The sequence below is a fragment of the Patella vulgata genome, chromosome 9, assembly GCF_932274485.2.
Source record: "Patella vulgata chromosome 9, xgPatVulg1.2, whole genome shotgun sequence".
Classification (NCBI taxonomy): domain Eukaryota; kingdom Metazoa; phylum Mollusca; class Gastropoda; family Patellidae; genus Patella; species Patella vulgata.
Genome location: NC_065887.2, coordinates 4,367,584 through 4,511,762, shown reverse-complemented (window position 1 = coordinate 4,511,762; position 144,179 = coordinate 4,367,584). Strand labels below are relative to the sequence as shown.

Here is a 144,179-nt window from a genome sequence, read left to right as displayed (position 1 = left end):
ACTGGGAGGTTTGTATAATTTACGATATTTATTTAATAATAGATTAAAGATCCATCATGTAAGATTTAGATAAAGAGCCAATAGTTCTCACTGCAGTAGTTAAAGAATATGTGATGAAGAGGGAATAATACGACCTATATTGGAATTTTCAGTCAAATGAGAGAAGTCATCTGTCCGTCTGTCGGTCACACTGGGTTTCTAATGTAGGTGAAATGTACAGATTTGTGTATATGTTCATCAGATGTTGATTATGTGCCAAAGTCTGTGGTGCAATGTAGACCTACCATTTTATATTAAAACAGAATGTTATTCTCACTGTTGGCTTATTTTTAATAGGCCAACGTATGCTGAAGTCTTTGATGGTAAAATGTAGGCCTACCATTTTATATTAAAACAATGTTATTCTCACTGTTGGCTTTTTTTTAAATAGGCCTACGTATACTGAAGTCTTTGATGGTAAAATGTAGGCCTACCATTTTATATTGTATTTGTCTTTTTGATAGTACAATGTGCCATATTTTTTTTATTTAAACAGGAAGGTTCCATGGTAACTAGAATGATAAATTCCATGTTGAAATATGGTTATGAATACCTGGGTAACTCTGGTCGTCTCGTTATCACACCTTTAACTGACAGGTGTTACAGGTAAGACATCTTTTCTCGTTATCACACCTTTAACTGACAGGTGATACAGGTAAGACATCTTTTCTCGTTATCACACCTTTAACTGACAGGTGTTACAGGTAATGTATGTTATAATAGTACGTCAATGTCCAGTTTTATACTAGATAATCTATAGTTGGGTCCAGTGGTTGGATCGGGAGACAGCAGCGGCCACGGTCGGATATCCATTTTAGGGCGGTGCATCCAATCAAAAAGCGAAAATAAAATTAATATTTTGAACTTTGGAATTATTACTGTTACCTTTATTGTACAAACTGCCCTATGTCTTCATTTACCACATTTATGGCCCTAATCTTAAGACCTGGATATCACAAAACCTTTGTACTGCACTAAGTGTACTATAAAGTAGTTGTTAACCATTCTTTCATTTCTGGCCCTAATCTTAACTCCCGAACATCACCGGACCTCTGTACGGCACTGCGTGTAGAATAAGGTAGTTTTTAACCCTTCATGCTCCTTCTTTCATTTCTGGCCTTAATCTTAAGTCCTGGGCACTACCATACCTCTGTACGGCACTGCATGTAGAATAAGGTAGATTTTAACCCTTCATACTCCTTCTTTCGTTTCAGAACATTATTTGGTGCTCTTCATCTTCATCTGGGTGGAGCACCAGAAGGTCCAGCTGGTACTGGTAAAACAGAGACTACGAAGGATTTAGCCAAGGCTGTGGCTAAACAATGTGTTGTATTTAACTGTTCCGACGGTCTCGATTATATCGCTCTTGGAAAATTCTTCAAGGTAAATTGAAAAAAAATTGATACCTACGAAAGAGTTGAAATAGATTATTTTCTTTCAATTCAATTAGAAACATTTTTATAATAATTTACAACTTTAAAGAATAAAAACCAGTAAATTTTAAAATCCATGTTTAATAATATCAGACATCAAACCAATAAGATATTTTATAATAATTTAAAAACATTAAAGAAATAAAAACTAGTAAAATTACCGGCCATATTAAATAATAATATCATACATTTACATCTTTAAATGAAAAAAAAACAATTTTAAAGGAATAGAACTCTGTTAATTGATGTATTTTTTTTTGTTTGATCAGGGTTTAGCATCATGTGGAGCTTGGTCATGTTTTGACGAGTTTAACCGAATTGATTTGGAGGTCTTGTCTGTGGTTGCTCAACAGATTCTTACCATTCAAAGAGGTCAGTTTCATAACACACATGGCACAATTATATAGAATACAGTGGACGCTTACAGCTGTTCCCCAGATCCGTTCACTTGAAATTTATTTTTTGCGGTGTCTATATTCTGTCCTGTCCGCAGGTTTATCTTGTAGATTTTTGTTTTGCACTTACTATAAGAAATATATTTCTGGCGACATTTCGACCAGGGTTCTCTCGTCTTGATCATGCTTAATGGAATGGTTTTTTTTCGTTAAGTTTCTTGAAGTTCACTGTATGTTTTTAACGATGTTTAATTTTTCATTGGGAAGGACGAATAGCCTGGGATAAGGATAACATGATTTTTCATTGATAGGGACGAAATAGCCTGGGATAAGGACAACATGATTTTTCATTGGGAAGGATGAAATAGCCCGGGATAAGGACAACATGATTTTCACACATTTGGAAAAGTGTTAACCCTGAAGAATATTAAATGGGTGTTTTGAAGAATCTTCTGTTGGACTAACCTTGGAAACAGCATCTTGTTGTTGAGATGACACAAAGTTCCCTTTGTAGTAGGAATTTTGACGAATTTGGTAATTTCAGTAATTTGCTTGTGCGTAGGGGTCTTTAGCAGTGCAGAGAATCCGGAAGACCCGGCTAAAACACACAATGTTTGACATTGGACATGTGACCCTACTCCTTGTCATGTACAAGTGGAGAGTCAAACCGTTACCACTTGATCCAGTGACAGGCCCTGTGATCTCTCGCCCATGCAACAAACCATCTTGCCATCCAAATATATCGCCATTATAAAGCTTATTTAAATTGTTTGTTTTTCTGTTTTTCAGGTATTAGCTCGGGAGCGGACTCTCTACTGTTTGAAGGAACGGAAATTCATCTGGATCCAACTTGTTCCGTATTTATCACCATGAACCCTGGTTACGCTGGTCGATCCGACCTTCCCGATAATCTCAAGGTCAGATTTTGTCGTGTATATATGATCTGTGACGATTCACCTCGTTATTTTCATATTAAATTCATGTCAGTAATAGACTACACAATATTTGGGGTAATATGGCCCGGTTGGAGGTAACATGCCATAAAACTCCATTTCATTCATCCGTCCTTTTACCTGGAGCCTCTCCTTTGGATGAAATATACCTTGGGCGCTTCCCTGCAAAGACATTGTGTCTTGTAAGTTTCTAAGGAAACACTTGTCTACAATAACACCCTTGATGGTAGTGGACGTAAAACTCCAGGAATGAACGATCCATTCTTTCCTAGAGATATATAAATTGAAATTTATTATATTTTTTCAGGCGTTGTTTAGAACTGTGGCTATGATGGTGCCAGATTATGCTATGATTGCAGAAATTTCACTTTATTCTTGTGGTTTTGTGGATGCTCGTCCTCTGTCTGTTAAAATTGTGGCTGTGTACCGATTGTGTTCCGAACAGCTGTCTTCACAACATCATTATGATTACGGTATGAGGGCTGTCAAATCTGTACTCACGGCTGCTGGAAATCTCAAGGTAAGATTTGGTTTATGTTCAAAAAACATGAGCCACGGTGGCTAAGTGTGTAAGATGCTGGCTCCCTAGCCTGGAGGTTCATCGGAATTTTATGCCGTGGTTTCCCCCCTTGTCAGAGGTGCAGGTCGTAGGGCCTGACAAAAACAGTAATGTCGTCTAGTCATTTGGATGGGACGAAAAACCGAGGTCCTGCTTGCCCGTAAAATATCTCTTGGCAGTTGGGATTGTTTCAACGGCCTTTAGTTATTTAACTGGAATACACAGGTGACAATTCTATGGAATAAAATTACTGCTTATTACTGAGCGACATTTAGACTAGGCTGCTCTAGTCATTATCAAGCAATGATAAAATATTACAAGTTAATATATGTGTTAGTGATGTGCTGAACGTGGTGTGGAGTGGCTGAATTTAAAGGCACTGTCCTTGATTTTCTACTAGTAAGTAAAACTAGATAATTTTTAACTTTGAATTTAATTTTGAATATAAAATTTTTAATATATTTATATTTTGATTATAAAATTTAATATATTTCTATTTTTAGTTGAAATATCCAGAAGAGAATGAGAATATTTTGATGTTACGTTCCATCATTGATGTCAATTTACCCAAATTCTTGAATCACGACTTGCCTCTATTCCACGGTATTACCTCCGATTTATTCCCGGGAATCAAGCTACCAGAACCTGATTATCGTACATTAAATGAAGCCATCCGTGAGAATTGTACGAAGATGAATCTACAATGTACAGACTTCTTCTTGGAGAAGATACAACAGGTAAAAATAGTCATCTTACCTTGTTCATCTTACCTGGTGCACTATAAAATAGCAATCTTATATACCACACATTTAATGGTTTCATGATGGTGGGGAGTTAACTCTAGCTGTTATTTTATATTTTGATATTTTAGATCTACGAGATGATGATTGTACGTCATGGTTACATGATGGTAGGGGAGTTAACTCTAGCAGTTATTTTATATTTTGATATTCTAGATCTACGAGATTATGATTGTACGTCATGGTTACATGATGGTAGGGGAGTTAACTCTAGCTGTTATTTTATATTTTGTTGTTCTAGATCTATGAGATGATGATTGTACGTCACGGTTACATGATAGTAGGTGAACCGTATGGTGGTAAAACAGCTGCTTATCGAGTTCTAGCTGGAGCTCTTAATGACATCCACGAGAAGGTAATATACACTATTATTCTAGATTATAATAAACTAAAAACCAAAGTGAGAAATGATATTATGTCTTCTTGTAATGAATATGTTGGGTGACTTAGTAATCTGCCAAAAACCAAATTGACTATTTAATAGCAAGAAAAAGTAGGCTTTCTTATGGTTCTTGGGGGAGTGTTATATAGAAATAAAGATAAGATGTTACTCCAAATTACTTAGTTGTGATTAGTGGACGTAGGTCTAGGTGAAAATTAACAGAAGATAAATTCTCTTTATCCCACGAATAATGACAATCAAGTGAAACAGCTATAAAGACAATTCGTTGTGTATAATTACATTACGATTCTACATACACTACTTCATTTATCGGAACCAATGTGACAGGCCTCATTTCTGAGTCTATAATGGGCTTAGAGACATAACTACCATACAACAATAATGCCTCAACTTCACAAAGCATTCCCAGACTTAAGTTAAGAATTTACTCAACTTTCAATCACTGTTTAGGAGAAATATCTTTAATCCAGAAACACAAAACATTGCACATAGTTTCTTATTGATGTATTTGATATATTAAAACAACAAAAGTTTAATAAAAGACTATATTTAGCTAAAATAAGGCGAACGATTTTGAGTCAATTCTTAAATTAAGTGTGAGAATGCTCTGTAAAACTGGGGCCTGTTATCATGAGTTGGAGTGATAAAGGGGAAAAATATCCAATAAACGCAAACGTCAAATACCCCAATATTTCAACCAAACCTATTGACAGTGTTTGATTATATCAATGATAAAACTTGAATTCTGTGTCATTTGATTGTAATTCTGTGAATTGTGAACCTCGACTGATAAATTATTTTTATATTTCTGCTATATCAGGGATTAATTTGTTGTGAATATTTCAGGGATTAATGGAAGAGAATAAAGTACAGATAACAATTATCAATCCTAAAGCTATCACGATGGGTCAACTTTACGGACAGTTTGATCCTGTATCTCATGAATGGTCTGATGGTATCCTTGCTGTATCTTATCGAGCTTTCGCTAGCTCTACTGTAAGTATACATCTCTCTCTCTCTCTGTCAATGGGGCTTGACATCCACCTCCACCTAGGGTGATATCGCGGATAGTGTTTCCTAGGAAACCTGCTACTGCTAGTTATTATTAATTATTACGAGATGTTTAGGCCATACAAAAAAAATATTCTGGGTCTCTTGCATAACTTATACAAAAAGTGCTGCATCAACAATCTCATTAAAGTTACAATTTTATATTTTCTAAGAAAGTCAAAACATAATTATTTCTATGTCTTTTGCTCAATAGGTTGTCAACTCACTATTATACGATCATAGGTTATCTTTCTCACACTTAAAAATCTTCAACTTGGAAATAATAACACAATTACCTCCCAATTACCTCCCTTGTTTTCCTATTCCCCACCATGGAATAGCTATCTGAAGTTGAAAATGATATTTTTGCCAATTTCTCAACTGGCAATAGTGAATTATAGTATTAATAGGATTATTCTTTAACAAGGTAGGACTGTTTATAGATACCATCTATTTTAGGGCTTTATTGTAACTTTAATAGTTTCATGTAACAATTACAGGAAGCAATAAACAGCATGCTAAATCCATTACCGTGAAAGGTGATGTTTTATATGAGAATTCATTTAACCCAGTAGTAATCCTTTGACAAAATAAAAACCTCTCCTTCAGCAGACTTTTTCAAAGGGTTGTCTGTGAATTTGGGATATTTTTTTGTATGGCCTTAAAAGGAGTACCAATATATATTGAAATTGAATCACCGTCTGAATTTTACCTTGGTACCATTTTTTTTTCTACAGACTCCCGATCGTAAATGGCTGATATTTGATGGACCTGTAGATGCCGTCTGGATTGAGAACATGAACACAGTACTGGACGACAATAAAAAACTATGTTTGATGAGTGGGGAGATTATCCAGTTAGCTAATACAACTAATTTGATGTTTGAACCAATGGATTTAGAAGTTGCCTCACCTGCCACTGTAAGTGTCTTTTGAGCATTTTGAAAGTATTTAAGTTTCTACTTAAAGATACATTATATAATATTTAGATAAAGAGCTGATCGTTCTTGCTATAATAGCTCAAAAATAGATAATGCAAAAGGAAAATATTGAAAATTTCAGTCAAATTACATGTTATCAGTGTTTGTAGTTCTGACAAGATATGTCTATTGATTGTTTATTATCGTAACTCGAGTGTTAAATTGATTGTTTATTATCGTAACTCAAGTTTTAAATTGATTGTTTATTATCGTAACTCGAGTTTTAAATTGATTGTTTATTACTGTAACTCGAGTTTTAAATTGATTGTTTATTATCGTAACTTGAGTTTTAAATTGATTGTTTATTATCGTAACTCGAGTTTTAAATTGATTGTTTATTATCGTAACTCGAGTTTTAAATTGATTGTTTATTATCGTAACTCGAGTTTTAAATTGATTGTTTATTATCGTAACTCGAGTTTTAAATTGATTGTTTATTATCGTAACTCAAGTTTTAAATTGATTGTTTATTATCGTAACTCGAGTTTTAAATTGATTGTTTATTATCGTAACTCGAGTTTTAAATTGATTGTTTATTATCGTAACTCGAGTTTTAAATTGATTGTTTATTATCGTAACTCGAGTTTTAAATTGATTGTTTATTATCGTAACTCGAGTTTTAAATTGATTGTTTATTATCGTAACTCGAGTTTTAAATTGATTGTTTATTATCGTAACTCGAGTTTTAAATTGATTGTTTATTATCGTAACTCGAGTTTTAAATTGATTGTTTATTATCGTAACTCGAGTTTTAAATTGATTGTTTATTATCGTAACTCGAGTTTTAAATTGATTGTTTATTATCGTAACTCGAGTTTTAAATTGATTGTTTATTATCGTAACTCGAGTTTTAAATTGATTGTTTATTATCGTAACTCGAGTTTTAAATTGATTGTTTATTATCGTTACTCGAGTTTTAAATTGATTGTTTATTATCGTAACTCGAGTTTTAAATTGATTGTTTATTATCGTTACTCGAGTTTTAAATTGATTGTTTATTATCGTTACTCGAGTTTTAAATTAAATCATTAAATGGACAATGTTAAAATCTGAGCAATCCAATGGCCTAGAGAGTTGATTATGGTCTTGTCATGTTAATAAGTGTCTGATTAATATAGTCCTTGAGTGGCATTTAGCGATTGAACACATTAAAAACACAACACAGTTTATATGGAAATACAATCACTGGTTTATAGGCATAGCATGGCGTTTCGACAAGTATTCTCTTATCGTTATCAAGCACAAACTATATAAACCAGTGATTGTATTTCCATATAAACCAGTGATTGTATTTCCATATAAACCAGTGATTGTATTTCCATATAAACCAGTGATTGTATTTCCATATAAACCAGTGATTGTATTTCCATATAAACCAGTGATTGTATTTCCATATAAACCAGTGATTGTATTTCCATATAAACCAGTGATTGTATTTCCATATAAACTGTGTTGTGTTTTTAGTCTGATTAATATTTCAGGTTTAAAGAAAGACTTATATAGGCAGATTTACCTCTTGCATAATGTAGTTTTACATTAAATTAATTGGGGGTTTTTTTGTCAATGACCTATCTTGTTGTGGATTTAAACTAATTATGTTTGTCTGTGAGCTACGTGTTTTTTTTCTGAGCAGTGATTAAATTGTTTTGTGTTTCAGGTGTCCCGATGTGGTATGATATACATGGAGCCTGCGTCGTTAGGCTGGAGACCATTAGTTAAATCGTGGTTGAACGTTTTACCATCAACGTTTACAGAGACGTACAAAGCTATAATTAACGACATGTTTGAAAGGTTCGCTGATCCAATGTTACGTGTCATCAGAAAAGCTGGGGTCAAGGTCAGTTGAAATAACTCTTTTTGTCTTTTTGATTAATGTACATGTAGAATTACTTCTCTTGGGTGCCTGGTCTATTGTCATGTCGGTTGCAGAGGTCAGAAATTCCCAAACGCCAAGTTAGACAACCAGTCACTAAATGTGAGCTATATCCTGATGGATACTTGATTCATTCGGTTTTGTGTCTCTTTTAAATTTGGACACAATGGTTTTTGGTGGGTTTTTTTTTTTTGTCTCATATAAAGCCACTTAATAATGTACATCCATTTGAAAATTTAAACCCTTTGCAAATTTAGATATTGAGGGCCATACCCTGAAAAAAAACACAGTAAAAAAGCATCCTTTTAGCATTTTTGAAAATGCCCAAAACTACTGCGTCTATGACCGCCTGAAACAACCTGAGGCACAGAACTAGTAAACGATCCTTAAATAGATGACAGCTATTGACATGACTCTGGTGGTTTGAGATACTAGAGGCAGTATTAGTTTTGTGAACATGTGTTTAAAAGTGTTTTTTGTCCAGATTCTTTCAGTTATAAAACATACTGTTATAACAAATTGGTGAATTTTGTGGAATAAAAATTTGATTTATTATGTTTAATTTAATGGAGCACATGGTCAAAACTGAGTATCAAGGATGATTGTAACTTATATTCATTCTATTCTGTGTTTATTGCCAGGAATTATCACCAACCAATGATTCTAATTTAATCAACTCACTGATGAACCTGATGGATTGTTTGTTTGACGAGTTCAATGATGAGGCTAAGATCACGCAGATGGAAGAAAGGGAGATAATAACCTGGCTTGAGGTAAGAAATGGTTCTATATATATAAGGGCGGACCACGACCAGAACAAAACAACCTATATTTGAGGCTGTGGACCACCCTACTATATCTATATTAAAAAAGATTTAGATTGTCATGAAATATTTTTGTAATGTAGTCAGGGATAGCAGTGGTGTAAGGGCACTTGTTATAATCGTATCTTGGGGGGGAGAAAGTCTCTTGTTTGGCGATGAAGGTGCATGTTTGTTTTGAGCAGTGTCAATCAGATGGTAAAGAATTTGTACTTAGTATTTAGAATGTGAAACAGAATGGATGACAAGACATTTTCCCATCTATCCATTCATTTTCCAAATTTATATCCAATCATTTTTCCTAGCTCAGTCCATTCATATCTCTCAACTCAGTCCATTCATATCTCTCAACTCAGTCCATTCATATCTCTCAACTCAGTCCATTCATATCTCTCAACTCAGTCCATTCATATCTCTCAACTCAGTCCATTCATATCTCACAACTCAGTCCATTCATCTATTTTCCCCAGCTCAATCTGTTCATTTTCTTCAGCTTTATCCATTCATTGTTTAGTTAATATCAATGTAATAATTATCTTTAATTTAGATATATACATATTGTTTATATTTTCTACTTTGTTCTTCTGCTCAAACACATGACTCATTGTGATTTATTAAAGATACATTATTGGAGATTCCCTTACGAGTTGCCAGTTCTCACTATAATAGTTAAAAACTAGATAATGTAAAGGCAATTTGCTGAAAATTTCATTCAAATTGATCCACTATGAACCGAGAACAAAGCGATTGAATTTCAGCCTAGCCTTTATCATCATTACTAAAGTCAGTACGATAAATTATAAACAGCATAGTCTTGATTATCCATTTAATTGTTAAATCGTGAAGGAAGCTATGCAGTAAATTGGCTCGTAATCCACTAAAGATCGCAGGCTAGCGATGCCATCTAGAGTTGATTATGATCTGGATAGGTTAATTAATGTCTAATTAATAATTTATATAACATTTCAGGCCTAAAGAAAGACCTGCAATAGGCAGATTTAGCTCTTGCATAATGTATGTTTAATTAAAATAACCTGATTCTTTCATTCCAGAGTATCTTTTTCTTCGCTATAACTTGGTCCGTTGGCGCCAGTTCAGATGATACTGGTCGTGTTAAATTTGATAAAGTTTTACGAGAACTCATTTCAGTAAGTTATATTATGAATACAATAGAAAATGTACACCATACCCAGCCCGGAAATAAGGCGCTGTTCACAGACGTTGTCAAGGCACAAATTCAGGCTTTGTGGGGGATAGGACCTCTAGCTAGTGTTGGGCACAGTGACAAGGACAGTCGTTCGGATGGGACAAAAAAATGAGATCCCGTGTACAATGTGTGATCAATTGGCAGTTGGAATTCGATACAAGAGACAGCCGTAGGTCACTGTCTGTGCAAAATTACCCTCATAGCACGCTGTATGGCGTATGCCTGTCTTCAATAGCCCACTCGGAGCAGAATAGTAGGATTAAACCCCATTTCATTTGTTGGGCACAGATTATCACTGTTTTGGTGGACGGCAAATGGGTTAAAAAGACCATATTGGATCATAAGGTCTGTCATTGAGTCAAGTGGTTAGGTTTCATTTCCCTGGGGATCACGTGGCTAAGTGGGTAAGACGCTGGCTAGCTAGCCTGGGGGTCGGGTGTTCGATCCCTGCATTGGCCGAGAAAGTTCAACCAGAATTTCCGGCGTTGTTCCCCCTTGTCAGTGATGCAGGACGGAGAGCCTGACAAGGACAGCTGTCTCGTCCTACGGATGAGACGGAAAACCGAGGTCCCGTGTATACATTGGAATGCACGTAAAAGATCCCGTGGCAGTTGGAATTTGATATAAGAGTAGGCGATAGTGCCGCTGCCCGGGCAAAATTTCATGGCGTATGCCCGTCTTCATTAGCCCAGTATAGGAGCAGAACAGTAGGATGTTAAACCCCATTTTATTTCATTTCGTTCCATTTCCCTTACACTAAACTTGTGGGTGAAAGATACAAACAACCATTCTATATGTTAGAATTCTAATCTATATTACTGAAAAAGGCAGAAGAACTACAGCATAAGGGAGACAACTTATATCTACATAAGCATAATGGTTCAGACCACAATGATAATCAAAATACCTCTTTATGGCAATAGGTTTTGTCTTCATCACATGACTTCTATTGTATATTTTATTATTACCAGGGTGGCATGACAGAAGAAACAAGAAAAATGTTAGTTATCCCAGATCTCGTGGAACCTCCGATGAAACCCTACCTCAATCCATTCCCACCAAAAGGAAAAGTTTATGATTATAAATTTGTTAAAGAGGTAAGAAAGGAAAACATGTTTTCATCAATTAATTATTAGAATTTTCCAACGTGGTTTCCCCTTTTCAGTCGTACAGGAGGGACGGTCTGACAAGAACAGCTGTCTAGTTATTCGGATGATAAGAAAAACCTAGGTCCCATTTACACATTGGCGTTCACGTAAAAGATTCCTTGGCAGTTGGAATTCGATATAAGAGTAGGCAAACTTTTCCTCATAGCATACTGTATGGCGATTGCTTGTCTTCATTATCCCAGAGCAGAACAGTAGGACGTTAAACACCATTTCATTTAACTTGTGAGCTTTAGATCATGAGGTCTGTCATTGAGTCAAGTAGCGTAGCTTCGACCACACACTTGTACGTGCCACCTTCTAATCTCATTTGTTTTTTTATTCATGGTTCTCCAAACAAATTATTGAAATAAAGAGTGTACTATATATTAGTCCGGGGGTCTTGATGGCTAAGTGGGTAAGACGCTGGCTCGCTAGCCTGGAGGTCGGGTGTTCAATCCCTGCATTGGCCGAGAAAGTTCATCCAGATTTTCCGGCATAGTTTCCCCTTCTCAGTGATGCAGGACGGAGGGCCTGACAAGGACAGCTGTCTAGTCGTTCGGATGGGACAAAAAACCGAGGTCCCGTGTACACATTGATGTGCAAGTAAAAGATCCCTTGGCAGTTGGAATTCGATATAGGAGTAGCACACTGTAAGGCGTATGCCCATCTTCATTAGCCCAGTCGGGGCAGAACAGTAGGATGTTAAACCCTATTTCATTTCATATATTAGTCCTGAAATGACATAGTTTGTCCTTAGAGAACGTTCAACCTTCTCCCTCATTATATTGTCAAGTTTGTCCTGACGATCATGTGACAGTAATTTCATGTTTTGATCATTTTTAGGGTGCTGGAAAGTGGGTACCATTTGCTGAAGAAATCAAAGACAGTCCACCTATACCTAAAGATGCGATGTTTAATGAAATCATTGTACCAACGATAGATACGGTCCGTTATACATACCTGATGAGTCTCCTGATTCTACATCAAAAACCAAGTTTATTCGTTGGTCCGACCGGTACAGGAAAATCATGTTACATTATTGTAAGTATATTGTTTTAATTTAAATAGTTCAAATATAGATCATGTAAAATTAATATTCACGAAAGTTTCATTTAAATTACTTGATTGTGAGTGAAGTTATCACTGTTTGTAGTTTTGACAAGATGTGGCATAGACTGTTTATTCTTGTAAAATTTGATGATCTAGAGAGTTGATTATGGGCATGTCATGTGAATAAATGTCTAAATAATACTTTATATAACATTTGAAGCCACAATACAGATTTACCTCTTGCTTTATACATCCCAACTCCCAGAACATTTGAATTTTGTATTTTTCCAGGAATTTTTATTGAACAAGTTAACAAAGGATGTCTACAAACCAAACATCATCAATTTCTCTGCCCAAACGAGCGCCAATCAGACTCAGAATATTATCATGTCTAAGTTAGATAAAAGAAGAAAGGGTGTATTCGGTCCACCACTTGGTAAAAAAGCTGTAAGTATCAATCATTGATTAGTTTCTTTAATAACCCAGTTGGGGCAGACGTGCAATTAAACCTCATTTCATTTGCTGCAATAGCTCAGTAGAGGTTAACATCCCATCAAACCTGATTTGCTTTCCTGTAAGCAGCACATATTTACTCAATGTTGTTTTTTTGTAATTTTTCATAAAAAAAAAAAGTTCCTGTCAGTCTAAAAATTAGCCAATTGTACCATAATTAGTTTTATTTCCCAAATGTGAGAGAAGTTTCTGATTCAAAGATGGTAGTCCTACAATATGACAGTATTGATATAACACAATTATATAAAACATGCTGCAAATGACCCAAGGCATTGACATTTCACACTGACTCAAGACATCTCAACTGTCAATGATGCAAAACATGTCAATGGCTGTGACATTATTTCCCCAGCTTGTATTAATGATTTGAATATTTTATCTCTAGGTTGTATTTGTTGATATAAATATGTGAATTGTGTTTATTTTATCTCTTAGGTTGTATTTGTTGATGATTTAAATATGCCGATCCGAGAAACATACGGAGCTCAACCTCCGATAGAATTAATCCGTCAATGGTTAGATCATTGGAACTGGTACGATCTTAAAGATACAACACCAATAAAACTTATTGATATACAGTTCATGGGAGCCATGGGACCGCCAGGTACTTTAAAACTTTTTATTGAACTCCTGCTAAATCTAGAATGATTAGCAGACAGATGGGAGCTGCGGGTATTGATCAGGTGTTTGGGTGGCCGAATGATTTAACAAGGCCGCATTAGATCATAAGGTCTGGCATTGAGTCAACTGGCTTGGTTTCAAATCCCCGGTTGTACGTGACAAGGAGTAGGGTCGCCTGTCCAACCTTGTGAGTTTTCTCCGGGTCCTCCGGTTTCCTCCTTCTGCTAAAGACCCCTACGTGCAAGCGAATTATTGAAATAAAAAATTAAAACCATATGTTAGTCCTGAAATGACCTAGTTTGTGTCAAGTGAACATTAAATCCCATTTCTCTCTCTCTGTTAGACTTCTGCAAGGTTGTCTATTAGTTCATTATGGGAGATAACAATTTCAAGTTTGCGACCGAGACAAAATTCTCCCTTACTAAAGACCTCACAACTGCAAAACTCCATTTTCTAGAGATTAATCCTCAATACTGTTAAACCTCGGTTTTTACTATAATATATTTCTGGTTTCAGGTGGTGGTCGTAATCCTGTTACACCTCGGTTTTTACGTCACATGAATACTGTTACTATAAATGAATTTGATGATGATACGATGATTACCATATTTAGACGTATTATGGACTGGCATATCTCTGCTAAGTAAGTATAATTACACCACATTTGTTTCTACTTATTCAAATAAGCCCTCTGTCCTGCATCACCGACAAGGGGGAACCTTTCCCAAATATCCGATGAACTTTCTTGGTCAACACAGTGATCAAACATGAGACCTCCAGGTTATCGAGCAAACGTTTTACACACAATGCCACCGTGGCTGCTTTATGGTTGCGGCTAATAACCTCTTGTCCAATCTTGTGGGTTTTCTCTGAGTCGTTTGGTTTCCTCCCACTGCTAAAGACCCCTACTAAGCGCAAGCTAGTTATTGAAATAGAATTGAACCATGTTAGTCCCGAAATGACCTAGTTTGTGTCAAGTGGACGTTAATCCCCATTTCCCTCTCTCTAACAAAATCTTTACAGAGATATATTAGAATTTTTACAGGCTTTCTGGTTCATAATTATACAGAATTAAGGTCCTGTGTTCAATAATCAATCCCTGTTTAGGCCAAGAAAGTTCCTCTGGATGTTTTCCTTGCTAGTCCTTCGTATGGTCGGTTGTACGTGACAAGGAATAGGGTCGCCTGTCCAACCTCGTGGGTTTTCTCTGGGTCCTCCGGTTTCCTCCCACTGCTAAAGACCCCTACGCGCAAGCGAATTATTGAAATAAAATTAAAACCATATGTTAGTCCCGAAATGACCTAGTTTGTGTCGAGTGGACGTTAAACCCCATTTCTCTCTCTCTGTCTCCCTTCGTATGGTACAAAAAAAAACCCCAGAGACCCTGTCTGTGGACCATTAGCAGCATGTTGAAGATGCCCTGACAGTTTGAAATTAAGACTAAGAGTAGGCAGTAGTGTGTAAGCAATGTTTTGTTGAATCCACACTGCATGGCATATTCTGGTCTTCAATCGCCTGGTTGGCATGGAATAATAGGACGTTAAAACCCCTTTTATTTCTCGGTCAGACGTTAAACCCCATTACAGTATTTCATTCCCTTTCATTTCTTAGACCTGGTAGTTTGAACATGTTTTGTGATACGTCTACTGATTTTGTTTTTTCATTTTTTTTTTGTAGAGAATTTAAATGAAGCTTTGTGACATGTCAACTAATGTTTTAATTTCATTCTGTATTTTTGTAGAGGATTCAGTAACGAGTTTAAACCGTGTATTGATCAAGTCGTCAATGCTACGTTACAAGTTTATAAAGGGGCCATGGAGAATCTGCTGCCTACTCCCGCTAAATCACATTATCTCTTCAATCTACGAGATTTTAGTCGTGTTATTCAGGGGGTACTACTCTCAACACCTGACACAATGGAAGAACCAGGCTCCATGAAACGACTCTGGATTCACGAGGTTTGTTTTGTTTCATCTCGTTTTTCTATGTAAATATTCATCTAGATTCTTGGTTTTTGATTTAGTAAGTATATTAAAATTTTTAAGTTTTATTTTCTATTTCAATTTTGTAAAATTTGTTTCAAAAATTTGATCTGAAGAAGAATTTAAATTTAAAAACTTTGTTACTTCATAAATTTATGACAATAATAATCAAAATATTTGTAAATTTAGCAATGATGATAATAAAATCAAAATTGTTTTCTTTTTCTGCCGAAGACCAACCCAAGTATATATCGTTGTGCATGTAAATGAACCCATGGCAGTTGGATTTCCTGACGATATCCCCACCCCCCAGCTTCCCCCCTAACGACTTATTACACTTGTAACCCATGAAAGGAAATTTACCAAGTTAGTCTCGAAATGACTAGACGTTAAACCCCATTCCATTCTATTTTAGGTGAGTGGGATGGCATAATGGTTAGCATGTTCGCGCTGTATCATAAGGTCTGTCATTGAGTCAACTGGTGTGGTTTTGATTCTCCGGTTGTACGTGACAAGGAGTAAGGTTGCCTGTCCAGTTTCCTCCCACTGCCAAAGACCCCTACGCGCAAGTGAATCGCTGAAATAAAATTGAACCCATATGTTAGTCCCAAAATGACCTAGTTTGTGGCACGTGGATGTTAAACCCTATTGCTGTCTTTCTCCCTCTCTCTCATTTTAATTTTAATTTAACTTATAGGTATATCGAGTATTCTATGACAGATTGGTCGATAGTTCCGATCATAAATGGTTTTTTACCCACATTCGTGAAGTGACGAAAACAAAACTCAAAGAAGATTTTGATCAACTTTTGATCAACCTGGATTCGGATAATGATGGAAAACTGATCGAGGATGACATCCGTAGCTTAATTTTCTGTGATTTTTCGGATCCTAAATCGGACAAGAAAGATTATCTTGAGGTTCGAGATTTGGAGGAACTACGTCATGTGGTGGAAGGATATCTGGATGAATTTAACAACCTGAGTAAAAAGCCCATGAACCTTGTTCTGTTCAGGTAATGAAATTTCTCATCAAAGTTCTGAACATCAGTCAACATTAAAGAAACAGATATGATATTGTACATTTTTATAGTGCATGACCAAGTGCTCACTTGTACAGAAATTAAATAAGACAGTCATATACATTGAAATCGGATTAAAATTGAAAACAGTGAATGGTTGATAGGACGCTGGCATCACTAGAAGAACGGGTGAGCAGGGGTGACGGGGGTGGAGGGAGGTTGGTAGGACGCCGGCATCACTAGCTTAATGAACAGTGAACAGGGGTGGTGTGGGTGGAAGTTGAGTGGTAGGACGCTGGCATCCCTAGTAGAATGAACAGTGAACAGGGGTGGTGGGGGTGGTAGGATGCTGGCATCACTAGTAGAATGAACAGTGAATGGGGGTTGGAGGGAGCGGGGTTTCTACCCACTGTTAAAGACACATACGAGCAAATGTATTATAGAGACAAAGATTATACCATATGTTAGTCCTGGGTTTTGTGATTATTAAATCTGTTGTAATATCTATTTTGTAGATTTGCTATAGAACATGTATCAAGAATAGCTCGTATATTAAAACAACCAAGAAGTCATGCCCTGTTGGTCGGTGTTGGAGGTTCGGGACGTCAATCATTAACAAGACTTGCTGCCCATATGGCAGACTACGATCTGTTCCAGGTTTGTATGTCCGTCAGTTGTTACTCCTGTCTAGAAAATATTTAAATATCTTATTTATATACACTACTGATTCGTTCCCATTGAGAATTGCTGCAACAACTGAAGTTCACACAGCTAACAGTAATGTTATGTTGTTATTACAATATGGCTATTATTTATTTTTATCAGGTTGAAATTACGAAGAGTTACACATCCTATGAATGGAGAGAAGATTTGAAGAGAATTCTACGAAAATCGACAGAAACAGATAATCATGCTGTATTCCTCTTCTCTGATACACAGGTAATCTCCCTCTCTCATTCTCTCATCTCTGATACACAGGTAATCTCTCTCGCTCTCATTCTCTCGTCTCTGATACACAGGTAATCTCCCGCTCTCCCCCATTCTGAAATACACAATTAATCTCCCTCTCCCCCATTCTATGATACACTTCTTGTTTTTTGGTTTGATATAATTTTTATGTACCTGTTCTTTATATCAGTTTCATAAACAAGTTGAAAAACATCAGTTTCACTTGATTGATGTTATATATTGTGCATGTTTTGATGTTATGGTAAATGTTATATTTGTACCCTAGCTGATGTTTTAAAGATGGAGAAAGTTTAACATCAGGTAAATAAAGTGACCTTTTGTCTTTTATAATTATAGATAAAACAAGAATCATTTTTAGAAGATATTAATAATTTACTGAATGCTGGTGAAGTTCCCAATCTTTATCCACTCGATGAAAAACAAGAAATCTGTGAAAAGATGAGACAAATTGATAGGTAAGATAAAACTTATATAGGGACGGAGTAGGGGCAGGTAAGATAAAACTTATATAGGGACTGAGCAGATAAGATAGGGACTGAAGAAAGATAAAACTATTATTTTGACTGTCAAGACAAGATTTATACAGTGGCAGAGATAACTCCAAACCACCGATTTATACACCCTTTTCCATGTCCTGAAGTCACAGTAACTTGATGAGTATGACACTGACTTACAAGCCTGGAGGTTCCATGTTCATTCCCAGTATAGGCTGAGAAAGTATCTCCAGGATTTTCCAACCCAATGATCTAGGGAGTAGATTATAGGCCTGGCATGTTAATAAATGTCTAATTAATGCGTTATTTTGAGGCCAAATGAAAGACTTGCAATAGGCAGATTTAGCTCTTACATAACACATCTTGAAAAACTTTCTCTTTACAGACAACGAGATAAGACAAAGCAGACGGATGGATCCCCCGTATCTTTATTTAACTTCTTTATCCAGAGAGTACGAGACCAACTTCACGTCGTACTCGCTATGAGTCCGATCGGTGATTCTTTCCGTAATCGTCTCCGTAAATTTCCGTCACTTGTCAACTGTTGTACTATTGATTGGTTTCAGGTTAGTCAGACATTTCATAAAATCTATTCAAGTTGCGAGTTTTAGAGTCTGTGCAAATAACCATTTTAATAACGGCAATTCTTTAGCTGACATTATGTTCACTCATAGATATGGAAGCAGCGACTCCATTGAAACAGAATTGTTCTGATTCACCCGTGACTTCTACTTTTCTCCGGTCCCAGATGTCTATGTAGGGGGGTTGGATGGCTGAATGGTTAGCACGTGCGCGCTGTATCATAAAGTCTGTCATTGAGTCAACTGGCGTAGTTTCGAATCCCCGGTTGTACGTGACAAGGAGTAGGGTCGCCTGTCCAACCTCGTGGGTTTTCTCCGGGTCCTCCTGTTTCCTCCCACTGCTAAAGACCCCTACGCGCAAGCGAATTATGAAAATAAAATTGACCCATTTGTTAGTCCCGAAATGACCTAGTTTGTGTCGAGTGAACGTTAAACCCCATTTCTTTCTCTCTCCCCAGATGTCTATTTAAACGAACAGCCAGACAATCTCACCGAAGCATGATGAGTTCGTACCTCCATGAAAGAAATCTTAGATTGCTACTTGCCATATATTTTGATTTACAAAGAAATTTCATTGATTAATGATTATTTTTGAAATTGTTTATTTTATTACGTTTGACCTACCTACAAACCATGCCCAGTTCTCAGGTTACAAGGCGTGACACTTGTCGAAACTGATAGATAATGTATTGGTTAAAGACCTTTGCCAGTTAAAAATGTTTATTTATTACGATTGGCCTATGATCCTTGTTATACAAGAACATGTCAGGGCTGACAAATAAGGTGTTGGCTAGTCATTTGGATGGGATGAAAAACAGATGATCCAATCATGTTCATATTGGCGTGCATCTATAATAACTTTAATAATTGGAATACATGGAACGGTTGGCCACTGCTGGTCCAAAATTCTTTCTGTAGCAAAATAACCATATGTTAGTCTCCATATAACCAGAGTATTGTATTGACAAGACATTAACCATAATCTCGTAATAACCAAAGGTAGTGTGTTGACCAGACATTAACAATATGTTAGTCCTAAAATAACCAAAGTATCATGTTGATGATACATTAACCACATGTTAGTCTCAAAATAACCAAAGTATTGTCTTGATGAGACTTTATACCCCATTTCATTGTTTCGCCTTGTTGGATATCCAACTGGTCCAAATTCTTTATTCATGCCATTTAATAATGTACTCTGATATTTCATGAGTTTTTGATCTTTGTCTTTTAGTCATGGCCTGAAGATGCCCTGCAGGCTGTAGCTGTCCGATTCCTGGAAGAGATTGAGATGTCAGAAGAAGAAAAGACTGGATGTACAAGTATGTGTATCGAGTTCCACACGTCAACGAGAGATTTATCAGAGCGATTCCTTTTAGAGTTGGAACGTCATAATTACGTCACGCCAACATCGTACCTGGAATTAATCAACACTTTTAAAACTTTACTCGATAAAAAGAGAGGGTAAGTGATTATAATTTACATAGCGCAACATTTATATAGCGCAACATTTATATAGCGCAACGTTGTATAGTGCAACACAGTATATAGTGTATTCAGAGATTTGGAAACTGTACAGGTACTTAGAGAGAGAGAGAAATGAGGTTTAACGTCCACTCGACACAAACTAGGTCATTTCGGGACTAACGTGGTTCAATTTTATTTCCATAATTTGCTTGCGTGTAGGGGTCTTCATCAGCAGTGGGAGGAAACCGGACGACCCTGAGAAAACCCACGAGGTTGGACAGGCGACCCTACTCCTTGTCACGTACAACCAGGGAATCGAAACCACGCCAGTTGACTCAATGACAGACTTCATGATACAGAGCGCAAATGCTAACCATTCAGCCATCCAACCACCTGTACAGGTACTGAAGATAAATATTAGGTTTTAATTACGTTTAATCTTGTAGCTCAAGATTTCTTTCCCAAAGATGTTTATGTGCTCAAAAAGTTGTACTTAATTTCAGCTTTCTCCAAAATTTCATATTTTCCATCACTTTATTTAATGTTTGAATAATCTTTCGCATTTTCTCGAATTTTTAACCAATCTTGCTTTAAATAATAATTATATCTTTTTTAAATACAAACCTCATTTTTTTGTAGAGAGGTTATGAAACAGAAGAATAGGTATGAAGTAGGTTTAGAGAAACTGGACTCAGCAGCGTCACAAGTTGCTGTCATGCAGAAAGAATTAACAGATCTTCAGCCCCAACTGGTGGAAGCGTCTAAAGAAGTTGCGGAGATTATGGTGACAGTAGAACGAGAATCAATAGAAGTCGCAAAAGTTGAAAAGGTGAAGAATATTTGTTTTTATTCACTTTTATTTCCTAGTGCTCATGCTAAAAGGGTGTCCAGTTGTTTAGATGAGATGAAAAAAAAACAACTGATGTCCATTCATATACATGATTGCGTACTTGTAAGAGGAGACAGTTAGAAATGAAAGAAGAGAAGACGGTAACGCTACCTTCAGAGACAAAAACTCACACCTCGCATTGCACTTGTAACTTACAATGCTAGTGTTCAGGCTAGATCTAGGTTCAGTCATTTTCCACAGTCCTCGATCATTTTCCATGGTCCTCGATCATTTTCCACAGTCCTCGAACATTTTCCACGGTCCTCAATCATTTTTCACAGTCCTCGAACATTTTCCACAGTCCACGAACATTTTCCACTTGATCATTTTCCACAGTCCTCGATCATTTTCCATAGTCCTCGCTTATGACCGGCATTTCACATCTCAAGATTTCTGAAGTATATTCATGAAACATTCCAAATTGCATTTGTTACTATAAAAAGAGATGGGTTTGTAGTTTTATACCACATGGAGCCCATGCTTATAACTTCCTATTGTTAATTACAATTAAAATATGAATCTTAAATTATATCTATGAAATTTGAAGAGGTCAGCTCTAAAGTGAGAAATTGTATGTCATTATTACTAGGGATTTGGGAGCCGAGGTGACTCAGTGAGAAAGATGTTTGACTTGCTAAAATGGACGTCCCGTGTTTGATCCCAGTGATGTAAGAGAAATTTCATCGGGATTTTCTGATGTGGTTCCCCTTTGTCGGAATGTAAAACTGAGGTCCTGCGTACAAATCGGTGTGAACGTAAAAGAATCCTTGACAGTTAAAATTCAATATAAGAGTAGACGGTCAGGGCTAAATATTTCCCCATGGCATTTTGTATGACATATGCCCGTCTTCATTATCCCAATCCTCTCTGAAAAGTAGGATGCTAATTCCCATTTCATTTCATTTAAAAGTATTTACCTTCCTTTCTGACATTGCATATGTAGCCATTGAACAAGCTGAAGGCAGAAATTGTATCGCGTGTCATTAGTATAGTTAGGGATACATCTACTTGTTTTTCAGTTTATTGTATTTTGTTGTTGTAGGTTGTAAAAGCGGATGAAGCCGTAGCCAATGAACAAGCTAAAGCTGCTCAAGCTATTAAAGATGAGTGTGATCGAGAACTAGGGGAAGCTATTCCAGCTTTAAATGCTGCTATATCTGCCCTGAACACCCTCACACCACAGGTCAGTACAACATAACACCCTTACACCCACGGATCAGTTGAATCAGCAGACACTCAAGGGAATTTTTATGACTGAAAACTTCATAGGATTGACCTCTAAATAAAATCTCAGTGCTTGTTGGTGGCGAATCTGAAACTTGCTATTGGAACGAAAATTCTTTGACTCAAATCTCTGATATAAATTCTGTAGAAATGTCATTTTGTACTAACATTAATACTAGTGCCTAATATTTATCCATTTTACTTTATCACCCAATAATACATTCTACAGTAGATATCGCTTGTGTGATAAATTTCATAATCTCCTTAGGAGATATCGCTTTACATGAATTTGATTGGTCAGTTGTAAAGGAACTACTTTTTTTTATTTTCAAAGAACAGTTCATTTCTTATTAAAAGTAACTTTTTTTAAAATTAAAAACGAACTATTGTATTCAGTTGACCTTGATGGAAACACTGGGTCAATATAAAGGACTTTGCAATGGTTGAATTACTGTCAAAAAATGATGTATCACTACGCGGCAAAGTTCAGTAAAAGTGAAATCTACAGCAAAGAATTATATTTATCTATTTGTGCATGTAAGAAGGGATTGGGTGATAAATAAAATCTCCTACTTGTCTATTTTGATATCAAAAAATATCAACACTCGTTGATAAAGTAAAAAAAACTCGGCAGAGCCTCGTTTTTTGTTACTTTATCAACTTATGTTGATATTTTTTGATATCAAAAAAGACTGGTAGGAGATTCTCTATTTCGTGAAGAAAATCCATGATTTATATTTATTTTATCATAAAAGCATGTTTACAAATTTCAGTATGTTGTTTCGATCTATTTCAGGATATTACTCTGGTAAAGAGTATGAAATCACCGCCTGCCGGTGTTCGTCTCGTCATGGAAGCCATCTGTGTATTGAAGGGAGTCAAAGCTGAAAAGGTTCCTGATCCATCTGGTTCCGGTAAAAAGATTGAAGATTTCTGGGGACCATCGAAAAAATTACTCGGAGATATGAAATTCTTAGAATCATTGTACAACTTTGATAAGGTGAGACTATTCGATAAATTTTTACTTGTGAAATTTCTGTTTATCATTGAGCCACGGTGGTCCACTGAGTAAGAAGTTGGATTTCTAACTTGGAGCTCCTGTGTCTGTTTCCTGTGTTGACAGAAAGTTCAGGCAAAATTTCCCTCATAGCACACTGTATTCTCTTTAAGGACAACAATGTGCTTGATAAAGAAAAGAAGATACTTGTCAAAGAGCCTTGCATTTAGAATAAAAAAGTGACCATGTTCTGTTAATATGTTACTCACTCAGAGAGTATTTCATTTCATTTTGTTTTAGGATACTATTCCTGTTTCTATCATGAAAGTGATTCGTACGAAATACATGACCAATCCCGATTTTGATCCTGAGAAAGTGAAAGTAGCATCAACAGCCTGTGAAGGTTTATGTCGTTGGGCCAGAGCTATGGATGTCTATGACAGGTAAGCTACATATTTTTCTGTATTCATACTAAAACATGTCATTGAAATCCTTCAAATCTTCAGTTTTTTTAAAAATAATTTTTATATTCTTTACATTTATGGATATGAGAGGGACGGTATCATTTATCTCGCAAATTTTAAATGGTAATTATTTGTAAAAAAGCAAATGGTATATTCTTTTATAGTCATTGATATATAATTTCAACTTTCCACATTTAATAGTTTTGAGGTAACTGACACGATATTTAGCACATCTAGAAACTTGGACTCTATTTGCCTTACTATAAACATGTTACTCTATTTGTCCTATTATAATCTGTTACTCTATTTGTCTTACTATAAACATGTTACTCTATTTGTCCTATTATAATCTGTTACTCTATTTGTCTTACTATAAACATGTTACTCTATTTGTCTTACTATAAACATGTTACTCTATTTGCCTTACTATAAACATGTTACTCTATTTGCCTTACTATAAACATGTTACTCTATTTGTCTTACTATAAACATGTTACTCTATTTGTCTTACTATAAACATGTTACTCTATTTGCCTTACTATAAACATGTTACTCTATTTGCCTTACTATAAACCTTTTACTCTATTTGTCCTATTATAAACCTGTAACTCTGGTGGCATACTACTACTTATATAATGTGAATGCACTGTAGTTTCTTTTTTTTTTTCTCTTTTAAATTAAAAACTGTTCGCGTAAGTTGCATTTTTAAGTAACGCCTCAAAATATGAGAACTAGAATATCTTTTTATTATGACCTGAGAGTTCAATTTTTGAATGTCTTTCCATGTTTATTTTAGAGTTGCTAAAGTTGTTGCCCCTAAAAAGGAATCTTTGAAAAAGGCTCAGGATGAATTGAATGTTGCCATGGCATCCCTGGAGAAGAAACGAGCTTCGTTAAAGGAAGTACAAGATAAACTATCCAAGTTAGAAGAGAGGCTGGCCGCCAATAAACAGAAAAAAGTTGACTTGGAGAATGAGGTTGATTTGTGTTCCAAGAAATTAGAACGAGCTGAACAGCTAATTGGTGGATTGGGTGGTGAACGTGACAGGTGGGTGGAGCTATAACAATGATTGACATGTCTGTAAGAATCAATTAAAACCTCCTGTATTATAACAGTCTGCTGTATTTAAACAATTTAAAATACTAATGTTTAATTTTTTTTATATTGCCACCAGGTGGAGTATAGCAGCCCGTGATTTAGGTAAACGTTACATCAATTTAACGGGAGATGTTTTGATATCTTCTGGTATTGTAGCGTATCTAGGAGCATTCACGTCAGCATTTAGACTGGTAAATATTCTCTCTTATATATATATATATATGTATTTGTCTGGTAAAGTTTTTGAATAATTAATGTATGGAAGAATAATTTGTGAGTTTTTAAGAATAAATAAGAAATTTATAGCAATTTCTATTTGTTCAAATATTTTAGATATTTTTATGTCATGTTTAATAAGTACGTGACAAGGAGTAGGGTCACCTGTCCAACCTCGTGGGTTTTCTCCGGTTTCTCCGGGTTTCCTCCCACTATTGAAGACCCCTACTCGCAAGCTAATCATTGAAATAAAATTAAACCACATGTTAGTCCTGAAATGACCTAGTTTGTGTCGAGTAGACGTTAAACCCCATTTCTCTTTCTCTCTCTCATGTTTAATAAGGATATGTTGTATTCTTATGTCATGTTTAATAAGGATATGTTGTATTCTTATGTCATGTTTAATAAGGATATGTTGTATTCTTATGTCATGTTTAATAAGGATATGTTGTATTCTTATGTCATGTTTAATAAGGATATGTTGTATTCTTATGTCATGTTTAAAAAGGATATGTTGTATTCTTATGTCATGTTTAATAAGGGTATGTTGTATTCTTATGTCATGTTTAATAAGGGTATGTTGTATTCTTATGTCATGTTTAATAAGGATATTTTGTATTCTTATGTCATGTTTAATAATGACGTAAATATTCTTATTTTTATATCATGTTTATAAAGAATATATTAAATATACATGTTAGGATCAATCAAAAGCATGGATTGATGGTATCAATAAAAGAGGTATTCCTTGTTCCGATGATTTCTCCCTCATCTCAACCCTCGGTGAACCTGTTAAGATACGAGCATGGAATATTGCTGGTTTACCAACAGACAATTTCTCTATAGAAAACGGAATCATAATCAGGTAAAACTGGCTTAAATTATGTCTTCTTCTTTCAATCGCTTCGGCTCAAATTTTTCTTATTTGACGGTTTTGGATGTTCGATAGTTTGTCTTCGGACTATCTGCAATCACCCATTATCATATTGACTGCATGCTTTTCTTATTCAACGTTTTTTTGAATGTAGCTCATGTCTTTATGTATTTGAACAATCTGCTTTGGACATATCAAGAACATTTTATGAATCTATATTGATACAAATGTGTTTTCAGTAACGGTCGTCGATGGCCATTGATGATTGATCCACAAGGTCAGGCCAATAAATGGGTGAAGAATATGGAGAAAGCTAACAATCTACATGTCATTAAACTCAGTGATGCCGATTTCGTTAGAACCTTAGAAAACTGTATCCAGTTCGGAACTCCTGTAAGTAGACTTTTACATTTTAAATCTAGTCGCAAGTTCTAGAATTAACTGATCAATTTTAGAGCTTTTTTCACTGGCGTGTCTTCACGACCCTTAAAGATACATTATGTAATGTAAGATTTACATAAAGAACTAGCCATTCTTGCTATAATAGTTCGAAAGAAGATGATGTAAAATGAATAATTTGAAAATTTCATTCAAATTACTCTATTGCAAGCGAAGATATTAGCCTTTGAAGGTTTGACAGACGTGTGCAATAATTTCAACCACCGTACTGGTTGATCGAAGCTATGTCTCAGTCCTCCATTCTAATCTATTTAATATCGGAGAAATCTGATGCCATCGAGAGTTGATTAAGGCCTGGATCAGTTAATAAATGTCTAATTAATAATTTAGATAACATTTCAGGCCTAAGGAAAGGCTTGCAATAGGCAGATGTAGCTCTTGCATAATGTATGTTTAATAGAAGTCAAGTTTACATATATAATATGTTTATGATTTCAGGTATTGCTAGAAAATATACAAGAAGAATTAGATCCGTTATTAGAGCCGTTATTACTAAAACAGACGTTTAAACAGGGTGGTAGCATCTGTATAAAACTCGGTGACAGCACCATTGAATATTCTCAAGATTTTAAATTTTACATCACAACTAAACTGCGTAATCCACATTATCTACCAGAAACATCAGTCAAGGTAACAATCCAAATAAATATTGTAGATTCACATATTAGCACATACTGTTAAAATGAAAATATATCCAAAACATGTTCAAAGGTGCCAAGGTACCGTGATGTGTCAAGGGAGACAACTCTAAATCCAAGAAATTGTTTTCTCAAATTTATAAGATAAGTAAGGCAACTTTGTCTTTTGTCAAGAAGAAAATGCATTTGAGAGTTTTAAATTATTATTTATCCGTATAATTTTAATTTATGGGTCTCATGTATCATTAAACTAAGATATACATGCTTCATGATGTGCCAAGGGAGACAACTCTCAATATAATTCAAGCCAATTGTAAAAGTAATTAATTATGCTTTTTAGGACTTGGTGTCTGATTTTAGTATTGTAAACCAACAATATTGTAAAAGTTGTATCTGTGATAGGAATGTCAGTTCTGACTGACTCAATTCTATTCAGCATTTACAAAGATATTTGTTGAGAAAATGAAAATTCTATTATCTATTATCTATGCTGCTGTTCCCTATGTAACAATACAGCTGCCATCTTTATTTTCTGTGATGTAAATTGTTGGGCCTGTTTTAAATACGGTTGAATTCAAACCAAGGCATTATCTAGCATTGTTATTTTGATTTTGTTTTCTTAATTAAATAGAAAATGATCAAAGTACACGTTATATTAACGTGAATTGAGCCGTGTGATATCTGATATTAATGTACATTGAGCCATGTGATATCTGATATTAATGTACATTGAGCCATGTGATATCTGATATTAATGTACATTGAGCCATGTGATATCTGATATTTTCTGAATAATGCAAATCATGCATCATTACTTGAAGGTTTTTTTAAAATTGAATGTATTTTTATCTTTAGGTTACGTTGTTGAATTTTATGATAACCCCAGAAGGCTTAGAAGATCAGTTGCTAGGTATCGTGGTTGCTAAGGAACGACCAGAATTAGAGGAAGAGAAAAACCAGCTGATTATACAGAGTGCTGAAAATAAACGGTAAATTTAATCGGTCAACTATTAATGGTCTATAAATGGAATGAAATTAAATCAGATTATCTAAGCCATAATTGAGTAAGATAATTTAGACGTTTAAACCTTCCTAACATCATCTTCAATAGAAGGCTTGATCTCGCTTTAACTACGTACATCTTATCAGGGCCTTCACGTAATACACTGCATATTTCGGCACTAATTTCGATTGGGTACAAGCCCAACTTGTGAGCCTATCAGATTCCTCGATCGTCGCGAATACCAAGTCTCACGCTTTCAAGCTAAAATGTCTACCTGTGATAATCGAGTTGCAAAGTTCAAGATTCATTCAATGTCAAGGTTTCCGTGGAGGTCACTATGTCACAACCTTTGATTGGACGCTACTGCTCACGTGTCTGTAGATAACAAAGCTATAAGTTCGGGAATTGTGAATTTAACAAGCAACGGCCAGATGTTGTGAAACTCGCAGTCGTTGCTTCAGGAAACATGTCCTAACATGGAATAACAATCAATTGTTTATTATACACAGGTATTAAGAGCTTACTTTTTGAAACATGTCTGTCTATAATATACGAGTGAATGTTATACTAGTATTTATTTTATAGAAGTAGTATAAACGGTGGGGGATCATGTGGCTATGTGGGTAAGACGCTGGCTCGCTAGCCTGGAGGTCGGGTGTTCGATCCCTGCATTGGCCGAGAAAGTTCATCCAGATTTTCCAGCGTGGTTTCCCCTTGTCAGTGATGCAGGACGGAGGGCCTGACAAGGACAGCTGTCTAGTCGTTCGGATAGGACTAAAAACCAAGGTCCCGTGTACACATTGGCGTACACGTAAAAGATCCCTTGGCAGTTGGAATTCGATATATAAGAGTATCCTGTAGTGCCGCTGCACGGGCAAAATTTCCCTCAGAGCACACTGTATGGCGTATGCCCATCTTCATTAGCCCAGTTTAGTAGCAGAAAAGTAGGACGTTAAACCCCATTTCATTTCATTTCAGTATAAACTGTGTACATGAAAATACATAGTAACTGCCAAACTTCTTTCAGGGGAGAGGGTTGCTGAATGGTTTAACAGGTTACATCCAAAGTGTGTCATTGAGTCAAATGGCGTAGTTTGTTGCCTGTCCAACCTTGTGGATTTTCTCCGGGTCCTCCGGTGTCCTGTCACTGCTAAAGACCCCTACGCGCAAGCGAATTGTTGCAATGATTGTGCCATATATTAGTCCCGAAATGCCAAAGTTTGTGTCCATAGGATGATAAACCCCATTTCTCTCTTTCTCTAACTTCTTTCCATTTTCTTTTTTAGACAACTCCAGGAAATTGAAGATAAGATCTTAGAAGTCTTGTCAAGTTCAGAGGGAAATATTCTAGAAGATGAAACGGCCATTAAAGTTTTATCCTCCTCTAAAAAACTGGCCAATGAAATCTCAGAGAAACAAGCCATCGCCGATGAGACGGAGAAAAAGATTGACACTGCTCGTCTTGGATACAAACCAATCGCAATCCACAGCACCATTTTGTTCTTCTCGATTGCCGATCTCGCCAACATCGAGCCCATGTACCAATATTCACTTACATGGTTCATTAACCTATTCGTCATGTCGATAGAGAACGCAGAAAGATCCGATGATCTAACACAACGATTGAGCAATTTACACAACCATTTCACATATTCGTTATATTGTAACGTTTGTCGATCACTGTTTGAAAAGGATAAGGTGATTTTATATATATATTTACAGATTTTGTTTTCTCTCTCAAACTTACCTTATTGTGTGATAAAAAAGTAGGTCGTAGCGCCACTGTCCAGGCACAATATACCTCATAGCCCACAGTAGGACGTTAAACCACATTTTATTTCATCAGTACTGTAGTAAATAACAGTAAGAAACCTATTTATTGTACTATAAATAAGTGTATTTATTCCACTGATTGTCTAAAGCATAATTTGTAACAGTTACTCTAATAACCCTTCATCCCACTTCCCAACCAAAACTTCTGCCCTCTTGATACCGAATGGTTAGCACGTGCACACTGTATCATAAGGCCTGTCATTGAGTCAACTGGCATGGTTTCAATTCCCCTGTTGTACGTGACAAGGAGTAGGGTCGCCTGTCCAACTTCGTGGTTTTTCTCCGGGTCCTCAGGTTTCTTCCCACTGCTAAAGACCCCTACGCGCATGCGAATTATTGAAATAAAATTCAACCATATGTTAGTCCTAAAACTTTTATGAAATCTTATTTTAACAGGAATACGAAAGAGCCTATTGAGTTATTGCCCTTGTATAACTTTCATGACATCTTTTTTCTTTCCTTCTCGTTAATATCTTGAGCCTGTTGAGTTATTGCCCTTGTATAACTTTCATGAATGACATCTTTTTTCTTTTCCTTCTAGTTATTGTTCTCGTTCCTGCTCTGCGTTAATATCTTGAAACATAACAAAGAGGTTGATGAAGATGAATGGAGATTCTTACTAACAGGTGGAATCGGTCTCGAGAATCCCCATAGCAACCCAACAACCTGGCTTCCCAGTAAATCATGGGACGAACTTTGTCGTCTTGATGATTTTCACAGATTTAAAGATATACGTAAAAAGTTTGTCGGTCATAAAGATGCATGGAAAGTTATTTATGATAGTCCAGTAAGTTTAAAGTCCTTTTAACATTTAATAGATAACTGAATTGCCTGATAAAGATGATAAACGAAATGAAACATTAGCGGACGATACATATTTGTCGACAATTGACATTGGCGGACAATGCACATTGGGAGACAATTCAATTCATGTTGGGTAGACAATTCAGTTCATGTTGGTAGACAATTCATGTTGGTAGACAATTCATGTTGGTAGACAATTCACATTGGTTGACAATTCTGAAGGAAAAAATGATTGATGATATTTATATTTGTAGGACCCTCACCATGGAACACTTCCAGGTGAATGGAACGATCGTTTAGGAATGTTTCAGAAGATGTTAGTTCTAAGATGTCTCAGACCAGATAAGGTGAGTTGATTTAAAGTTTCAATTTCATATTTTTACGTTATATTTTTAAAAATTTTTAAAATAAAGCCTTAAAATAGATGGTATCTAAAAACAGTCCTACCTTGTTAAAGAATAATCCTATTAATCCTATAATTCATTATTGCCAGTTGAGAAATTGGCAAAAATATCATTTTCCTCTTCAAATTCAAACGTGAGTTGACAACCTATTGAGCAAAAGACATAGAAATAATTATGTTTTGACTTTCTTAGAAAATATGAAATTGTAACTTTAAACTATAAATATATTCACAGGGGTCACCACGACAAGCCATTGTCTCTAATGACTTTTACTATAACTTGGGTATCGTGTTTTACTGCGAGTTTCTATATTTTATCTATTTAGACATGCGACAGTAGGAACACAATAGGTTTTTTTTATCATTCTCAACGAATTTGAACAATTTGTCAACAATGGTTTGAAACTAAATGTTGAAGAGAGAAACTCCTGCTAAAACAGCACAATTAAATGATACCCAATTCAAGTTGTCCCAAGACAACCATACAGTGTGCTATGAGAGAAATATTGTGCCCAGACAGCGGCACTGCAGCCTACTCTTATATTGTGCCCGGACAGCGGCACTGCAGCCTACTCTTATATTGTGCCCGGACAGTGGCACTACAGCCTACTCTTATATTGTGCCCGGACAGCGGCACTGCAGCCTACTCTTATATTGTGCCCGGACAGTGGCACTACAGCCTACTCTTATATTGTGCCCGGACAGTGGCACTACAGCCTACTCTTATATTGTGCCCGGACAGTGGCACTACAGCCTACTCTTATATTGTGCCCGGACAGTGGCACTACAGCCTACTCTTATATTGAATTCCAACTGCCAAGTACATACCAATGTGTACACAGGACCTTGGTTTATGTTCCATCCTAGCAACTATACATTGTCTATTGCTGTGGAGGGGGGGAGGGGAGATGGCCGAATGGTTAGCACGTGCGTGCTGTATCATAAGGCCTGTCATTGAGTCAGCTGGCGTGGTTTCGATTCCCCGGTTGTACGTGACAAGGAGTAGGGTCGCCTGTCCAACCTCATGGGTTTTCTTCGGGTCCTCCGGTTTCCTCCCACTGCTAAAGCCCCCTATGCGCAAGCGAATTATTGAAATAAAAACAAACCATATGTCAGTCCCGAAATGACCTAGTTTGTGTCAAGTGGACGATAAATCCCATTTATCTCTCTCTCTATTGCCAGGCCCTGTCCTGCACCACTGACAAGGAGGGAAACGACACCCATAAGTCCTAATGAACTGTCTCGGCCAACTCAGGGATTGATCTCCAAGTTAGCGAGCCAACGTCTTACTCACGGAACCACTGTGGCTCCCTCCATTTAAATTTGTTGAATAAATATTAAATTTTATCTTTCTTCTAAACAGGTAATTCCTGCTGTTCAGGAATTCGTTACGGAGAAAATCGGTAAGAAATTTATCGAGCCCCCACCATTTGATTTAGCGGGATCGTATTCGGACAGTAATTGTACGGCACCGTTATTGTTCATCCTGTCTCCTGGAGCTGATCCAATGGCTGCTTTATTAAAGTTTGCTGATGACCAAGTAAGTTTATTTATTGAAATTTTCGATATTTTTTTTAAAGAGGACCAATAAGTGCTTTGATGTCAAGTTTGAACAACATTCGTTATTTTATATTATAAGAGTTTCCCTTTTTGTTTCAGGGTTTTGGAGGAGCGAAGTTCGATTCTCTATCATTAGGTCAAGGTCAAGGACCTATTGCGCTAAAGATGATTGAGAAGGGGGTGAAGGAAGGGACATGGGTAATGTTACAGAACTGTCATCTTGCTGCGTCCTGGATGCCAACATTAGAGAAGATTTGTGAGGTATGAATTTCAGAAATAGATCAACATATTCAATTTGCATGTTACTTTTCTAAGGGTGGGTGATGGTGTGGTTTGATGTGTGTGCTTTGGAACATAAGCTCTGTCATTGAGTCAAGTGCCATATGTTTCGATTCCTGTGACAAGGAGTAGGGCCGCCTATTCAACCGTGTGTAATTTTCTCCAGGTCCTCCGGATTCCCCTCCCACTGCTAAAGACCCCTACACACAAGCAAATTATTGAATCATCCGGATATGAGTTAAAGCACATATCTCTTTATTGCTAGGAGGGTTGGATGGCCAAATGATTAACGCATGCGCGTTGTATCATAAGGTCTGTCATTGAGTCAGCTGGCGTGGTTTTGATTCCCCGATTGTACGTCACAAGAAGTATGTCAAACCTTGTGGGTTTTCCCCGGGTCCTCCCGTTTCCTCCCATTGCTAAAGATCCTCTACACGCAAGCCAATTATTGAGATAAAATTGAACCATATGTTAGTCTCGAAATGATTAGTTTGTGTCGACGTGTTGATGTTTCACTGAGTTTTTATATTTCAGGAGTTTAATCCTGAGGCGACTCATCCCGATTTCCGACTCTGGTTAACCAGTTACCCGTCAACAACCTTCCCAGTATCCATTTTACAAAATGGTGTTAAAATGACCAACGAACCACCAAAGGGTCTACGATTCAACATCATCAAATCCTACATGTCCGATCCCATTTCTGACATGGAATTCTTTACTGGCGTGAAGAAAGCAGTAAGTTTCTGGTTTTCTGAAATATGTAATGAGAGATCTGACTTCCTTATATACAGTCTGTCAGTTCGCAAATTCCCAGTGCACTTTAAAGATCGCTAGAGAAAAAAAAAGGAGTAATAATAGTCTAGCTAGGTTTGCTTTGAAGTTCCACAGAAGAAGTCAAAATATTGCAGGGCAGATGAGTACAGGAGTCTACAACTTTACTCTCCTGGCGAAATCTTGCATCTTGCATTGCACAAACAATGATGTTATTAGAAAATGACCTGTCAGTGTTAGAGACAGCTCCATATAAAAGCCTGGAATAGAGGTCATTAAATTAGAATAAGCCACTCTGGCACAATCGTTTTTATACACCAATATTTAAATGTTTTCATATATATTATCGTCACACCTGTCTGTCACACCTGTCCATCCGACCATCCACATTTCTTAATGTAAGCACAATACAGATTACAACAAATAACCTTATTTATTATCATCGAATTTCAATAAAAACTTCCAAAGTTATTCCCCTTTGTCACTAAATCTTGTTGTCTCTGATCTGATCGTCTGTAATGACATGTTTTAGTTTATGACTGCATGGAGGACTTAGCTTGGAGGTGGACTAATCTTTTTGTTGCCTGCCAACTTAGTTGGTTGTATTATTCTAAAGAGGCTTGTTTTGATTTTTGTTTTGTTTTTTTCAGAGAGAATTTAAAAAGATGTTGTATGGCTTGTGTTTCTTCCATGCGTTGGTTCAGGAACGACGTAAATTTGGTCCACTGGGATGGAATATACCGTACGAGTTTAACGAAACTGACTTGCGTATCAGTACACAACAGTTAGCGATGTTTTTAAACCAATACGAAGTAAGTTCTGATATTTATATAATGTATTTAATCAAACCCTTTTTCTCTTTGTCTTTAAATTTAATGACATCAATCGACGGACGACCTCCATCAACAGTCGTCATTTGGCTGAAAGTGAACGTGAATTGAGCCATGTGATATCTGATATTAATGTACATTGAGCCATGTGATATCTGAGACGGCATTCGGCAGAGAGTCACTGTCTTGAGACATCTTTTGACGGACTAGAAGCGTCATTTGGCAGAGGCGGTCATTGAATCAAGTGCCGTGGTTTCGATTCCCAGGTTGTACGTGACAAGGAGTAGGGTCGCCTGTCCAACCACGTGGGTTTTCTCTGTGTCCTCCGGTTTCCTCCCACTGCTAAAGACCCCTACACACAAGCGAATCATTGAAATAAAATTGAACCATATGTTAGTCCCGAAATGACCTAGTTTGTGTTGAGTGGATGTTAAACCCTCTCTTTCATTTACATTAATTCTTGTATTCAGTGCTAGATTTTCATTTTTTGTATTTCCAGACGGTTCAGTACGATGCGTTGAGATATTTGACGGGAGAATGTAATTACGGAGGAAGAGTAACGGATGATTGGGATAGACGAACTTTGTTAACCATATTGAATAAATTTTACTGTAAAGAAATCAACGAGAAAGATGACTACTACTTTGATGATTCTAAAGTTTATTACGCTCCACCAGATGGCGATGTGAGTACTCACCATTTTCTTTTGTAAATAATTTCAAGGGGTGTTGGGCCGTAGCCTAATAGTCTGATACATGTGCTTAAGATCTTAAGGTCAATCATTGAGTTAACTGGCGTGATTATGATTCACAACTTGTCTGAATCATTGAAATAAAATTGAGCCAAATCTTTTTACCGATAGCAAGCTGATGTGAATTTTACGTTACTTAACATATGCGGAAATAAAATGGGGTTTAACATCCTTCTGAAATTTGATTTAAGAGTAGGCTGTATAGTGCCGCTGTCCTGGTAAAATTTCCCTCATAGCACACTGTATGGCATATACCCGCCTTCATTAGCCCAGTTGGAGCAGAACAGTAGGACGTTAAACCCCATTTAATTTCATTTCCAAAAAGACCATGTTTGTGTTGAGTGGACATTTAATACCATTTTTCTCTTAAAATAATGTGATTGGTGATACCAAGATAGCAAGCTGATGTGAATTTTATGTTATTTTAACGTTATCTCCCATCTTGTTTTCAGTATGACAGCTATATCCAGTATACCCACAGCTTGCCTATTAATCCGTTACCAGGGATATTTGGCATGCATGCCAACGCTGATATTAAAAAAGATCAGGCAGAAACGAATCAGCTGTTTGATAATATCTTACTCACACAGGTACAGTAAAAAACAAATCTCAATAAATATTGTCTATTAATTACGCAAATATTGGTAGTCCTACCAAATGTCAAGGGGTTCAAGTCGGTCGGTCAGTCAATGGGGCTTAATGTCTGCGTCCACCTAGGGTGATATCGGGGTTCAATAGAGTCTAAATCAGGGGTATCAAATTCATTGTGATTCAGGGACCACATGAACTAAAGTTGTACATCAATCAATTTGATTGATTTATTTACCGTTTTCCAACATTAATATTGAACACAGTTTTCTCTTGTATCACATATAACCAACATATAATATTGAACACAGTTTGTTCTTGTATTACATATAACTTAGATATAATATTGAACACAGTTATTTCTTGTATTACATATAACTTAGATATATATGACATACAGTATAGAAAACAATTATATCCACCCCACCACTAGTTTCTAACAATTATCAACATGTCAGTTTGTTGAAAATTGTTCCCCCGGAACACATTTGAAGCCTTGGCCAGCAGGCTGCATGTTTGACCTGGTCTAAATATTGGAATCCTACCAATGCAAACATTTGGATAAAGGGTGGAGGTTAGAAAGTAGGTCTGGTTATGCTGTTGATTTTGATATACTCTTGAAATAAGGTTGAGCGTTAGGTAAAATCTTTTGATGGGCCTCCTTTTTTAATCCGATGGAATCTAGGCCAAAGATTATCTCTACTGTTCATATTTTGGTGATGTTGATGAATTATTATTATAATCCTGGAGACAGATTTAGCAATTGAGTTAAAATATAATACTAGGGACATTTCATTACCGTTGATATTTGAGTTGTTACTCGATTAAGGGTTCAAGAAAACTGTAACCCTGGAGACAGATTTAGCAATTGAGTTATTTTGCTAGAACTCTTGGTGTGGACCCAATCACAAATTATTTAAGTTTCTATTCATAGGGAAACCTCATTTCTGTTAATATTTTGGTTTTGTTAAATGATTAATTGTTCAAGAAAGTTTGTTTCATTGAGACAGATTTAGCAATTGAGTTTTAAATAATATACTAGTTTACATGGTCTGAACACAAACACAAATAATGTCCGTACCTGATAGACAAATATTTATACATACAGGGAAACTTTATCTCAAGTTGCTCATGTTCTCTGTGTCAGGACAGAATAATCTGGTACCAAGTAGTCTAAAGGTTCTCTGTGTCAGGACAGAAGAATCTGGAGATTGTACTCAAATATTCATCTAATTTTTGCTTTGAAGTAACTTTTAAGAATTTTGTCCTAAAATTTCCCAAATTTAAATGTTCTGTATATGTTTTTTTTTGTTTGTTTTTTTTTTATAATAATAGTTATTGTTTTCTTGCTTTGGGTTAACTTTTAAGAATTTTGTCCTAGTATTGATACCTTATTTAAGAAATTAAATGTATGGTTTTTTTATGATAATAATTATTGTTTTTTTTTATTCTTGTAACAGAAAAGGGTAAGACAATCGTATCTTAAGTTTCTATTCATTGGGAAACCTCATTTCTGTTAATATATTGGTTTTGTTAAATGATTAATTGTTCAAGAAAGTTTGTTTCATTGAGACAGATTTAGCAATTGAGTTTTAAATAATATACTAGTTTACATGGTCTGAACACAAACACAAATAATGTCCGTACCTGATAGACAAATATTTATACATACAGGGAAACTTTATCTCAAGTTGCTCATGTTCTCTGTGTCAGGACAGAATAATCTGGTACCAAGTAGTCTAAAGGTTCTCTGTGTCAGGACAGAAGAATCTGGAGATTGTACTCAAATATTCATCTAATTTTTGCTTTGAAGTAACTTTTAAGAATTTTGTCCTAAAATTTCCCAAATTTAAATGTTCTGTATATGTTTTTTTTTGTTTGTTTTTTTTTTATAATAATAGTTATTGTTTTCTTGCTTTGGGTTAACTTTTAAGAATTTTGTCCTAGTATTGATACCTTATTTAAGAAATTAAATGTATGTTTTTTTTATGATAATAATTATTGTTTTTTTTTATTCTTGTAACAGAAAAGGGTAAGACAATCGTATCTGCGTATATATTTCCCCTTTTTCTTCCAGATTATTAACAAATTCTTGACTGTTTCTATTGGCTATTGTGAATTATTATCCTTGCTTAACATAATACATAACCTTTATCCTCCAGATCCAGGTCCATAAAACATAGTTTTTCTCAAATTTTAAAATCAACACATTTCATGTTGAATTTCTGTTGCGGCAAACAATACAACCGGATTCTACATTCTGCATGATCAATTCTCGGTGGACCTATGTCAGACGATTGGTGGTTCTTCTACAGTCAATCTGTCGAACATAAGATTTGTAGAATCTTGTTATACTGTAAGTTTAGGTCAAGTTTTGAATATGAGTTATACACGTTGAGTAAAAACGGATTTATGGCCTCCTGACTGGATTGCGCTCTTTCTATTTTTTTTTACATAGTTTTATTTTGTCTGTTTATAAAACAAGTAGCTCTTCTGTTGTCCTGTTTACAACATTTGCTTAGTACTAGTCTTTAAAGGAACAAACATTTATCAATTAATTTCCTTAGTAATTGGCTTTAAAGTAGCTAAATCTTTAACTCAATATCATCCAAAATCTTCGACATTGAAAACATGAATTATTTGTCAATTTAAATCAACATTGATGTTGTGATCTTACCTGGAAAAGATGGGCTTCTGATATCAAATATTTAAGACAAAATAAACATTTTACCATTGGTACACAAATCGTGTACCATAATGCGTTCCAGCGCCCTTTGTAACAAGGGACTCGAAGAACGAGGTTACACATATTCCACAAGTCATGTCAAACGGTGACACTATGTTCCTATCTAGAGAGCATGCACAATAAATACTGTTGGTGTAGACTGGAATAACCAGATGCTAGAGATGCCATTTGATTGAGACTTCTGGCTTATTTCACCAAACATAACTGATTTGAAATTAGAGTAAAAACAGAAACGATTGAATGTAAATCAATTTATATACATTCATATTACATTATTATATGCATTGTGATCCAATTGTGTCAATTTCTGGGTCCCAAATATTAGCGTAATAGATCCTTTAAGTATAATTTTTTGTGACATGGATGCGGAATCTTCCTTTGTTCTTTTCGTTGAATAAGTTGATTGTTTTCCCTCAAGTAGATTGGGTGGAGCTTAACTGTGCAATAACTAGAAAGGTTCAATGCTATTGCACACTTTTGCCAGTTTTAGTAGAAATCACATATAGAAGTGGGATAACAACAAGCATGATGAGCAGGTGTCAGTGTTACAAGTCATTTATAGTAGCCCGCTTCATTTGTTAACAGATTTAACACCTCGGTCTACGGCCTCTGGATAAACCTGTTAACTCATGAAAGCTGTGCTATAAATATAACTTTATTGATTAATTTGACTAAATGTAATTTTATTGCTATTTCTATAGCTGTATATAACGTATCTACACATAAAGCAGGGATATTTCTCGGAAATGGCATTACATCGTCGACAGCAGGTAGCAGCAGGGTGTTGTTCAGTGTGTACACGATGATCACAATGTAATAATAACCGAAAACATCACCGCTAAATGTGCATAATTTACAGAGACCTCTCCTCCCGTCCCCCAACCTCCGTTTCCACCATATATACATGGATGCTCCCCTTCACACACAAGTGAAACTATACCTTTGCACATATATATATGTTAAATATATGTTAAGTCTCTCTTTACATAACCGTTTGTGTTTTTATCATTGTTCAAACAAAACCCTGGAATGGAATGAATTTTATATCTGCCTTCAGTAGTCAATCCATAAATACCATGTGTGTACGTCATTACACAGCTGCTTAAATATGTCCTCCCTTTCACATCTTTTATATGAATGGGACTAGGATGGACAAGGGGTGGGGAGATATTTAGCTAGGACAAACAAGGGAAGGAATGTTTAGCTAGGACGGACAAAGGAGGGAATATTTAGCTGGGATGGACAAAGGAGGGAATATTTAGCTAGGATGGACAAGGGAGGGAATATTTAGCTAGGATGATCAAGGGAGGGAATATTTAGCTAGGATGGACAAGAGAGGGAATATTAAGCTAGGAAGCCAAATTTTGTTAGGATGAACAAAAGGGAAGTAGCCTAATATTTAAGCTGGGATTGACATATCATGATCATAGGATGATAATTTCACCATTTTTATGTCTATTTTTACACAAATTTAATACAAAAAGGAAGAAGAAAGATATACGGTATAAATAGTTTGTTTTTTAAAAAAATAAAGACTTTTAATCACAGATCAGTCACTTAGACAGAAAATGCTCTCTCGTAGTTTTAGTATTCCTTGAATATAAATATGAAATATTTCACAGGTCACTAGTTCTTTTTACAGGATGGAAATGTGGTTGTTACAGAAAAAGAATTTAGATAGTAGTATTTTAGAATTTTAGAATGACATTGAAATATAAATATCTTTTTTTTTTATTAGTTCGATGAATGTGTTTTTTTGTTAGTGGGGTGCTATATCAACAGGTTGTCTTGTCGTCTTTGAGTGGGATTTAGCAATTGACACATGTAATAAAAAACAAGATAATATGGAACACAATTATTACTATTAAAGCGACTTTCTGAGAACCCTCAATGAATCGTTACTTTAATTAAAATATGTTCCATATTATGTTTTTGTGTTTATTGAGTTGTCTCATGTTTTGTTTATTAACTTGTAGCTTTTTATTCTCTAAAAGTATTCTCCTATTTTATTCTTCTCTGTTTATCTTTGCCAATATTACACTGCTTATATTTTCTTTCATTACCGTAGAAGCTCGTTTAAAAATGCTTTGTGCCTTTTGGTAGTTTAACACCTTTGTAGCTATAGAGTTTGAACAATTAGAATAGACACATAGTCAAATATTACACAGTTCTTGTTATTGAAATGAAATGAAATGAAATGGGCTCTAAGTTCTACTGTTCTGCTATGAACTGGGCTAATGAAGACGGACATACACCATACAGTGTGCTATGAGGGAGATTTTGCCCAGACAGCGGCACTAAGGCCTACTCTTATATCGAATTCCAACTGTCAAGGATTCTTTTACGTGCACACCAATGTGTACACAGGACTTTGATTTTTTGTCCAATCCTATCAACCATACGTTTTTCCTTGTCAGGCCTTCTGTCCTGTACCACTGACAAGGGGAAATCATGCCTGGTGAACTTTCCCGTTTAGAAAGCCAACGTCCTACTCACTGAGTCACAGTGGCTCCCAGTTCTTGTTATTAACAGTTCTTCATCTTAGAAATCTATCCATGGTGTCAGATACCTTATTTTAAGAATGCAACCATTTAATAGGCTGAGAGGAATACTTTTCTGCTCCGAATGGGATAATGAAAACGGGAGCTGAGAGAAAAGATTAGATTTTGTCTGAAAAGTGCAAAGAACAATTGTAAGAGATAGAGTAGAGGAACAAAATGACTACATTTACTTTTTTAAAGGAATTGTTAACATTTAGAGTTAATTCACCATTTAAAAGGAATCGTTAACATTTAGAATTAATTCACCATTTAAAAGGAATCGTTAACATTTAGAGTTAATTCACCATTTCAAAGGAATTGTTAACATTTAGAGTTAATTCACCATTTCAAAGGAATTGTTAACATTTAGAATTAATTCACCATTTAAAAGTAATCGTTAACATTTAGAATTAATTCACCATTTAAAAGGAATTGTTAACATTTAGAGTTAATTCACCATTTCAAAGGAATTGTTATATAAAAATGAATCGATTCTACTATATTGAAATTTTACTTTCTGGAGAGTGAAATATTAATGTTTTAAAATTAACTCTTTTTTTTTTTTTAGGCTAAAGCATCTGCTGAAGGTGGTAAATCAACAGATGACGTAGTTGATGAAGTCGCAGCAGACATCCTTAGTAAACTGCCGCCTAATTTTGATAATGAGGCAGCGTTGAGGAAATACCCAACGTCATATAAACAGAGTATGAATACGGTGTTAGTACAAGAAATGACCAGATTTAATCGTCTGCTGGAAATAGTCCGTTCCAGTCTTGCTAATATCCGTAAAGCTATTAAAGTAAGTCCATTTTATCATCAATTGATTGTGATTTCCCAACAGCGCCATATAATCTTCTCTAATATCTTTTGATGGGAAGGGGGGGGGGGGCGCGAATGATTAATGCATGCACGTTGTATCATAAGGTCTATCACTGAGTCAACTGATATGGTTTCAATTCCCCGCTTGTACATGACAAGGAATAGGGTTGCCTATTCATACTTACGAAAGAATTTTTTCCAGGCCCTCTGGTTTATTCCCACTGCCAAAGACCACTAAGCACAAGCACGATATTGAAATAAAATTGAATTATATGTTAGTCCTGAAACGACTAGTTTGTGTGGAGTGGATGTTAAACCCTATTTCTCTCTCCCTTTAATCTGTCAACCGGTATATTTTTAGGGTCTGGTTGTTATGTGTGGAGTGGATATTAAATCCTATTTCTATCTCCCGTTAATCTCTCAACCGGTATATTTTTAGGGTCTGGTTGTTATGTCTGCAGAGTTAGAAGAAGTAGTATTAAGCATCTTGAAGGGTAAAATCCCCGCTATGTGGATGAAACGATCGTACCCTTCGTTAAAACCTCTTGGTAGTTACGTTACAGATTTCTTGGCACGTTTAAAATTCTTACAGGTAAGTCAAGTAATATTAATTGATAATAAATACATAGAAGAAACATGAAACAGTTTAGGTTTTTTTTTGTAACATCTATCTATGAAAACATACTCTTGTTAAGGTTTAACAGCTTTTGGATGATGCTGTCAAATATGGTTTGTAAAAATATTACCATCAATGTGTTATAATAGTCAGAATGTCAGCCTATGTTATAATAGTCAGAATGTCAGTCAATGTTATAATAGTCAGAATGTCAGTCAATGTTATAATAGTCAGAATGTCAGTCAATGTTATAATAGTCAGAATGTCAGCCAAAGTTGTTTAATAGTCCTGATACATAACTTATTTGTTAATATTATATTTTTTTTTTTCAGGATTGGTATGATAACGGTCCGCCACCAACTTTCTGGTTATCAGGATTTTTCTTCACACAAGCTTTCTTGACCGGAGCGCAACAGAATTACGCCCGGAAATACACGATCCCTATTGATTTACTCGGATTTGATTACGAGGTACTAGAAGATAAAGAATATACCGAACCACCCGAAGATGGTAAGTTTGATATATTGACATATGATAATTATATGTGACATGATATTTATTTCTGATGCACAGTCTGATGTATAATATTAATTTCCATTTCCGATATTTAAACTAATCAGCAATTGAAACTAGTGAAGAAACTTTGCCAGGGATACAATCTTAGTTGGGTGTTTTATATATTGAAACGTGGACATGTATTTGATGTATAATTGATAAAATATGACATTGTTAGTTAGTAGGCCTATATATCTGATAATCTGAGAATAGTTAGTAGGCCTATATCTGATAATCTGAGAATAGTTAGTAGGCCTATATCTGAGAATAGTTAGTAGGCCTATATCTGATAATCTGAGAATAGTTGGTACGCCTATATCTGATAATCTGAGAATAGTTAGTAGGCCTATATATCTGATAATCTGAGAATAGTTAGGCCTATATCTGATAATCTGAGAATAGTTAGTAGGTCTATATCTGATAATCTGAGAATAGTTAGTAGGCCTATATCTGATAATCTGAGAATAGTTAGTAGGCCTATATATCTGATAATCTGAGAATAGTTAGGCCTATATCTGATAATCTGAGAATAAACATTAATATTGATCATAAAGTCCATAATGATTAAATGCCCATTTTATTAATATATTTGATTAAATACCTGTTTTAACGAGTTTTATTGATTTCAGGTGTTTATATTTATGGATTATTTTTGGAAGCTGCACGCTGGGATAGAAAAACCAAAAAACTTAATGAATCCCTTCCCAAAGTTCTCTTTGACACAATGCCAGTGGTGAGTTATTCATCATAAATTTAACTTATTTTTTGGGTAGTCACATGCCCCACATCTTGTACTTTCATATATTTTATGGGACCTACATACCCCAATTTAGGGGCTCTAATATATTTTATGGAAGTTACATACCCCATATCTTGTACTCTCATATTTTATGGAAGTTACATGCCCTACATGTAGTGAGTGCTCTCATACTTTTGATAAAGGTTACATGCCCCACATCTACCGGTCTCATATTTTATGTAAGTTACATGCCCCACATCTAGCACTCTCATATTTAGTTACATGCCCCACATCTAGCAGTCTCATATATTATTGAGGTTACGCGCTCCACAAATTGTGCTCTCACATATTTTATGTAAGTTACGTGCCCCACATCTACCGGTCTAGTGCTCTCTGAACTGGATGCATGTTAAAACGATGGTTTTTAGCAATAATTTGTAATCCTGTTTTCTCTTTCAACAGATGTGGATTAAACCAATCAAAAGGTCTGACTTAAAGGAAACATCAGCCTATCGATGTCCAGTTTACAAAACTAGCGAAAGAAGAGGAACATTGTCGACAACAGGTCACTCAACAAATTTCGTCATCGGGATGATGATTCCGTCTGACAAACCACAAGAACATTGGGTTGGTCGCGGTATGGCCCTGTTGTGTCAACTGGATAATTAAGTCATTTAAATTCATGAACATTCATCATCGTCACCCTGTAATATGGATTATTAATTTATATCAGTTATTTATTTTCCAAATTTCCAACTTAAGTTATTTTTATTCAAACATTCCAATCAAATTATACGTTCATGTTCTAACTGCAATCAGATCTCAAACCGTCCAACCATTATAGTGTTTAAAGAATTAATGAATATTACCATGGTCATATAATAGCTTCCGTCCAATTGACTAAAGATCCGAGCATTATATTATAAAAGTATTAGATTATTTTGTTGAGAGAATTCATATTCCCAGCTTCTGTCCTATTGAATAGAGACATGCACGTTGTATCATAAAGTCTGGCGTGGTTTCGATTCCCAGGTTTTAGGATCGCCTGTGGGTTTTCTCTGTTTCCTCTGGTTTCCTCCCACTGCAAGCGAATTATTGGAATAAAATTGAACCATGTGTTAGTCCCGAAAAGACCAAGTTTGTGTCGAGTGGACATTAAACCCCATCTCTCTCTCTCTCTATCTCTAATGAATCGAGATTATCCATCCAATTTGAAACTAGCATTATATAAAAGTATTAGATATAACAGCTCAGTCCTATTGAATAAAGATCCGTCCAATTTTTAATTCGATATAATTTTACACTAGCATTATATAAAAGTATTAGATTATTTTGTTGAAAGAATTAGGTTATCAGCATTATTACTTTTAAAACATTCAATCAAAAAATATGTTGTTTTTTTTCAAGTTGCAGGGTTTTTTTTGTTTGTATATATATATAAGAGATATAATTTGTAAATAGAATTCTATATATTTTGACCAGCTGTGATATCACTTGTTTTTAATATGTAACCTTTATGTAACTGTTAATACCCACTCCTGCTTAATATTATGGTGATATCGTAGACAAGCCCTACCCCACCCCACCCTAGATATTTTAATAAAGTGCCCAAAAGCTATGATTAATTAATACAGATTTGAAAGGGTGGTGGTGCTTTGAAGTTTTTTGTGATAATTTGTAATGCTGTAATATATAATACCATAAAACCTTTATAACTACAATCTAATTCATGATATAAGCTTACTGAAACAACCCCGATATGCTATAGACAATTGCTGTATAATACATGATATACTGAAACAACCCTGATTATTTATATATTTATAATTATTTATATATAATACCATGGTATATAGACAATAAACCCTGTTGTTTATTTATAATACCATGGTATATAGACAATAAACCCTGTTGTTTATATATATAATACCATGGTATATAGACAATAAACCCCGGACTATTGCTTATGTCTAGTGTATAAATATTAAGTGCTGCTGATTATATATCCATGTAGAATTTTGATTGTTTTAGAATGATATAATATGACAATAAATTAATATTATTCATAAATTAAATCCTATTCTTTTTATTTACTTTAAAGTCTCTCAAATCTGGGGGATTAGGGATTCCCTTAAAAACTACTACAATGTCTATCAAATCTGAGGGATTGGGGATTCCCTTAAAAACTACTACATTGTCTATCAAATCTGAGGGATTGGGGATTCACTTAAAAACTACTACAATATCTATGAAATCTGAGGAATTAGGAATTACCTTTAAAAACTAATACAGTGAATAGCAGTCTAAAAATGGTTAAATTTGTTTCAATATTTACAAAGATATAGTCCAGTCAATCTAGCTGAAAAAAGGGCCCAATCCAAAACAAATTGCAACAGAATTTCTTTTGGTGGTATGCTTTTCAGTAAGGTCTCCTGCACATCATACTAAAAATGTTCCAAAATATTTTTGGTGGAAATGGGTCAAATTGCATAATATGCTAATTAGCGTAATTTCATATTTCAGAAATGATTTAATGCTATAATTTGGCTATCAAATGTTCAAATTTGGTGGAAATTGTATCCAAACCCATGTTTACATGGCCAGGAACACAAATAAACACATTTAGAATATAATCACATAATTACCTGATGCATAATATGCAAATTAACATCCGCCATTAGTGAAAAACTTATTTTTCCCCCTAAATCTGAAACTTTTTAAATTAATTAGCTCCATGAAACCAGTACATATGCCCATAAGTACAGGATCAAGGGTGCTGAAAAGCACTAGAAGAACAGCACAGTTAATTGCATAATATAGAATATGCAAATTATACACCTGGGCCATGACTGAAAAACACATTTTTAGTCCAATCTCAAAAAACATTTGCAATAAGTATGACTTATTTGAAAAGCATGCTTTACTCAATAACTTCAATCAGTGCACTAATTTGTTTACAATTGTATCATTACCGATTTTTATGGGGATTAGGAATCCAGTGAAAACTATTATAGTTCATTTAAGGTTTGCGTTACAGAAATTATGGTCTTTAGACACCCCACCCCAAATGAATTTTGTTGAGTACAAGACCAATATTTTACTGCAAGAGAGTATCCTCAGTGTATTACTAAAAGTTTATTGTTATACATTTAGTTTAAATTAGGGTAAACAGGTAGAGTTACATAATGTCAACTATCTCCAAAATCCCAGAAAGCATTTTTTTTCTTCTCCAAATAGCTACACAAAAGAGGGTCTGAATGAGACAAATGATAAAAATTCATGTTTTGATGATCAATGCAACAATATATATATTTTTTTCTACATGTTCATTTTGGTAGAAATAACGAATATTTAATACTTAAATGCTCTTTATTTTTTATCAGACATCACTAATCATTAATATATAATTATAATGGTTCGTTTTACTTCACATGTCTATAATAACACTCACTCAGTGACGGATCCGAAGTTATCACAAGTGAATATTATGAGCAATACCACGTAAAAAGTCCAACACATGGTGAATGTTGAACTTATAATGTCCAGTACACGCTCTGTTTGGTCTCTATACTTCGTGTGTTGATCAGGCTGTTCTCTAGTTATTATCAGCTCCATAGTAACTTCTTGTAGAGCTTGGTGTTTCTTCAGGGCATCTAGAAACTTCCATATGTTGACATGGCAACAACTAACTGGAGTCTGAAATCATCTGTGCCACCCTTCTATATTGTTGTTCGTTCTTGGAAGCTGGACCATAGTTCAATTGCATACATATTCCTATGGTTACGACTATCAGGTCTCAAAATGTCGGTATCCTTTAAGTAGTTGATGATTGCATTTGCGCCATTCTCTTCCATGTGTTCAGTTAGTGTTTCAAAGAGTAAGGGCTGGTATCAGTAGCGGATTATCAGTGAGGCTGCAGCCTCAGGCCCAAAGATTTTGTAAAAAAATTTTTTTTAGACTTTTCTGATACGACTAAAAACGCAAAGACAATTTAGGGGGGGGGGGTAGGCCCAACTGGAATCAACATAGGCCCTGACCCGAAATTAATTAGGCCCACGCCATTTTAAATAGGCCCTATTGTTTGGAGATCTGATCTTATTTTTTAAACGTAGGCCTACAATGTACGTTAAATCCTTGTAAGTTTTCGATTATGTCTTGCTTAATATATTGTATCCACGTGACGTCATTTATGGGCATATAAAGTTACATTACGTTTTTAATGTTAGCAAACTACCTTGGCTCTAACTTTAAAAACTAAATAGGCCCTCCAGCAACTGCCGCCTCAGGCCTTGGTGGAGCTTAATCCGCCACTGGTTGGTATCATTCTGAAGTCAAGATTGGATTCATTGTCTGTTTGGTAACGTTGATGAGGTCCCTACGTCTGCAATTTACGGTATATCTCAGTTTCATGAAAAACTCTCTGGATAGACCTTTTTTTAGTAATCTCAAAATCGTTAATGGTAGACAACAGACGAAAATCTGACTTTAATACTAGCAACTGGGAATACACCCGCAAATTGGTATCCCCAGTCTTGTTTTTAAGTAGAGCACCAACACGTGGAACTGTGTGGTTGTCGATAGGAGCATGTATGGTGTAAATCTGGTAAAATATTTCACGCGCAACTTTAGCGGTTTTATCAGCCAACCGATGATCGGTTGAGGTCGGGACCTTCAGGTTGGTTACTGTTGAATATAGTAAAATTCCACCTGGATTGTTTGTACCACTGCCAGACAAAAGGAAATGTTCCCCATTAAAATTTTCTTTGTATTGGTCTTGTATTTTCATGGCCTGTTGAGTTGGTGGTAGAGGTACCAGCTTTCCTGGTAGTAGTCTTGAAACATCTTATAGTACGTTTGAGGTTTCTAATAGGTGGAAGACGGGAAATGGTTCCTTCTGGTAATGTTGAAACTGCAGCAGTGACAATTGGTTCCATTGGATTGTCTCTTTATGATATTTTTTACCCCCAAAAATCATTTCACGTACTGGGTCACCAGCATGAGTTTGTTCACTTTTCCGGACTGGCTGACCTCTTCTCTCTGGATCTTTACTGTGGTTTTGCATTTACCATGTCTGCGTTTCTCGCATTCCAAGACAACAGCACCATTAGCAAGGACTCGTGCAAATTTACTGTTCATTTTATTATAAACATTGTGCTCAATTTTCAGTTGTGGTTATTTATGTAATTAACTTTGAAATAAAATTAACAGCTATGTTATAATGTTTTGATAATGATTAATGTACAGATACATTATAGTGTGCATTCATCAATTAATAAACTATATTAAAACAAATAAAACCACTGGCAATAAGATTAACAGTTATGTTTTTATAATGATTACATATAATGGTGATGATAAACGTCAAGGGTTTCTTAATACCTAAAGAGTTCCTGTGACTGTTCAGGTGTAACTGTTAAACTTGTGGAGACTTTAAAGGACATAGCTGTAGGACCTCCGAAACCAGTTTTGATGATAAAGTTTTGATAATTTGTTTGTTTTCATCAGGGCTATGTGACCAACCCCCCCCCCCCCATGACAACAGTGCTCTGGTACTAATGCAATCAGTCAAATATTCTCCATAATGAGGTACAGATACTTTTATTACTTTCTTTGAAAGTAATAAAATGGGTGTGGGAACTTGATTTTTCAGGTTATTGCAAATGCTTTGAGTTTGGACTAAAAGTGTATTTTTCAGTCATGGCCGAGGCGTCTAATTTGCATATTCTATATTACGCAATACCACTGTATGTGCTGTTCTCCTAGTGTTTTTTGGCACCTTTGACCCTGAAATTATACCGTAGATACTGGTTTTATGGTGCTAAGTCAAAGAGTTTCAGATTTAGGGGGAAATATAAGTTTTTCACTAATGGCGGCTGTTAATTTGCATATTGTGCATTATGTAATAAAGTGATTATATTCTAAATGTGTTTATTTGCTTACCAGGCCACGAAAACATGAGTTTAGACACAATTTCCACCAAATTTGAACATTTAATAGCCAAGTTATAGCATTACGTCATTTTTTAAAATATGAAATTATGCTAATTAGCATATTACGCAATTTGACCCATTTCCACCAAAAAATATTTTGGAACATTTTTGGGATGTTGTTTAGGGGACTATACTGAAATGCATCCCAATGAAATTAATTCTGTTGCAAATTTGTTTTGGGTCTAACCCATGTTCTATTGAAATTTCCTCTTCGAGCGCCTGGCTGAAAAGTTCTAAACCTGTCTCTGTGAAAGATCTGTACAAAGTCGACGGTCTCCATTTATTTTTCTATGTAGTCCCCTTTAAGGCCTAGATGTCGGTCAGAAAGAAATTTTCTTTAGCCACTCGAAAAAAAGACATTTATAGCTGATATGACGTCATCATTACAAGGAAAATGACGACTGGCTAGATCCTTTTCATTTTTATAGGTCCACATTATGAATGTGGACGTATTGTACCGAAGACCCTGTGGGTCGCATTCAGGGCGCAATTCTTAATGGTTTGTCTTGAAACTATGCATACTTATTCCTTATACCCTTTGGATGACCCCTATTGTTTTGGTGCATGCCCCACCACCCCACCCCTTGGCCAGAGCCACACCCATTTTATTCTTAATGGATCATCTTGAAACCTGGCATATGTATTCCTTATAGCCAAACGACGGCAGCTATTGATTTTGGTACATGATCCGGCCACCTTGGGCAGTGCCACACCTACTTTTTTTTTGTTAATATTTTGTCTGTAAATACTCCAAAGGTTGCAATATTTTGTTCCATTTCGGCATAATCCATCATAGGGTTGTACCTATTTATATTAGTCCATGTCCATCCCCCAGGTGCAAAGCCAGGCCAATTCTGAATGGATTATCTTGGAACTTGGCATATTTATTCCTTATACTGTAAGGACAGCAACTATTTATTTTCGTTCGTGGTCCAACCCCCAGGGGTGGTGTCACACCCACTTTTTTGTTAATATTTAGTCTGTAAATTTGGCAAAACAAACCCAACGCCTAGCCTTTCATTGCCTCTTGTCATATTACAGTGGTTGCAACTTTTTTATATTTCATTCTCTTCATTTTAAAAAGTACCATATATCAATCAAAGCAGGAATGTGGACGTATGTTGCAGTGGTAGCGATGCTCTCTTCTGATTTTGATGAAACTTGAAATACATGTTTATATCCCTAAGATCTTGGTTCCTTTCGATATTGTACCATGGCCTTTATCGGACTGTAACTTCGTGGATTATGGCCATTGATTGTATGAAAAATCTTGTGTACCTTCTAGATGTCACAATTTTTATCCGATTTAAAACAAAGAGGTTTAAACATTACACCCTAATAATGTTGAGTTCAAATTTCGTGAAAATCAGACCGAAAGTGTCCGACAAAATGGTTGCAAATAATATGGGTGTGGACCCTCCAGAATATAAGTTACAATTTTTATCCGATCTTGATGAAATTTAAAATAATATATGTTTATATCCAAAAGATCCCAGTTCCTGTTATTTCCTGGATTGTACAAAAAATCACATTTTTTTTAGCTTGTTCTCTGCCCATGTCTGGCAAAATGTGGGCGTATCTTGCATGGAAATCACTGGTTGTACTGTGCAAACATGTAGGTAGGTGAATATACTACAAACGTACAACTCGGGAAGCATGTTTTAACACACGTTTCTGTATTAAATGTTCAGTTTCAAATCAACCATTGTTGGCAAATTGTTTAAATTCATTGAGAATCATCAAGAACTATTAGGTTTCTACAGTAATGGTCCATCTGGTTTGGATAACAAGTATGGGGTTTATAACTGTTTACTTTCCCAAACAGGCCCGTAGCCAGCTAGAGGCAATTTAGGGGGGGGGGGGCAATGCCCCACTGAAAAAATGTTTTGCCGACCTTAGCTCTAAAATACCTACTGTAGACTGTGCCGGGTGCCCCCCACCCCTAAAAACTTCACTGCCCCTCCGCAGCCAGAAAGCTGGCTACGGGTCTGTTCCCAAGCAGTGTTGAGTAATTAGCAGACACCATAATTTACTGGTTCGGTCTATTATATAATTTAAGTGGAGCAACTCCATTTTAGGTGAATATGGAGTAACCCCCCTTGCAATGCTAAAACATCGATTATTATCAACGAACATTTAGTTATATTTTACACGTTTCTGTTAGTTTAATCTTTGCAAAAAGGCACTTATGGTTTTATCAATTAAATCCATTTAATGAAAGTCTTAAAGTAGCCCCTTTATCGTTGAATCGAAACTAGATTTGAATTTTGTATTCGAGTTCCTTCCCCTGGAAAACTCTAACATCGAAGATAGTTTCTTCCAACTTCAACGCTTGGCGGGTAACAAAAATATATTGATACTATTTCACCATTTTGTAATAATTTAAAGTAGCTAAGTCTCTAACTCAATATCATCCAAAATCTTCAACATTGAAAACACGATTTATTTGTCAAATTAAATCAACATTCATGTTGTGATCTTACCGGAAAAAGATGGGCTTTTGATATCCAATATTTAAGACAAAATAACAATTTTACCATTGGTACACGAATCGTGTACCATAATGCGCTTCGTCCCCAGTTGTATCAAGAGACTCGAAGGACGAGGCTACACACATTGCACCAAATCAAACGGCGTATGTAGACTGGAATAACCAGACGCTAGAAATTTGCACTCGCTTGAGACTGCTGGCTTATTTCGCCGAACATAACTGATTTGAAATTGGAGTAAAAACGGAAACCATTGAATGTATATCAGTTTATATACATTCATACTACATTATTATATGAGTTGCGACCCACTTGTGTCAATTTCTAGGTCCCAAATGTTAGCGATTTAGCTCCTTTAAATGATTTAATTTACTAGAAAATAGAGGACGTGTTATGTGTGATATTCCTGCGTTCTGTTAAAAAATCATGTTTAGCTATTTAGTTGCGGTTGTCAATAATCATATTTTTTTAAAAATTATCTATAGACTATTTACTTCGCATAATCATAATTATATAATAACTTTTTATACGCCCACATTTTCATGTGGACGTAAATTGTAGCGCAACAGTTTGTAGTCCGTCCACAATTTGTTTGTGAACACTCTGCGACCACAGGTTACAATTTCATCCGATGTTCAGTAAACTTGAACAATGAAATAATAATAGGTTATTTCCCAAATACATTGTATCATAATCTTGCCAATTGGTTCCTTTGGATATTGGCATGTATCCAACCCTCTCTCCCCCCCCCCCCTCTCCCTCTCTCTCTCTCTGTGGATAATATTGAGTTAGAGCCTTACACCCTTCAAATTTCAACTAAAATAATATTATGTCATATTTGTTCTGTTGCAGATTAAATTCAGTGTAGGCCTACTGGTATTACATGTATGTTGATGTTATTAATCGGTAAATGATGTTAATATCAAAATGGCATTAACACAAAAACTGAAACGGATACAAGAACAAGTGACAGAGCTCTTATCTCGAGTATCCAAAGATTCAAAGAGTAACCATGACAACAGAGCATGTAAGTCAGCAGATGGAGCAATCGATAGTATTGGTCAGGTACGAGATGTTATCGAACGCCTCGAGTTGCTAGATTATCAAAATAACATAAATAAACCAGATAGCGCTGACAAATCACAATATCTCAGTGATTTTTATTCCGATTCGGATGACGAAAGTATCTTAAAAAATCCAGTGACTACAAAAACAGACAGAGATGAAAAGTGTGTTAATAATGACGATTCGGAATTAATATCTCCAGAAAACAAAAGTAGAGTCGATATTTTGAATGGTGTGAACACAAAGACAGAAGAGAATGTTAAGGAATCATTACGTGACAGGACGTCTACTGGTGACTGTGATAGAATAAAGGGTGTTGATGTTTATCCTAGTGTAGTAAAGAGAGTTGAAGTAAATAATAGTGGTAGGATCACAGATGACCAATACAATGAGGATGCTTCCACAGATGACGAAACATCATATGATGATGAAGTAAAAGTAGAAAAGGTATAATATCATTTTTGTATAGTTCTTCGTTATCGTGGTGAGTAAAAGGGGCTAGACCACCATTCTATTAGAATTTAACGATTGCTTCCACCAAGAGTGATATTGCAGACAAGTTGTATTTTTTTTATGCTTAGCGCACACACAGAGGTCTTTCCTGTGTGAGAACACCAGGCTACCCACTTCATACACATACATTGTACAATGTACCAACCTTTTATTCTACTTTTATTACCGGTAATTAGAAATATCTCAGATTAAAGTTACAATTTCATATTTTTGAAGTTATATTTTTAAAATGTATTAAAATAAAGCTCTAAAATAGATGGTGTCTATAAACAGTCCTACCTTGTTGAAAAATAATCCTATTAATCCTATAATTCACTATTGTCAGTTGAGAAATTGGCAAAAGTATCATTTTCAACTTCAAATTCAAATGTTTGAAGATAGCTATTCCATGGTGGGGAATAAGAAAACAAGGGAGGTAATTTGGGGGGTAATTGTGTTATTATTTCCGGTGTGAAGATTTTTAAGTGTGAAAAAGATAACCTATGATTGTATAATAGTGAGTTGACAACCTATTGAGCAAAAGACATAGAAATAATTATGTTTTGACTTTCTTAGAAAATATGAAATTGTAACCTGAAAAGTCACTGATTGTCATTATAGAATATTATGAATGTTGAATCTCTTAAAAGAAATATCAGTCCAGGTCGGTTCAATTCCAGTATTTACAAACTTTAAAGTTATAACTAATTGAAAATTAGAATCATTCTTCATCCTAACAGTGGTTTCCTCCCACTGTTAAAGGCTCCAATGAGCATGTGAGTGGATGTTAAGCCCCATCTCTCTGAAAAGGGAGGTAAATCCAACTTTACTTGTATCCTGGAGACCGGGGTAGTAATTGTATCACGCTTAGAGCGTTAGTGGAGTGAATGAAGCACGTTATAAATATTCACATTATTATTATAAACAAACCACCGGCACCTCTTGTTAATCCAGGAGATTATCTACCCGTACCATTTATATTTTGATTTGATTTTCTCAGATGGTAATTATCAAATTGACTACATTTTAGCCTGGATTAAGTTGTGAAAACGTAAATATTGTCCAAAAAATGCTCGATGACAAAAGCAACTTGAAATGAGAAGTTCATGTACATGTACATGTAGCTATAAAAAATAAGTTGGATAAAATTATAAATTTATTTTAGACTGTGGAGGTTGTTGATGTTAATGGATTAGAGGATGAATTTGAAGATGAGTTTGGTGATGATTTTGATGAAGATGCTATCAATATGATTGACGAGGCAGAGAAAAGTATCATGGATGACAATGTTGTTGTTGATGAAAACGAAGATGAAGGTATATTTATTTCCAAATCAGAACAAAACAATGATTAATTATAACAATTCAAATTTCACTAATGTGACCAATGACGTCCTCACATACCAAAAGTTCAGATCTACATGTATGTGGAATGGAGGCTATCAAAAGTATAGAAAACCCTGAAAAGTAATTTATTTTAATCAGATTTAGAGGTTCTACTTTTAATAATATAACAAAATACAGCATAGTATAAATTAGCTTCAGAATTAGGCTCAGATAGCTGAAAAATACTGGGGTGTATCACAGGGAGATCGATGTCAAGTATCACTGGGCAATCAGAGAGAGAGAAATAGGGTTTAACGTCTACTCGACACAATCTAGGTCATTTCGGGACTAACATATGGTTTTTAATTTTATTTCAATAATTCGCTTGCGTGTTGGGGTCTTTAGCAGTGGGAGGAAACCGAAGGACCCGGAGAAAACCCACGAGGTTGGACAGGCGACCCTTCTCCTTGTCACGTACAACTGGGGATTCGAAACCACGCCAGTTGACTCAATGAGGAATCAATGTTGAATATTGCTTGAAATGAAATGGGTTTTAACGTCCTACTGTTCTGCTCCGAACTGGGCTAATGAAGACGGGCATACGCCATACAGTGTGCTATGAGGGAAATTTTGCCTGGACAGCAGCACTATGGCCTACTCTTATATTGAATTCCAACTGTCAAGGGATCTTTTACGTGCACGCCAATGTGTACACAGGACCTCAGTTTTTCATCCCATCCAAACAACTAGACAGCTGTCCTTGTCAGGCCCTCTCTCCTGCAAGAAAACAGAAAGAAAAGAAAAACCAGAGTGAAAAAAAAATACTCAGCGAATTACAAGAAAGACATAATAGAAATAATGGAACCAGTCTTGGACAAGAGAGAGGGAGACAGAAATGGGGTTTAACGTCCACTGGGCACTAAAATATGGTTCAATTTTATTTCAACAATTGACTTGAATGTAGGGATCGTTAGCAATGAGAAAAAACGGAGGACGCGGAGAAAACCCTACTTATGCAATTGGGAAATCACCACACCATTTGACTCAGTGGCAGACCTTACGATTAATAGCCTACAGACAGGTTAAACCATTCAGTCACCCAGTCCTTTCTTGGACAAGAATATAATATTTGTTTTAAGGACCATGCATGTAATTTAATCGGATTATTTGGTCTTTCTTGTGATTATTTGTTAATTTTCTCCTTGCAGATGCCAGTAACCAACCAACAGAACCAAAATATCTGGAAGTTCTTAAACAGTATTTTGGTTATTCTAAATTCAGACCGTAAGTATAGTGAGAAAGATGTCAGAGACATCTCTCAGACTTCCGTCATACCTTGGGTAGCTGTGTCCTGTCGTTGGCTGAGACAGCTCTCAGATTGCCGTCTTACCTCGGGTCTGGTTTCCTTGCAAAGAAAACCTATTCATAGATCTTATGGGGCAAAAAAAACTCAAAACAATGTCAAGTGTGCATGTTAAAGACCCCCTGACACTTAGAAATCGAAAAAATAATGGTGGTCTGTAGCAACTCTGGTCATCGAAATTACCCCCACAGTGCATCGGAGATATAACCTATGCGTAAGAATAAAAAGAATCCGATTTCTAAGTTGTCATGGTAATACCCACATATATATTGAAAAGCTGTGTTTTGGTTGTTTTAACAGAATGCAGTGGAAGATAATTAACTGTGTATTTAATGTTGTTTTAACAGAATACAGTGGAAGATAATTAACTGTGTATTTAATGTTGTTTTAACAGAATTAACTTTGAATTTAATGTTGTTGTAACAGAATTAACTGTGTATTAAATGTTGTTTTAACAGAATGCAGTGGAAGATAATTAATTCTGTGCTGAACGAGAAGAAAGATAATTGTGTGATAATGGCTACTGGTAGGTATCATTCATCTAGAGGGTTAGGGTTAGGGTAATTAACTGTGTAATAATAGGGTAGTACTTAGAGTATTTCTGATAATAAAAAAGAGGGTTAGTTGATCAGTCTAGATCATATGGTCTGTTTTTGAGTGCCTGTCCAACCTCATGGGTTTTCTCCGGGTCCTCCTGTTTCCTCCCACTGCTAATGACCCCTACGCGCTAGCAAATTATTGAAATAAAATTAAACCATGTGTTAGTCAAAAAATGACCTAGTTTGTGTCGAGTGGACGTTAAACCCCATTTCTCTTTCTCTGTCTGTTATCAAGTGAAGTTGCGTTGTTTGATCCAACACTGGTACGTGACAAGGAGTAGGGTCACCCGCCTAGCCTCGTGGGTTTTCTCCTCTTCCTCCGGTTTCCACCGTAAGCTTATGACCCCTAATCCCAAGTGAATTATATTTCATTTTGTTTTTTGTATATTTTTGATGGTGTCCACTACATTAACATCTGACAGTTTCTAGTGGGAAATCGTGTCAGGGGTCATACAAGCGACTTTTGACCCTGTGACATCATTCATTTGATTAACCAATCAGTGTCCGTGTTCCAAGTGGCTATCTGGAAATACAACTTTTCCAACACACAGTTTGCCACACGATCAGAATCTGACTCAACAGACCATTTGACTAGCTGATCCCTAACATCTGCGGGGGGTTGGATTGCCGAATGTTTAGAGCGAGCGCACTGTATCGTAAGGTCTGTCATTGAGTCAACCGGCGTGGTTTTGATTCCCCAGTTTTAAGTGACAAGGAGTAGGGTCGTCTGTTCAACCTCATGGGTTTTCTCCGGGTCCTCCGGTTTCCTCCCACTGCTCAAGACCCCTACGTGCAAGCGAATTGGTGAAATAAAATTGAACCATGTGTTAGTCCCGAAATGGCGTTAGTCGAGTGGACGTTATTTGTTATTAGTTGAAAATATATTTGTATGATTTTCTTGTACCAAATAAAATCTGTAGAGAATGCTGATTTCAGGCCATGGTAAAAGTTTATGTTATCAGTATCCATCAGTATATACAGGAAAGACAACGGTAGTTATCTCCCCCTTGATATCACTGATGGAAGATCAAGTACTGGGTCTCAAGTAAGTTCAGTATGTTTTATATTAAACGTTTTGTACATGTAAGTATTGACCACCCTAGTTCAGTAGGTTACATATTGTTATGCAGTAAACTTTGTATAAGTCGGATTTTTGCTCAACTCGGATAAAATCGTTTACATTGTTTGATCCTCCATGTTTTTCTTTTTAAATTTATGCACATAAGTCGGATTTCCTAATTCGGATCTTCACTCAACTCGGATCAATTTCCCAGAAAATTTGAAACTCGCTGTCTGCTGTACGAGACACTTGGCGGGAAAATTTAAGACATTTTTCAAAGATGGCGACAAAACGGAAGTTATCCACTCTCACCAAAATGAAAGTTATCTACTCTCACCAAAACGGAAGTTATCTACGCGCACGTATCAACAAAAGCTTCAAATATGCCTTTGAATCAATTATTATCCGATTCTTGCGGTTTATTTCTAATTGAGCTAAGATGAATTTCGGTCTTCGGCTAACTCAGAGCTTGGCTTAACTAGGATAAAATTGTTCAGACCACTTAGATCCAACTTATGCAAAGTTTACTTTATATTAATTTAGACATCAGTAAACAAGACTGAGAGAAATGTGACAGGGTTGAATTCTGTCCCACTTAGTTTTAATTCTATCAATTTACCAGAATTAAATTTGGAATTTTCAGGACTCGCCACTGGGCACCTCATATTTTTGCTTACAATATAACGTATTTGGATATATGGTTGGTACTAATGTAGATATATTTTTTAATTTGTATTCTTTTTTTGAGCTTGTTCTCTGTCCATCTCTTGCAAAATGTGGGCGTATCTTGCATGGCAACCGCTTGTTTAATTTGTATATATATTGTTAATATTATATACGTTATATAAATACATGTCTATATATGGTTTGTAATTTTAGAGCGGCCAATATACCTGCTTGTCTGCTTGGATCAGCTCAAGAAAACACGGCAGTAGTAAAAGCAGAATTAATGAGGTAAGCTAGTCACAGTTTAAAATAGGCACATGTACGAGACTGTCCATCAATTTAGTAAAGTCCAGTATTTGTAAATTCCTTTTTTTATACGCCCACATGGAAATGTGGTCGTATATTGCTGTCACCCCCGTCCATCCGTCGCTCACTCCATCGTCCACAAATTCTTGTGAAGACACTACACAGGCAACATTTATCATTTGATTGTTTTGAAATTGATATCTGTTGTTTACATTAGTGAGATGAAGAATCCTATTTAATTTCAATAATTTCCGTTAATTTCTTCTTGTGTTATGGCCCCTGTTTCACTTTTTATACGCCCACATTTTCATGTGGACGTATATTATCGTCGCCCCTGTCCGTCCGGACGTCCACAATTGTTTGTGGACACTCTAGAGGTCACAATTCTTTTCCGATTTTGACGAAACTTGAAATATAGGTTTATCTCCAAAAGATCTCGGCTGCTTTCGATATTGGCATGTATCGGATCAAAACTTCATGGATTATGGCCCCTGTTTGTACGAAAAATCAAGTTTTTAGCTTGTGGACCCTATAGAGGTCACAATTTTTATACGCCCACATTTTCATGTGGACGTATTATGCCGTCGCCCCAGTCTGTCCGGACGTCCGTCCGTCCACAATTGTTTGTGGACACTCTACAGGTCACAATTCTTATCCGATTTTGACGAAACTTGAAATATAGGTTTTTCCCCAAAAGATCTCGGCTGCTTTCGATATTGGCATGTATCGGATCGAAACTTCATGGATTATGGCCCCTGATTGTACGAAAAATCACGTTTTTAGCTTGTGGACCCTATAGAGGTCACAATTTTTATCCGATTTTTTTAAAACTTGAAATGTAAGTTTATAACCCAATGATCTCGGTTCCTTTCGATATTCGCGCATATTGAATTGTAATTTCCTGAATTATGGCCCTTTATAGTAGGAAAAATCACTTTCTTGTTAGCTTGTTCTCTATCCATCTCTTGAAAATGTGGGCGTATCCTACCTGGCAGCCGCTGGTTATCCAATTTTGTTGAAACTTGAAATGTAAGTTTATAACCCAAAGATCTCGGTTCCTTTCGATATTCGCGCATATCGGACCGTAACTTCCTGAATTATGGCCCCTGATTGTATGTAAAATCGCATTTTTAGCTTGTGGACCCTATAGAGGTCATAATTTTTGTCTGATTTAAAAAAACGTATTGTTATATCACCGTTACACCCTAAGGACAGCTGAGTTCGAATTTCGTGAAAATCGGCCCAAAATTGACAGACAAAATGGCCGCCGTTCGTTCTCAAATAGCGTAAAAATATGGTATATCAAGGTTGTTTCCTTTCGATATTTAAGCATATCGAATTGTAATTTCCTGAATTATGGCCCTTGATTGTAGGAAAAATCACTTTTTTTTTTTAGCTTGTTCTCTATCCATCTCTCGAAAATGTGGGCGTATCCTGCCTGGCAGCTGCTGGTGTATATAACACTGTAACACGGGTATCATTTAATCTTGTGTATACAACACTAATTTCTTTAACAATCGTTTAAATGATACCCGGGTCAAGTGGTGTTGAGTATTTAACAGACAATAATTTTCTATTTTATATAATACCAATCAACCAATGTATAGCTGTTTTGCCAAGGTTGGGATCTTGGGTACACAACTGGAAATATTTTCTATGTAATATAATAATGGAGGGGTCAACATAGGCCTAGCCTGTTCCTCAACCCAACTTCAAATGAAATAAAACATGGCTTTTATATCAAATATATTTTAATTATGACAACTTTCTTACACAAATATAAACCATCATGGTGTACTCTTGCATATAAAAATATAAAACAGTAAAACTTGATACAATGCTGAACATTGATACAGTTTCCCAGTAATAATCACTACACTAGGATCTGGAAGAGTTGTTATAGATCTGTATTTTAATCAGAATGAATTTTATTTCAATTTCAAATTCTAACTTGCAACATGTCACAGGTTCACGTTTTTTCTGTCCAATCTGAATGAATCTACACTGTTCCTTGTCAGCCCTCCGTTCTGCACCACTGACAGGGAAAAAAATGCGCTGGAAAATCCTGTCTATATGTCTGGTTAACCTGATATTAACGTTATGTTTTCAGGGGTCAGTTCAGATTGTTGTATATTACACCAGAATTCGCTGGTGCTGCTACAGGTGTTCTCACAGATCTTCAGAATAAAATAGGTAAAATCCTTCATTCTCATTTGATTAACAATTCAAGCTTGGATTCAGTCAGGTAAAAAAGAGGCCCATCAAAAGATTTTACCTAACACTTATAGGTGGCGCTGGTTTGTTTGTTTGGTTTGCTTTGCACACATACAACTTTTGGACACACAACGATTGCACACATGACCTTTGGACACAGAACCATTGTGTCCTTTAAACACACAGCCATTACAAACACATTCTTTGATGCATAACTTATTCTGTTAGTAAGTGCAGGAGGACCACACCACATGCAAAACAAAACGGACAAGACAAACCTGTGGACAAGACATACTACACAGATATTGCAAGAAATAAACAACAAATATCAAATACAGTGAATGGATCCGGGAACCAGTTAAAGTTAAACATTAAAATCTATTTGACATGCAAGTAACCAAGTTCCATTTGTTTGTGATTGAACTAACATATTTTAGAGGGGAGATATTTCTATGTATTATGATGACATCGATCAATCGTACTATGTTCTGTAATATAAATGTTAGTGGCGTTCTATTTTGTTTATTTGTACAGAAGCCTGTACACTAAATGTCTTATTTTTGTTAATATCCCCTCCCTTTACATCCTCTAGTTTATTCCACGCTATGAGATTCCTCCATCCTTTACCAGCACCAGGTGTAAATGTAGATGTACGTTGTTGTACTTCAGATTTACTTGCATCGTTTATATTTAATAGTTTTAGTGTCCAACTAGCTGTAACGGTTTTAACTGTTTTATCTTCTACACTCCTCAGAATCAGATAATACCCTAATCCTGATGGAGTATCTGTATGATATATAACATATACACACCATGGTAATCCTTGTATCATTACATCATCACCATCGTAGATCTCATCTCTCTTCACTATCTGATTCAAACTAAAACTAGACGTCCAGGTTGGTGACTCCATTGTTTCTACTTTACCTAGTAATTCACGTAAAGTTGTAACATCTATATCTACCATAGTATAATGGACATATCTTACTGTGGGTATATCAAAACTGGTTGATCTGCTATCTTCAGTCAGTTTGTGTCCATTGGTTAAAGCATCTACAACTGGAACAGTAGATTTACCATTCAGGACGTCATTTATATATTTAACACTGGGCTGTAGCGAACTTTTGAATTGGATCATATCTCCATGTAATGTCTGTAACTTGTTACTTTCTTTGTCACAAATTTTATTCATTTCACATTTTATATCACTACCATGTTTTTTGACCCCTTCACAAACTCTTTGAACTTCTTGATCAACATTGTCACAGGCTATTTTAGCTTGGTTCTTGATATCAGATATTTGACTGGTTAAAGATTCACAGTGTTTGTTGACTTCATCAATCTTTCCTTCTAACTCCCGCTTTATAATGTTTAACTTTCCTCTCAGTTCTTGGTCTACATCAGTAAGATCTGTTTTTGAGTGAGTTGTATGATCCAATATAACACATTTACAACAAACAGCAACAGAACAATCGTGACAATAAAATTCTATTTCTTTTGCCTTGTGTCTTGGACAGAAATGATTTTGTGTTTCACCTTTTGGTTGGATGTAAAAGTTTGTTGAAAACCCACTTGCACCTCCATCAGGTACTTGAACCTGTGTTCTACAATTAGGACAATTAAACTTGTTGAGATGTGAATGAGCTTTGATATAGTCGTCTATACATTGTTGACAAAACGTGTGAAAACATGGCAGTATTTTAGCTTTAGTGAAATCATCTAGACAGATACTACAGCATTGTGTATCAGTGTCTGCTTCTGCCATCTTTACCGTACAACACAGTTAGACACAGTCCATGTATGAACTACAACAATTATATTTAGTAGTTATTGAGTTATCAAGTTGACAATAAAACAGATTATATTTATATGGTCGTTTTATACAACAGACACTTGTCCTCGATTTCACAGTTTCTATTACAGCTATATTCATTATGTTATACATACAACAGTTGAGATTACGGAAGTGACCACTTGTCTTAGATGAATTGGTTATAACACATCATTACAAATATATATATATATATATATATGTATCACAGCCTTTGAAGAGGTCAAGAGGTCAAGACCTTGAAGTCAAGATCTTGTACTTGTGATGTACAGTAGAATTTAACATGGAGTCCTTGAGTGATATTCACTGATTGAACACAATAAAAACAGTCACTGGTTTTTATAGCACAACGTTTCCATATAGTTCTCTTAAAGTTTTCTACCACATTTGTCCTTGAAAATTGATATGGAAATTTTATAAATGACCAAACAAGTGATGCCAAGATTTTATTTCTTAGAATAATTTTAATCTTTTTTAGTGTTATTTAAAACAGAGATTTGTACAGAATAGACAAACAAATTGAAGAGAACAATATAATAATTATTCCTGGTTTAATTTCTAGCAATAAAAACATGCATATAATGGACTTTTATTAATAACAGTTGTGCATTATAAATTAGCAGAAATAAGTTAATAGATGGATGTATTTTTGTGTGTAAGGCCCTGTGGATGTTTATGACTGTACTAACCTATATATTATAATATTAAAATTATTTAATACAATCCAGTAGATGTCAGGGTGATGGTCATAGTTGGTTTGAATTAGAGCTGATTGTATTGGGATCATGTCAGTCAGACCTAAATCTTGTCATCCAGATCCCAATCAACCGTATACCAAGAGTTTCAGCCACTGTCAGCCCATTAATTTAAAAAATTGATTCCATTTTATCTTTTCTGTTGTTTACTCCACATCGTGGTGGTGCCATGTTGTCTTGTTCAGTAATGTGTTGATTGTTATTGTTCAATTTGACCTCTATTAGACAATCAATCAAATATCTGTAAAAATTGAAACATTTCTTCATAGCCTATCTTATATTATCTCACTGTCTGCTAATGATCTCATTATGGCTAATTTTGTTGATCAAATTAGTCTGTCGTAATTCCCCTTTTTTGCCTCAGAATCCACCACCACTTTGACGGAAGATTATTCTCTCGGCTAAAAAATCTTTATTCTTTCAGTTACGAGAGATACCATAGAATTAAACCTGTCCAGGGCCGATCTGGTTGATGAGAAGTCACTCATTCAACAAAGACACATAACTGAAGGATGACAGGTCTATCTGTCCACTTAACACAACGGACAATCTCACCTCGGTCCGCAAAACAGAGACACATACCGATTTCCAAGGCATAGTCCAAACCTTCACTCTCATATAAATAAACTATTCGGTTCGAATTCGTACCTAAATATATTAAATCCTTCGGGTGCCATGTTGAATTACACAGTATTTAACGTTTAAAAACCTAACTACTTTATGGAATTCACAACAAATCTAAACTTGGGCACTCCAGCCATATTTATTTTTGTTTTACCATGTCTAATTAAACATACATTATGCAAGAGCTAAATCTGCCAATTGCAGGTCTTTCTTTAGGCCTGAAATGTTTTCTAAATTATTAATTAGACATTAATTAACTTTTCCAGACCATAAGCAACTCTCAATGTCATGGCTAGCCTGTGATATTTACTGGATTAGGTTCTGATTTGCTTCATGATTAAATCATGAAATGGATAATCGAGACCACGCTTTTTATCGTACCGACTTTAGTAATGATGATCGAGGCTAGGCCAAAAATTCAGTCGCAAATTTTTCGGTTCAGAGATTATCAATTTGACTAAAATTTTCAGCAAATTCTTTTTACGTTATCTAGCTTTTAACTATTATAGTGAGAACTGCCAGCTCTTTATTTAATCTCCCATAATGTATGTTTAATAGTGTAAAACAAAGAATATTGGAGACAGGTGATTAGGGAAATATGATATAGATATAAATGGGGGAAATTAAGATGGATTAAGATTCATTAAAATATAGCTGACTGAACTAAGTAATACGGTGTGGATTAGTACGACGTATTAAACATTTACTATTGGGTCGTAATTATCAATTGTGGGAATAATACATATTTATAAACGAATTTCACCCTACTACGAGTTCTTGGTGTGGAATTTTCCACAGAAATATTTATTTATGGCTGGGGATATGATATCATGATATCTTTCGTATCTAAATTACCTCCTGCTTATAAATATATACATATACCTACATCAACAACTTGTTCTATTTATAAGCAGGATGTAATTTAGATAGGAAAGATATCATGATATATCCCTCGCCATAAATAAATATTTCTGTGTAAATTTCCACATCAAGAACTCGTTGATGACAGAGAATATAAGTAATATTGTTATAATACATTATAGAAGAGTCAAGATAACCCGCTGTATAGAGATGTATGATGCGGCCTAGTCTTATATGGAATTCCTTTTACGTGCACACCAATGTGTATACAGGACCTCGGTTTTTCGTCCCATCCAAGTGACTATACGCTATCCCTTGCCAAGCCATCCATCCTGCACCTCTAACGTGACCTCTAGGTTAGCGGGCTATCTTACTCACTACTAGGGTTAGGGTAGGGTTAGGGTTATTTGAGAAAGACAAATATATTCGTAGCCATTATCTTGTTAATAGATTAAATAGTTTCTTGAAAGTTCCAACCCAGGATTAACGTGTTCGCTTTAGTTCATATAATCTGTCATTGTGTCGACGATTCCCGGCTTGTAGTTGACAAGGATTAGGGTTGTCCATCCAATCTCGTGGGGTTTTCCCGGGTCCTCTGGTTTTCTCCCAATGTTAAAGAATTATTGAAATAAAACTGAATGATTTTTTAGTCCAGAAGTGACCTAGTTTGTGTCGAATGAAGGTTAAATTCTTTCTGTGATGTATTATGTATTTTTTTTTTACGTGAACATTCTACAGACTATCTGATCAATTTCAAATTTATATATAATTTTTATGTGGACGTATATTGCCGTCGCCCCCGTCCGTCGGTTGGTCCGTCCATCGTTTTAAAATTGATGTATGTTTGCATTAGTGAGATGAAGAAGCCTATTTAATTTCAATAATTTCTGTGTATTACATCTAGAGTTATGGCCTTGTTTCACTTTGTTAACCTCTAACGCCAAAAGTTAACATCCGATCTTTGTGAAATTTATATGCAATATTTAAATTAGGGAAACGAAGAAGCCAATTGAATTTAAGCAATTTCCGTTTATTACTTCTAGAGTTATGGCCCTTGTTTCCATTTGTTTAACCTTGTGAATTCTCTAAGGTCAAAAGTTATCATTCGATCTTTCTGAAATTTATATGCATTATTTAAATTAGTGAAACAAAGAAGCCTATTGAATTTCTACAATTTACAATAAATCCTTCTAGAGTTATGGCCCTTGTTTCACTTTGTTCAACTTTGTTAATGCTCGATTGATCAAAGTTATCATCCAATATGTATGAAATTTATATGCATCATTAAAATTTGCGAAACAGAGGTCTATTGAATTTCAGCAATTTCCGCCAATTATTTCTAGAGTTATGGCCCTTGTTTTACTTTGTGAACCCTCTGAATGTTTGAATGACAAAAGTGATCATCCGTTCTGTATGAAATTTATGTGCATGATTTAAATTAGCAAGAGTGAACAATAAAATGGGGGAACCCCTCGGGACAACATCTGTGGAATTTGCAGGGAGAATTTCACGCGCTCATACAATTTGAAGCGGCACTCCCGCAGCTTTCATACCCAGCTTAGGTTCTGGTGTAAATCGTGCAACCGAAATTACAAAAGGTTGGACGATCTTAACCGTCACCAGAAAATTAAACACCAAGTCGATATCTTGGACGACGCTGTGAAACAAAGCATCGGTCATCTTTCCCCTTCATGTAAGGAAAGTTGTTCAAATAATAGCATCAAAACCAGGGATGCTACTATTACGGACAATGCCTCCGAAACAGCGGAGGTAAAATATCACAGATCGCCTTGTCCTATACCATTCCTAACCATGAGTAACTGGGAGGCCTTTTGCGAAGGAGTCGATCCTTGTCTCGATTTAGAGGCCTGGCCAGTTTTTCGCACATTGAACCGCGATGATTTGGCAGAATCACACATTAGCAAAGAAGACTGGGTTTTTTACAACGTTTCAATAGAGAAACGCAAAAACAACTTCGTGAGCTCCTTGTTGAATTCAAAAAAGATTTTCCTAGAGCCACTTTTCACAGTATGCAAAATAGTAGCGTAATTCTCAGCCTAACCCAAGGCAGAATATAAAAAAAAGGGACGAGTTCCCACTTAATCTAGCCGTGGTACCCCCACGGCGATAACTAATAAAAAATTAGTGCATACACGCCCTTAACCCAATCGAGTTGTTTTTAGTCCCTCTCTAGTTTAGAAAAATTTAAACTTAAAGTCCATTAGGGTTAGGAGCCTTTGAGACAGTGCTAATTAGCATATTTATAACGGCAATTTCTTTACCCGAACATCTTTGCACACTTTGCGGAATAATCGACTCCGCTGCCAAAGATTGACTCCGGTCCATCTGTGACGTCACATGTGCTCCGGTACCCACCTAGACTATATATAGAGGGCCAACGCACATCCCCATTTAAGCCTGAAGAGTTCAAATAAGAACGAAACTAGTAGCTGAGAGAAATCTGGAAGGGCTGTTCGCCTACATACAGATTTTTTACTTAAATTAGTAAACCGAAAAAGCCTGTCAAATTTAAACAATTTCTGTAAACTACATGTACTTCCAAAGTTGATTCCCTTGTTTCAGTTTGTAAAACCTTGTGAACCCCCAAACGACAAAAATTATAATCTGATCTGTATGGAACTGTCTTGTAAAGGCCCCCAATTACCTACAAAGGAATAAACATGTGACAACCCTTGTCGACCGCTCGGACGATTTAGCTGCTGTGGGCTTATGTTTTGTTGCCTGGCAACCTATCTTAACATTATTAACTCAAAGAAGCCTATTTAATTTCTAGAAGTTTCTTTAAATACTTCTAGAGTTATGGTCCTTGTTTCATTTTTTTATTCGCCCAGATTTTCATGTGGACGTATTGTGCCATTGCCCCTGTCCGTCCGTCCGTCCATTCACAATTTGTTTGTGGACAGTCTACAGGTCACAATTTTATCAGATTTTGACTTGTGGTTCCTCTGGAGGTAACAATTTTTGTCTGATTTTAAAAAAAACCTTTCAAATATATCACTGTTACACCCTAATGATTAGGACTGTCAAACAATATTGGTATATAGATATATTACAATACGACCGTCCACGATACACTGTATTTATACATTTTTGTTGTATCGATATTTTACTACTTTTACTTTATATTCAAATTTTAGCTAGGCTGTTTATAAAGATTTCATAATCAGTCATATTATTTAGGCTTTGCAGTAAACAATAAGTCTACAAAGCCAAGACCAAAGTTGTAAATACAAATATAGTGAAATGTATATTCACATAAATAAAATCAGCCATATTATAGGCTTTCAGTAAACAATAAGTGTCCAAGACCAAAGTCGTAAAAACAATAAAACCATTCAAAATATTATAAAACTGTGCTGTGTGATAAACTTTAACTTTATCGAAGTATTGCAATACTGCTGTATATTGCATTACTTTTTGTCAAGTATCACAATACGATTTTTGGCTGCAATACACAGCTCCTACTAATGATGGTTGAGTTCAATACACAGCTCTACTAATGATGGTTGAATTCAATACACAGCTCTACTAATGATGGTTGAGTTCAATACACAGCCCTACTAATGATGGTTGAGTTCAATACACAGCTCTACTAATGATGGTTGAATTCAATACACAACTCTACTAATGATGGTTGAATTTGAATTTTGTAAAAATCGGACCGAAGCTGATGAAACTTAAAGTATTTATTTCCAAAGATCTTGGTTCTTTTGCATATCGAACGGTAACTTCCTGGCTTGTGACGCCTGATCGTTTCGAAAAAATCACGTTTTTAGCTTGAGGTCCCTCTAGAGATCACAATTTTTATCCGATATTGATGAAACTTATATATGTTTATATCCCAAAGATCTCAGTTCCTTTCAATATTCGCGCATATTGGACCATAACTTCATGGATTATGGCCCCCAATTGTACGGCAAATCGCTTGCTAAAGGTGGGCGTATCCTGCTTGACGAAGGGGGGTTGAATGGCCAAATGGTTAGCATGTGCGCGCTGTCTCACGAGGCCTGTCATTGAGTCAACTGGCGTGGTTTCGAATCCCCGGTTGTATGTGACAAGGAGTAGGGTTGCCTGTCCAACTTGGTGTTTTTTCTCCGGGTCCTCCCGTTTCCTCCCACTGCTAAAGACCCCTACACACATTGAATTATTGAAATAAAATTAAACTATATGTTAGTCCCGAAAGGGGTCATACAAGCGACTTTTGACCCTCTGACATCATTCATTTGATTAACCAATCAGTGTCAGTGTTCCAAGTGGCTATCAGGAAATACAACTTTTCCCACACAATTTGCCACGGGATCAGAATCCAACTCAACAGATCATTTGACTAGCTAATCCCTAACATCTCCAAGAATGCAGATCTCTCTCTCTTGGCAAACGCTTGTTTAACGCTCTATCGACAACAGATATCATCCAATCAGCATGGAATACATACATGATGTATGCATTTTTTAAATTACTGTCTGTTCCAGGTGACACTACGACATGAAAATTGCCTGCCATTTCTTCAATTTTTAATTTAACCGACTAAAACTTAGTGACATACCTGGAATTGCCACCCCATTACTTTCTTACACGAGGAAACCAAATTCAGATCAAGCTATATAACCTCTCTCTCATGAAAAATCATAGTTTGTTTACATCCCGCTGTTGAACATCAGCCATGGTTGACCTAGTTATCCGGAAGAGTCGAAGAGGGAGGGGACGTTGGTTTGGCTCGAGTCGTTTTGGTCTACTTGCATGGATGTCAAGGACGTTGTTTCGGCTCAGTTTGTCCAACTGAGTTGAATATTTAATTGGCCCTGAGGGCTGTAGCGTTTTGATCTTCACATAAACTGCATACAAATTTTATCCTGAACTGCATGTGATGCAAATTTTGAAGGGGGCTATAGGCGTACACAATATTGCATAGTTAATATAAGTTATTCCCTTGCTTACGACTTTGCCTTTAGACAATTTAAAGTTGAATTTAGGCTGGAGCAATGATTAGACTAAATGTATATGTAACCTAATTTCTCGTGAAGCCTACAACAAAAGTAAAACGATTTTTATATAATAACGGTTCAATCTGATTAAAATACAGATCTATATTTCGTTTCGTTATTTTTTATACTTTCGATGGCCTACACTACATGAAGATCTGACAAGTCATAGCGATAGGTCACGTCAGGGGTGAAAAGACCGACTTATGACCCTAAGACGTCAGACATTTGATTAACCAATCAGCATTGATGTTACTAGTGGATAACCCACAGTTCCATGAAAAACACGCCTAAAGCTCGCCGTAACAGACCGTTTCATTGGCTTATCCCCGACACCATTCAGAACACGAGTTAAATAACAACTCTTCCAGATCCAAGTGTAGTAAAGACAAGTAAAACGAAATTTTGAACTATAAAAACAAAACGAAATAGGATCTGTGTTTTATTATTAACCAGATTGCGCCCGGTTGATGCAGGCGTGCCATTAAACATTAATTACATCATTTCATTTCATATCTTCAATCAAGGTTATGCAACGCAGAACACATATTCCTGAAGCTATTGTCTCGAGAAATCCCTTTCTGGCCATTGCTGGATTGACTTCTGATACTTGAGCTTTTGCGGGAGTGTGTCTATTCTTCCCGTTCAATCAAATCTATCCCAAGTAGAGCAACGTCACAGCGCTTCGTTTAATCTGGGGTCTTCCCTGAAACTTTGGACAGTGATTTAAGATATTAAAAACGATGAAAGTATTATTCGTCCCCAAACAGTATTGTTTATATTGTATCCGTTTTGACAGCCTCGTTTGTCACGCAATAAGTTTTTCTGCAATTTTGGCTATGTACTGGTTAATTGGGCATATATTTCTTGAGTCATGACGTAACGTTATGTAAAGATATTTGGTCCAATTTAGAGCTCTGTTTAAAGCCTAATGAAATTGTTACGCAGTTAGCTATTGGTCTCGAAATAACTACATAATAGTTTGGTTAATTCCTTGACATCTCGCGTAATTTTCATCTTCAAATAATAAACTGTAGGTAACAATAATCAATTATTCAAGGGGTTATATTTTCGAAGATTCGCTTTTTTTTGTCTTTTCTAGATGAATATCTGAAATAAATCTGAACTGTTGTCAAATAACAATGCTATGAATATCTAAGATCCAGCAGTGAACTGTGGGGAATATTAAAATAACGGTATTTATGTTGCAAAAAGGGGGTTTAGAAAGAGCTCAGAAAATTATGGAAAACTTGAATTGCGATGCAGTCTTGACGGGTTTCACCGGTGCTCTTAATCCTTTAACGGACGTCACTTAACATATTACCATGAGCATGTTACACGTGTTAACTATCTAGGCGAAATTGCCATTTATGATAGCATGTTAATGTGTGGAACCCTTACAAAATGACCAATGCTTGGTCGTATATCTACACAATATTACTTAAACGAAATTAGTAAACATCATTATTAAATGGCACTGAATAACACTCTTTAGAAAAAAACATGTTTGCTTTAAGGGTTGAAAATATGTTGGGTTTTTTTTTTTCAAAATCACTGTAGATGTGTTTGGGTAAACAACGTAAAAAGGTACTTTGGACAATTGCATAAAGTTACAAACTATCTTTTGATATATTCATATGTTCGCAGTGGTTTGTGCTTTTCGATATGTGGAATTAAAGTTTTAAAATTTAATTATGAACAAACAGGTATATTTGAAATTAAAGTTTGTTTAATAAGGACTAAAATACCAATTTTGCCAAAATGATGCCATTTCTAATGACAAGAATGTTACAATAATTTACAGTTGCAGTATCAAATCGAGCAAATGTCATTAAAATATTTTATTCTTTTGAAAAGTGACTCCCACAAAACTGCCTATTTCTCAGAAATAGCAAAAATTCAAAATGATTCATGGATATTTGGTTGATGTTATATATCAGCCCTACGTGTAGATAAATGTTTAGAATACAAATATTATAAAATAAAAAAGTTAAATAACATTTGCGGGAAAACGGAGTACGAAAATCGATTCCCGCCTTGCTCTGCATATTTACGAGGAATATCCAGATATATATCAGCTAATTTGCGATAAGATAATATTTTGTATTAATTAGTATTATAGATAGTGCCAACATGTATACCATGCCTTTGATTCTGTGTCAATCGGATAATTATTATTTAGTTTATATATAGGCTAAAAACTGCAAGGCCAAAGGGAAATAATCTGGACAAATATATTTTGAATATTTATATACAGCTGATCAGAACCTTAGAAAACTAATAAAATGTTTATAAAAATGTCATATCTCTAGACCTTACTCCCCAAAACCGAGTGGCTTAATGCGCAGTTTCTGCAAAATAAGCGGGTTAAAACAGAACATAATATCAATCCGACCAAAAAACATGATCCACAGTCTGAAACCTAAGTATTACTGCCGCAAAAGAAACGGGCGAATGTACCCGATTAGGAGATACCTGTCTACCCTATACGCGAAATGTTGATGTTTTGAGAAAGAAACTATGTCGAAATATGTGAAATTTCCAAGAGGAGAGTGGATCTTATCAAAGTTTTAGGCGCTAGGGCTCGACGAAGCGAGCAACGGGATGACAATTTCAGGTATGTCACCAATTTTTGGCCGTTTAAATTAAAAACTTAAGAAATGGCAAGGAATTTGAGAGTCAGAGTATCTCTTGGAACAGACAGTAGTAAAATGAATAGGTTTATTGAATTTAAGCAATTTATGGTAAATTTATACAGTTATGACCTTATTCAAAAACACACTTTTATGGATAACAATTACTATGGTTTAATTCACTGCGACGTTTAACAAGGTTTCACAAGTCGTTATCAAGCATATACACAAATAGATAAAATATGAAAAGATATGAATATATATATACAAACATAAGTGCGAACTATCCAATGGAATGCAAGGAGAGTGAACATGAGTAGCTATAACAAGCTATTGATGTAACAAAGGTGCATAATCATATATATTAGAGTTGGCTTATTGTACAATTAAAAGATGAAAGAGGGGATTAACCGAGATTAACAAATATTGAAATCATACATATTATACCATAACTGAAACCAGTATATACTAAGATTAACTAAATAAACATTCAAGAAGATCAAACTGAGGGTTTATAGAATTATATTGAAACCATTATCATTTCATTGATTTTAACAGTTAAGAAATATAGAATTTGATGGTTATGTTTTATAGTCAAGTAATAAGTTGCATATACATGTATGTATTTACAAGGTAAATATATATCAAAGGGTTGAATATAATATAAATATGTTATGATAAATTGAGCAGAATGCCCTATGATGAAAACCTTTTGTAATTATAAATGTGAGAGGTAAGATATTGTAATTGAGTTACATAGACATAAAATACTGTGATTAGCTAAATAAATTATAGAAAATGATTGAAACATACAAATTTTACATATTGATAAAAGAGGATTATAAAATCTGAGGGTTGAGGTATGGAATATACAATCGATTCTGTATTGGATAATGCCAGTAGTTAAATATGGTTCTGCAGGGGGAATTACTTTAAGGCGACTGTGTTTACAATTTAATTACAATTTGATAATGCGGTCATATGCTCTGGGGATATAAACGCCTGGGTCTCAATTCAGTTTCGGTTCATGTCTTCTAATGTTGATGGCCTCATGTATTCTTCTGTTTCTTTTCTTGTGGTGGTTCACAGCCAACGTTTTAACTTTGCTCCAATCGACTCGGTGCCGTGGGTTCTCATTCAGACGTTCAGCAACTGCAAATTGGTTTGTGAGGGCTTTTGACATGTGTTCTTTCAGTGGGATATCTAATGGTCTTTTAGATTCTCCAATGTAACTTTCCTGGCGACTCCAGTGGATTTTGTAGACACAGCCTTTTGGTGAGAAGGGTTTGGTGGGGTTTAACTTTCCATATGCTTTTACTAAGTCTTTGGTTGTTGCGCCCTTCAAGAAAGTGGTTTCAATATGTGCTTCACTTTTCAATAATCTTCTGATTTGGTGGGAGATGTTGCCGTGGAAAGGTATAAAGATTCTAATTGGAGGTTTATGGTTTTTGGGTTTATCAGGTTTTGGTAGGTCGGATAGTGTGGCATTGATGAGCTTGTTGACCATTTGTTCTGGGTATCCGTTGTGCTGGGTGAATACTTCTTTTAAATGTTGAATTTCTACGGGAAGGGATTCAGGGTCACAGATATTCTTGGCTATTTTGGTTAGAGTGGTGATAATGCCTGCTTTAGTGCTGATGGGGTGATTAGATTGGTAGTGGATATACTGATCTGTATGTGTTGGTTTTCGGTACACTGAGGTGGTGATATTGGCGTTCTCTCTTCTTACCAGTACATCAAGAAATGGGAGGCTGCTGTTGGTTTCATTTTCAATTGTAAACTTCATTCTTGGATGTTGGTTGTTGAGGTGGTTCAGGAGGACGACCGCATCTTCTTCTTCTTCATCAACCCTTCTGAGCCAGACTAGCGGTTGAAAAGGAGCGGTTAAAATAGCTTCTTCCTCTAGTGATGTCATGTAGATTTCAGAAATCAGGGGGGATAATGGGCTTCCCATAAGTAATCCATGAATCTGTTCATAATAATTATCTCCCCACCTGAAGTAAGTTGATTCCAGACATTGCTTAATCAGGCGAATAATTGTGTAAACTTGTAGTGATGTATCTAGCGGTGTAGCGGACTGGTGGAGACGGGATTCAAGAATTCTCAATGCTTCTTCTCTTGGTACATTGGTGAATAGATCGACTACGTCGTATGAGAGCATTTTCCCGGGAGTTTTGAATAGATCGACTACATCGTATGAGAGCATTTTCCCGGGAGTTCTGACATCTTTGACACGAAGACAAAATTCATTAGAGTCCTTGATAAAGGAGTCGGCTGTTTTCCCTAGTGGTGCGAGTAATTTGGATAAATACTTAGCTGTGTTGTTCAACTTTCATTCATGATTAAATCATGAAATGGATAATCGAGACCACATTTTTATCGCATCGACTTTAGTAATGATGATCAAGGCTAGGTCGAAAATTCAATCGCTAATTTTTCAGTTCAGAGTGGATCAATTTGACTGAAATTTTAAGCAAATTCTCTTTACTTTATCTAGTATATAACTATTATAGTGAGAACTGCCAGCTCTTTATCTAATCTCCTATAATGTATGTTTAATAGTGTAAAACAAAGAATATTGGAGACAGGTGATTAGGGAAATATGATATAGATATAAATGGGGGGTAATTAAGGTGGATTAAGATTCATTAAAATATAGCTGACTGAACTAAGTAATACGGTGTAGATTAGTACGACGTATTAAACATTTACTATTGGGTCGTAAATTATCAGTTGTAAGAATAATGCATATCTATAAACGAATTTCACCCTACTACGAGTTCTTGGTGTGGAATTTTCCACGGAAACATTTATTTATGACTGGGGATATGATATCTTTCCTATCTAAATTACCTCCTGCTTATAAATATGTACATAATATATCAACAACTCGGTCTATATAGAAGCAGGAGGTAATTTAGATAGGAAAGATATCATGATATCATATCCCTAGCCATAAATAAATATTTCCGTGTAAATTTCCACATCAAGAACTCGGTGATGACAGAGAATATAAGTAATATTGTTATAATACATTATAGAAGAGTCAAGATAACCCGCTGTATAGAGATGTATGATGCGGCCTAGTCTTATATGGAATTCCTTTTTCGTGCACACCAATGTGTAGACAGGACCTCGGTTTTTCGTCCCATCCAAACGACTATACGCTATCCCTTGCCAAGCCATCCATCCTGTACCTCTAATGTGAACTCTAGGTTAGTGGGCTATCTTACTCACTACTAGGGTTAGGGTTAGGGTTATTTTGAGAAAGACAAATATATTCGTAGCCATTATCTTGTAAATAGATTAAATAGTTTCTTGAAAGTTCCAACCCAGGATTAACGTGTTCGCTTTAGTTCATATAATCTGTCATTGTGTCGACGATTCCCAGCTTGTTGCTGACAAGGATTAGGGCCGTCTGTGCAATCTCGTGGGGTTTTCCCGGGTCCTTTGGTTTCCTCCCAATGCTAAAGTATAATTGAAATAAAACTGAATGATTTTTTAGTCCAGAAGTGACCTAGTTTGTGTCGAATGAAGGTTACATTCTTTCTGTGATGTATTATGTATTTTTTTTTTACGTGAACATTCTACAGACTATCTGATCAATTTCAAATTTATATATAATTTTAACATTAGTAAGACGAAGAAGCCTATTTAATTTGAAGAATTTCCTTTAATTACTTCTAGAGTTATGGTCCTTGTTTCATTTTTTTTCATTTGCCCAGATTTTCATGTGGTCGTATTATTCCATCGCCTCTGTCCGTCCATCCACAATTTGTTTGTGGACAGTCTACAGGTCACAATTTTATCAGATTTTGACTTGTGGTTCCTCTATAGATAACAATTTTTGTCTGATTTAAAAACCTTTCATATATCACTGTTACACCCTTATGATTAGGACTGTCAAACAATATTGGTATATCAATATATTGCAATACGACCTTCCGCGATACACTGTATCGATACATTTTTGTTATAACGATTGGATGGGTTTGGATGGCCGAATGGTTAGTACGTGCGTGCTGTAACATAAAGCCTGTCATTGAGTCAGCTGGCGCGGTTTCGAATCCCCGGTTGTACTTGACAAGGAGTAGAGTCACCTGTGTCTTGTACAGGCTCCTTTACCTACAAATATGTGACAGCCCTTGTCGACTGCTCGGACGGTTTAGCTGCTGTGGTCATTGTCTGGCAACCTATCTTTATTTACAGGTATAGATTTGATAGCTATAGATGAAGCACATTGTGTATCACAGTGGGGACATGACTTCAGGGCAGCTTATAGATCTCTAGGCAATTTGAAGAATTTATTTCCAATGGTAAATATTTTAATTTGTTCAGATAGTAGGTGAATAATTGTTTATTTGCTCCCTCAGACAATGTCACACAGTGTTGGTTCATTCTGTGATAAGACCAGTCACACAGTGTTGGTTCATTTTGTGATGTGTGTGTGATCGAATGATCTAACGTCTGGGATTAAGATCGTAAGCTCTGTCATTGAGTTAAGTAGGGTCGCCTGCCTAACCTCATGGGTTTTCTCTGTCATTGAGTTAAGTAGGGTCGCCTGCCTATCCTCATGGGTTTTCTCCGAGTCCTTCTGTGTTCTCTCATGATTATTGAAATCAACAAAATTTCTGTCTCTTAAAATTCACTGAAGATCCCTATGTTGTATAAATATGTTCGGTACCTAAGGTAACGTTAACTGTAACAGCTACTGTAGAAGATCCCTAATAGAAGATCCCTATGTTGTATTATTATTGTAGGTACCTATTGTAGCGTTAACTGCAACAGCTACTGTAGAAGTTAGAAGTGATATTTGTCGTTCTTTAAACCTTAAAAAACCAACAATTACATGTACTGGATTTGATAGGTAAGAATATCCATCAGGTATCAAGATCTGTCTACAATTATTGGATTGTTATGTTATTTTATTTTGAAGAATTGAGGTGTTATTTTAAAGAAGACAGGAGGTGTAATTTTGAAGAAGATTTGGGATGTAATTCTATTTTGCTTGAGTTTTTATACGCCCACATTGAAATGTGGTAGTATATTGTTGTCGCCCCTGTCTGTCCGTCCGGCGTCCACAATTGCTTGTGGACGCTCTAGAGGCTAAAGTTAATATCCAATTGACTTTAAATTTATACACAGTGTTTGAGGTCATGAGACGAAGAAGCCTATTGATTTTCAGCGATTTCCGATAATTACTGCCAGAGTTATGGCCCTTTATCACTTCAAAAAGTCTTGTGGACGCCCTAGAGGTCAAGTTAATGTCCAATTGACTTTAAATTTATACACAGTGTTTAAGGTCATGAGACGAAGAAGCCTATTGATTTTTATCAATTTCCGATAATTACTGCCAGATTTATGGCCCTTGATCACTTTAAAAAATCTTGTGGATGCTCTAGAGGTCAAAGTTAATATCCGATTGTCTTTAAATTTATACACAGTGTTTTAGGTCATGAAACGAAGAAGCCTATTGATTTTCAGCGATTCCAGCTAATTACTGTCAGAGTTATGGTCCTTGATCACTTCAAAAAATCTTGTGCACACTCTAGAGGCTAAAGTTAATATCCGATTGAGTGTAAATTTATACACAGTGTTCAAGGTCATAAGACGAAGAAGTCTATTCATTTTCAGCAATTTTCGATAATTACTGCCAGAGTTATGGTCCTTGATCACTTCAAAAAATCTTGTGCACACTCTAGAGGCTAAAGTTAATATCCGATTGAGTTTAAATTTATACGCAGTGTTCAAGGTCATAAGACGAAGAAGTCTATTCATTTTCAGCAATTTTCGATAATTACTGCCAGAGTTATGGTCCTTGATCACTTCAAAAAATATTGTGCACACTCTAGAGGCTAAAGTTAATATCCGATTGACTTTAAATTTATACATAGTAGTGTTTAAGGTCATGAGATGAACAAGCCTATTGATTTTCAGCGATTTCCGATATTTACTGCCAGAGTTATGGCCCTTGATCACTTCAAAGTTAATATCCGATTGACTTTAAATTTATACACAGTGTTTAAGGTCATGAGACGAATAAGTCTATTGAATTTCAGTGATCTACGATTATTACTGCCAGAGTTATGGCCCTTGATCAATTCAATAAATCTTGTGGACGCTCTAGAGGCCAAAGTTAATATCCAATTGACTTTAAATTTATACACAGTGTTTAACTTCATGAGACAAAGAAGCCTATTGAATTTCAGTGATTTGCGATAATTACTGCCAGAGTTATGGCCCTTGATCACTTTGAAAAAATCCTGTGGACGCTCTAGAGGCTAAAGTTAATATCCTATTGAGTTTAAATTTATACACAGTGTTTAAGGTCATGAGACAAAGAAGTCTATTTATTTTCAGCGATTTTTGATGATTACTGCCAGAGTTATGGCCCTTGATCACTTCAAATGCTCTACAGGCTAAAGTTAATATCCAATTGACTTTAAATTCATACACTGTGTTTGAGGTCATGAGACGAAGAAACATATTGATTTTCAACAATTTCTGATAATTACTGCCAGAGTTATGGCCCTTGATCACTTTGAAAAATCTTATGACGCTCTAGAGGCTAAAGTTATCATCCGATTGACTTCAGATTGATACACAGAGTTTAAAGTCTTGAGACAAACAAGTATATTGATTTTCAATGAATTTTAATTTAAAAATATGTGACAACTCTTGTTGACTGCCCGGACGATTTAGCTGCTGTGGGCGTATGTTTCGTTGCCTGGCAACCTATCTTTTTTTTGTTGTGTTTTTTTTTTTCAGACCGAATCTATTTCTGTCTGTAAATAATAAATCCGATATTATGTGTGATTTACGATCTCAGCTGGATGTTGTTAATAAAATACCCAGTTTTAACGGACCTACCATTATATACTGTCCTACCAAAAAAGCCACAATGGAAGTTACAGCCGTTTTACAAGGTAGGTGGGAGGTGGCTTAAAGTAGCCTGGACTGCTTTGATGTAGTCCAAATGCAGTGGTGTGAAATTGGGTTGAAATGGAAGCTTGAGGGGGGATGGAGAGAGAGAAGGATAGGGAGGGAGAGAAAGAGAGAATAAATTAATAGCCACTTTATGTCCTGATGACTATTGTTTGGTTTGAAATTTCCAAACTTAAAAACTTGAAACTAAGGTTTTATTTCCCTATGCCCAAGAAAATGTAATATTTTAGCTTTAATAAAATGTGATCTTTATACACCCCCATGGAAATGTGGATGTATATTGCCGTCGTCCCCATCCGTTTTTCTGTCGGGCGTTTCGTCCGTCGTCCACAATTTCTTGTGAACGCTCTAACTCCAAAAGTTATTATCCGATTGTTTTAAATTGACATATATGGTTTACATTAGTGAGATGAAGAAGCCTATTTAATTTCAATAATTTCTGTGTATTATGTCTAGGGTTATGTCCCTTGTTTCAATTATTGAACCTTGTGAACGCTAAACACCAAAAGTTATCATCCGATCTTTCTGACCTCATGGTTTTTTTCCGGTTTCCTCCCACTGCTAAAGACCCCTACGCGCAAGCGAATTATGGAAATAAAATTGAACTATATGTTAGTCCCGAAATGACCTAGTTTGTGTCGAGTGGACGTTTAACCCCATTTCTCTCTCTCTCTCTCCGATCTTTCTGAAATTTATATGCATGATTTAAATTAGTGAAACGAAGAAGCCTATTGAATTTAAGCAATTTCCGCCAATTCTAGGGTTATGGCCCTTGTTTCACTTTGTTGCGCCTTAAGCTCGCTCTAACATCAAAAGTTATCTGCCGATATGTATGAAATTTAAATGCGTCATTTAAATTAGTAAAGAGAAGAATCCTATTGAATTTCAGCAATTTAGAATAATTACTTCTAGAGTTATGGCCCTTGTTTCACTTTGTTCAACCTTGTTAATGCTCGATTGATGAAGTTATCAACCGATGAAATTTATATCTATCATTTAAATTTGTGAAACACAGGTCTATTGAATTTCAGCAATTTCCGTCAATTATTTCTAGAGCCATAGCCCTTGTTTTACTTTGTGAAACTTGTGAACGTTCGAATGACAAAAGTGATCATCTGATCTGTATGAAATTTATATGCATTATATAAATTAGTAAAACAAAAAAGCCTGTCAAATTTCAACAATTCCTGTAAACTATTCCAGAGTTGAGGCCCTTGTTTCAGTTTGTAGAACCTTGTGAACCCTCAAACGAAAAAAAAATTATAATCTGATTAGTATGGAACTGTTTTATAAAGCCCCCCAATTATCTACAAAGGAATAAATATACTATTCAAAAAAAGTAGGGGATATTTGATTTTGGGGGCATAATACTAAAATATGCAAATGACTACGAAAAAAGTCACTATAGAACCTAACAGAAGAAACATTTCCAGTTACATGTGACGCCCAAACGCACCAATAGCTACCGCATGGAATGCAGGTGATGCTTGGGATCATCATGGGGGTCCAACCCAAGATTTGCACGACTCTGACTTTGAATGTTACAGTCATTGTGGCATTGAATTCCAGGGTGGAAACATCAGTTTAATTGTTTTAGTGACCAGAAAACAAATTTTGATATGCGTCGGCTTACCCAAAATGAAAGGTTACGTGCCCTTGGCATGCTACAGATCGGCACAACACAGGCGGTTGTGGCGCTGACGATGAATGTTTCTCAGTCTGTCATAAGCAGGCTATGGTCCAGATACCGTGATACACAATCTGTACAGGACAGACCACGCTCAGGTCGACCAAGGGCGACAACTCAAGCCCAGGATTGATTTATCCGTCCCTTGGCCTTGAGAAATCGTGTCATCACAGCAAATCAGATCAGCGCTCGTTTTCAAACAGACACTGGTGTGAGAGTGAGTGGCCAGACGATTCGGAATCGACTGCATAGGGGTCACCTTCGCGCCCGACGTCCTCGCGGGATCCCTTGTTTGAGAGATCATCACATTCAGGCAAGACGTCGTTGGTGTAGGGATCGTCAACACTGGGATAATCGACGCTGGAGCAATGTGATGTTTTCAGATGAGTCAAGGTTCACTGTTGATTTTTTGGACAGACGTAGGAGGGTGTGGCGTCGTCGAAACGAGCGCTTCCAAGACGTTAACGTCATCAGACATGATCGATTTGGGGGTGGTTCTGTTATGGTGTGGGGAGGCATCACTGTTGCTGGAAGAACGGCTTTACATGTTGTTGCAGGGCGTGTTACAGGCCAGTACTACCGGGACAACATCTTGGCAGTCCATGTTGTGCCGTTCGCACGACGTCATGGCCGCCGTTTCATCTTCCAGGATGACAACGCAAGATGTCACAGGGCCAGGATCGTTACAGGTTACCTCCAACAACAGAACATCACCACATTACCTTGGCCAGCACTGAGTCCCGACCTCTCCCCCATCGAGCATGTCTGGGACATGCTTGGACAGAGGTTACGTCAACCTCAACAACGTCCTGCCAATGTCCAAGAACTTGCTGCTGCGTTGCAACAGGAATGGGACAATCTGGACCAAAATGACCTTAGACGTCTCATTAGGAGTATGCCACGTCGGATCAATGCTTGTTTGGCAAACAGAGGAGGATTTACCCGTTACTGACTTGGTTGTGATGCTGTGGTAACTTTGCTGTTTGACCCCGGGTATCATTTTACCCTTATAATGGTCAGTCTGTGCCTTACTTAGTCTAACGATCATTTGGAATAAATCGATGAATGTGAACTTCATTTCATTTTGTCATTTGTTTCTTCGTCAGTTTCATTAGGTGACTTTAATAACACTTAAAAATCAAATATCCCCTACTTTTTTTGAATAGTATATGTATAATCTGATTAGTATGGAACTGTTTTGTAAAGCCCCCCAATTATCTACAAAGGAATAAATATGTGACAACCCTTGTTGACTGTTCGGACGATTTAGCTGCTGTGGGCATATGTTTCGTTGCCTGGCAACCTATCTTTATATTTTAGCAATGAAAGTAGCGTGTTTACCATATCACGCTGGTCTGTCATTACAAGCTAGAAAACATGCTCATCATCAATTTGTTAACGATCAGATACAGGTAAATATATAATAACTAGGACTGGGGGGTGCTAAATATGTCTATGTGCATTCAAATCATTGTAATAAAATGGTACCTTTTGTAAGTCCTGAAATGACCTAGTTTGTGTTGTATGGACATTACACTGTTTGTGAACAGTCTACAGGTCACGATTTTTATCCGATTTCAATGAAACTTAAAATATAGGTTTATCACCCTAAGATCTTGGTTCCTTTTGATATCGGCATGTATCGGACTGTAACTTCATGGATTATGGCCCCTGATTGTACGAAAAATCACTTTTTTAGCTTGTGAACACTGTAGAGGTCACAATTTTTATCCGATTTAGTTTAAACTTGAAATGTATGATTATAACCCAAAGATCACGGTTCCTTTCGATATTCACGCATATCTGACCGTAACTTCCAGAATTATGGCCCCTGATTGTACGAAAAATCGTGTTTTTAGCTTGTGGACCCTATAGAGGTCGTAATTTTTGTCCGATTTAAAAAAACGTATTATTATATCACCGTTACACCCTAAGGACGGCTGAGTTCGAAATTCGTGAAAATCTACCCAAAACTGACAGACAAAATGGCCGCCCCTCGTTCTCAAATAGCTTAAAAATATGGTATATCAAGGTTGTGGACCCTATAGATGTCACAATTTTTATCTGATTTGGTTGAAACTTGAAATGTAAGTTTATAACCCAAAGATCGTGGTTCCTTTCGATATTTAAGCATATCGGACCGTAACTTCCTGAATTACGGCCCCTGATTGTACGAAAAATCGCGTTTTTAGCTTGTGGACCCTATAGAGGTCATAATTTTTATCCGATTTAAAAAAATGTATTATTATATCACCGTTACACCCTAAGGACGGCTGAGTTCGAATTTTGTGAAAATCGGCCCAAAACTGACAGACAAAATGGCCGCCCCTCGTTCTCAAATCGCTTAAAAATATGGTATATCAAGGTTGTGGACCCTATAGAGGTAACAATTTTTATCCGATTTTGTTGAAACTTGAAATGTAAGTTTGTAACCCAAAGATCTCGGTTCCTTTCGATATTCGCGCATATCTGAACGTAACTTCCTGAATTATGGCCCCTGATTGTACGAAAAATCACTATCCTTTAGCTTGTTCTCTATCCATCTCTCGAAAATGTGGGCGTATCCTGCCTGGCACCCGCTGGTTTAAACTAGGAACCGTAGTGGCTGAGTGAGTAAAATGTTGGCTCGCTAACCTTGAGGTCCCGTGTTTGATTCCTGTGTTGGCCGACAAAGTTCATCAGGATTTTCCGACGTGGTTCCCCCTTGTCAGTGGTGAAGAACACAAGGCCTGGCAAGTTACAATGTATAGTTGATCAGATGGGACAAAAAAACGAGATCCTGTGTACACATTGGCATGCACGTTAATTATCCCTTGGCTGTTGGAATTCGATATAAGAGTAGGTTGTAACGCTGCTGTCCTGGCAAATTTTCCCTCATAACGCACTGCATGGCGCATGCCCATCCTCATTAGCCCAGTTCAGAGCAAAAACAGTAGGATGTTAAACCCCATTTCATTTGATTTTGTTTGGTTTATAACAGGTGGTTGTAGCTACTGTAGCGTTTGGTATGGGTATAGATAAACCAGATGTTAGAAAAGTTATACATTATGGAGGTAAGAGAAATAAAGTTTGATTGTGAATCCCTTGTAAAACCTACAATATTGTGAAAGGATCTAATATCAGACCAAAAACTATTCAGTATTGACAAAGATATGATGAATTAAAAATTTGTCAACATTCTGCAGCCAGTGCAGTTGATATGTCTGATATAGTCAGATGATACACAAGATATAGTCAGTTGATACACAAGATATAGTCAGATGATACACAAGATATAGTCAGATGATACACAAGATATAGTCAGATGATACACAAGATATAGTCAGATGATACACAAGATATAGTCAGATGATACACAAGATATAGTCAGTTAATACAAGATGTAGTCAGATGATACACAAGATGTAGTCAGATGATACACAAGATATAGTCAGTTAATACAAGATGTAGTCAGATGATACACAAGATATAGTCAGTTGATACACAAGTCTGCACCACCTATGATTTTAATCCAAACCCGAAGATCATCTAACGTTGATATTTTGATTTGATTTTCTTAATTAATTGTTAAAGGGGCATCATGGGAGATTAGATAAAGAGTTTACAGTTCTCCCTATCATAGTTAAAAAAAATAGTCAAATTGCTCCAGTCTGAACCAAGATATTAGCTTTAGAATTTTAGGCTAACCTCGATCATCATTACTAAAGTCAATTACCCGTTTTTATATTTAATTATTTTTAAAAAAATGTATTCAAATCCAGTAAATATCGCAGGCTAGCAATGTCATCTAGAGTTGATTATGGTCTGGATAAGTTAATTAATGTCTAATTAATAATTTAGATAACATTTCAGGCCTAAAGAAAGGCCTGCAATAGGCAGATTTAGTTCTTGTATAATGTATTTTTAATAATCAAGTTATGTATTTTGTAGCTCCAAAAGATATAGAATCGTATTATCAGGAGATAGGTAGAGCTGGTCGAGATGGTTTTCCAAGTACCTGTCAAGTCTTCTATTCACATGGGGATTTTAATGTAGCAAGGTAAATCTTATCTCAATCTCAAATTAACCCTTAAACTACCGCTCACTCTAACACCTCAAACTGACCAGTTGTATGAATTATTATTTTAAAATCCCATCTCCATCTCAAACTGTGCCAGTTGAGTGAACATAAACTAATTCTAGGTGGTTTCCAACAGTCTAGGGAGCTGTCTGAATTGTTATGAATTATTTAGGTCTGTATTAACCCATTTAACCCTGAGCCAATTAAAAGATTAGCTACCCTACCCCTAAGCTCATTAAATCAGCAGGGCCCATATTCCTAAGCCAATCAGTGGATTATTGTTAATCCTAATACCCTCTACAAAATTGCAAATAACAAAAAAAATATTTTCTAGACACAGAAATACTCTGTTACAAAAATGCACAGATTGTCGTGTTCTTTCCAATGATATAAAATTCAATTGTACAAAGTAGCAATTATATTACTATAAATAATGTTGAAAAGTCAGTTCCACTAAAATTATGACTTTCTGTCATGTAACAGTAAAATAATGTGAATAAGTATCCCCTAAGAATTTTTTTTTTTAAATAGAACACAAATATAGTCCCCCGCTTTGATAGCAGTGTTCAAAGTAAATATAATTATAACTTTTAAAAAGAAATATCACCCCAAATGACGGTCACTTCATTGCTATCGGCATTTAACATTACTGCCATTCTTTGGATATACGACGGGAATATTCTTTGCTTCATTGCGTCGAAAATAAAAATATATAGTTGAAATCTTCGACAATGTAATATTCCTCTATGTAGCTTGTATTAAATCCAAAATGTTTTGATTCAATTTAGCTTCCCAAAGTCTAGAATTATTAGCCGTAAGTTATCGTCTGTTTGAAAGCGTGTTCAAGATGGCGGCGACATGCTTGATTTCGACTCGAGTACATGTATTCTTCGCTTCATAACGTCTAAAAAAATAATAAATAGTTGATTTCTTCGACATTATCATATTCCACGATATGCCTGGCAGTAAATCATAAAAAACCTGATTCCATTTCACTTTCCATATCATAAAATTATTAGCAGTAGGTGACGACGTGAAAATATTGGAATAATGCCAAAGTCATTGACACAGTGTGAATTTTCACCTCTGACCTATTACGTAAATACAGGAAGATCCTTTGTTGAAACGTACGTTTTTTATTCGATAATTAGCGAATATAACATTCCTTTTCATTAGGTATTTTATTTTTATTACTCCATCACCATTAATTTCAGAAGGGGGGTTGGATGGCTGAATGGTTAGCGTGCGCGCACTGTATCATAAAGTCTGTCATTGAGTCGACTGGCGTGGTTTCGAATCCCCGGTTGTACGTGACAAGGAGTAGGGTCGCCTGTCCAACCTCGTGGGTTTTCTCCGGGTCCTCCGGTTTCCTCCCACTGCTAAAGACCCCTACGCGCAAGCGAATTGTTGAAATAAAGTTAAACCATATGTTAGTCCCGAAATGACCTAGTTTGTGTCGAGTGGACGTTAAACCTCATTTCTCTCTCTCTCTCTTAATTTCAGAAATAAAAACAATAGAAATGTGTTGATTGATCTCGCGCTTTATTTCGCTAATGCCGTTGCCAAGTATGATGGGTCCGCAAGTTGATTCGCTACCGTCAAGCGCTGGCTGCGAGTTGATTCGCAATCGTCAAAAATGGGTTAATTGACTGTTTGTGACAGTCTAGGGAACTGTAGTGTTTAAAGTACAGAGTTTAAAATTAAGTAGTAATGACAATAATGTTTATATTTTTATTGCAGACATTTTATAAATGTCCTCAGTAGTAAGGATGGTAATGTTTATATATTTTAGACATTTTATAAATGAGATTAGTAGTAAGAAATTCCAGGAACATAAAACAGAAATGATGTTGAAGATGCAGCAATATCTGGGTACAGCTGGTTGTAGACGGAGGTCAGTAATAAAATCATACAAACTTACCCAGACCTGAGCCTTGGCAAACATACCTAGACCTGAACCCAGGGTCAGTAAACATACCCACACCTGAACCCAGGGTCAGTAAACATACCCAGACCTGAACCCAGGGTTGGCAAACATACCCAGACATGGGCTTGGGGTCAAATATTTATGATGTTGAAATGATTTAAATTTGCTGATTGTGGGATTTTGGATCCGTTGCAAACTGCCATATTGTTGAAGTTGCAATTCTAAAAGGATTAATAGTCGAAAAAAAGATATGATAAATTACCATTCTTCACACAGAGAAGTATGTACTCTACTTCGAGATTAGATCTCTGCGCTAAATAACCGCCATATCCAACAATTTATATACTGTTTTGTAATGCGGCCGTCTATAAGTGTTGGGATAAAATGTTATTCTGATTGAATCTGAATATAATTTTATGATGTCTTACTGTGTTAATTGATTATTATAAGACATCAGGACCAGTGACTTTAAGTTTTATTGAGTCAAGTGACGTGGTTTCTACTCTTCGCTTATACGTGACAAGGAGTGGGGTTGCCTGTCCAACCTTGTGGGTTTTTCTCTGGGTCCTCCGGTTTTCTCCCACTGCTAAAGACCCCTATGCGCAAGTTAATTATTGAAATAAAATTGAACTGTATGTTAGTCCCGAAATGACCTAGTTTGTGTTGAGTGGACGTTAAACCCCATTTCTCTGTGTCTCTCAATTGTCAATATTGGTCAAGAGATGCCTTGTCACTCAAAATATACTGGATTGAAACCTTTCTTGTGATTCATTTTAGAGAATTCAGATCAGATGAGTAGCTTATATTGTCTATTTCGTGATCTGGTAACTGAAATGAAATGTCCTTTAACGGCCTACTTTTCTGCACCAACTGGGCTAATGAGGTTGGAATCGGCTAGCACTGTGTTCTCTATTAATAATTTTGTCAGATCAACTAATTCATGAAAACTAAATTTACCTAGTGTGTTTATTTAGAAATTTAGAGACTATTTTTCTTGGGAAATGTACAGGACCTTTTTTTTTTAGAAATTTTGAAACTATTTAGAGATTTAAGGACTAAGTCTGTTGAGATGGTTTAACCTCACTTTCCCCACATTTGATTGTTTTGATAAAGGATTAGGAGGTTACTAGACTGTGTGTGTAGGACTATAGTCTGTTCTAATTAATTAGTATCACTGGTGTAAATTATTGTTACTGGTGAACAATTCCCACTATCAGTAGATTGGGCAAATCGGTGAAATCAGTTTACTAATAAATTTACATTCTGAGCAGTTTTGATGTTATAATTAATTTGAAATAAAAATAAATAAACTACTGATATTTTATCACAGCTTATCAGTTGATCTTTTTAGCTCCTCTGAATCACAAATGGTAATTCCGAAATGGCGAACGCTCTGGTTAACTTTGGATACATTGCTAATACTAAAGGTGGTCAGAATTTATATATGTATTAATTTGTATATTATTAAAATTCTGGAAATGGTATAATATAAGAATCCATATTATATGTATTTTTTTTACATGTAATCTTTTTCACTAATATTATTTAAATCATTTTGTTGAAGTGCCACAAATTTGTTACAGACTATACTTTAAACCCCCTTTGTTGATTAATTAGTCATGGCCTGGTGGACCCAGACTCTAAACAATAGATGTGGGGAATGTGAGGTGTCCCCGTTGAGATATGAATTTAAGGACTAAGTCTGTTGAGATATTTTCAGACTATTTAGAATTTTTAGAGACTTATTTTTTTTTTTTTAAACTGATTACTGATTAATAATAATAATAATAATAATAATTGATTTATATAGCGCCAACAATTCAACTCGGTGAGCTGCTCTTGGGTGCTTTACATAAGTACAACTAATATAAAATTGCAACAATCACAACATATTAATCCATAAAATAAAAGACATAAACAAAAAACGGAGAACATTATATAGTACACATGGTAAAAGTCTGACACAAACACAGCCAGAACCGTATTCAATCAGTTGTATATTTGATTGAAAAGTCGGGTTTTGTGATACTTTTTTAAAACTTTAAATAGAATTTGCGCTTTTGGTTTCGTTTGATATTGAATTCCATAACTTCGGAGCACCTACGGCGAAAGATTACAATTACTGAGTTTAATACTAAACAATGTTTCGACATACTCTCGACTTTATCAAGACAAGAGTATCCTCGTCAAAATGTCGCTTAATAAAAGCCAGTCAAAGAAGATATTGCTGTTATGTTTTATTTATCTTCAGAATATTGTTGGCTCATTTTGAAGGTAAGAAGTTAGAAGATATCGGTGGTACCGAAAACTGCTGTGATAATTGTAAAAACAAGTAAGTAAGCAAAATAGCTGTACCCTGTTTAATACCAGTCTGTGATCGTTAATTCAGGGATTTTTAATCCTTCGTACAATCTGATTATACCACAACCTCCCACTACAACCACTTTTTAACCTGATTGAATCCCATGTTTCTGAAGCAACGACTGCGAGTTTTACAACATCTGGCTGTTGCTTGTTTACTTCACAATTCCTGAACTTATTATAGCTATGTTATCTACAGACACGTGAGCAGTAGCCTCCAATCAGAGGTTGTGACATCGCGACCACCACGGAAGCCTTGACATTGAATGAACCTTGAACTTTGCAACTCGATTATCACAGGTAGACATTTTAGCTTGAAAGCGTTAGACTTGGTATTCGCAACGATCGAGGAATCTGATAGGCTCACACGTTGGGCTTGTACCCAATCGAAATTAGTGCTGAAATATGTAGGGTATTACGTGAAGGCCTTGATAAGAGGTACGTAGTTAATACGGGATCAAGCCTGCTATTGAAGGAGATCATCCACTGTTGATATTTTGTTTTTGTTTTCTATATGTTAGTCTAATAGTTGTATATGGATATGGTTTATTCTTTGACAGGATTAAACAGAGTCGTTATAACAACTGGTCTGGTAAACAAATATCGACTGATGAACCGGTTGATTATAGTAAAGAGGCAGCACATCTTTTTAACGCTATCCAGGTACGTAATAACACTATCCAGGTAATAACGTTATTAGGGTAATAACGCTATTCGGGTAATAACGATATCCATTGTATTCATGCTAACCAGATAATAACGCTATTCAGGTAATATAACGCTATTCAGGTAATAACGCTATCCAGATACGTTATGTTCTTAAATTTATCAGGTTGTAAAACAATATAAAAATTTCGGGAGGAATTTAGCTTTTCATTAGGATCGTCAACAAAATTGATGTTTTGAAATTCAAAATTTGGCATATTTTTATCACGTTCATTTTGTTGACAAATAAACTTTTGATGGGTATACTTTCTAAAATCTCTGGAGCAATAGTGGAAGAGTCTGGTTTGCCAACCTGGCGGTCGTGGGTTCGTTCCTAGTGTGGCCGAGAAAGTTTCTCTGTGTAGTTTTCCTGTGTAGGTGGTGCTTGATGGAGCGCCTGGGACAGCCAGTTCACACGTAAAAGAACCCTTGACAATTGGAAGTCCAAAAAAACAGGAGGGTGTGATGCCGCTGTCCAGGCAAAATTTCGCTCACAGCACACTGTATGGGATATGCCCGTCTTTATTAGGTCAGTTAGAGCAGAACAGTAGGATGAAACACGAACCTCCAGGTTAGCAAACCAACGTCCTACTTACTGAGCTACCGTAGCTCCCAGAAGATGTATATATGATTACGTTGTTATATTACAGACCCTGTATCCCAAGTTTGGTCTAACTACCTACGTACAGTTTCTCTGTGGTTCACAAAATCAGAAAGTTGGTAAATTCTATAATCATACCGGATTTGGCAAGGGAAAGTAAGATGATATATTAACATTACCGTCATAAATATACAACACAATTACTATATTAATTAAAGCGATGTTTCGTTGAGGATTTTGGCAAAGTGGGTAAGACGCTGGCTCGCTAGCCTGGAGGTAGGGTGTTCGATCCCTGCATTGGCCGAGAAAGTTCACCCAGATTTTCCGGCGTGGTTCCCCCTTGTCAGTGTTGCAGGAAGGAGGGCCTGACAAGGACAGCTGTCTAGTCGTTCGGATGAGATGAAAAACCGAGGTCCCGTATACACATTGGCGTGCACGTAAAAGATCCCTTGACAGTTGGAATTCGATATAAGAGTAGGCCGTAGTGCCGCTGTCCGGGCAAAATTTCCCTCATAGTACACTGTATGGCGTATGCCCGTCTTCATTAGCCCAGTTCGGAGCAAAACAGTAGGACGTTAAACCCCATTTCATTTCATTTCGATGAGGATTTGCTTGAAAACATTGAGAGAACCCTCAATGAAAGGTCGCTTTAATTAAAATAGTAATTGTTTTCCATATTTTCCATGTTTTTGTGTTTATTACGTATGTCAATTGCTAAATGCCACTCAAAGATGATTATTGTCGTGATTCACAAACCTGAAGAGTTTCTACTAACTCTTGGAAAAAATATGCTAAGACATTTATTAGTACTAGTCTTTTCCTGAGTTCAAGTAAGAGAAATTCATCATTTCCTCCCTTCATCTCCCCTCCCCCCGCCCCCCCCCCCCACTGTTTCTCTTTCTGTGTATTCGGTGTTCTACCAGGGGATTATATTCAATGAAGATTTAAATTTACCTAACAAGTGGTCAGTGAATCCATCAATGTATGATCCAGTTATTATTTTAATATCTACCTGTACCTGGAATTCACACGGACGGAGTTAGAAGACGTGCGATTCGCAAACCATGCCGAGATCGTCTTTATTTGCCACTTGGAGTATTTTACTGAACCTTTTATGAATTATCAGCAAGCGTATTTTGTTTTTTTACCGGATTGTCAAAATCACTGTTAAATGTGCTAATTGCTCGGATTAAGAACCATATGAGGTATGACTGTTATTGTAGCCGACCAGCAAGTTGTATTGATTGACTTTTTTTTTATTAACAAGCAATAATTAACCTGTTGTAATTTAGCCAAAAGTAGATTGATTTATGATACCATAGTGACGGATTCATGGTTTTACCAATCGGCTAGATTAAATGTCAGTCGGCTAAAGCAGACAATATACAGTCGATACTGACCGACATTCAATAGTCGGACTCGACGATTCTCCGAGATTTTTGTGAATCCTTGCGCGAATCAGATTCTGAGATTCGTGTGAATTTCTAGTCCTGTGACTGGTTGTAGTGCAAGATGGCGTCAGAGGTCATACGAGCGGCTTTTGATTATATAATGACATCAGACATTTGATTAACCAATCAGGGTTAAGAACTTGCATCAACAGACTGTTTCATTGGCTAATCCCTCACATCACCCAGATCGCGGGTTATATAACAAGTCTTCCAGATCCTAGTGTAGTAAAGATAAAATGAAATTTTGAACTATAAAAACAAAACGAACTAGGATCTGTGTTTAATCAGATTGTCATCAGCTGGTATGAATAATACCATGTTGTTTTATGTTTGTTTTCAAGGTATAGAAGTTTAAAATGGTGGAAAGCTTTTGGTATGTTACACGTTTTCACATCTAATAGCAGTAGTTTCATATTTAACTAATTGAATCTTGATTAGAGCTGAGAAGGACTTTCATTATTGTTAAAGCCCAGCCTTCTCTTGCTAAGGGGTTGGGGGAGGGCCGAATGGTTAGCATGTGCGCGCTGTATCATAAAGTCTGTGATTGAGTCAACTGGTGTGGTTTCTATTCCCCGGTTGTATGTGACAAAGAGTAGGGTCGGCTTTCCAGCCTTGGGGGTTTTCTCCGGGTCCTCCGGTTTCCTACCATTGCTAAAGATCCCTACGCGCATGCACATTATTGAAATAAAAATTGAACCCTGTGTTAGTCCCAAAATGACCTAGTTTCTCTCTCTATAGGAAAGTGTTTATTATGTGAGGGTTATCTAAAGGAGAAGGCTATTGAAGGTGGTTTTGGTTTTACCCTAGAGATGTCTAACAAGGCCTATGATTGGTTGAAATCAAGCACGAAATCAGCGTTAAAAATTCAACCTAATCGTGATTTATTAGCGGAAGAGAAAGATAAAACTTCTGTCTGTAAACCAGTTATATCTGTTTCATTAAAGTAAGATTTAAATTGTGTTTAATATGTACGAGGGCTGGGTGGCCAAATGGTCAACTTGTGTTTAATATGTACGAGGGCTGGGTGGCCAAATGGTCAACTTGTGTTTAATATGTACGAGGGCTGGGTGGCCAAATGGTCAACTTGTGTTTAATATGTACGAGGGCTGGGTGGCCAAATGGTCAACTTGTGTTTAATATGTACGAGGGCTGGGTGGCCAAATGGTCAACTTGTGTTTAATATGTACGAGGGCTGGGTGGCCAAATGGTCAACTTGTGTTTAATATGTACGAGGGCGGGTGGCCGAATGGTCAACTTGTGTTTAATATGTACGAGGGCTGGGTGGCCAAATGGTCAACTTGTGTTTAATATGTACGAGGGCTGGGTGGCCAAATGGTCAACTTTTGTTTAATATGTACGAGGGCTGGGTGGCCAAATGGTGAACTTGTGTTTAATATGTACGAGGGCGGGTGGCCGAATGATCAACTTGTGCGTGTTTGATCACATTGAGTCAAGTGGATTAATTTTGTTTCCCAGCTTGCACATGAGGAGTAGGTTTTTTCTTGGTCCTCCATTTTCCACCCTCTGCTGAAGACGCCCTACAAATTATTGATATAAAGTTGAACCCCATCTCTCATGATCAGTTGTGATAGCCACGTATAGCAAGAAGTTGAACCCCATCTCCCACTCTGATTGTCATACCCACGTATAGCAAGAAGTTAATCTGTAGAAGAAATTAATTCGTACCCAAAACAGTGTCTAGTTATTCACTATTCAGATGGGACGAAAAACTGAGGTCCCATGCATGCGTTGGCAGTTGGAATTCATCTGCTGTCCAGGCAAAATCGTAAGCTCATCTTGATAAGCCCAGTTTGCAGATTCCATCATCATCATCATCATCATCATCATGTTATTGTGAGTGGTTTAGAGAGCCACGGTGGATCAGTGAGTAAATACACTGTAACCTGGGTATCATTTAATCTTGTGTATCTAGCAATAATTTCTTTCACATTCATTTAATATCAAATCTTTGTTTAAAAATTCATACAAATCATCTATAATCACCCAAAATCATCTAATTTGTACTTCTGTCCAGTTTAATATCCAATCTTTGTTTAAAAATTCATAAAAACTGTTTAAAATCACCATAAATCATTAATTTGTACTTTTTAAACAAGAGGAGATGAACACATGGTGTACACGTAAAAGATCCCTTGGCAGTTGGAATTCGATATAAGAGTAGGCTGTAACGCAGCTGTCGGCACAGAATTTCTCTCATGGCAAACTTCTCTCTTATAAGCCTATCTTCATTAGCCCAGTCGGAGTCGGACTTTACACCTCATTTCATTTCATTTAAATCTGTTGTCCGAATTATGCTGGATTAAACAAAATGTCAAATTCCTTGGTTATGCCTCTCAAATATTAATGGATTCCTCACCTCTAATATTCATCTTATTAGTTTCAAAATGTTGTAAAATGTTTTACAGTCCAACAATATCAACAGCTATAAAGAAGGATGACTGGACGAGCCAGTCTGTTACTACGGCAACTGTTGCTACATCATCTGTTGTCAAGGCAACACCAGCTCCTGTTGTACCTGCTGTTGATGAAAGAACTATGAAACTACAGGTATGAATGTTGAAATACCATGACAATGATAAAAACATTTCTGTTATTTTTATGCGCCCACATTTTCATGTGGATGTATATTGTTGTCGCCCCTGTCTGGACGTCCATTCACATTTAATTTGTGGACACTCTATAAAGGTCACAAATTTTATCTGGCTTTGACGAAACTTTAAATATAGGTTGATATCCCAATGATCTTAGTTCCTTTCGATATTGATGCATGTCGGACTAACATTCTGCATTATGGACTCTGGGCCCTGATTGTATGAAAGTCGCTTTTTATACGCCCACATTTTTATGTGGACGTATATTGTCGTCGCCCCTGTCCGTCCGTCCGTCCACAATTGTTTGTGAACAGTCTACAGGTCACAATTTTTATCCGATTTCAATGAAACTTGAAATATAGGTTTATCACCCTAAGATCTCGGTTCCTTTCAATATTGGCATCTATCGGACCGTAACTTCATGGATTATGGCCCCTGATTGCACAAAAAATCACGTTTTTGGCTTGTGAACACTGGTATATCAAGGTTGTGGACCCTATAGAGGTCACAATTTTTATCCGATTTTGTTGAAACTTGAAATGTAAGTTTATAACCCAAAGATCTCGGTTCCTTTCGATATTCGCGCATATCGGACCGTAACTTCCTGAATTATGGCCCCTGATTGTACGTAAAAACGCGTTTTTTGGCTTGTGGACCCTATAGAGGTCATAATTTTTATCCGATTTGAAAAACCGTATTATTTTATCACCGTTAAACCCTAAGGATGGTCGAGTTCGAATTTCATGAAAATCGGCCCAAAACTGACAGACAAAACGGCAGCCGTTCGTTCTCAAATAGCGTAAAAATATGGTATATCAAGGTTGTGGACACTATAGAGTTCACAATTTTTATCCGATTTTGTTGAAACTTGAAATGTAAGTTTATAACACAAAGATCTCGGTTCCTTTCAATATTCGCACATATCGGACCGTAACTTCATGAATTATGGCCCCTGATTGTACGCAAAAACGCGTTTTTTGGCTTGTGGACCTTATAGAGGTCATAATTTTTATCCGATTTAAAAAACCTTGTTAATATATCACCGTTACACCCTAGGGACGGCTGAGTTCGAATTTCGTGAAAATCGACCCAAAACTGACAGATAAAATGGCCGCCCTTCGTTCTCAAATAGCGTAAAAATATGGTATATCAAGGTTGTGGACCCTATAGAGGTCACAATTTTTATCTGATTTTGTTGAAACTTTAAATTTATAACACAAAGATCTCGGTTCCTTTCGATATTCGCGCACATCGGACCGTAACTTCATGAATTATGGCCCCTTATTGTTTGACAAATCGCGTTTTTAGCTTGTGGACCATATAGTGGTCATAATTTTTATCCGATATAAAAAAACGTTTTATTATATCACCATTAAACCCTAATGATGGTTTAGTTCGAATTTCGTGGAAATCAGCCCAAAACTGACAGACAAAATGGCCGCCGTTCGTTCTCAAATAGCGTAAAAATATGGTATATCAAGGTTGTGGACCCTATAGTGGTCACAATTTTTATACGCCCACATTTTCATGTGGACGTATATTGTCGATGCCCCTGTCCGTCCGGACGTCCGTCCGTCCACAATTTGTTTGTGGAGACTCTACAGGTCACAATTCTTATCCGATTTTGACGAAACTTGAAATATAGGTTTATCTCCAAAAGATCTCGGTTCCTTTCGATATTGGCATGTATTGGATTGAAACTTCATGGATTATGGCCCCTGTTTGTACGAAAAATCACGTTTTTAGCTTGTGGACACTATAGAGGTCACAATTTTTATCCGATTTTGTTGAAACTTGAAATCTAAGTTGATAATCCAAAGATCTCGGTTCCTTTCGATATTCGCGCACATCGGACCGTAACTTCCTGAGTTATGGCCCCTGATTGTACGAAAAATCGATTTTTATCCGATTTAAAAAAACGTATTATTATATCACCGTTACACCGTAAGGATGGCTGAGTTCGAATTTCGTGAAAATGGCCGCCGTTCGTTCTCAAATAGCGTAAAAATATGGTATGTAAAGGTTGTGGACCCTACAGAGGTCACAATTTTTATCCGATTTTGTTGAAACTTGAAATGTAAGTTTATAACCCTAAGATCTCGGTTCCTTTCGATATTCGCGCATATTGTACCGTAACTTCCTGAATTATGGCCCCTGATTGTACGAAAAAATTGCGTTTTTTGGTTTGTGGACCCTATAGAGGTCATAATTTTTATCCGATTTAAAAAAACGTATTATTATATCACCGTTACACCCCAATGACAGACAAAATGGCCGCCCTTCGTTCTCAAATAGCGTAAAAATATGGTATATCAAGTTGTGGACCCTATAGAGGTCACAATTTTAATCCGATTTTGTTGAAACTTGAAATGTAAGTTTATAACACAAAGATCTCAGTTCCTCTCGACATTCGCGCGTATCGGACCATAACTTCCTGAATTATGCCCCCTGATTGTACGAAAAATCGCGTTTTTAGCTTGTGGACCCTATAGAAGTCATAATTTTTACCCAATTTAAAAAAAACCTATATTATTATATCCCCGTTACACCCTAGGGACGGCTGAGTTCGAATTTCGTGAAATTCAGCCCAAAATTGACAGACAAAATGGCCGCCCTTCGTTCTCAAATAGCGTAAAAACATGGTATATCAAGGTTGTAGACCCTATAGAGGTCACACTTTTTATCTGATTTTGTTGAAACTTGAAATGTAAGTTTATAACCCAAAGATTTCGGTTCCTTTCGATATTTGCGCATATCGAATTGTAATTTCCTGAATTATGGCCCTTGATTGTAGGAAAAATCACTTTCTTTTTAGCTTGTTCTCTATCCATCTCTCGAAAATGTGGGCGTATTCTGCCTGGCAGCCGCTGGTTTAGCTTATTCAATGTCCATGTTGAAGCCAAAACTTTGGCCAACATTTTGTCTTAATACATAATGCCTGAATTTATCAAATAACACTTTAATTATTGCCCCAAATTGACTTGCCGTATATATTTTGACAAGATATGTTTATATATATTTTTCTCTCCCCCTCAAGTCCTTGTATTTAGGGTCTGTACCTTTTTAGAAAAGAAAAATGGCATGGCAAAAACCATGCCTATAATTATTCCCCTATAGTCATCATTCCTCACAATAATCATCAACAACCCTTGCAAATGTCTCGGTCACTTTAGACTGTCCCTTGATCGTAAACTCTGTATACAGTTATAAGATACTGTTTGTTTGTACTATGTAGCATCTAGAATAATCACATGGTTTCCGGCAAGGTTTCTCCAAGATACAGTCATCAACAATTCATTGCAGTCGCAATGAAATAGGCTTACCTCATGGTAACAACAATCTGGTTAAAACAGAGATCCTATTTCGTTTCGTTTTTATAGCTCAAAATTTTGTTTTACTTGTCTTTACTACACTTGGATCTGGAAGAGTTGTTATTTAACTCGTGTTCTGAATGGTGTCAGGCATAAGCCAATGAAACGGCAAGCTTTAGGCGTGTTTTGCACGTAACTGTGGGTAATCCACTAGTAACATCAATGCTGATTGGTTAATCAAATGTCTGACATCATAGGGTCATAAGTTGGTCTTTTGACCCCTGACGTGACCTATTGCTATAACTTGTCAGATCTACATGTAGTGTAGGCCATCGAAAGTATAAAAAATAACGAAACGAAATATAGATCTGTATTTTAATCAGATTGCGGTAACAACATCACAATAGCAAGAAGAGAAGTGTATTGTGACTGACACCAATATTGTCCTTTAAGGTCATGAGATGAAGAAGCCTTTTGATTTTCAGCGATTTCCGATAATTACTGACAGAGTTGTGGCCCTTGATCGCTTTGAAATATCTTGTGGACACTCTAGAGGCTACAGTTCACATCCGATTGACTTTAATTTTATATGCACTTGTTGACAGTCCAGACGACTTAGCTGCTGGGGTTGTACGTTTCGTTGCCTGGCAACCTAACTTATAATTCTGTATCGATGAATAGAGCTAGTTTTTTCCTGATAATATATTTATAATGTGATTATTTGTATTTTAGAATGATTTATATCTGAAGTTGATAAAAGAAAGAAATGAAATCTCCCAGGAGACTGGTTTCACCCCACATAATATTGCTAGTAATAAAGTTCTGATAGACTTTGCTAGAATCAGGTAAAACAACAAATAAATCATATAAAAAACAATATTCTCACACAATCGGATGTGGGAGCCAGGTTTTTATTTTGTTGAAGGATCATTACTGAGCTAAACATCCCATTATAAGGTTTATATTTTGTTGAAGGATCATTACTGGACTAAATGAATTCTCATATCACATTTATCTCATCATGTTGTTTATATGAATGTATGATTATCCAGTATCTCATATTGTTTATAGGAATATATGATTATCCAGTATCATTTATCTCATGTTGTTGATAGGAATGTATGATTATCCAGTATCATTTATGATATGTTAGGTACATTTATCAGGATTGATTATGCTTCAGCTTCTTGTAACTGGAGGTCCTATTCTATTTCAGATACACAATATGAAATATTAATTTCCCTTTGCTATGATTAATTTCAGGCCAAGTAATAAAGCTAGTCTGTTACGAATAGAAGATTTCCCAGAAGCTAAAGTAAAGAAATTTGGAGAAACATTTTTGAAATTGTTGTCAAGTTTTTGTGAGGAACATGAATTAAAGATGGATGAATTTCCTGATGTGAGTCTTGATAAGGTGAGTAGACTTAAAATAATTTTAAGGCCATATAAAAAAATCTGTTGTAGGATGGAGGTCCTTGCTTTTGTGTTTTTATTTTGTCAAAGGATCACCAAATTCATCTCATGTTTTTGAAAGTATGATTGTCGAAGGTATATGATTGAGGTTGAATGGCCGTATTGTTAGCATGTGTGCGTTGTATATCAAGGTCTGTCATTCAGTCAGCTGCCGTGGTTTTGATTCCCCGGTTGTACATTGCAAGGAGTAGGGTCGCCTGTCCTATCTCATGGGTTTCCTCCCACAGCTAAAGACTCCTACGTGCAAGCAAATTATTGAAATAAAATTGAACCATATGTTAGTCCCAAAATGACCTAGTTTGTGTCGAGTGGACGTTAAATCCCATTCTCTCTTCCTCTCTCGAAGATACCTGATGGAGGTTTTTGTGTTTTTATTGAAATAAAATTGAACCATATGTTAGTCCCAAAATGACCTAGTTTGTGTCGAGTGGACGTTAAATCCCATTCTCTCTTCCTCTCTCGAAGATACCTGATGGAGGTTTTTGTGTTTTTATTTTGTCATTATTACTCAAGATGACTGTTTATAATCTTCACATTTATCTCAACATTACACAATATGATTAAAATAAACATCTATATGTCGTTGGCCTCTACTACATGAAGGGGGGGTTGGATGGCTGAATGGTTAGCGTGGACGCGCGGTATCATAAAGTCTGTCATTGAGTCAACTGGCGTGGTTTCGAATCCCCGGTTGTACGTGACAAGGAGTAGGGTCGCCTGTCCAACCTCGTGGGTTTTCTCCGCGTCCTCAGGTTTCCTCACACTGCTAAAGACCCCTACGCGCAAGCGAATTATGTAAATAAAATTAAACCATATGTTAGTCCCGAAATGACCTAGTTTGTGTCGAGTGGATGTTAAACCCCATTTTTCTCTCTCTACTACATGAAGATCTGACCGTTTGTGTCGGGGGTCATTCGAATGGCTTTTGACCCTATGGCGTCAGCCATTTGATTAACCAATCAGTGTTGATGTTTCTAATGGGTTAACCACAGTTCCGTGCACCTCACGCCAATCTCTCACATCATCTTTGTAACGTCGATAAAGATCTTGCATAACAGAACCAAAACACTTTGGAACCTGTTTAAAAAATACGTAAAAACTGTCAAATCGAAAGCTCCCCGATCTAGTTTAACAACGATTGTTATACATGGTTGGACTCCAGCCTACAGGCCACGTGAATTTCCGGGAATCACAATGTGGGAATACCGTCGTTAATCTGTGACCGGAAATCACGTATCTGACGACGTGATTAAAAGTTTTCATAAATTTCGCTGGAACATGGAAACAAATAAAACTGATGGATGCATTGTACATAATACGTAGCTCGCGGGATATATATGCTGTATTGGTAAATGTTACTGGGGAAAAGTTTGGCAGGCTTTGTGACGCGGCCCCCAGTCCAACCATGAAACTATTCAATTATCTTTCAGACAACAAATTGGGTTTGGTTTTCTTCCCATTTTCCTCCCACGCCCCGACGCACGCACGCACGCAATGAGCCCCCAGACTAGTGTACCTAAATCTACCAGCTAACACAAATAATAAACTTACATTCAGAGTTTTTATTAATATACATTATGCAAGAGCTAAATCTGCCTATTGGAGGTCTTTCTTTAGGCCTGAAATGTTATATAAACTATTAATTAGACATTTATTAACAAAACAAGACCATAATCGACTCTCAATGGCATCGAATACTCGAGATTTTAACTAGATTAAAATGGTTCACCATTTAAAAATTTAATTTAAAAATGGGAAAGCGAGGTTAAGTCCCGATTATACCAGTGCCGTGGTTACCACTGTGCACATATCTTGTCGAAACTGCAAACAATGATAACTTGTCTGAGAATGAAGTAATTTGAATGAAATTTTCAATATTTTCTTTTTTCATTATCTATTTTTGAATTATTATAGCAAGTATATGACCAACTTTTTATCAAAATCTTAACTAATGTATCTTTATCATACATTTAAATGATATTCAATTTTCTCTTGATTATTGTGTTGCTTGGAAGATATTAATTTATGATCTGTTTATTCCAGATTAAATTGTGCTCCGATTCAGGATTAGTAAGTATTTCATCATGGTTTGTTGTTTTGTAATATGAGAGTTATTTCCCTTACCTCCTAACAACAGATTTGGGAGTTTGCTTAATATTTCTACTAGAATAGATAGAACGCTCCACTTTCTTTCATGGCTACTGAAATATATTCTTCTCCGTGAAGTCAACGGAGAAGATCAATATTAATATGCTAATCTTACTCATGGTAACATCGAAGTTTGACAATTCAGATTTTCAGATTCATATTAGCAGCTAAAGTTCTCATAGATTTACATGAAATTTCCCTCATAGCACATTTTATAGTGTATGCCCGTCTTTATTAGCTCAGTGCCAGCAAGAGACACTGTAACGTTGATATCGTAGACTAAGCAACAAATAACTGTTATAAATGAAAATATATGACACTAATAGATCAAAGTCGTCGGTTTATATACATAATGTGTATTAGTTAGTTAAAATTGTTAGTAATCAGGCAGTAGTCATTAAGTAGGTGTTTTGTGACTAAGGTGTTAAAACTGTGACTATTGAATGATATACACCACTATTGTCCAGGTTTGTGTATTTAATAGTGATGGTTGTTATAAATAGTTACTTTTTTACAGCTAGTTACACACTTGCTAATTAATGACAACTGTATAGTTTCTAACCACTTTCTATACATACTAAACAGGTTTAGAATACTGACCACTTATATGATTTAATGACAAAAATTGTCATTACTAAAAGGCCTAGTTTCATTAGTCAACGGTATCAGCTTACACGTGACAGTAGGAGGTTAAACCCCATTGCCTTTCATTTTATTTTCTATCTGTATAAATGTGATTTTATAAATCTCTGTTTGATATTTACATAGAATGAAAGTCAGTTACAGTCTAAACTTGGTGAATTAACAGAAACACAGAGAAATTCTTTTATGATGTTTCATCAACATCACAAATCTGTGGTGAGTATTTGTAAAGATAATATCCTGATATCAAACATATGTATACACAATCTCTCTCTCTCTCTCTCTCTGGGGATCAAGTAGGTAAGACGCTGGCTCACTAGCCTGGAGGTTGGGTGTTCCATCCCTGCATTAGCCGAGAAAGTTCATTCAGATTTTCCGGCGTGGTTTCCCCTTGTCAGTGATGCAGGATGGAGGGCCTGACAAGGACAGCTGTCTAGTTGTTTGGATGGCACGAAAAACCGAGGTCCCGTGTATACATTGGCGTGCACGTAAAAGATCTCTTGGCAGTTGGAATTTGATATAAGAGTAGGCCTTAGCGCCGCTGCCCGGGCAAAATTTCCCTCATAGCACACTGTATGGCATATGCCCGTCTTCATTAGCCCAGGTTAGGAGCAGCACATTAGCCCAGGTTAGGAGCAGCACATTAGCCCAGGTTAGGAGCAGCACAGTAGGACGTTAAACCCCATTTCATTTCATTTCTCTCTCTCCTGGGCGGGTTGATTCCTGATGTAGGTCAAGGAAGTTTCTTTGGATGTTTCATTCTGATTTAACCATGACTAGTCATTTGGGTGGGACAAAAAAGTAAGGACCATTTGTGACTCATTGTTGTGCACGTGAAAGAACCATTGACAATTGGAATTCGAAGAAGTGTATAAATGCCCCTGTCAGGGACAAAATTTCCCTCTCAACGAACTTGACCAAGAAAATTACGACATTAAAACACATTTCATTTTGTTGTTAATATATTTTCATCAAGAGATTGTTACTGTTTGTTGAGTTATGAAAATGACCAAATGATAATATTTCTGTTTGTAATATATCACTAATTATTAAAGATACATTATAGGAGATTAGATAAGGAGCTGGTAGTTCTCACTATAATAGTTAAAAACTACATAATGTAAAGGGCATTTGCTGAAAATTTTAATCAAATTGATTCACTCTGAACTGAGATTTTAACGATTGAATTTTCAGCCTAGCTGTGATTGAATTTTCAGCCTAGCCGCGATCATCATTACTAAAGTCGGTACAATAATAAACATAGTCTCGATTATCCATTTCATGATTAAATCATGAATGGAAGTCAAACAGCAAATCGGAACCTAATCCAATAAACATCACAGGCTAACGATGGCATCGAGAGTTGATTATGGCCTGGATAGGTTAATTAATGTCTAATTGATAATTTAAATAAGATTTCAGGCCTAATGAAAGACCTGCAGTAGGCAGATTTAGCTCTTGCATAATGTAGGTTTAAGTTATGAAAATGATGAATAATAATGTTTTTGTTTATATTTTCAGGAAGAGATTGCATCATTAAGAGGTTTTAAAACATCAACCATAATATCTCACCTGAGTGATTGTTTAAAGATTGGTTTACCTGTAGAAATAGATAAACTAGGTGTTACATCGAGTATACTCCAACTCGTTACTAAAACTATACGAGAACCACCTATAAATTCTGGTAAATATTCATATATATCACACCACTTGCATTCTAAACGGCATTTCGTCGGTGAATTGTCAAAAGGGTGTATCTAAGAATTTCTAAAGATTAAGAAATAGAACCTTTTGTATTTCAAAACTTCCACATATCAAGATACAACATTTGGACACATGATACCCAGAACAGTTCTAATTGGCGTACAGATACGTCACAGCTTAGACAGAAATAATTGGGAAATTTTAAAAATGCAAAAAAATGTATTTGATTAATTTCCCGAGATACACCCTTTTGACCGAGGATTTGTTTATTTGTGTTTCTGTCAATATATTGGCTATCATTGTTTAACAACCCCTAAAATTCCAGTTGCTCACATGATAGACTAAAATGATGATGTATTATCTATATTATGGGAGAGATGGAGAGAAAGAAGAAAGGGGGGAGAGCTAGAGATGGGAGAGAGGGTGGGGGGAGAGAGAGAGAGAGAGTCGAAAAATACTAAGGTACTACCTAAATGAGCAGGAATATTGTCTTGGAACATCTGACTTTTTGAAATTCATTGTAATACCCTAAACCACTCGACACAAGCTAGGTCATTTTGGGAATAACATGGTTCAATTTTATTTCAAGAATTTATTTTGTGTATCTTCAGTGATATCCTGTATTTGTGTATTTTCAGTGATATCCCGTATTTGTTTATTTACAATGTTATCCAGTATTTTGTATATTTTCAATGTTATCCAGTATTTTGTATATTTTCAGTGTTATCCAATATTTTGTATATTTTCAGTGATATCCAGTATTTTCAGTGATATCCAGTATTTGCTTATTTTCAATGTTATCCAGTATTTGTGTATTTTCAGTGATATCCTGTATTTGTGTATTTTCAGTGAAATCCACTATTTGTGTATTTTCAGTGATATCCAGTATTTGTATATTTTCAGTGAAATCCAGTTTTTGTATATTTTCAGTGAAATCCAGTATTTTGTATATTTTCAGTGATATCCAGTATTTCTAAAATAAAAGACGTTTTACCCGACCATATACAATATAACCATATAAAGGTTGTTATATCTCACATGACCAAACAATATGGACAGTTTGTCAACGATTCAGGGGACTTAACTCTATGTCCTGCCCTGACTAGTCCTCCTACATCAGATAGACAGAGTGTTGTTACCATTGATGCTGTTAAAGGTGAATCAAGTCAAAGTGAATTTGAGGTTGGTTATATTCTATAAAAATGGCTGATCATTAATTGAGGGAGTGTTAATCTCATACAAACTATGTCAAAGTTGAATCTCTGAGAGGAATGTCAGTCCAAAAACGGTTCTTTTACGCTCTGTATTTACAAAAAATATGTGGCCATCTTTATAAATAAAACTACTGATCCTATAATATTTTAATTTTTGTCCCATCTGACTAACTACACACTTGACAAAGAGAGAGAGAGAAATGGGGTTTAACGTCCACTCGACACAAACCAGGTCATTTCGGGACTAACATATGGTTTTAATTTTATTTCAATAATTCGCTTGCGCATAGGGGTCTTTAGCAGTGGGAGGAAACCGGAGAAAACCCACGAGGTTGGACAGGCGACCCTACTCCTTGTCACGTACAACCGGGGATTCGAAACCACCGCACTTGACAAACGAGCGTTATCATCAGTCTGTGCTGGACTGACTACAATGGCGCTATAGTCGAGGTCTCTTGTTTTGATGGGGGGGGGGTGGATGGGCGAATGGTTAGCATGCGCGCGCTGTATCATACGGTTTGTCATTGAGTCAACTGAAGGGGTTTCGATTCCCTGGTTGTACGTGACAAGGAGTAGGGTCGCCTGTCCAACCTCGTGGGTTTTCACCCGGTCCTCCGGTTTCCTCCCACTGCTAAAGACCCCTACGCGCAAGAGACTTATTGAAATAAAATTGAACCATTTGTTAGTCCCGAAATGACCTAGTTTATGTTGAGTGACCATTAAACCCTATCTTGTCCAATCAAATCTCTTCTCTGAGTACGGTTGATGGAAGCTGTAAGAAAACACTGTGAGGAGTGACTACCGTGGCTACAGTTGTCATAGTGATAGCCGTGTGGGAGAACCCTGACTACCATGGCAACAGTTGTTTTAGTGATAGCTGTGTGTATATCTATTGTATTGTATATTACAGGGATCACACACCTTACAGAAATCACAATCATTCGATTCATCTACACAATCCTCAAAACGTAAATTACCTGCCTGGATGTCTGCCCCAAAACCTCTCAGTAAAAAAATGAAATCTAACAGTTTGTTTCGATGATGATTTACATTGAGCAGGAAGAGAAGTACTGATATACTGTTATAGGGTTAAAGTTGTTAGATGTTGTCTGTATATCAGTCATTGTTAAACAGGAAGCAAGTTGACTACCAGGGGAGGAATCTTAGTATGGAGTGGAATTCTATACATGTAAAGAGTAGTGTACCTGTATATTGTATGGAGTGGAATTCTATAGTGTACCTGTATATTGTATGCAGGCATATTCTATAGTGTACGTGTATATTGTATGGAGAGGAATTCTATACATAGGTAACTGTGTGTGTGTGTATAAATAGCATTATACACAACTATAAAGCTTATCATAAATTAAATCAAATAGAAAGTATAAGAAATGATGATTTTATTATTTCATTTGATTAAAATCAATCTCAGTAATTATCACTGTAAATATTTAATAGTGGTGAAAAAAATTACTAAATGGCAAATCAAAACGGGGGAGAATTGAGAGGAAAACTTGGATTATTAAAGGAACTGGTGTTATAATGATGACAGACATAGAGACAGGGTTCCCGCGGTCCTTGAAAATCCTTGAATATCCTTAAATTTAAAATTTCATTTTCAAGGTCTTGAATATCCTTGAATTTCGCGGAAATAGGAAAATATCCTTGAATTTCAGTTGAGATCCTTAATTTTGTTTCAAATGTCTTCAATTCCTTTTAAATATAAGATTATAACAATAGTTGGTAATGTTTCGGTTATTTTTAAGATGAAAAATTGTAACTTTAGGCTAAAAAATGTCCTTGAAAATCCTTGAATTTGACGTATATTTATCCTTGAATATCCTTGAAAAAATGTTTGACGAAGCCGCGGGAACCCTGAGAGAAACCTGTAATTGTAAGAAAAGGAGTGGTTTAAATCTATTATTCTACCAGGAACTACTGTGATAATCAGTATTATATTAATGGTGCTAATACTACCCTATATTCTCCTGACTCTTAATATTATTCTACCAGGAACTACTGTGATAATCAGTATTATATTAATGGTGCTAATATTACTCTTTTAATTGTTGGAGTATTAATTTATTAAGGATTAAAAATCTGGATACATTTCAATCTAAATTATGTTTTCATCCAAAGCCAAAGGTAGGTTATTAAAAGACAATGTTAAAGGGTTCTTGACCATGATTATTTTTTAGGAAACCAATTTGATAGACATATATATTGGATAATATCTGTTATTGGTGTGAATGGAGGCAGTGTATATTGTATCATCCTTTTAAGGGAATATTAATGTGTATTGGTATTATCAGCCTTGAAGGGAATATTGGGAATGTATATTGATATTGTCATCCTTGAAGGGAATATTGGGAATGATATTGTCATCCTTGATTATGTGTATTGGGATAGATTCTATTAGTTAACTGTAATTATGGTGCTTAAAAAAAGAAATCAAAATAAAGTCTGAAAAAATGTTTCTTAAGCTTTTGACTAAAAATTCATGTTCCTAAACGTCTGACAGCCGGTATATGAGTCTGAAAGTAAAGGATGAAGGTCGCAGCTAGAGAACAGGTTGCTCGCATTGTGGCCAATAAAAAGTGTTGGGTTTCTCCAATGCGCAATACTCCCCCTTGTTGTACCAGCAGTGGTTATCTGGACGTACACAGACCGCTTGTATTAAGATACTACATCGTTGCACCCCGCCTCTCGTGTCCAAACGGTTAATTCTTGTGGCGTAGATCAAAATATGTCATATAAAACAAATTAATTTCAATCAGATAGCTATCCACATGATTAAATAGGTTAATTTAGATTTTATCCAACTCAGTAGTATCATAGAAATATTCCAGGGCAAGGTCTTTACTCAAATTCTTAAATTTGATCTTGTCAAATTCTCAAATGCAGCATTGATAGGTTTTTTCTAAAAGGGGCATAACTCTATAAATTCGATTTTGAGGAAAAGAAATATGGATCCTCGTCTTATCATAAACAAGCTTCTATCGCGTTGACAAAGAGCGGGGGGTGGGGGGGGGCGGTCACCGACGACCCCCGATTGTTCTCAAAATACAAGATATTATTAACACAATTCAGAATAGGGACTATTACATTTGCACAAACATAAAATCTTCAACATTTCCATATAATATAAGACCGCTGATTCCTTTGTATTGACCGCCAACCACGGACGATTGTTCTAAAAATACAACATATTAACATAATAGAGTAACTCGACGTCATCATTTTTATTTATCGTGAACAAAATTGATGGGCCTGTTTCAAATCTGATTAGGTTCATTCGTTAATTAATCTAGTTCGACGTCAGATAGTTACTACTTTTATTATGGATGACCCTGGCTTTGATGGCCATATCCCATTTATATCGGCCTGTGTAGAGGTTGCCTAAGAAAACAAAATCAAAATACCACTCATAGATGAATGAGGGGGGGGGGGGGCCGAATGGTAAGAACGTGCGTGCTGTATTATACGGTCTGTCATTGAGTCAACTGGCGTGGTTTCGAATCCCCGGTTGTACGTGACAAAGAGTAGGGTTGCCTGTCCAACCTCGTGGGTTTTCTCGGGGTCCTCCGCTTTCCTCCCACTGCTAAAGACCCCTATGTGCAAGCGAATTATTGAAATAAAATTAAACCATATGTTAGTGCCGAAATGACCTAGTGGACGTTAAACCCTATTTCTCTCTCTCTCTCTCTCCAACCAGGGGGGGATTGGGCAATCGCCCGAAGTGCCGGTCGGAAATGAAAAAAATAATTTTGTCCAATTCGTCTAAAAAAACCTTTTTTGCTGAACATTATATGGGGGGGGGGGGGGTATTAGACCGATCATGTTGTATGTGGCCGGTGGCATTAACGGGCCGCCACGCCATCACTGAAGTCACGAATGGGCTGGTATAATAGACTTTCTGGCCGGGTATGCTGGGAGTGGGCCGGAATTCGGAATCCTGCGATGGGGATTCCGAATTTCATCCGAAATCCTGCAATGGGGATTCCGAATTTCATCGGATTCACCCGACACTGTTGTGGAAGCTATATTTTGCGTCCAAGATCAAATTTTATTTTTATTTCCGCCCGCCGCTTCTGACAAAAATGTCAAGGATAACGCAATTCTCATAATTAAATTTGTGTGGCCTTATACTCGAATATTCATTATCTGAACTAATGCTATGTTCGATTAATCAATATGTAATGTGTCAAATGTTCAAGTTCGGAGTCAAGGTAAAATAATTTACCTGGAACAACAAATCCAAAATTCAAAAAAAGCAGCTTTTATGAATTTCACTTCCGTCACTCTGTACCAATGTGTCTCGTGGCCTTCATCACAGGAGGAATCAGCTAGCGCTCCCGGCAACAAAAATGGGTCATTTTTCAATGAAAATATTCCTACTTATTCAATATTCCTAACTGGTTAATCAAATGGTCAAAATTTTCTCAGCTATTCACATTTTTTAACCAGTTAAATTCTCTTGACTCTTGACGATACAGTGATAATTTAATTAATAATATGACGATATGATAATTTCACAGGTTGATGGTTGTAATTACTTGTAGGTCGTGGTTTTGGCCTAAATTAATCGATTTATGAGATATATTATTTGACAGAGGTTATAATCAGATATGCCACCAAATCGCATATTTGGGGTTCATTTTTCAAAATTTTCCATTCGGGCTCTGGGGTCAGTAAAAGGGGCCGCTCCGATACGGGAGCCCGGGCCGGTTCCCGGCCCCAATCCGCCCCTGTCTGCAACTATAGATAATCTCATGGCTTACAGTAGATTCAATCTGATTTGAAAAGGCCCATCAATTTTGTTCACGACAATAAAAATGATGGCACTACGATATCTCTTATATGAAATTCCAACTGTCAGTGGTTCTTTGGATTGCACGCCAATGTGAACACGGGACCTTGGGTTTTCGTTCAGATGATCTTTCTCGTCCCATTCGAACGACTACACATTCTCCGTTGCTAGCGTCCCAGGCCCTCCATCCTGCACCACGGCTGACAACTTTATATTCGACGTTTTATATTTAACTTTGGCCTTAGAGGAATTTTGTTCTTTATCATTATAAGTATTGGGACTTTGTACATGTACTTGTTACAAATAGTCATTCGAATTAGCAGAGCATTTGATGTGTCCAAACAATTTCAGATTGAATTAATCATTAACTAAAATATGTTTTCCACAAATGGTATAGTGTTCAATATGTAAACCGCGAGCCATTTCATTTTACAATTATATTTCAATGATATATGGTCTCCTTATCTGATGTTTGTGCACAAAAAACGGAAATACTTTGCCCGAAAATTGGATGGTTCACCGAATCTGGAGAGTGGGATGAGGGCTGCAGACCCCCCAGGCTCCTACGCCTATGTTGGCAGCGATACCCTTCCATAGATATAAACATATATTTTAGAATTCATCAAATCAGATATAAATTGCGATGTAGCATCTATAAGATCCGAGGCAAATGAATTCTATTGCAATCCTAGTTACAAATCGTCAAAGGTAGAGTAGCTAAGTCGCTTTTACTCAATATCATCCAAAGTCTTTGACATTGAAAATACGAATTATTTGTCAAATTAAATCAACATTGATGTTGTAACCTTATGGGGAAAAGATGGGCTTCTGATATCCAATAATTAAGACAAAATAAACATTTTACTGTTGGTTACACGAATCGTGTACCATGGTGCATTTCAGCGTCTTTTTTAACAAGGGACTCGTAGAAAGGGGCTAGATATATTCCACAAGTCATGTCAATCGGTGACGCTATATTCTTATCTGGAGAGCATGCGCAATAAATACTATCGGTGTAGATTGGAATAACCAGGCGCTAGAGACTGCCATTCGATTGAGACTTCTGGAGTATTTCGCCGAACATAACTGATTAGAAATTGCAGTAAAAACAGAAACGATTGAATGTAAATCAGTTTATATACATTCACAGTACATTATTATATGCGTTGCGACCCATTTGTGTCAATTTCTAGATCCAAAATATTAGCGGTTTAGCTCCTTTAAATTCAATTTAATACATGTACACTCATTGATTAATTGTCTGAGAAAGCTACATGAGCTTCAGTTATTTGGTCGCTATCCATATTTTGTGTGGAGAGGACGTCTTTTGGCACACCAATATCTGTACGATACATTTCCGCAGAAGTCTTAATCGGTTGTTTTGGCCCAAAATTAAATGAGTCTTGTTGATTTCAGAGATTCGAACTCTGGCTGTGGCTGCAATACAATAAGAAGTGCATAATAAAAGGTAAGCAGTGATTAATTGTCAACTATCTTCACTGATTAACTTTGGGGTTTTGTCTTCATATTTTTCAAATGTTTTAATCTTCTTTATTTTTCTTCCTATTTGGTGCTAAATCCTATAATATTTACTATGAAACATGTTCTTATTAAAAACAATGCTTTTATTAAAAACAATACCCGCTCATGTATTATAGAAGAGAAAGGTTAGACGCTTTTCTTTCGCCGTTTTTTCTCTCCGTGAGATACCCCAGGTAGTGCACCTTGCAAATCTGTAAGTGCTGTGATTCTATTAAGGTAAAGGCCGGGTATAAACTTTTTGAAATGGTACATTAGTGAAACCAAAAATTGCTTTCGAGTCGATGTCAAAAGATTTTTAGTAAGATCCGACATTAATTTTGTTTTAATAGCCCATCGACTCCCTCCAGTAATTTGTAGGCAAGGCACATGACTAGTACCGGTACTGATAGTGATCTTGCTGTAATAGAACTAAGCTCAGCTCAGCTATTCATACGTTATACGCGGCGCGAAAATATGCCAAAACTCTAAAACTACATTGACCCAACGTATCACGTGACGATACGGATACGTGATACGGATGGGGAAAAAATCCGCTTACCAAGTCTCTATTTATAAACACATTATGCTTATCTACTGAAACAAAATACATTGTAAACTATGGTTATAGATATCGTCCAAAAGTACTTACAAGATAAGGTTCTCGAAGATAACTTTTTACTGGCTCCCTACTGATGATATCTTGTGCGTTTAGCCGAGAGTCTGGATCTTTACACAGCATAGCTAAGGTAACACTACACAATTCTTGACTGTATGTGTCTGGTAGGTTTGATGGCTATTAAAATTAATGTAAATAGGTTTTTTTAAATTTCCTTACAAAAATGATTCTGCCCACAGACAGACTACGTGTAGGTAATCTGTCTACTTCAATTCAAGCCTGTATTTTAATTATTTAAATTACTGACAGACAAAAACGGTAAAAAAAAAAAAAAAACCCGCGGGTTGTCATCCAACAGAGAAGAGTGAACATCGCAAGGGTTCGTTCTCACACCAAACTTGAAATAAATCAGTTAAAAACTGTATCGCGTTCAGAAAGTTTTCGGGAAAAAACTATGGGATTATTTCATAACTAGGTCATATTTGTTGGGTGAATCCGGTATTTTTACAATTTGTTAGCGATATAGCGGACGTAAAATAAAACTATTTCAAACACTTTTTGTTACAAAAGTACAATGATCCTATAGAACAGGCACGTACAAATTTGTTTCTCTTCTTTTAGTATCTTCCTCCTCCCCAGTGGTATCGTTCTGTTTTACTCAACTGGGTATACTGTATGGAGCCGAATCGTTGCCATATTAAGAGAAAATATCATGGTTAAAATTGCAAAATTATCATAGTAAAAATGGCCATTTTCGAGATTTTTCACATGTAAAAATCATATAACACTTAATACATTTTAATGGATATTTACCATAAAACAAAATAGCTCGACAAAAATTAACAAACTAAAAATCTAGTTTTGTTTTTTTCCCTCTCTACTTTTCGCCTTTGCAAATTCACTGTAAATTTTTCATCTTTGCATTTTCAACTATCAGATTTTCTTCATTGCATTTTCGACTATCACAATTTCTCCAATCTAACTGACCATATAAGGAAAGGGGCGTGTTTCCGAGTTCGGCCGAAGATGACGTCATAACTCATCTGTTTTTATCGTCTGGACTAAGATTAATGCTTCCTGATAGGGACTATGGGCACACGACGTCATAAATCTAAGTTGATATAAGCCGCTGATGCATCTGGAGTTCTTCGGTTAGCTTAGAGAATAGTAAGAGCAGGAGGACCGCATCACACATAAACAATTACACAATACAAACCCGTGGACACGACACACAATATAGGCTACACATATATTTCAAACAATAAGCATGTCAAATCAAGTGAATGGATTCGGCGTAGGCCTACTGGATTTTGACTTATAAAAACACCTGGTGATTAATTAATTATATAAAACAATATTTAACGTAATATGTTATTTGTAGGTAATTGTTTAGTTGTAGGTACCATAGAGGTGTACTTTATTTGAAGTACTTGTACGCCAACATCAAAAGATGACCACATAAAACTTATTAGGCCTACATACTGGTTACCGGATACTTGTTTTAAAAAAAAATATTCAGCTTTGCAAAAGTATAAAATGCTAATGATCAAAATTAAATAACTATTACTAACATGTTACCACCCGACCGTCAATAATATAAGGGTTTTTTTTTTAACTCTTGAGTCTTGTCGGAAAGGTACGTATAGGCCTAATTAGGCCCGCCTTGTATTTTAATTAATATAACTTTTGTTTCTAGTTTCGCATTATTTAACTCCCACATTACAGATCTTTATCAACTAAATATTGTAACTGTCCTTGTGGAATAAATAACTTTGGCGGATTAACTCTTCCTGGCGAAAGATGATACTCTCTACCATGCCCTATTTATCTTGTTTGCAATTTATTACATCGTCTAATAACTGTAAAGCTTTTTTTTAAATTGATTAAGGCAGCCAGGCACCTCTTTTTTAGTTTCACCTTTTTTCAGATATAACGCCAGAAATTCGCTCACATCCATGTCGATATGCTGTCAAAGATTCATCCGGTCCATTAAGACAATGGAGCCAACCTCAAGGTTCGATGATGTAACTCATTAAACAAAAAGTGGTTCGACATGACAATGAATTTATTTCATTTCTCCAAAAAAAACCCCAAAAAAACCCCAATAAAATCGGACAATTCTTAAGAATAACCCAATGGAGTAGTAATTTTAGCCGAAACGATAAATACTGATGTCTTATGACGTCAACTTCGGCTGTACCCGGAACCACGCCCTCTGTCCGTTCGATTGGAGAAATTTTAGTGGTGGAAATTACAATGGAGAAATTCTGATAGTTGAAAAATGCAAAGATGAAAAAGTTAGAGTGAATTTGCAAAGGCGAAAATTAGAAAGTGAAAAAACATAACTAGATTTTTTTGGTTTGTTTTGATACTAATATAGTGATTTTGTGTTATGTGATATTTAAAGGTAAAAAATCTCGAAAATGACCATTTTTACCATTTTGACTATGATAATTTGTCAATTTTAACTACTATATTTTCTCTTAATATGACAACGATTCGGCTCCATAATACTGTAGTTACTATACTTGTAACGTTAAACTGTGTGTTAACGTTACAATTGATACAGTCTAAGAATCCTTACGCAAGTTCAAATAGGTTCAAACGCACAATTGTCAACACATATCATTACAGTTTGTATTGGAATTGGTAATTCTATGACAAATAGTGAAGACTGGATCACTAAAATAGTTACCGAACAGTTTTTCTTTGTGGTTATGCGTTCTACATTTGCATAGCGATGTTTCTTGTAATGACGTTTTACACAAGCCGCCCGACACCAGCCAGTTGAAATTTCGCGTAGCAGTTGGGTTTCATCAAATCATATAATTATGCGGTAAGGCTTCACCTTTATTTCAATAGGAATTGATTTATTATATGTTAAGCTAGGTGCACTACTGTTTTGAGTCAGTTTATGTGTAAATTAAGGGAGCTATAGGCCAGTAATCTTTTTGTAGTGATTTCACTAAAAAAAACTTGCGCAAAGGAACTCTGTAGGACAAGCCACTACTGTGGCTGGAGTAAGGCGGAAGACATCAGTAGTGGAACCATTTCTAGGTATACTGGGGTCATATATATTAGAAATGGTTCCACTACTGATGTCTTACGTCTTACTCTAGTCACAGTAGTGGACCGTCCTAAGGCCTTAATTTGCGCAAGTTTTGTAGCCATTTGACTGCAAAAAAGTTACTGGCCTATAACTCCCTTAATTTCCAATTACACTGATCCCAAACTGTACTGAGCATAGGTTAACATATAATAAACCAATTCTCATTGAAATAAAGGTGAAACCTTACCGCATAATTATATGATTTGATTTAACACAACTGCTATGCGAAATTTTTGTTTAGTTAAAATGGCCGCCGTACGAGAATTACGTCATATTATATCACTCGAAAATACAGAAAAAACTGTTCGGTATGATAAAATTAAGATTTCTGTGTTCCACTCTTCACTATTTGTAACATAATCACTTATTTCCATGCAAACTATGATGCTATGTGTTGAAAATTTTTCAAATGAACCTAATTTTACTTGCGTGTATCAATTGCAGCCGTAGATAAGAATTATCTCGGCTAAAAATTGCAGCCAGGATTATATTAGCATCTGGATCTGGTTTTCATGCGTATATGGAATGAAATTAGGTTTAACGTCCTCAGTCGTCCTGCATCGATTGGACTGACGGACTGATGAAGACGGGTATATATGAGTAAGCCTCCGTTCCATGTTATTTCCGAAAGTGTGTGGAATAAATGTCAATGAATCACATCCTGAGCAAGTTAAAAATCAAACCCTATTATGTTCTGTATTAGGAGAAATAAGTGTCAAGAGAGAGAGAGAGAGGAATGGAGTTTAACGTCCACTCGACACAAACTAGGTCATTTCGGGACTAACATATGGTTTAATTTTATTTCAATAATTCGCTTGCGCGTAGGGGTCTTTAGCAGTGGGAGGAAACCGGAGAAAACCCACGAGGTTGGACAGGCGACCCTACTCTTTGTCACGTACAACCGGGGATTCGCAAACTTTAAAGTTAAACATACATTATGCAAGAGCTAAATCTGTATATAGCAGATCTTTCTGTAGGCCTGAAATGTTATCTAAATTATTAATTAGACATTAATTAACTTATCCAGACCGTAATCAACTCTCGATGTCACCGCTAGCCTGCGATGTTAATTGGATTAGGTTCTGATTTGCTGTTCGACATCCATTCATGATTTAATTATGAAATGGATAATCGAGACTATGTTTTTTAACGTACAAACTCGAGTAATGATGATCGAGGCTAGGCCGAAAATTCAATCGCTAAATTCCCGGTTCAGAATGGATCAATTTGACTGAAATTTTCAGCAAATTCCCTTTACATTATCTAGTTTTTAACTATTATAGTGAGAACCGCCAGCTCTTTATCTAATCTCCCATAATGTATCGTTAACATCTAGTCATATGCAATCCAGAGATTTGGAATGTGGATAGGATTCTTTCTTACTTCCATATTAAAAGGGAGGTAATATAAAACAACCCCGGAATTGTTTAATTTTCTTTTAACAGTGAAATTTCAAGATAAGCTGAAATTTCTAATTAAAAACTAATCACTTTTCTTTTTCGTTAAAAATAACCATCATGTCTGGAAGCGATATTCGCATGTTGCTTGTTTTCGTATCCTTAAGACTGTATGATCATGTGGAGTTATATTGAATAAAATATCGTTTCTTCTTCATTAAAGGGATATTAAGTAAGATTATATAAAGAGCTGACAGTTCTCGCTATAATAGTTTAAAAAATAGATAATGAAAACAGAATATGCGGAAATTTTCAGTCAAATTGCTTCACTCTGAACCGAGATATTAGCAATTAAATTTTAGGCTAGCCTCGATCGTCTAAACTAGCGTTGGTATGATAAAAAAAACAAAGTCTTGATTATGCATTTTTACGTTAAATCATCCATCACAAAACGCATTTAAATCCACTAAATATCGCAGGCTAACGATGCCATCAGGGGTTAATTAATGTCTAATTAAAAACTTTGATAACATTTCTGCATAATGCATGTTTAAAAATATTATAATTTTCTTTTTCATTTAAAAAAATAATAATTTTCTTTTCTACTTACTGGTTCACTCAAGGTCATGCCAATACCAGTACGATGTGAAGCAGTAATTGCCAGCTTATTTGTAGCCAATTCATATATAACACAACCCAAACTCCAGATATCTGTCTGGAAACAAAATAATATTGACAGATTGAGAAGGGGCGGGTCCATGGTGGAGTGAGGTCTGCTCGTTTAGTTGCTACATGTTCTCAAATAAACATCTTGACTTCATTGTTAATGGATTGAAATAAAATGAAATGGGGTTTAACGTCCTACTGTTCTCATCCGATTGAGCTAACAGTGTGCTATGAGGGAAAATTTGGACGGAAAGCGGAGCTATGGCCTACTTTTATATATCGAATTCAACTGTCAAGGGATCTTTTACGTGTACGCCAATTAATGAGTACAAGGGACCTCGGTTTTTTTGTCTCATCCGAACGACTAGACAGCTGACCTTGTCAGGCCCCTCCGTCCTGCACCACTGTGGAGGGAAACCACGCCGGATAATCCCGATTAACTTTCCCGGCAAACACCGGGAGGGAACCCGCGACCTCCAGACTAGCCATGGATTGAAACTAGTAGGACAAGACAGTGGTGTCTTGATGAGAGAGATGGGGTTTAACGTCCACTCGACACAAACTAGGTCATTTCGGCACTAACATATGGTTCAATTTTATTTCAATAATTCGCTTGCGCGTAGGGGTCTTTAGCAGTGGGAGGAAACCTGAGGACCCGGAGAAAACCCACTAAGTTGGACAGGCGACCCTATTCCTTGTCACGTACAGCCGTGGAATCGAAACCACGCCAGTTGACTCAATGACAAGCCTTATGATACAGTGCGCACGTGCTAACCATTCGGCCATCCAACCCCCAGTGAAACCTAAGAAAGAGAGCAGTGTTTTACAGTAATGTAATGTAAGCAACGGTCTTCAATGAATGGTTGAAATAGGGTTTAATGTTCAACCAGGTTAATCAAGACAACATGCACCTCGCTATTGGATTCCATATGTCAAGGGTTCATTGCAGCCCCTCCCCTCCTCCATCACTGTCAAGCCTAAAGCACGCCGAAAATTTCTGAGGAACTTTGTCGGTCAATCCAGGACCACTGAGCCACCGCGACTCACCTTCCCATTGTATCCACGACCATTAAACATTTCTGGACTCGTGTAAACAGGAGTACCAATTATTGTCTTCGGTAGTGGCTCTGTCACTTTCATAACCCTGTATCACGATAATATCGATTTATTATCTAATAAAGTGAAATGAGTGGCGTTAGACTTAAAAAAAATACACAAAAAAACAAGCGGTTGTCATGTAAGATACGTCCACATTTTACAAGAGACAGAGAGAGAAAAGGAAAAATCAATAGGATTTGTCCTCTCATAATTGTCTCAATTCTTCACATTGAATTTGAAAATCGAAAATCATTTAAAAACTGTTATAATTTAATAATAATAGTACTGTATGTCATAAGAATGCTGACAAAGGTTGTAAGATGGTGTTTCAACAGTGTTCATTATATTAAACGTAAATATAAGCCTGAATTAACAACATAGGCTGTATTATTATTAAAGGGACAATAACACTCTTGCTGGCTTGACGGCTCCAGAAAATAAAAAATAGCCTTATTCTAAGTACTAGATGTGTTAGTGTCATACCTGTTGTGTAAATTATCCATTAAATCTTATTTTACTTGTCCAGAGGGTTCGAAAATATATTTAAATCTAAGTCACATTTGAAAAGCTTTACGTCAGGCTTTTCAAATCATTTAGTTGAATTTTTCCATTTTTTAAAATTAGGTGTGTTAAGATGAAATTTGTATCATCAGTTAATTGGAATATTGTAAAATATTACAATTTGTTGACCAGAATAAAGATTAGGACATATTATTCGGTTACAAGAGTGGTATTGAGCCTTTAAGGTTTGATATGCACCAGAATCGAATTTATTCAAGATTTTTTTATCCGTAGCGTATTTGCTGGGACAGATATACTAAGGATCAGAAGGGTCTACCGACTCCATAAATCATTTTGTGTAAAAAGCAGGGGTCATATTTCAGGGGCGGATCTAGGAATTTTGAAAAGGGGGGGCGCCGCAAAATGAGGGCACTGACCGCGGAGACGGGGCACGCCGCTGAGAGGGGATTTTTTTTGGCTGATACAAACGTTTGGAAATCGTTGAAAATGAGCCTTAAAATCGAGCAAAAAAAGCCAGTTGAACATGCGGCTCGAAAATAATATTGTCAAGGGCGAGCGAGGCATTATGATGGGAAAAAAGACGAATCTATTCCCTAGCCACTTCACTATTTAAGCCTTGTAACTTGTACTTTGTACTGTCCACACATGAAACAATGCTACATCAAGTTGCACCCATGCGCGTCGGTGATGGACATAAGTGTATACGCCGCCGATTGCACAAGATTTCTGTCTATAGTCACTCTATAGGATTAGGGCACCGTCAGCTAAACAACAAGAATTCGTTTGAAAGTGGAAGCATTAATTATACCAGACTGGTGTGTTTGAATCGATGGTTTGAGTCATTTGGGATCCCTGCAACTGGTTGGGAACGGACATATTTGGGTCTGAGAAAAGGCACTTTCAGCCCCCCCCCCCCCTTGAATCCGCCTCAGTATTTCGAGAACAAGGATCCAATGCCCACCAAAATCAAACTCATCAATGATCTTTTGATCCTTAAGATATCTGCGTAAAATACAAGGGGAATAACTCCAGAACATTTCATCTCAATCGGACAAAAATTGTGACCTCTGTGTTCATATTTCGCATTTTGCGTAAAAGGTGTGTGTGTGTGTGTGTGTGTGTGGGGGGGGGGGGGGTGACGTAACTCCAAAACGGAAGGTCCGATTTGAACCACATGGAACTCATCCAAGCTGTGTTTTCCATTCTTATAAAAACATTTGAAGTTTCATTTAAACTGACAAAAATAATGTCCACAAACTTTGTATATCTTTCACATTTTGCGTAAAGGTATGAGACACACTCGGGTTGATATTTTGTCAACTATATATATATATATATATATATATATACTTACCTGGCTATACCCAAATCACCGATTTTAATATCAGCTTTTCCAGTTAAAAATATGTTGGCTGGTTTTAAGTCTCGATGTATGATCCTCTTACCATGTAGGTACTAAAGGCAAATAAAATATTATACCTATACAATGATGGCACAAACTTTCTAAAATATCCTGTTCTAAATTTTTGAGTTCAACATTATTATAACTGGTTACCATTTGTAAAACGGCTTTGATTTTCACCTTGTATTTATTTATGTGTTGATTTGTATCACATATAGAAGCATAATCCCATTGATTAATAGGAAACATTGGGAGTTTAAAGGGACTATTCCGATTTCAACAGAGTCTCAAAAATAAAAGTCTGAGTACATATAAAATTTAAGCGCCAAAAGATACAGGAATGGTGTATTTACCTTCTGCCAAAATTTCAGTTCAAAATATTGAGTCCTTTGGACGTGAACGTCAAAACTGCTTAACCGGACAGGTAACCCTTTTAAGATTTTGGGTCAATTTTTTCGTTGGGTTATCTGATAATCGATTCCCGTCCCTTTAAAGGTCTATAAAGTGCATGACCCAAGAGTGCTGTACTTGATAACAAAAGGTCAATTTCACCCACACAATATATTTATAAAATAAAAACCTGGTTTTATCCAGTCACCGCATAATACAGCTTGGGACACCGATCTCCATTTCAAGATAAAGACTGACGGGTTTAAGTTCTTTAGTTGCTCGGCCCAAGGTAGAGAATTTTAATGGATTTTAACACAAAATTAAGCAGTTTTATTCTCCAAAATATTACCAGGATTGGCCCTTTAACAGGGTTCCCGCGGCTTCGTCAAACATTTTTTCAAGGATATTCAAGGATAAATATACGTCAAATTCAAGGATTTTCAAGGACATTTTTTATCTTAAAAATAACCAAAACATTACCAACTATCGTTATAATCTCATATTTAAAAGGAATTGAAGACATTTGAAACAAAATTAAGGATCTCAACTGAAATTCAAGGATATTTTCCTATTTCCGCGAAATTCAAGGATATTCAAGACCTTGAAAATGAAATTTTAAATTTATGGATATTCAAGGATTTTCAAGGACCGCGGGAACCCTGTTTAAGGTTATCGGTTTTAGCGAATTATCGCGACAAGTAGCTAAAACCTAACACCTCGAACTCTCAATTGTTCCTATAAGTCGATACATGAATTTCTGAATACACATTGCTATACTAGATATTTGTAATTAATGTTATGTGTAATTGTTTGATAATGTAGTATAAAAACTCTCAAAATTGTCACTTTGTCAGGTCTAGTTTGATTTTAACTTTGTCAAATTTGATTTTTCGGGATATTTTGCTTGAATAAGCACTTTGTGTTTAAAGAATTTAAAAAGAAATCATTTATTCTCCTACCACTAAATCACACTGATTACGAGATATCGCTCTCAGAAACTTCCTGAAGACGGCTGTATTGACTGACATATTTATCCCTCCCGCCTAGTATTCTTAGCCGTAGCTTAAACGTATAGACATGGCCTTGTGGTTCGCTTTAAGCAGCGAATATAACATTTAGAATGTTAGATGAGCGGCAAAAAATATTTTACCTTTAAAGCATCAGCTATTTGACCCAGCCAGCAAACTATCAGCTTCTCTGGAAAAGCTGGCTTTTTCAATTGGTTTAAAAGGTTTTGAAGATCTCCACGAGAACAGTATTCGGTGTATATGTATAGATAATCTTTTGTTCTTGTAGCCCATTTTAAACACAAGATATGTGGATGATCATTAGTTGTCTTCATCACTTCCACTTCTTTCTGTGTGGCTTGTTTGTCAGCCTCTGACAAATTCTTGAGACTTATTGTTTTCCTGGCTAACTGTAATGATAATTAATATCTGACGTACTTAGATATTCTTCAAATTTAATGTGGGGGGGGGGGGCAACACAGTGCTGGATTTGCCATGGCATAAATGCTGTTGCTGAAGAAGGGGCCTTAAAAGGGGGCCCTATCGTAAAATTTGTGTATTGTATTAGTATCCGTTACATGTGAAATTACATTCAAATGGGGGCGCCTTAATCTTCTCAGTACAAATTATAGGGCTCCAAAGGTTTCAATCATTGGCTGTCTGGAATATTAAAAGCAATTCTACTACTTGGTTGAACATTTATACAAATAAACGTAGAATAAATCCATACCAATCTTCACAGAAGTTTAAATGTCTTTGTTTAGAATTTTAATGCCACCAAAATATTTTCAACTCTTTAATTGGCTACCTATACTTCCTTCGGTCAAAGGTGTATTGTTTTTCTACTGTGCCACAATTTAGAGACTTTCTCTGCATAATAAGTACATATTATAATGTAATTGCCCTTGTTTATCATGCATATTTCATTCATGCCACAATACAGCTCTTACCTAGCTGGCTGGCGCAATTTAGACCGGTTGGAGCTGACGTGCAATAAAACTATTTCATTCGAATCACAGGTTGTACGTGACAAGGAGTAGGGTCGCCTGCCCAACCTCGTGGGTTTTCTCAGGTTACCGGTTTCCTCCCACTGCTAAAGACCCCTACGCGCAAGCGAATTATTGAAATAAAATTAAACCATATGTTAGTCCCGAAATGACCTAGTTTGTGTCGAGTGGACGTTAAACCCCATTTCTCTCTCTCTCTCTCTATCTCTCTCCTATTTAATCAGGTTTACGGCAAAAATTTGCCTAATCGGTTACACGTAATCATCGAATTTACCAAATCGATTAGGCAGATCTTCAAATTTGCTGACCTATCGGATTGACGATTCGTTTTCCAAGATGGCGTCCTCCACAAGCGACACGATGTGCATGGCATTAATTCATTTTCTTTTGAATTTTACTTTAAAATATACATCTTATGGACATACCTAATACAGCGGCTATTTATCACATGTGGTAAGCAAGAATTTCAAAATACCCTTACGACTAAGCCCCGCAATTATTAACCGATTTCAAGAGCTAAATCTGCCCATTGCAGGTCTTTCTTTGGGTCTGAAATGTTACATAAACTATTAATTACACATTTTTGAACATGAACAGATCTTAATCAACTCTCGATGCCATCTGATGTGTCTGATTTTGACTGGATTTGAATCCGATCTGCTGTTCAACGCCCATTGATGATTAGAGTAGCTAAATCTCTAACTCATTATCATCCAAAGTCTTCAATAGTGAAAGCACGAATTATTTGTCAATTTGTCTGATATCCAATATTTAAGACAAAACAAACAATTCACCATTCGTACACGAATCGTGTACCATGATGCGTTTCAACCCCATCTGTAGCAAGGGACTCGAAGAACGAAGCTATAGACATATTCCACATGTCAAGTCAAACGGCGAAGTCATATTCTTATCTGGATAGCATGCACAATAAACACTATCGGTGTAGACTGGAATAACCAGACGCTAGAGGTTGCCATTCTGGCGTGTTTCGCCGAACTTAACTGATTTGAAATTAGAGTAAAAACGGAAACGATTGAATGTAAATCAGTTTATGTACAGTCATATTACATTATTATAAGCCTTGCGAACCATTTGTGTCAATTTCTAAGTTCCAAATATTAGCGATTTAGCTCCTTTTAATGGAGACTTTGTTAATTATCGTGACAGTGGTAACTATGACAATCGAGGCTACAGTGATTTTGAAATAAGGTTTTCTCGGCTTAGAGTGAAACAATTTGACTGAAATTTACAGCATATCCCCTTTACATTATCTAGTTTTGAACTATTATAGTGAGAACTGCCAGCTCTTTATATCTAATTTCGCATAATTTATCTTTAAATATATCACCGTTAAACCATAATGACGATTGAGTTTGACTTTCGTGAAAATCAGACTGAAACTGCACGACAAAATGGCCGCACCTTGTCTGGAAATAGTGTTAAAGTATGTATTATCAAGGTTGTAGACTCAGTAGAAGTCACAAATTTTATCTGATTTTGATGACACTTAACATTTATGTTTATAAACCAAAGATCTCTGTTCCTGACAATATTCGATTATAGCCCTGATTTTACAGAAAATCGCGAATTTTGCTTGTGAACTCTGTAGAGGTCAGTCGCCTGTCCAATCTCGTGGGTTTTCTCCCCCAGTTTCCTCCCACTGCTAAAGACCCCTACGCGCAAGCGAATTATTGAAATAAAATTGAACCATATGTTAGTCCCGAAATGACCTAATTTGTGTCGAGTGGACGTTAAACTCCATTTCTCTCTCTCTCTGTAGAGGTCATAATTTATATCCGATTTTAACGATGCGTAAAATATATGGTTGTATCCCACAGATTTGGGTTTTGATACTTGCGCGTTCTGAGCCGTGACTTTCTTGATTATGGTACCTGATTGTACAAAAAAAACAAAAAAAAACGTTTTTGTTTTTAGCTTGTTCTCTATTGATTTCTTGCAAAATGTGGGCATATCTTACATGACAACCGCTTGTTAATTAAAATTTTAGCGTTTTTGTATCAAGAATACCCCTCATATTGCATTTTGAAGAGCATTTTTTGAAAGAAAAACCTTACGAATGTAAATCAAAATGCCAATTTGACATACAGAACAGCATATTATCAAATATAGATATAAATTATTATAATATCAGTTGAATGGTAGATTTGGGTAAATCAAGCTACGGCAGTAAACTTTCTCAATTACAACTATTGGAAAAAAAAGATCACAAAATAAAATGTACCAACATTTCCAAATTAAAAAAATATATAGGAGCACCAAACATTTCAAACTAAACGTTTTTATCCGTACCACCGTAGGACGCACTATTTTAGACCTTAAGCTTTAAAGCATTGAAATTGTTTATTTTATCTTTTTAAATAATTGGTTTATTTTATTAGCCTACAGTGGTACAGAGCTTGATGACCGAATTGGGTTATATTTTCCTATAATCCAATTGTATAAATAATGAATTTATTTATCGTTGATGTTATACATAACGTATACAATTTCATATACCGTCTTCTTTATATTATACATTATTATTGACCTACTTATCCCACAAGGACATTACTCAAATATCCATTTTATATTAACACATGTGACGGCGCTAAGGCGCATATAAAGTCTGACTATTCATATTAATGCATAATAAAACAACCTAGTATGTATATGTATTTAGTAAATTTTAATGTAAAATCCCAGTTTCTGAGTTTTGTCAAGGAGACCTCTGGTTACCCCAGATATACCCCTCCCCCCCCCCCCCAAAGATACATTATCTCGGCGGGAAACTGGGAAACCCCCTCCTGCAAAAAATCCGGATCCGCCCCTGCGATTTGTTTTCTCGTAAAAACACCTGTAGCCTAGCATAGAAAAGAATGGAATACCGAGTAGTATTGTACATGAGGTCATACATACAATATACAAAATATTAAATACAAGAATACAAGTACAAAAAATATGAACGTGCACAAATTCAGAGCACTCACATAAATAGACAGTATAAAACTCGCACACAGGATATACATATATGAAAATACAAAACAAAACATACAAATTATAAAATATAGACTACCTGTTCTTCGGTTTTATTGTGCGAAATTAGGTGAACAACTCCAAATGACCCCTTTCCCAATTCTCTTACAACTTCAAAGTTTAATTCGTCATAATCTCCTGTGGCATACGCCATTTCTCTGGTCTCCTCAGATCGAATTTAAGACCAAACTTTAGTTTTCCTATAACTTCCTTGTTTGGTTTCTATCAATAACGTCTACACTATAATAACTAGACCGCGCTGCCCCGTTGAATGACACATTGACGTCATATGAACCCAGCTCACCGAAACAAGGACCCAAGTTATTTTTAGTCTCTCTCCCTTTCCCTTTCCCCCCTTTTGCGTGGCGATTTTTGTTGACTTTTTGATGTAGAATCGACGAAAGGGGTTTGAATATACATTTTCTGCCAGGTTTTGGGGAGTATTCAATGATACAAAGCGCATGCGTAAACCATTCGGCCACCCAACTCCCCAGGATCTCTATAAACGTTACTATATTTATCGAATATAGTCAAAATATGATAATAAGTTATCGAGCACTTTGTCGCACCATCTGTTATTGAATCAAGTAGCGTGGTTTCTATTCTCCGCTTGAACGTGACAAGGAATTGAAATAGGATTGAACAATATGTCAGTCCCGAAATGACCTAATTTGTGTCAAGCGGGCGTTAAACCCTCTCACTGGGTCCAATGGGGCCCCTATTTACGAATGGCATTAGCAGGTTATAGTGGTTAGGTGCCAGCCTCCGACCTGAATTGTTTTTGTAGAAAACGTCGAATCTGTGGCAGGAACCCTGAGTCTCATGTCTAAGTCCAAGACTTCAGTGCAGTCCAAGAAAACGACCCATGAATCGGGGAAAATGGTCCCTATGAACCGAACAATTGTTCTCCGTTGTCCATATAAAGCTTTCTCCCCCAGTTCAAAGTTTTATATTTGGAGATTTTCCATTTTTCGGCGGCGCCTCCGCTATAATCCGCTACTACGTCCGAAGTGACATCGCCTACAACTGTACATAATTTTCTTCAAATCCTTCTCAAAACATTGTAATTGACAAGGAATACCCGGCTATAAAATCGACCAAAAGAGGTCATGTTTGTGTCACGTGACTTACCTCCCTCGGTACCTATAGCAACCCTTGCGAGGTCGGAGGAGAATTCATTGCATACAGAAGACGATGTCTTTAATCGCTGACTATTTATTACAAATATCGAATCCTAATTAAATTCTCGGATTATCCACTTCCCGCATCTTTTTCCGTGATTTTTATCTCAGAAAGTGTTGTACGTCTAACTCTTCATAAAGTTTATCAACATGTACACCAAGCGCTCAATCTTCGCGTGCAACCTTCGACGTCACGCGTGCAGACATTCCTAATCGCCGGGCTGTCGATTAGGGGAACCTAACACGATTTATATAATATAAAAGTAAATAAACTTTTAAACATAATAAATAAATGGGATAATACCAGTGTAAATCAGTCTGATCTTAAAAGAGCTGGTCAAATTGTAGATATGATAAATATGCGTGAGTCGCACGAAATTTACTCACATAAAAAAGATCTTAATGAAATAATTACTTACTTATGCCTTGACTAAATGTATTTATATATATATATTGTAAATATTGTAAAGAAGTGTACACTAATGTACGAATAAATGTGAAATAAATAAAAACATAACATATTTATTCTCACTTGATGAAAATGTCGTTAGTGACACATTGATATGTGTGTTGATAGATGTGAACCTCGAACTGTGGGTAGTAGAAAGGGAAAAATCAAGTCTAAAACCTTGAACAGGAAACGAAAGGCATGTTACGTAGTTGATTGTGATTTAATGAATTGAACATTATCAAATTTCGTTCTGAGGTTGTCGTTTGATGCCAGGGGTGTTCTCCTCTCGTACATTGTTTTAATGAAGTTGGGATGTTGGGGGTTATGAGTAGCGACAAAGGTAATGATATAATCCTTACTGTCTTGTCCTTTAGTAGCCCTCAATGTTTGGATATCAATTGCCAAAAGCCTTATTTATCCCAACTTCTATTACCTCGAGGGGGTAATACTGTTTCAATCAATTTCTTTTTAGCTCACCTAATCTGACAACCCGGGGGTCTTTATCTATCACAATAGTAGTGGAGGCGTGGGTATAGGGACGATGGCGCGCATGCGCAGAAGCCCTAGCAACGGTGTTGCGCATGCGCAGGTCACTTCCTGTGTCCCTAGCAACGGCCACTTCCGGTGATGACGTCATAAGATGACGTCACTTCCGGTGATGACGTCATAAGACAACGTCACTTCCTGTGATGACGTCACTTCCGGTGATGACGTCACTTCCGTTTCCGGCGATGACGACATCCATAGCAACGGTCACTTCCGGTGATGACGTCATACGTTAATGACGTCATACCTGACATGACGTCATAGGGATTTCCTTTTTCTCGGGATTTCTCTCGTCCTTTCTGTGCTTGGGTCTTGGGTCCCTTTTTCGGGGATTCCCTCGCCCTTATCTTGGGGACCCCCCCTCCGTTTGCTCATGTTCTCTCGTTCTTTCTTGGGATTGCTCTCGGGGATTCCCCCTTCCTTTGCTCGTTTTCTCTCGAGTTTGCCCGTCGGTATATTCATATATTTAGGGGAAATCCCCAATTAGTGCAGTAATTAATCTATGATATAATCTAGGATATAATCTATAATAGAATTCAGGGGATGTGAGAAGGGAACAGTGGTAAATCTATTAAATCTATACTACGGACATTGATTATTCTATACTAAGGGTGTTCCTTGCTAAGGGGAGATATAGATGTAGTCTACATTGATGTAGGAGACAAGTTCTTATAAAGGTTGTTATAAAGTTGTTTTGTTTTTTTATGAAAGGTTCTTATAAAGTTGTTTTGTTTTTTTATGAAAGGTTCTTATAAACGTTCTTATGAAAGGTTCTTATGAAAGGTTCTTATAAACATTCTTGTAAACGTTCTTGTAACGGTTCTTATGAAAGGTTCTTGTAAAGGTTCTTATAAAGATATAAACAAAATAGAATATGAACATTCTTTCTGAATGATTTGGTGGCCCTGAAAAGGGCCGTTTGGGTGGCCTTGAAAAAGGCCGTTGGTGGTTAGACTGTCTAACCGAGGCGTTGGCGGACATGCCTCATGGCGTCGTCGTCGTCGTCGTCGTCGTCGTAAATCTTCCGTTTACGGGGTGTTGATGGTGGCGTGGCCGAGCCGGGCTGGTACCACCTCTTCAATGTTTCGATGTCCGTAAAGGGCTCGAAAATATCGGTTGGTGGTGGAGTGGCTGGTCTAACTGGTGTAGAGGAAACGTTCGGCCTGAACGTCTCCTCGTACAACCAACTATACATGTCGTCCGCCATTTCGGCCAGGAATGGGTCGGACACCAACCACTCCTCGTCCCCAAACATCCATTCTTCTTCGCTGTCCTCGTCGTCTCCCTCGTACTGGGTCTCCGTCGTGTGGACTGCTACCGTCTCTTCTTGCCAATCTCCCAATATCATGTCTTCAAACACCTCGAAAGACCCCATGGTGGAATGACAGAAAAGTGCGGTCGGTCGGCCTTTTATGCAAAATAACGGGATCGAAATTTCCGAGCCCCCCTCAGCGCGGACTTCATAGAGAGCACCCTTTTGATAAAACCTTAGAACAAAAAAAAAAGATTGGGAAATGGAGTTGGCCCCCTTCAGCGCGGACTTCATAGAGAGCCCCCCTTCTCAAAAATACATTTAAAATACATTTAAAATACATTTAAAATGTATACTGTACTACACTATTACAAATTAGGCACGAAAATCAAAATAGAACTATTATTAGAATATGAAAAAACTCTTTCTGAATAAGTTGGGTGGCCCTGAAAAGGGCCGTTGGTTGGTTAATCGCCTACCCAAGGCGGATACGCCTAATAAATTCTGCGTCGTCTTCGTCCTGGTATGGCGTGCTGGTTTGGTGCCAAGTCTTCAGCGTCCAAGTACCAGTAAACGGATCGTATACGGGTGTTGATGGTCTCGGTGGAGTGGCCGGTGTATATCCCCAGAATGGATCTTCAGAGAGGACCAGTGGCTCGAAGGGTTGTGCTGGTGTCTGGCCACTGGCCACTAACCACTCGTCGTCGTCGCTATCATCCACGACTATAACATCCGTTGGCTCAAGGGCGATCTCTGTTTCTGGTACAGTTTGTGTTGCACACTCTGGAATGACCAACATCTCTTCCATCACCTCAAACCAGTCTTCTCCGTCCAACATAATATAAGAACCCATGATGGAATGACAGAAAAGCGCGATCGGTCGGCCTTTTATGCAAAATAACGGGATCGAAATTTCCGAGCCCCCCTCAGCGCGGACCTCATAGAGAGCAATAATCCCTCCTTAAAAACAGATTTTAAAATAATTTAAAATGTATTTGAAATGTATACTATATTAGGCGAGAAAATTTAATATATGATCTTAAAATATGGCCACGAATGGGCGAAATAGGATCTTATTAAGATTTTTGATAGGATTTTTTAATATGATTTTAATATGATTTTTGGTTTTGTTTACTATTTAAAATCAAAATAGAACTTTTACTATTTAAAATCAAAATAGAACTATTATTAGAATATGAAAACTCTTTCTGAATGAGTTGGTGGTCCTGAAAAGGACCGTTTGGGTGGCCCTGAAAAGGGCCGTTGGATGGCCAATGGCCGGTTTGCCTTACAGCCGAGGGTATAGACTGTAAGGCGGTGGGGGTGGTGGTAGGGGAAGTACCCCATCGGCTTGCAGCCGATAGAGGTCCAACATTTCTTCTCTGTGAGCATCTAGCTCTAAGGCCTCCAGCCGATGAAGCTCACGGCGGGTCTGCCGCAACAGTTTTTGGAGGTACCCTCGCTCCTCCAAAAACCGTTGCCGCTCGGCCTGCCATGCCGCTTTCTCGGCCTCCCATGCCGACCTCTCGGCACACTGCTCAGAGAGAAGTTGCTGGAACTCCCCCTGCCACTGGCTTGTCAGACGTTTCTCTCTCTTCAGAGAATTACCCATGATTGAAGTGTTGGGTTTCTCACGCCTATTTGTCCTTTTATCGCGGACCTGTGAGAGAGCCTTGACTTTTTGGACAAAAAACATTTTGTAGTTCTTAGAATTTTACAAGGCAAAATAAAAAGAAATCGCGCGGACTTCACTGTAAGCCTCACTTTAAGCTATAAAAGCTATAAAAGTAGGCCTATACTTAAAATGACGTCATGTTCTATGTTGACGTCATCAACCGTGTCTATATAAAGGAGCAAGCGCTTACTGGTTATAGCATTCTACAATGGCGAATACACCAGGCTACACTCTACGTTTAGGACACCAGCGTCGTTCCAGACGTTTTCACACGGAAAGCTTGTATGTCAACGTTGATTTTCATCAGAATTGGGACCAAATTTCACCAGTGGACGTTCCAGAAGTTTTATATGATACCTTTGACAACATATTAAATGATCTGGGAAATTTGGTTGGCTGTCAACCCAACGATTTTGTACGATTTAGTGTATCGCATCCGGGACTCAAGACGTCGGCATGGATACCATTTCAACCGTGGCAAGATGTCAGACCAAATCACATATTGGATCCGTTGGCCCGAATATTACAATCCAACGAAGAATTTAAGATGGACGAACGCCTGAGACTACATGTATGTCACGTAGCCCCGCCTAATGGATCTGGAAGTGGACAGCCTATTATCAAAAAGAAAGACATGAGTTCCTTTGAAGACTACTTGAAACGGAAGAGAGCCATCGTGGTGATTAAAAATCGGGACCAGCTCTGTTTCCAACGTGCTTTGGTGGTGGCCAAACACTATGCCAACAAAAACGACACGCCAGAATGGGAAGCAGAAAAGACCAGACTTGTACGAAATTGTGGACCCGACAGCTGGCAGACACGAAAGACCCGCCGATTAATTGAAGAGGTAGGAGGTACCTACGAAGCCTGTCGTGGTCCCGAGACCTGGGAACAATACCAACGTGTGCTGGGCCCCCAGGGATACCAGATCAATGTTTATTCCCGACAACTCTTTGGAAAACTCATGTTCAAAGGAACCAAGTACGTCGTAGGTGGTCAGCCTAAAATATTACATTTATACCATCACGCCAAGCATTATGACGTCATCACTTCCATGCCTGCTTTTTTTGAAAGAATCTATTTCTGCGAGGCCTGTCAAAAAGGTTACGATCATCCGGATCGACACGAGTGTCATGCCATGTGTCACAGCTGCCAACAGTCGGGACCCCGTGTTTGGAAGACGCCACCCGTCGAGACTGTAACACATGTCATCGACGTTTTCCGAATCAGATGTGTTATGACCGGCACCTAAAACCCCGGCAACCAGGAATACCAACGATCTGTCAACGATGGACGAAATGTCTACAGTGCGGTAAAGAATGGGATATTCTGAGAAGACACCGGACATTGGCCGAACACGTGTGTGGGGAATACGAGTGCTCCATCTGTAAGAAATGGCATCAACGCGGAGACCGTTGGTGTTCTATTCAAAAACTGAAATCGCCCATTGATATGACCCAGCCGGACCGACCACAGCAGTTAGCAAGACTTCAAGAAAAAGAATTGACTCGTTTTGTATTTTATGATTTCGAATGCAGTCAAGATACGGGAGAACATGTAGTAAACTTGTGTGTGTTACAATGCTGTTGTCATTTCTGCATGGCATCATCGGACCCCTGTGATTACTGTGATCCTTTCTGGAATGGTCAACGCGAATGGATATTTCGGACGTTGGACGACGTCGGAAAATGGTTCATCTATTTATCGGCACACGGTACAGTTCCCGGAGGAAGAAAATCTCGCAAGTCTACACACATCATAGCCGTTGCACATAATTTTAAGGGATACGATGGGTTACTAATGTTGCAAACGATACACGACCATGCGATAGCCGCTCCGCAAGTTGTTATGAGTGGTGGAAAAGTGATGACAGTGACCTTGGGAGCCGTAAAATTTGTCGATTCGCTAAACTTTTTACCCATGCCTTTACGAGATGTACCCAAGACGTTTGGCCTCACGGAACTGAAGAAAGGCTATTTTCCACACTTTTTTAACAAGCCAGGCCATTACACGTACGTGGGTCCATATCCACCAGCCGAAGAATACGATCCTGAAGGCATGGGGGTGTCTGAACGTAAAGCCTTTTACGCCTGGTACCAACAACACAAACACGAACCATTTGATTTTCAACACGAGCTGTTGACGTATTGCAAGAGCGATGTGGATGTACTCAAACGCGGCTGTGCTGCTTTCAGAGACTTGTTTATGATGGACACGGGTCTTGATCCTTTTGTGGAAAGTCTCACGTTGGCTTCGGCCTGTAATAAAGTATTTCGCACGCATTATTTGGAACCCGATACGATGGCCATCATTCCCCGAGCCCTGATGCAGGAACCCGAAGCCGGAAAAGATTGGAAACAGTTTCGACCGCGACAGCAATCTAACATAGCCTTGAGATGGTTGGAATGGGAACAGCACGGTCAGACTCTCAAAGCGTTGCGAGAGGGAAGTCGCGTTCCACAGATTCGACATGCTCGTAACCAGGGTGAAGTGAGAATTGGCGCGTATCATTTAGATGGCTACGACGATAACACGGGCTACGAATTCATGGGATGTGCCTATCACGGATGTCCTCGCTGCTACCCCGGACCCATACAAGACGTGAAACATCATCACCCCTATGATCCGTCTAGAACCATGCGTGATTTGTATCAACACACTCAAGATCGTCTTTACAAATTACGTCACGTGTATGGACTATCTGAGATCAAAGTCATGTGGGAATGTGAACTGAACGAAGAACGTCGTCGTAATCCCGAGATGGAAGAATTCTTTGCCAGTTTAGAAGCGCAGGGATGGCCTTGTCCGGATCCCCTGTCGCCCAGAGCTGGCTTTTTTGGAGGAAGAACCAATGCCTGTCAATTGATGGCCAAAGCCGAACATCCCGACGAAGAGATCCGATACGTGGACGTGGTATCCCTTTACCCTTGGGTGTGTAAATACGGTAAATTTCCTCTCAAAGAACCAAACATCATCACACGACCTAGTCAAGCTTGGGAACAGTACGAAGGTCTCATTCAGTGTTCTGTGCTTCCACCCCGTCAACTCTATCACCCCGTACTCCCGTTTCGATACAACGGCAAACTCACCTTTCCACTATGTCGGAGCTGCGTGGAACAACACATGCAGAAAAGTGAAATCACCCACTACGTCGACTGTACACACAAAGAGAAGGAACGAGCCTGGGTAGGCACTTTTGTGTCGTTGGAATTAAGGAAAGCTGTGGCGATGGGTTATCAAGTCCTCGTCGTGTACGAAGTGTGGCATTGGAGCGAATGGAGCCAGTACGACAGTCAATCCAAGTCTGGGGGATTATTTGCTGGATACATCGATCATTACTTGAAAAAGAAGATGGAAGCTAGTGGATATCCGGACGATTGTTCCACGGACGACGATAAACGACGTTTCATCCAAGACGTGTACGACAAGGAAGGCATTGAACTAGATCACGAAGCCATGATACCCAACAAAGGCCTGAGAAGTTTTAGCAAGCTCCAATTGAACACGTTATGGGGAAAATTCGGACAACGCGACAATTTTACCCAAACAGTGTACATGACAGACCCTGCCGATTATTTTCCACTCATGATGGATGTCACCGAAACCATCAAAGATGTTCGAGTCGTGAACGAAAACATGGTTATGGTGGAAAAGATCAAAAAAGAAGAACACGTGAGACCATGTCCCATTACCAACGTCGTGGTGGCGGCCTTTGTGACAGCCCAAGCCCGGTTGAAATTGTATTCGGTGTTGGAACCGCTGGGAGAACGTGTGTGCTACTTTGATACGGACAGTGTCATTTTTAAATATGATCGTAATCGGTGGAACCCCCCGGAAGGAAACTCGTTAGGCGAATGGAAGAATGAATTACCCGATACACTGTCGATACGCCAGTTTGTATCCGGTGGACCGAAGAATTACGCTTACCAACTGAGTAACGGCGAAACGGTGTGTAAAATCAGAGGATTTACGCTCAACTACCGTAATAGTCAACTATTAAATTTCGACACCGTGAAACAGATGGTCCTTGGTCTCGCCCAAGACAAAATCACAGTCACCAATCCGCACAAGATTGAGCGATCACTTGATCGACGTCTATGGTCCCGTGTGGAAGACAAAGTTTATAAGATAGTATACAACAAACGTTTTGTGGTATTGGACAAAGACGGTCAACCCAGCAACACCTTACCTTATGGATACCATCACGGCGAAATTGAGGCAGAGATGGCTGACGTATAGCGTCAGTCATCGTTATTTACCCATTATAGATCACCACCAATATACTTTCTGCATTGGATGTGCCTACAATCATCCAAGTCAACGGTATCATTCCTGTATGGGTTTGGGAGTCTGTCCCACCACCGGTCAGACGTCACACCCCGTAGACATGTATCTAGATCAAGTATTAGATGACCACAACCACGACGACGTCGAGAAAGTATTGGGTAGTTTTATGGAAGAGCCGCGACAACAGGTACAAGAATGGGAAGCAGATCCCCAGTGGGCAGTCGACGTGGAACACGCTCTGCGACAACACTGGGAAGTGGTACCGGGTTTCAAAACGGCTTTGATCAGAAGAAAATATGAATAGAGAAGAACATGAATAGAGAAGAACATGAATAGAGAAGATACCTTGTTATTAAGTGATATGTTGGACACGGTGTACCCTCTTACACATCTGTGGAAGGCCTATTATAAAAAGAGTCAAGGCTATCAAACCATCACCTGGTACGAAGAAGATCGGATTAATTTTGCTTATTACAAAAGGAGTCAAGGTTGTCAAGCCGTCACCTGGTACGAGGAAGATCGGATTATTTTTGATGTGTTAGATCGTTTAGTCAAGACGTATGGAGTTCAAATGACACAAGAAACAATGAATCACTGGTTCGCCTCACATTTACTACTGGACTATCACGTGACAATGACGTATTGTTTACGCTGCGTTGGTCATGCGCAACCGGCTCAACAATCTGGATGTTGTCTATTGTGACCAATGAGCGAATGCCACGTCATCCATCACGTGATTTGGGGGGATATAACACCAGCAACAACACCGACACTTCATTCTGGAGACATCAACTCAAGTACACAGACGTAGTATGGAAACTTCTTATGGTACCAATGGACAACAGTACGATCTTCAGCGAACTCCTCAACGAACCACTCAACGAACAGAAACCCAACAACAACAGTCCAACAACTGTTTTGGGTGTGGAAGCAATGAACATTGGTACAGAGACTGTCCACACAGAGCCAACCAACGAACCACTCAACGAGCTACTCAACGAACTACTCAACGAGCAACAGAAACCCAACAACAACAGAAACCCAACAACTGTTTTGGGTGTGGAAGCAATGAACATTGGTACAGAGACTGTCCACACAGAGCCAACCAACGAACCACTCAACAAGAAACCCAACAACAACAACAGTCCAACAACTGTTTTGGGTGTGGAAGCAATGGACATTGGTACAGAGACTGTCCACAAAGAGCCACTCAAAGAGCCACTCAAAGAGTCACTCAAAGAGTCACACAACGAGCAGCCTCAACCTCGCAAACAGAAGCTCAGAGAGAAGCTCAGAGAGAAGCTCAGAGAGAAGTCAACACACAAGAGGAAACTCAAAGAGAAACTCAAGGAGAAACTCAAAGAGAACATCAAAGAGAACATCAAGGAGAACATCAACGAGAAGCTCAACGAGAAACGACAGAAGTCAACACTCAACGAGAAACGACACCCACTCAAAGAGAAACGACAGAAGTCAACACTCAAAGAGAAGCTCAAAGAGAAGCTCAAAGAGAAGCCAAAAAAGTCAACACGGGTAAACGCTACGACACCTGTTATCGATGCAAACAAGTCGGACACTGGGCTCCTGCCTGTCCCCAACGCTACAGGCCTTACCCGTCGACCCGTTACCAAAAAGAACAAAATAAAGAAAAAGAAGCAAAAGAAGCAAAACATCGATGTCTCAACTGTGACGAATTTGGCCATGGATTGTTTGCCTGTAGACAGTCCCCAGAAAGAATCGACGACTTTAGCACCTTTGCCAGCAAACTGTTCAACGTCGAACCCCGTTACTGGTACTGGTGTGAAGAAGCCAACGAACTCTATCACCGGTTCAGGCAAGACGAAAAAGAAGACGTTAAACCATCCTGCGTCCGAGCCTTGTACTACGACAGCAACTAGACTAGAGCAAGATTTGGTTCATTGTCCGATTCAACTCGATGTACCACCGTTTTCCATTTCCTTGACGGCTGAAGATGCTCAACGATTAGCACACACACTCATCATTCCAGGTGGCTATCGTGGTATGACAGAACATCCTCCTCCACCACCACTGCCTTGGATGGACAACGAATGGGTACCCTTGGTGTTAACTCTACTAGAGGCCCAAGACTGGGTCGACGACGACGTTTTACAAAAGATGATCGGTTCCGTGTATTGGGTACCCCGTGTGTTGACGCGATCTCCGTGGCTGTATGCGCATATGGTGCGCATGGAATACCCTTTACCGTTGTGAACTACCGTTGTGAACCTCTGTTGTGAACTACTGTTGTGAACCACTGTTGTGAACCACTGTTGTGAACTACTTTTTGACTTGACTTTTTGCATTTTAGTATTTGCCGTTCCTTGTGATGTGTTCATAAACTTCTTTGAAATTTTGTATAATAAATAGTTTGTTAAATAGATTGTTAAATAGATTGTTAAATAGATTGTTAAATAGATTGTTAAATAGATTGTAAATTTTAACATTAAAATGTTACATAAATTTTATTTTATTGTACACATCTTGTCTGTTGTTTTTTGCCAGGGGTAGTATAAAAGGGGGCTGGCCTAAAAGGGAAAAGTTATTTCACCATGGACGTGTCATTCAAGCACCCCTTTACCATGTTAGTGAGCGGACCAACGGGTGTGGGGAAAACGGTCTTTGTGCAAAAGTTTCTCCAAGCATCACTCTTTGATACTCCCCCTGAACGCATCGTCTGGGCTTATGGTGAATGGCAAGACAGTTACAAACAGTTTCCTTATACCTATACGCGTGGGTTGGGCAATTTGGACGAAGTGATGGATCAAGTCCAAGGGCCCCAATGTTTAGTCGTGGATGATTTGATGGGAGAAGACACCGACACGTTAGAACGTTGGTTTACCAAGAAAAGTCATCATAGAAATGTGAGCGTAATTTACATTGTGCAAAATCTGTTTGATAAACAACAGAGGACCATCAGTTTAAATGCTCATTATGTGGTCCTCTTTAAAAATCCTCGCGATGCCTCACAGATGGGTGTCTTGGCCCGACAAATGTATCCGGGACAAGGTCAATTTATGCAAGAAGCCTTTGCCGATGCCACCAGTACCCCTCGCAGCTATTTACTCATCGATCTGAAACCCGATACGCCTGATGAACTACGTCTTCGTACACGTATCTTGCCGGAGGAAGAACCGTCCCATGTCTATGTGAAAAAAGTATAAAAAGGCTCCTGAGATGTCCAAATTCATTTGATGTCAGCATGGCTCGTGTGAAGAACACCGTTCGTCGTCATCCACCTCCCGGACTACCCCGTGCTAGATTTCCACCACCCGCCTGGAAAGGACAAAATTCGTTTGGCGCCACACCAACAGAAACCGCAGGACCCAATCGACGGCGCAATGTGGGTACCAATATGGGTACCAATATGGGTACCAATTTAGCTCCAGATTTACGTTTATCCCCCGTAGTCGTACGTGTGCCACGCCATCATCAGATTCCAGTCACGGACAATGACACCCGTCGACGTCGCCCTGCGCCTCGCCGACCTCTACGCCTCGATGACGATGGTGTCGTCAGACGTCGTCCAGCGCCCCGCCAACCACCACGTCAGGAATTGAAAGGAATGAGGAGCTTTATTAACCGTTTGAAACAACTGTCACCCGAAATGGCTTATGGACAGTTGGCCAAGAGTACCGGGATGGCTCAAATTGGATTGTTGAAATGGTTCAAGCTGGCTGCTGAACATTTGCTGAAAGGAAATATACGACCCTTACACAAACAACACGAACGATGGGTAGAGAGAAATCGAGAGAGATTGCAACAACTGACTCGAGATCGTTTATCTGTCAACGATAAATTGAACATGATTATGAAACCCGGTGGACAGGGATTTTTCGGAGGTATCCTGATTCGAATCTTGATCCGTTGGAAAGAACGTTTGCAAAAGGCCAGAGAAAAACAGAGACCCGTCAGAAGACGACGAACCGTTCAACGCGGTGGATTTTTTGGTGTCGTGGAAAAGGCCAGGCAAAGACGACGAAGACGACAATATAAATAAGATATAAATACCACATCCCTATCCATCTCGGCATAACACCATGAAATCCCGTGATCTCAACATCATTCGGTCGCTACGGGCCTTGCCCAAACCCTGGCAGAAACAAGTCCTGAGACATGCTCCTGATACTTTTATTCAGACTCTTTCTGAATGTTGCCGCCAAGTCTCCAGACCGTTACCCCAATCGTTAACTCTTTTGGCAAATCGTAAAACCCCCATGAGAACAAAACGACGAATCGTTCAACGCGGTGGATTTTGGGGTGAAATTGTCAAATTTGTTCTTCCAGTCCTGAAAACCGTCGGTCAGGCCGTTGGTCGTGCGGTAGGTCTACCTATTTAGGTATCCAGATTGGTATCCAGAGATTGGTATCCAGAGATTGGTATCCAGACCCCCTAAGACTACTATAAAAGGCCCTCCAGTATAAAAACCAAGACGTCACCATGCAGTCATTACCTCTCTTGAATGTGTTATTGAACGTATCTCCAGCTTGGAGAAAACGTCTGATTCGACAAGCGCCCCGAGACGTGGTGAATTGTTTATCCGAGTGTATTGGTAATTTACTACAAGGCACCATAACTCTGACACCTCGCGAAAAACAAGGTTTGCAACGTATAAAACGTGTGTTGCGTTCTTTGGGAACCTCAAAAACCTCGTGGCATCAACGAAGGCGTTTATTGGGTTCTTCAGCCCTTTGGAAAAACGTATTTCCCTGTATTCAACGACAGCTGAAACGACGACGATGAAATTTGCACGGAAAATGAAATTGGTGCCGATGGACGAACCCAGTGTCACGATAGTGAAGCCGTACGAACCCGTGTGGGAACGGGACCCTATTCGTCGTATCATGGAAGAAGTGTCGACCGAGATGGATACCGTCTTGAAATCCAGTATGCCCGATGCTGATAAAATGCAAAAGTATGGCCAGTTGCTTGAAAGATTTCATACGATGCAAAAGAAACTTGCGACCTCCCAATCACCGCAAGCACCGCAAGCACCGCAAGCACCGCCACCGCAAGCACAGCAACCTTCACCACCACCACCGCCCCAACCTTCATCCCAACTACCACAAGAACCCAATGTGTCGCAATCGATCCTGGAATCGGTTCCTGCCAAGTATCGTTCTAAAGCCAAACAATTGTTAAAACACATCAAAGAAAAGACACCTTTGGAATGGAACGAAAATTATGAATTGGTACGTGATGGTCAAGTGATCAAAGGAACGAATGCCTACGATATTGTCAACGATTTAATGCGACGTCGTAAAACCGTGTCGCCAGCTCCGGGGTGGAACGATGTCGTGTCCACGTTAAAGAAGACACATGCTTCGCGAGAATGGGTAGGGAATGCAGACCGATGGAAGACACCAATTCATAGACCGCTGGGGAAAGAACAAGGACCTCGTAGGACACCCCAGCAGACCCCACGTACACCCCTGGCGGAACGCTGGACGACCCCCCGGGAACAAAAAAGGAAACGTCTTCAAACCAGTCGAAGATCAGCACCACGTTGGATCCCCTTCAGAGACTTGTAACGTTTTTGTAAAACGTGTAAAACACTTGTAAAGTTTTAATAACAGACCTGTAAAATAACAAACCTGTAGAAACTTGCAAAATAACAAACCTGTAAAAACTTGCAAAATAAAGTTTATTACAAAATAAAGTTTATTACAAAATACCCAGTATGTACCCAGTATGCGAAGAGTATAAATACTGTTAAACAGTATAAATACTTTTAAAATGGACAAGAAGTTGGCTCGTGTGTATTACGACCCCAAACATCCTGCGGGGTTCGGGGGAGCAACCCGTTTACAGAAAGCTACCGGGGTTCCATTGAAACGTGTCCGGGCCTGGTTACGGGGACAACGCACGTACACCTTGCATAAACCCATACGAAAACGTTTCCCTCGTTTATCCACCGTCGTAGCCGGTGTAGATCATCAGTGGCAGGCCGATTTATCTGATCTCTCGTCCTTGGCCTCCTTTAACGATGGGTACAAATTCTTACTGTGTATCATTGACGTATTTTCCAAATATGCCTGGGTGGTGCCACTCAAGAATAAAACAGGTCCCACGTTGTTGAAGGCTTTACAGAGCGTTTTAATACAAAAGCGTATTCCGCTACGACCGCAAACAGACAAAGGAACCGAATTTCTCAATCGACATGTTCAAGCTTTCCTGAAGAAGAAAAAGATTCATTTTTTCGTCACGCACAATGTCGAAACCAAAGCCAGTGTGGTTGAACGATTTCAGCGCACGCTCAAACAACGCATGTGGCGTTATTTTACGTATCGAAACACACAACGTTATATCGATGTACTGTCCGATTTGGTGAGGGCATACAACGGGGCCCGTCATCGTACTATTGGCATGGCCCCCAAAGAGATGACCCCGGACAAAGAATGGCAAATCACTTCCAAGAAAACCAAGGTAGTTCCAGCCCGATTGTCTCGACGTACGCCCGTCCGTTTGGCCTTACCCAAACATGGGGCGTTCGACAAAGGCTATTGGCCCAACTGGACCCTGGAAACGTTTCGAGTGGATCGACAGAGTGGGTCGACGTATAAATTATTGGATGAACGTGGCGAGCCTATCGCCGGAACATTTTATCCCCAAGAATTACAAAGGGTGCGAACGGATCCCGACGAAGAGTTTCCCATTGAACGTGTGTTGGATCGTCGCCGTGGCGAAATGTTGGTCAAATGGTTAGGATACCCTGCTAGCTTCAATTCCTGGATACCCAAGAACGCCGTTGTCTATAAATAGTCCCGATGTGTCCCAGAGAATGTCACAATGTCACAAGACGAAGCCACGTCAACGATTTCTACGTCCCTCTCCGAACATCGACGTCACTGGTCTTGTTTTGGCAGTCGCATCCCGCAAGCGGAAATTGTCTTTTTCTGTCAAGTGATTTTAGTGTACGTGGTGGCAGGTGTCGCTTTAGCCCAGTTAGCCACACGCCCCGACGGTCCCCAAACCACCCTGTGGACGGCCCTCCTGTCCAGTAGTATTGGCTATCTGCTTCCGGCGCCAGCCCTCAATACCACCCCAAAAAATGACAAATCCCCGCCAGTTTTATCTCACATTGCCTAGTGACAGTTCCATGAAGGTGTATCCCGACAACACAATGTCCAGTTACCGTACGCTGCTGAATTCTCCCATCGATTTGGACCACCGAGATTGGGAAGTGGGATTGGCTTCCGTGTCGTTTCCCACGACGTGGAACAATCTCTCGGAAGGAAGTAGCGAAATTAGTCTTATGATGGTGATGATCGCACCCTATAATCCAGAGGTACACAGGCCAGACAACATACCGAAGAATGACAAATGGAATATGACCGAAGAGCCCGCGAAGGTTGAGATGAAAAAGTATCCTATTCCTGGAGGAACGTACAACAGTGTCCAGCACTTGTTGGCTGAGATAAATTCGCTTATACGCGCTTTGTTTAAAGATCACGTGACGCTCGAAACGTTGCATGCCAAACCTAAACGAAGACATCCGGACAATCCCGAACTCACGGAAATCGAAAAAGAACACGAGAAGAATTACCAAGCCAAAATAGATGCCTACAGCAAAGCCATCAAAGAAGAACCGATCTTATCCTTCGTGCTGGACCAAGTCACGAAAAAAGTCAAGTTGCAGATCAATACGGAAGACGGTTTTAAATATCTCAAACTTATACCCTTTCTCCAGTTGAAGTTGACGGGCCCCGTGGTATCCTCCTTGGGATGGATTCACGAGACCACGATTATGCCCCGATTGGACCATTTAACGTCTTTCAAACAGAGGGATATCATCGTGGCCCCGGAAACCTTTGACATCAATGTGGGACACACCATGTTTTATCTGTATGCAGATCTCTTGGAACCCCAACGGGTGGGGAATATGGTGGCGCCTTTGTTGGATGTCTTTCCAAGTTCTCACGGTTATCATCGCCCAACGGTCATCCATTATCAGCCCTTCAAGTACGACAGCATCACCACCATTGGCCTCTATATAAGAAACGGTCTTGGCCATAA

The 144,179-nt window shown here is 37.3% G+C and overlaps 3 protein-coding genes and 1 long non-coding RNA gene across 4 annotated transcripts; 2 read left to right on the top strand and 2 right to left on the bottom strand.

Annotated features, from left to right (window-relative positions):
* Window positions 1–711: 711 nt before the first annotated feature.
* LOC126832501 (dynein axonemal heavy chain 7) lies at window positions 712–46,122 on the top strand (the record flags this gene model as incomplete). The annotated part of the gene is made up of 48 exons (XM_050563297.2): window positions 712–743; window positions 1,254–1,422; window positions 1,742–1,844; window positions 2,657–2,784; window positions 3,128–3,340; window positions 3,883–4,116; window positions 4,421–4,534; window positions 5,429–5,578; window positions 6,370–6,552; window positions 8,269–8,448; window positions 9,126–9,257; window positions 10,358–10,453; window positions 11,484–11,609; window positions 12,504–12,701; window positions 13,002–13,157; window positions 13,659–13,827; window positions 14,361–14,487; window positions 15,586–15,802; window positions 16,524–16,840; window positions 17,362–17,503; window positions 17,672–17,785; window positions 18,152–18,270; window positions 18,695–18,875; window positions 20,125–20,354; window positions 20,997–21,186; window positions 22,289–22,429; window positions 23,267–23,470; window positions 23,768–23,910; window positions 24,728–24,979; window positions 25,107–25,221; window positions 25,948–26,111; window positions 26,360–26,513; window positions 27,018–27,209; window positions 28,073–28,206; window positions 29,507–29,918; window positions 30,595–30,840; window positions 31,112–31,204; window positions 32,624–32,800; window positions 32,920–33,081; window positions 33,634–33,834; window positions 34,521–34,682; window positions 35,200–35,385; window positions 35,904–36,041; window positions 41,894–42,124; window positions 42,584–42,736; window positions 43,093–43,270; window positions 43,945–44,048; window positions 44,517–46,122. Coding segments are annotated over 48 exons (8,169 nt in total), but the record flags the coding sequence as incomplete, so codon positions are not given.
* A 6,217-nt stretch (window positions 46,123–52,339) lies between these two features.
* LOC126831558 (bifunctional 3'-5' exonuclease/ATP-dependent helicase WRN) lies at window positions 52,340–108,647 on the top strand. The gene is made up of 28 exons (XM_050562115.2): window positions 52,340–52,383; window positions 53,386–54,045; window positions 55,256–55,406; window positions 56,624–56,699; window positions 57,237–57,304; window positions 58,314–58,422; window positions 59,317–59,391; window positions 61,520–61,602; window positions 77,540–77,646; window positions 78,091–78,197; window positions 80,099–80,256; window positions 83,283–83,374; window positions 84,943–85,015; window positions 85,893–86,001; window positions 87,815–87,916; window positions 90,201–90,281; window positions 90,871–90,973; window positions 91,666–91,772; window positions 93,409–93,440; window positions 93,806–94,010; window positions 95,494–95,635; window positions 99,723–99,835; window positions 100,254–100,404; window positions 102,507–102,533; window positions 103,380–103,469; window positions 104,775–104,937; window positions 105,916–106,139; window positions 107,082–108,647. The coding sequence occupies exons 2-28, from the start codon at window positions 53,461–53,463 to the stop codon at window positions 107,211–107,213; spliced, it is 3,465 nt and encodes a 1,154-aa protein (XP_050418072.2). The 5' UTR covers window positions 52,340–52,383; window positions 53,386–53,460; the 3' UTR covers window positions 107,214–108,647.
* LOC126831577 (tripartite motif-containing protein 2-like) lies at window positions 61,160–63,400 on the bottom strand. Its single transcript, XM_050562150.2, has one exon. The coding sequence runs from the start codon at window positions 63,386–63,388 to the stop codon at window positions 62,126–62,128; it is 1,263 nt and encodes a 420-aa protein (XP_050418107.2). The 5' UTR covers window positions 63,389–63,400; the 3' UTR covers window positions 61,160–62,125.
* A 3,470-nt stretch (window positions 108,648–112,117) lies between the features above and the next one.
* Window positions 112,118–126,967, bottom strand: LOC130014336 (uncharacterized). Its single transcript, XR_008789296.1, has 7 exons — window positions 126,793–126,967; window positions 122,853–123,119; window positions 121,265–121,365; window positions 119,338–119,434; window positions 118,235–118,339; window positions 113,152–113,295; window positions 112,118–112,418 (listed from the first exon to the last, which is right to left on the bottom strand). It is a non-coding gene; the product is annotated as an uncharacterized LOC130014336 (long non-coding RNA).
* Window positions 126,968–144,179: the final 17,212 nt, after the last annotated feature.

Excerpts from the sequence above, each read along its gene's own strand:
- LOC126831558 (XM_050562115.2), top strand. The coding sequence starts at position 53,461 with ATGGCATTAACACAAAAACTGAAACGGATACAAGAACAAGTGACAGAG. Across the intron at positions 56,700-57,236 it reads GGTTATTCTAAATTCAGACC|AATGCAGTGGAAGATAATTA; the intron begins GTAAGTATAGTG and ends TTGTTTTAACAG. Across the intron at positions 103,470-104,774 it reads ATCAACATCACAAATCTGTG|GAAGAGATTGCATCATTAAG; the intron begins GTGAGTATTTGT and ends TTATATTTTCAG.
- LOC126831577 (XM_050562150.2), bottom strand. The coding sequence starts at position 63,388 with ATGGCAGAAGCAGACACTGATACACAATGCTGTAGTATCTGTCTAGAT.